Source organism: Chlamydotis macqueenii, chromosome 5 (genome assembly GCF_036417535.1).
Source record: "Chlamydotis macqueenii isolate bChlMac1 chromosome 5, bChlMac1.mat, whole genome shotgun sequence".
Classification (NCBI taxonomy): Eukaryota; Metazoa; Chordata; class Aves; order Otidiformes; family Otididae; genus Chlamydotis; species Chlamydotis macqueenii.
This window is the reverse complement of record NC_141560.1, coordinates 52,553,363-52,659,973: the sequence shown is the minus strand read 5'-3', so window position 1 is coordinate 52,659,973 and position 106,611 is coordinate 52,553,363. Positions and strand designations below refer to the sequence as shown.

The 106,611-nt window shown below is 40.6% G+C and overlaps 1 protein-coding gene across 1 annotated transcript; it reads right to left on the bottom strand.

Moving 5' to 3' along the window:
• Positions 1 to 18,595: 18,595 nt before the first annotated feature.
• Positions 18,596 to 68,615, bottom strand: LOC104478382 (mucin-6). The gene is made up of 30 exons (XM_086749624.1): positions 68,495 to 68,615; positions 48,417 to 48,657; positions 47,579 to 47,705; positions 46,406 to 46,493; positions 45,106 to 45,215; positions 42,760 to 42,967; positions 40,411 to 40,533; positions 39,304 to 39,424; positions 38,303 to 38,441; positions 38,035 to 38,139; positions 37,616 to 37,688; positions 37,207 to 37,344; positions 36,151 to 36,312; positions 35,492 to 35,586; positions 34,841 to 34,973; positions 33,712 to 33,961; positions 32,500 to 32,552; positions 32,287 to 32,396; positions 31,368 to 31,519; positions 30,494 to 30,635; positions 29,931 to 30,041; positions 27,963 to 28,148; positions 27,314 to 27,553; positions 26,184 to 26,340; positions 25,288 to 25,431; positions 24,692 to 24,754; positions 22,175 to 22,381; positions 20,804 to 21,067; positions 19,423 to 19,665; positions 18,596 to 18,702 (listed from the first exon to the last, which is right to left on the bottom strand). Exons 1-30 carry the CDS (start codon positions 68,613 to 68,615, stop codon positions 18,596 to 18,598), a joined length of 4,413 nt encoding a protein of 1,470 aa, XP_086605750.1.
• Positions 68,616 to 106,611: the final 37,996 nt, after the last annotated feature.

Genomic DNA, 106,611 nt, shown 5'->3' with positions numbered 1-106,611 from the left:
ACTTTTGGTTCATGTCGCACCTTGCTTTCTGACAGCAGCTGTGTATGGAAGACAAGCACAAGCGCTGTGTCTGCTGTCAAAGGGAAGGAACCGGGTCACCTCGGTTGTCTCTTCTCCCACTGAAGTAATGGGCTACTCCACAGGTCTGAGTTCAACTGTAGCAAACCCAGCAGACTATTTTCAGTTAAAACAATTGGTCAAATAATGAGAGTTAAGCTAGCAAATTAAATTCCTTCTACTTTATTTCAAAGTCAGATTTATGTTATTGCACAGTGCATTGGCCAGTTTTTAGCCTTTGGATACATACCACCCTGAGCAAGGCCAGACAGTCTCTGACATGGTCTTCCCTCCCAACTCCCACCCCTGCCCAGTGTTGTTTTGGTTTGGTTTGGGTTTTTTTTTGTTTTGTTTTCTCTTTCTTTCTTTCTTTCCTCCCCTGCATTCCCTCCCCCAGCCCCCTCCTGATTAGGAATAATTTATCAGTGGAATTCATTGACACTCCAGGTAGCTGCTCAGGAAGCCTCACTGCGAGGGTGTCCTATGTAATCAATACAACAGAACTCCCAGGAATGAGCAGTCACTCTGGAAGTATTAAATTGTGATCAGTGTTTAATTTAAAAAAAAAATATATATCTGAGGCCATCTGGAGGTCTGACTAGTGTATGCAACTGTCCAAGTGACAGTCACAGCCGCTAAATACAGTTATTTCTGTAATGAGCCTTTTCCCAGGGTTATCTGGGTCTTGGCATGGCAGCTGGAGTTCCTTCTTAAGAAGCTGAAGTGGCCTACAGCAGCCGCATGCTGTGGTGACCGTCATCATCTCAACATTCAACCTGTTGGGAAGAGAGGGAGGAGCAGTTAGGATTTGTGTACAGCCTTTTAGGCTTACCGCTTCTCAGGTGTTTTTCTTATAGTGGAACATTTAGAGGAAAGAGCACAACCCTTAGAGTTTAATGGTTCTATCAACTTAAGAACTACAAACAGTGCAGCAATTGACTCTATTTTAAAGTTCTCCTGATGACTGCTGCAGGAGTTCAGGTGTACTGAGCTGCTCCCTTCCTTTTTAAGCCTGAATTTTCAAAGGGCTGGTAGCTCTAAGGCCTCAGAGGTCACTGGAAAACTAATAGGATTAGATTTCCTCATTCTCCTTTTGCACTTCTGAAAATCATAAAGTGAATATATATTTACATTTTTTTTTTTAAAGCTGTGCACTGGACTACTTACAGTTTCCAAAAGGTCTCTGGCGTGATCTGTTATGTTAACAAAGATGCCAAACCGTGCATGTTCCTTTTGCACAGCTCATGCAGGAAGGAAAATCCCTTTCTTCCTCTGAGCTGCTGGCACCAGAATCTAAGCTGATGACTGCATCGTGTCAGTTCTGAGCTGGGAGGTCAGTTAACAAAGCAGTCAGGCTGGTGAAGTGATAGCTCGACTAAACATGTGAGATTTAGATTCCCTCCTGCTAGTACTGTTGTTCTGTTACACTGTTCCTTTTCTGACCATGTTCAGCTGTATTGGGTTTGCATGGCAAGGTTTTGGTAGTGAGGGGGGCTACAGGGGTGGCTTCTGTGAGAAGCTGCTGGAAGCTTCCCCCATGTTGGACATAGCCAATGCCAGCCAACTCCAAAATGGACCTGCTGCTGGCCAAGGCTGAGCCCATCAGTGATGGTGGTAACGCCTCTGTGATAACATAATTAAGAATGGGGAAACATTGCTGTGCAACAGCAATTGCAGCTGGGAGTGAGAAGATGAGAGAGAAACAACTCTGCAGACACCAAGGTCAGTGCAGATGGAGGGGGAGGAGGTGCTCCTGGCAAGATTCTCCTTCAGCTCATGGTGAGGCCAGATGTCCCCCTACAGCCCACAGAGGAGCAGAGATCCACCTGCAACCTGTGGAGGACCTGATGCTTTGGCAGGTGGATGCCTGTTGGAGGCTGTGGCCCTGTGGGAAGCCCGTGGCTGGAGCAGGCTCCTGGCAGGGCCTGTGGCCCTGTGGAGAGAGGAGCCCACATTGGAACAGGTTTGCTGCCAGACTTGTGACCCTGTGGGGGACCCACGCTGGAGCAGTGCATAAAGAACTGCAGCCCATGGGAAGGACTCCCCCAGGAGAAGTTTGTGGAGGGCTGTCTCCCATGGGAGGGACTCCACACTGGAGCACGGGAAGAATGTGAGGAGTCCTCCCTCTGAGGAGGAAGGAGCAGCAGAGTAAAGCCTGAGAAGAAGGGAGGAGTGGTAGAAAGGTGTTTTAAGATTTGTTTTTACTTTCTCATTATCTTACTCTGATTTGATTGGTAATAAACTAAATTAATTTTCCCCAAGTCAAATCTGTTTTGCCTGTGATGGTAATTGGTGAGTGATCTCCCTGTTCTTATCTCGACTCACAAGCCTTTCTTGGATTTCCTCTCCCCTGTCCAGGTGAGGAGGGGAGTGACAGAGTGGCTTTGGTTGGCGCCTGCATCTAGCTGTGCTGCTGGACTTGTTCCTTTTTTTTAAAAAAATTCAGCTATGGGAATAAGAGTAATGGAGAAAATATTTTTTGTAAAAATCTCCAAAGGGGAGAAAAGCCTGCTTGGTTTCAATTAAAAAAAAAAACCTTATTTTTTAACCATGGTTTTCTTGGTGATTGTGGTGAACCTTAATAACTCTAAAAATCTTCCTCCAGGCTTAACAGCCATTTTGAAAACTCTCAAGATACCAAGTCTGTCACTCAGTTTTCAAAATGCTGGGGGACACCTGAACTCACTTTGAAAGGGAGACCGTTTAGCTTCAGGATTAATTTAAATTAGTTACTGCAAAAGCAAAACCCTTCAATGCTTTCCTATCCTTGAACAATTGTATTTGCTTGGATTGTCTGGAATATAACAATATTAATTTATTTCCCAAATAACCGTGAACTCTACTACTGCTGCAGCGAGTTTAGTTTATTGAAGCCTTGATTGCCTGTCTGAACAGTCTCTTAATGAGCAAGCAGAACTGCACAGACTGAAACAGCACACTTGTAACAGTAAAATATCCCTGAATTACACTATCAGGAGAATATTAGGAGAACACTGAGACAACTGAAGTGACATTACACATTTAGATTAGATAAACGTCTTCGTTTTGCTATCTTGGCTATTTGAAAACAGGTATTTGTAGTTTAACTGACCTTTTCCATCTTAAAAAAAAAAGTTACCAAACAACAACAACAAAAAATCAAGACAACAACAGCAAAAGCCCCCAAAACCTGCAGCACTGATGTCTGGTTTTCTTGGGGGGGGGGGGGCGGGGAGAACACAAAAAAACCCAAAACCAACCCTAACCCAAAAAACTTAAGGAAGTGAGACAAGGTTCCTGGTTTAAATTGTAAATCCCTGTGTACTAAATGACCTTAGTAGCACTGTTTCGAGTTCGCTGGCTTATACTGCAGCATTACATTGCTGGGTAGCTGCCAACTACATCTTTTTCCCTGAATTAAAAAGGAGTGACAGTTAACAAATGTCACTACTTACACATGGCCAAATAAGAAAAAGAAACAACTTCAGTGCTATACAACCTCTCAACTATCCTTACGTTGTAGAAGATGGACATGCTCCTTCACATCGGCTTAAAGTGACATTTGTAGTACAGCCTTTGTAAGTTATTTTTTCTTCATATTCAACTTGTCTGCAATGTGCTGTCAAAAGTAAAAAAGAAATAATTAAAGCAAAAAAATTATCTTAGTTGTCTTAAGTGACCATTGCTGGATGCCAAAAGCCTCCATACTCCATTTTATGGAGAACCATTCCTATTGCCTGGGACAATTCACACAGCAATAGCAGGTTTTAAACTACGCACTGAAGATTCATGAGATAGTTACTCTGGAGGACAAGTAAGAAAATGCAAGTTGCTGGAACTACAAATGAGCAAATAATCGTGTTAAGAATATAGTGCAAATCAGTCCAGCCAGGAAAAAACACTAATCCACTGATGAGAACACAAAGATGCAAATGAAGCAACCAGCTGGCTACTTGTACTGGAATTATTTCTGATTCACAGACTTCGTAATAGATTTTACTTATTTGAAAAATGCTTAATTTACTCATTCTAAGGATTCATTTATTTATAGGCAGCCAGAAGTTCACAACTTAAATGCCTGCCCGCAGTCTCTCTTCCCTTGCTAGATAGAAATAGCAGGGACCAATTACATGTATTGATCTTGCATTTTCTCCTGACTTGAAGCAAGACACTAAGCACTTCTATGAAGTAAAAAGCTGATTGAAAATAGGTTTCCAACAAGTTTAAAGATTGTGTTTGAAGTTTATGTTAAGGACAACAAAGGTCTTGAATACAATGAAGGCAATCTTTATGCCCCTCTCATACTGCTCCTGTACAATGCTCTTTTGAGTGCACCCAAGTTCCTTGCTTGAAGAAGGGATATGGATGAAACCCAAGCATTGTTATGACAATAACCTGCTGACAAGGTTAACAGTGAAAATGGAGATGAAAGGTTCTGCTGCAGGGGACTACACCCACTGTTACATATTGGTTCTTGCATCACTGTTTGAGAGTAGTAGTAAACCACAAATACTATGTGTAAAACAGTCTTCTGGAGTAAGACTCAGCAGGTGATGTCTTGGATGACTTGAGCATGGTGTTCTGCTTTGTTCATTTTTTGATAGAGATAAGCTTCTGCTTCTGTTGATCTGATTGTAACCACAGAATGAAGGACTTTGTGTGAAGATACACAACAACTGAGGTCTGTGGAAAAATTTTGAATCCATGCTTCAAAGATAAAAAGATGCAAATACTCATAATCTCACTACTAAGCAGGGTAGAAAAGGGCAGGCCTATCAGGATGCTGCATATCCTTCCTAATTCTTGAAAAATATAAGACAAGTGAAGGCTGTAACTTGCTGGAGGTGAGGTTGCACTTTCTTTAGGAATTAAATGCACAGAAAAGGAGAACAAACAATGAAAGTGGTATGTGGCAGTGGAGAAGGCAATAAGAAGGAAGATAGTATAATACAGCTGAAGTACACTTTCCAGATAGTTTCTCCTTTCTGTGTTGAACTCACCCAAAAGAGAACGCAAAGTAGCTGAAACGGAGATGTTAACTCTTCTCTGCGTCCTCAAAGAGTGGTTAAAACAAACAAACACACAAAAAAAAACCCCCAGCTAACAAAGGAAATCCACCTTCCATTCACAGACTGAACAAGGCATATGTCATTCTGATTTATTCTTAGAAGGGTTAACCATACCCTAGGAAGCGCTGAATAAAAACTGTCTGCCTCACAGTTTCTAAACAGGACTAGAAACTAGGCCGCTGCTACATGCACAGAATATGGTTAAGAATGTATAGGTACCTCCTCTGCATTCACACCAGTATTTCTGACTCCTATACTGTAGATTCTAAAGTAGGACTGTTCCATTTAAAACCAGCAGAGAGGATGTTGTTTTGTTGCCTCACTTTACATTAAGTTCTGCAGAAATTGTAGAATGTGGTAATCTTTCAGTCAAAACATACCAGGTTTTAATTATGCACAAGAGCCAAAAAACATTACTGTACCTTGAAAACTGAGAAAACAGTGTCCTGCAGAAAAGGTACCCAAAAATGCTCAAATGTGCAGAAAGAGCATGACAGATCTAACAACAGGAGGACTGTGGGGCAAGTCAAGAGGTAACCTGTCCAACTCTTTCTTACACTTCTTAACTGGGAATTTAAGATTAAGAACCAAATGATTCTGTGACTCTCCTGCTATGCATCCTGTCAGCCTCCTTAACTGACACGTTTTAATGTTTACATCAGTATATAGCAGGGAACCTGCTGTTATGAAATCAAAGGCTTCAGACAACTACTCTACAAAAAATAACTGCAGAAAGGATAAAAAGATGGACCCAATGCATACAAGCGGTGTCATAGCCAAAGAATAAGTAATGTAAGAATTCATACTCTCATGAAAGAGAAGATGTGCTAAAACCAAAAACAAGGTATAGGAAATGACACGGATATACTTTACCTTCTGTCACTGTTAACGGTACAACAGAAGACAAGGATGTTGAAAGCCTAGAGGTGAAAGCAGGAGCTGATGTAGTGCGGGTAGTGGTTAATGTAGTTGTCCGCAGAGAAGTCCTCTCAGCTGACTCTGTAGAAGCAGTAGTAATAACACTGGGAGCAAAAAAAGTTGTTGTAGACAAAACGGTGGGGACCAAAATGGGAGTGGACTTGGGAGAGATACTGGTAGGAATGACTGATGAAGCTGTTTTGGCATGTGGAGTAAATGTTATATTTTGGGGGGGGAAATATGTAGTACTCTCAGCAGACTTAAATGTGGACGTAGTGAGGGGAATAGGCATACGCATTGTGCTGGTAGTTGGGGCTGAGGTGGAGGAGACTGTGGAAGTGGTGACAGATGGCAGACGTGTGCTCAGGGGGCTGCTGGGGGCAGGTGCAGAGCTGGGAGGTGAAGACGTCCTTGTCAGAGGGACTTGTGTGGTGCTAATGGGGCTGAACTCCCTGGAGACAGAGGTCTTGGAGGTGCTGCTGGCAGAGGTGGTGGCGGTGGTCTTCTGCGTGGTGAGAGGCGGCACAATGTGTGGCAGAGTTGTCCGTTTGTGGGTGAAGGCTGCTGGGAAGAAAGCACAGGTCCATTGAGGAGGGCAAGAGGGGAAGGCGAGGGACGTGGGCAGAGACCTGGAGTTAGAGGCATGTGCAAGACAGGCAGCGCTGTGCTGCACTGTGTCTCAGCGGGCAAGGACGACGGATGGGCTTCTGGCTCCTGCCATCACACTCCCTGTCTGACTTCTCCTCATCTTATTACTTCCCCAAACGTGGGGAGAAGGAGAGCACCGAAAGGGTGCATGCCAACAAGTAAACACTCTCTTCCTCTCCCTGAAAGAGGAGTCTCTCTGGGTACATGTGCATCTCCCCGCAAGGAACAGTCACAGCGTAGTGTCTGCACCTTGTACACAGGCAGGGGAGGCTCCACGGGAGAGAGCTCTGCCTCAGGGCTACACCAATGTGGGGATGCTAAATAAAGTGGGAACGGAGATAAAGTGCTAAAAAGAAAAAAAACCAAAAACCCGAGCAGCATGCACTGCTTGGAAGGAAAGCATGGTAGGGGCAAGACATTGGAGGAGCAGGTAGACTGGAGGGAAGGGCAGGAGGAATCCTTACCCGGGTGTGAGGAGCTCAGCCATGTTGAGGACAGAGTTGAGGACGGGGAAGTAGGAAGTGATGGCAGCGGGCTGGTTTTGGCTGTGGAAGTTGTGGAGGACTCCGTTGCAGGTGACTCTGTTGCAGGACTCATCGTCGTGGGAGAGGGTTTGGTCTTTAGGGTTGTAGGCGTAGGCTTGGGGCTGCTGGTTGGTGCTGAGGTGGAGGAGACTATGGAAGTGGTGGCAGATGGCAGCCACGTGCTGGGGGCAGGCGGAGAACTGGGAGTTGGAGACGTGCTTGTCAGAGGGACTTGTGTGGTGCTAGTGGGGCTGGCCTCCCTGGAGACAGAGGTCTTGGAGGTGCTGCTGGCAGAGGAGGAGGCGGTGGTCCTCTGCGTGGTAAGAGGTGGCACAGTGTGTGGCACGGTTGTCTTTTTGGGGGTGAAGGCTGCTGGGAGAAAGCACAGGTGACTCGTGGATGAGGGCAAGAGGGGAAGGCAAAGGAGGTGGGCAGAAGCCTTGGGCCGGGGACACGTGCAAGACAGGCAGCGCTGTGCTGGACTCTGTCTCGCTTGGGAAGAGGGAGGGATGGGCTACTGGCTCCTGCCCTCAGCCTCCCGTGTGGTTTCTCCCCGTTTGCAAGGGACAAGGACAGCTCCTGAAGGGTGCTCTCCTAGAAGCAAGCACTCTCTGCTTCTCCTGGAAAGCGGAGGCAATCTAGATGGACATGTGTCCCTCTGAGGAACAGAGAGAGCGTACTGTCTGCCCTCTTCCACACAGGCATGCCAGGCTCTGTGGGAGAGATGTGTGGCCCAGGGCTATACCAAAGTCAGGCCATACCAAAGCACGATGGCGAAAGGAGTGGGAAAGTGGGAATGAAGCTAAAGTAGCAAACAGGTGTCTGAGTGGCATGTGTGCAACAGGAGGAAAAAAAGGAATGAAGGAAGAAACAGAGGAAGGATGGAAGCGTGAGAGCCAGGGAGAGCAGGCAGAAGCAGCTTGAAGGGTAGGAGTGTGCCTTACCGGGGTGCGAAGAGCTCAGCCACGTTGATGACAGAGTTGAGGAAGGAGAAGTAGGAAGTGATGGCAGCGGGCTGGTTTTGGCTGTGGAGGGTGCAGAGGACTCTGTTGAAGAAGACTCCGTTGCAGGACTTGTTATAGGGGAAGAAGGCTTTGGCTTTAAGGTTGTAGGCGTAGGCTTGGGGCTGCTGGTTGGTGCTGAGGTGAAGGAGACTGTGGAAGTGGTGGCAGATGGGAGGTGCGTGCTCAAGGTGCTGCTGGGTGCAGGCGGAGATCTGGGAGTTGGAGACGTCCTTGTCAGAGGAACTTGTGTGGTGCTAGTGGGGCTGGCCTCCCTGGAGACAGAGGTCTTGGAGGTGCTGCTGGCAGAGGTGGTGGCGGTGGTCTTCTGGGTGGTGGGAGGCAGCACAATGTGTGGCACGGTTGTCTTTTTGTGGGTGGATGCTGCTAGAAGAAAGCACAGTTGACTCGTGGATGAAGGCAAGAGAGGAAGAAAAAGGAGGTGGGCAGAAACCTTGGGCCGGGGACATGTGCAAGACAGGCAGCGCTGTGCTGCACTGTGTCTCAGTGGGCAAAGACGATGAAGCCCGCACAGCATGCACTACTTGGAAGGAAAGCATGGTAGGGGAAGACATTGGAGGAGCAGGTAGACTGGAGGGAAGGGCAGGAGGAATCCTTACCCGGGTGTGAGGAGCTCAGCCATGTTGAGGACAGAGTTGAGGACGGGGAAGTAGGAAGTGATGGCAGCGGGCTGGTTTTGGCTGTGGAAGTTGTGGAGGACTCCGTTGCAGGTGACTCTGTTGCAGGACTCATCGTCATGGGAGAGGGTTTGGTCTTTAGGGTTGTAGGCGTAGGCTTGGGGCTGCTGGTTGGTGCTGAGGTGGAGGAGACTGTGGAAGTGGTGGCAGATGGGAGGTACGTGCTCAGGGGGCTGCTGGGGGCAGGTGCAGAGCTGGGACTTGGAGACGTCCTTGTCAGAGGGACTTGTGTGCTGCTAGTGGGACTGGCCTCCCTGGAAACAGAGGTCTTGGAGGTGCTGCTGGCAGAGGTGGTAGCAGTGGTCTTCTGTGTGGTGAGAGGTGGCACAGTGTGTGGCACACTTGTCTTTTTCTGGGTGAAGGCTGCTGGGAGAAAAGCACAAATCCACTGCAGATGAGGGCAAGAGTAGAAGTCAAAGGACTTGGGCAGAAGGCTCAGGTTAGGGCTTTGGGCAGGGAGAGCTGCCCTGTGCCACATCGAATATCCCTGGGCAAGAGGGATACACAGGGCTATGCCTCCTGCCCTCAGACACCCCATCCTTCGTAGACCCAGTCCGGGGCAATGTGTGTGCCAGTCAGCTGTGGGCTGACCCTGGGTGGACGTTAAGCACCCACCCAGCCACCCCCTCACTCCACCGCAGCGGCAACAGCGAGAGAACTGGAAGTGCAGAAGCAAAACACCCACACATGTCCACATACAGATGGTTTTCAGAAGTGAAGAAACTAAAGGAAAAACAAACGAAAAATCACACACGTGACGCATAGGCAATCACTCACTGCCTCCCACCACTGGCCAATGTCTATCTCGTCTCCACGCAATAGCTACTTGGGAAAAACACCCCCATCCCATATTACTGCTCAGCATGATGTTCTGTGGTATGGAGTATATCCCTGTTCCCTCACTTTGGGTCAGCTGTCCCTGACCAACCTCTTGCCCCACTGCTTGCCCACTTCCTGGGGCAGAAGGAGAAACAGAGAAGGCCTGGATGCTGCACTAGCACTTCTCAGCAATAGCTAAAGCACTTGTGTGCTGTCAACACTTGCTTGGACACACATCTAAAACACAGCACCAGACAACCAGCTAGGAATAAAAAGTAGCTCCATCTGTACCGCAGCCAGTACAGAGGCCCAGGACTGCACCAGGTCCCAGGCTGGCCAATGCCAAAGGCAGCAGGAAAGGAGAGCAAGTACCAACATAAATGCACAGGCAAGTGTCTGGTGCTTGGAATGGAATGACGGAAGGATGGATCGAAACATGGGAGCTGCTTAGAGGAGGCAGAGCCACAGGAAGGGCAGGAGGGAGCCTTACTAGGGTGCGAGGAGCTCAGCCATCTTGATGACACAGTAGAAGAGGGAGAAGGAGGAAGTGATGGCAGCGGGCTGGTTTTGGCTGTGGAAGTTGTGGAGGACTCCGTTGCAGGTGACTCTGTTGCAGGACTCATCGTCGTGGGAGAGGGTTTGGTCTTTAGGGTTGTAGGCGTAGGCTTGGGGCTGCTGGTTGGTGCTGAGGTGGAGGAGACTGTGGAAGTGGTGGCAGATGGCAGCCACGTGCTGGGTGCAGGCGGAGAACTGGGAGTTGGAGACGTGCTTGTCAGAGGGACTTGTGTGGTGCTAGTGGGGCTGGCCTCCCTGGAGACAGAGGTCTTGGAGGTGCTGCTGGCAGAGGAGGAAGCGGTGGTCCTCTGCGTGGTAAGAGGTGGCACAATGTGTGGCACGGTTGTCTTTTTGTGGGTGAAGGCTGCTGGAAGAAAGCACAGGTGACTTGTGGATGAGGGCAAGAGAGGAAGGCAAAGGAGGTGGGCAGAAGCCTTGGGTCGGGGACATGTGCAAGACAGGCAGCGCTGTGCTGGACTCTGTCTCGCTTGGGAAGAGGGAGGGATGGGCTACTGGCTCCTGCCCTCAGCCTCCCGTGTGGTTTCTCCCCGAAAAAGCAAGGGACAAGGACAGCTCCTGAAGGGTGCTCTCCTAGAAGCAAGCACTGTCTGCTTCTCCTGGAAAGCGGAGGCAATCTAGATGGACATGTGTCCCTCTGAGGAACAGAGAGAGCGTACTGTCTGCCCTCTTCCACACAGGCATGGGAGACACGTGTGGCCCAGGGCCATACCAAAGTCAGGCCATACCAAAGCACGATGGCGAAAGGAGTGGGAAAGTGGGAATGAAGCTAAAGTAGCAAACAGGTGTCTGAGTGGCATGTGTGCAACAGGAGGAAAAAAAGGAATGAAGGAAGAAACAGAGGAAGGATGGAAGCGTGAGAGCCAGGGAGAGCAGGCAGAAGCAGCTTGAAGGGTAGGAGTGTGCCTTACCGGGGTGCGAAGAGCTCAGCCACGTTGATGACAGAGTTGAGGAAGGAGAAGTAGGAAGTGATGGCAGCGGGCTGGTTTTGGCTGTGGAAGTTGTGGAGGACTCCGTTGCAGGTGACTCTGTTGCAGGACTCATCGTCGTGGGAGAGGGTTTGGTCTTCAGCGTTGTAGGCGTAGGCTTGGGGCTGCTGGTTGGTGCTGAGGTGGAGGAGACTGTGGAAGTGGTGGCAGATGGCAGCCGCGTGCTCAGGGGGCTGCTGGGTGCAGGCGGAGAACTGGGAGTTGGAGACGTCGTTGTCAGAGGAACTTTTGTACTGCTAGTGGGGCTGGCCTCCCTGGAGACAGAGGTCTTGGAGGTGCTGCTGGCAGAGGAGGAGGTGGTGGTCCTCTGCGTGGTAAGAGGTGGCACAATGTGTGGCACGGTTGTCTCTTTCTGGGTGGATGCTGCTGGAAGAAAGCACAGGTGACTCGTGGATGAGGGCAAGAGGGGAAGGCAAAGGAGGTGGGCAGAAGCCTTGGGCCGGGGACATGTGCAAGACAGGCAGCGCTGTGCTGGACTCTGTCTCGCTTGGGAAGAGGGAGGGATGGGCTACTGGCTCCTGCCCTCAGCCTCCCATGTGGTTTCTCCCCGAAAAAGCACGGGACAAGGACAGCTCCTGAAGGGTGCTCTCCTAGAAGCAAGCACTGTCTGCTTCTCCTGGAAAGCGGAGGCAATCTAGATGGACATGTGTCCCTCTGAGGAACAGAGAGAGCGTACTGTCTGCCCTCTTCCACACAGGCATGCCAGGCTCTGTGGGAGAGATGTGTGGCCCAGGGCCATACCAAAGTCAGGACATACCAAAGTATGATGGCAAAGTAAGGGGGAAAGTGGGAATGAAGCTAAAGTAGCAAACAGGTGTCTGAGTGGCATGTGTGCATCAGGAGGAAAAAAAGGAATGAAGGAAGAAACAGAGGAAGGATGGAAGCGTGAGAGCCAGGGAGAGCAGGCAGAAGCAGCTTAAAGGGTAGGAGTGTGCCTTACCGGGGTGCGAAGAGCTCAGCCACGTTGATGACAGAGTTGAGGAAGGAGAAGTAGGAAGTGATGGCAGCGGGCTGGTTTTGGCTGTGGAAGGTGCAGAGGACTCTGTTGAAGAAGACTCCGTTGCAGGACTTGTTGTAGGGGAAGAAGGCTTTGGCTTTAAGGTTGTAGGCGTAGGCTTGGGGCTGCTGGTTGGTGCTGAGGTGGAGGAGACTGTGGAAGTGGTGGCAGATGGCAGCCGCGTGCTGAGGGAGCTGCTGGGTGCAGGCGGAGATCTGGGAGTTGGAGACGTCCTTGTCAGAGGAACTTGTGTGGTGCTAGTGGGGCTGGCCTCCCTGGAGACAGAGGTCTTGGAGGTGCTGCTGGCAGAGGTGGTGGCAGTGGTCTTCTGGGTGGTGGGAGGCAGCACAACGTGTGGCACGGTTGTCTTTTTGCGGGTGAAGGCTGCTGGGAAGAAAGCAGAGGTCCGTTGAGGAGGGCAAGAGGGGAAGGCGAAGGACGTGGGCAGAGACCTGGAGTTGGAGGCATGTGCAAGACAGGCAGCGCTGTGCTGCACTGTGTCTCAGTGGGCAAAGACGACGAAGCCTGCACAGCATGCACTACTTGGAAGGAAAGCATGGTAGGGGAAGACACTGGAGGAGCAGGTAGACTGGAGGGAAGGGCAGGAGGAATCCTTACCCGGGTGTGAGGAGCTCAGCCATGTTGAGGACAGAGTTGAGGACGGGGAAGTAGGAAGTGATGGCAGCGGGCTGGTTTTGGCTGTGGAAGTTGTGGAGGACTCCGTTGCAGGTGACTCTGTTGCAGGACTCATCGTCGTGGGAGAGGGTTTGGTCTTCAGCGTTGTAGGCGTAGGCTTGGGGCTGCTGGTTGGTGCTGAGGTGGAGGAGACTGTGGAAGTGGTGGCAGATGGGAGGTGCGTGCTGTGGGGGCTGCTGGGTGCAGGCGGAGAACTGGCAGTTGGAGACGTCTTTGTCAGAGGAACTTTTGTACTGCTAGTGGGGCTGGCCTCCCTGGAGACAGAGGTCTTGGAGGTGCTGCTGGCAGAGGAGGAGGCGGTGGTCCTCTGCGTGCTAAGAGGTGGCACAGTGTGTGGCACGGTTGTCTCTTTCTGGGTGGATGCTGCTTGGAGAAAGCACAGGTGACTCTTGGATGAGGGCAAGAGGGGAAGGCAAAGGAGGTGGGCAGAAGCCTTGGGCCAGGGACATGTGCAAGACAGGCAGCGCTGTGCTGGACTCTGTCTCGCTTGGGAAGAGGGAGGGATGGGCTACTGGCTCCTGCCCTCAGCCTCCCGTGTGGCTTCTCCCCGAAAAAGCACGGGACAAGGACAGCTCCTGAAGGGTGCTCTCCTAGAAGCAAGCACTGTCTGCTTCTCCTGGAAAGCGGAGGCAATCTAGATGGACATGTGTCCCTCTGAGGAACAGAGAGAGCGTACTGTCTGCCCTCTTCCACACAGGCATGCCAGGCTCTGTGGGAGAGATGTGTGGCCCAGGGCTATACCAAAGTCAGGCCATACCAAAGCACGATGGCGAAATAAGTGGGAAAGTGGGAATGAAAGTAAAGTAGCAATCAAATGTCTGAGTGGCATGTGTGCATCAGGAGGAAAAACGAAAAAAGGAAGACAGGAAGGAATGATAGAATCGTGGATGCTGGGTAGTGTAGGCAGAAGCACTGGGAAGGGCAGGAGGGAGCCTTACCGGGGTGCGAGGAGATCAGCCATGTTGATGACACAGTTGAGAAGGGAGAAGGAGGACGTGATGGCAGTGGGCTGGTTTTGGCTGTGGAGGGTGCAGAGGACTCTGTTGAAGAAGACTCCGTTGCAGGACTTGTTGTAGGGGAAGAAGGCTTTGGCTTTAAGGTTGTAGGTGTAGGCATGGGGCTGCTGGTTGGTGCTGAGGTGGAGGAGACTGTGGAAGTGGTGGCAGATGGCAGCCGCGTGCTGAGGGGGCTGCTGGGGGCAGGTGCAGAGCTGGGAGATGGAGACGTCCTTGTCAGAGGAACTTGTGTGGTGCTAGTGGGGCTGGCCTCCCGGGAAACAGAGGTCTTGGAGGTGCTTCTGGCAGAGGTGGTGGCGGTGGTCTTCTGCGTGGTGAGAGGCGGCCCAGTGTGTGGCACGGTTGTCTTTTCTTGGGTGAAGGCTGCTGGGAGAAAAGCACATCTCCACTGAGGATGAAAGCAAAAGGGGAAGGCAAAGGAGGTGGGCATAACACTTGGGCCTCGGGCATGTACAAAACAGGCAGCGCTGTGCTGCACTGAGTCTCAGTGTGCAAGAGGGAGGGATGGGCTAGTGAATCCTGCCATCACGTTTCCCGTTCAGCTTTTCCCCATCTGACTACTCCCGCAAAAGTTGGCATAAGGACAGCATCTAAAGGGTGCATGCGAATAGGCAAACAGCATCTGCCTCTCCTGCTAAGAGGAGCCTCTCTGGATATCTGCGTGTGTTTCTCCCCACAGCGAACATTCGCAGCATATTGTCTGCACACTCCCAGACAGACAGGGCAGGCTTTTTGGGAGACACCTCTGCATCAGAACCCTACAGAAGGGTGGATGCTGAAGGAAGTGGTAACAAAGGTGAAGTAATAAAAAAAAAAGCCTGAGCAGCATGCGCTGTTTGGACAGAAAGCATAGTAGCGTCAAGAGCTTGGAGGAGCGGGCAGAGCGTCAGGAAGGACAGGGGTGAACCTTACCGGGGTGCGAGGAGCTCAGCCACGTTGAGGACAGAGTTGTGGACGGAGAAGATGCAGGCGATGGCAGCAGGCTGGTTTTCGCTGTGGATGTTGCAGAGGTCTCCGGTGCAGGTGGCTCCGTTGGAGCACTGGTCCTCAGTGAAGAAGGCTTGGTCTTTAGTGTTGTAGGTGTAGGCATGGGGCTGCTGGTTGGTGCTGAGGTGGAGGAGACTGTGGAAGTGGTGGCAGATGGCAGCCGCGTGCTGAGGGGGCTGCTGCGGGCAGGTGCAGAGCTGGGAGATGGAGACGTCCTTGTCAGAGGGACTTGTGTGCTGCTAGTGGGACTGGCCTCCCTGGAAACAGAGGTCTTGGAGGTGCTGCTGGCAGAGGAGGTGGCAGTGGTCCTCTGCGTGGTGAGAGGTGGCACAGTGTGTGGCACACTTGTCTTTTTCTGGGTGAAGGCTGCTGGGAGAAAAGCACAAATCCACTGCAGATGAGGGCAAGAGTAGAAGGCAAAGGACTTGGGCAGAAGGCTCAGGTTAGGGCCCTGGGCAGGGAGAGCTGCCCTGTGCCACATCGAATATCCCTGGGCAAGAGGGACACACAGGGCTATGCCTCCTGCCCTCAGACACCCCACCTTTCATAGACCCAGTCCGGGCCAATGTGTGTGCCAGTCAGCTGTGGGCTGACCCTGGGTGGACGTTAAGCACCCACCCAGCCACCCCCTCACTCCACCGCAGCGGCAACAGCGAGAGAACTGGAAGTGCAGAAACAAAACACCCACATGCCTCTACATACAGACAGTTTTCAGAAGTGAAGGAACTAAAGCAAAAACAAACCAAAAACCACCCATGTGATGCAAAGACCCAGGGCTGCACACGTCCCAGGCTGGCCACTGCTAAAGTCAGTGGGAAGGGAGAGCAAGTACCCAAAGAAATGCACAGGCGGTGTCTGGTGCTTGGAATGGGAATGATGGGAGGACGGATGGAAGGTAGGAGGCATGGGAGCTGGTCGAGCAGGTAGAAGCAGCGGGAAGGGCAGGACGGAGCCTTACCAGGGTGCAAGGAGCTCAGCCATGTTGGTGACACAGTAGAGGAGGGAGAAGATGCAGGTGATGGCAGTGGGCTGGTTTTGGCTGTGGAGGGTGCAGAGGACTCTGTTGAAGAAGACTCCGTTGCAGGACTGGTCCTTGGCGAAGTGAGCTTAGGCCTTAGTGTTGTAGGCGTTGGCTGGGGTCTGGTGCTTGTGGCTGAGGTGGAGGAGACTGTGGAAGTGGTGGCAGATGGCAGGCGTGTGCTCAGGGGGCTGCTGGGGGCAGGTGCAGAGCTGGGAGATGGAGATGTCCTTGTCAGAGGTACTTGTGTGCTGCTAGTGGGGCTGGCTTCGCTGGAGACAGAGGTCTTGGAGGTGCTGCTGGCAGGGGAGGAGGCAGTGGTCCTCTGCGTGGTGGGAGGCAGCACAATGTGTGGCACGGTTGTCTTTTTGTGGGTGAAGGCTGCTGGAAGGAAGCAGAGATGACTCGTGGATGAGAGCAAGAGGGGAAGGCAAAGGAGGTGGGCAGAAGCCTTGGGTCAGGAACATGTGCAAGACAGGCAGCGCTGTGCTGGACTCTGTCTCGCTTGGGAAGAGGGAGGGATGGGCTACTGCCTCCTACCCTCAGCCTCTCGTGTGGCTTCTTCCCCATAAAGTGGAGGACAAGGACAGCTCCTGAAGGGTGCTCTCCTACAATCAAGCACCATCTGCCTCTCCTAGGAAGAGGAGGAACTCTAGATGTACACATGTTCCTCCAAGGAACAGGGAGAGCATATGGTGTGCACTCTTCCACACAGGCATATCTAGCTACATGGGAGAGATCTGTCACCCAGGGCCATACCAAAGTCAGCCCATACCGAAGCGTGATGGCAAAAGAAGTGGGAAAGTGGGAATGAATGTAAGTAGCAAACAAATGTCTCATGCGCATCAGAAGGAAAAAAGGAAGGAAGGAAAAAAGGAAGGAAGGAAGGAAGGAAACGTGAGAGCTGGGGAAAGCAGGCAAAAGCAGCAGGAAGGTGGGAGGGAGCCTTACCGGGGTGCGAGGAGCTCTGCCACGTTGAGGACAGAGTTGTGGACGGAGAAGATGCAGGCGATGGCAGCAGGCTGGTTTTCGCTGTGGATGTTGCAGAGGTCTCCGGTGCAGGTGGCTTTGTTGGAGCACTGGTCCTCAGTGAAGAAGGCTTGGTCTTTAGTGTTGTAGGTGTAGGCATGGGGCTGCTGGTTGGTGCTGAGGTGGAGGAGACTATGGAAGTGGTGGCAGATGGCAGCCGCGTGCTGAGGGGGCTGCTGCGGGCAGGTGCAGAGCTGGGAGATGGAGACATCCTTGTCAGAGGGACTTGTATGCTGCTAGTGGGACTGGCCTCCCTGGAGACAGAGGTCTTGAAGGTGCTGCTGGCAGAGGTGGTAGCAGTGGTCTTCTGTGTGGTGAGAGGTGGCACAGTGTGTGGCACGCTTGTCTTTTTCTGGGTGAAGGCTGCTGGGAGAAAAGCACAAATCCACTGCAGATGAGGGCAAGAGTAGAAGGCAAAGGACTTGGGCAGAAGGCTCAGGTTAGGGCCCTGGGCAGGGAGAGCTGCCCTGTGCCACATTGAATATCCCTGGGCAAGAGGGACACACAGGGCTATGCCTCCTGCCCTCAGACACCCCACCTTTCATAGACCCAGTCCGGGCCAATGTGTGTGCCAGTCAGCTGTGGGCTGACCCTGGGTGGACGTTAAGCACCCACCCAGCCACCCCCTCACTCCACCGCAGCGGCAACAGCGAGAGAACTGGAAGTGCAGAAACAAAACACCCACATGCCTCTACATACAGACAGTTTTCAGAAGTAAAGGAACTAAAGCAAAAACAAACCAAAAACCACCCATGTGATGCAAAGACCCAGGGCTGCACACGTCCCAGGCTGGCCACTGCTAAAGTCAGTGGGAAGGGAGAGCAAGTACCCAAAGAAATGCACAGGCGGTGTCTGGTGCTTGGAATGGGAATGATGGGAGGACGGATGGAAGGTAGGAGGCATGGGAGCTGGGTAGAGCAGGTAGAAGCAGCGGGAAGAACAGGAAGGCTTACTGGGGTGTGAGGAGCTCAGCCATGTTGATGACACAGTAGAGGAGGGAGAAGATGCAGGCGATGGCAGTGGGCTGGTTTTGGCTGTGGAGGGTGCAGAGAACTTTGTTGCAGGTGACTCTGTTGCAGGACTGGTCCTTGGCGAAGTGAACTTAGGCCTTAGTGTTGTAGGCGTTGGCTGGGGTCTGGTGCTTGTGGCTGAGATGGAGGAGACTGTGGAAGTGGTGGCAGATGGCACCCGTGTGCTGAGTGGTCTGCTGGGGGCAGGTGCAGAGCTGGGAGATGGAGACGTCCTTGTCAGAGGGACTTGTGTGCTGCTAGTGGGGCTGGCCTCCCTGGAGACAGAGGTCTTGGAGGTGCTGCTGGCAGAGGTGGTGGCGGTGGTCCTCTGTGTGGTGAGAGGTGGCACAGTGTGTGGCACGGTTGTCTTTTTGTGGGTGAAGGCTGCTGGAAGAAAAGCACAGGTCACTTGAACATGACAATGTAATATGGGAAGGTTGTTAATGTGGATACTTCTTCAGTAGAAGCTTTGTCCTTAGACACAGGCAAAGAAGATAGGAACAGTTCCCAGTAATTGTGGTTGTTTTAAACATGAATGGATGGGGCCATGGCCCTCAATATTTCCCTTCATTTCCTGCTTCTTATCCCAACTGCAAGGTAGTGATGGTTTTGAATGATGTACTCTAGGAATCTGTCTTTACTAGTTGGAGTCTTATCTCTGGTTGGCTTCCTTGCTACAAAGAAAGTGACAAGAGAAAAGTATGTTTGAGTCTTGGGAAGGATTCTAAGCAAAGTATGTTGTGTCATCTCCTCAAAGGAGTCTGTCGTGTTCAGCACCAAGACAACACAGGCATATAAAGCCCGGTGTGTCTGAGTGGGAGAACTTCAGCTTGGAATTTAGTGTACACCTTCTTGTCCACCCTCCACAGGTGACTCTTTTGCATGAAGTGAAGTGGCATTTTTTGACCCACATCTCTGTCAGACGTGAGTTTGCCAGGGCCTGGGCATCCATTGGATGGAAAGCATGTCTTGTGTTCTGTCTCTCACTCAAAACTTTCCTGAGGTGTAAACTGGAGATGTGTTTTCAAGTTCACCGCCTTCTGTGCAGTGAACCCTCAATGTGCATTCTCAGAGCACCACTGTAAGGAGAGGGAGTGTGTGTTAGCTTGCCTGATTCTTAGTTGTAGGGCAGAAACTCATACATGTCTGTACCCTGATAAAGGCTTGTGCCCCAGAGCCAAACTCGTGAAATGGCAAGGGAGGAGAACGCATGCAGGGTCATGTGCAGGGCAGTCTCAAGACTTGCCTGTGTCCCAGGAGCCCCACGGCAAGGGCAGTGGGAATTGAGAATGAATACCAAAACTGAAGCCTGTGCGGGACCTGCTGCTTAGGAGAGAATGATGGGAGCTGGAAGTAGCAGGCAGAGTAGCAGGAAGGGCAGGAGGGAGCCTTACCAGGATGTGATGATCTCAACCATGTTGAGGGGACAGTTGAGGAGGGGGTAGAAGCAGATGGGGCTGAGGTGGCCATTACAGAGCTGGGGCTTGGAGACATCCTTGTTAGTGGGACTTCTGGGGTGCTGGTGGGGCTGGCCTCTCTTGGGGCAGAGGTGCTGCTGGCAAACGTGGCAGGGGTGGTCTTCTCTGTGATGAGATGCTGCACAACACGTGGCTTTGTTGGTCTTCTTTGGGTGACAACTACAGAGAGAAAAGCACAGGTTGACTCAGGGTGACAAGGCAAGAGGGGACGGGAAAGGAGGTGGGAAATTTTTAGGCAGAAGCCGTAGGGTATGGGTGGAGGTAAGAAAGGCAAGACAAGACTTCACTGAGTCCTACTTGGCAAGAGGGAGAAATGGGTGAATGGCTCCCACCAGCAAAATACCAGGCAAGAACTGGGTGTGAAGGCTGCCTTCTGATTATTCAGCAGCCCCTCCCTCTTCCTGAGCTCCTGACGGAAGAAGAAACTCTCTGGATGTGTGTGTTTCCCCTTCAAGGAATTCCAGAGCGGGCAAGAACATCCTCTGGGAAAGCCGAGGTAAGCAAAGCAGTGAATTAAGGCCAAGGGCATCTGTCAGCTCCCGCTTACTCACCTACTGGGACTTCGTGCAGAGTGGTTGCCTGGGTTCCCTCACTCTCTGTAAAGTAAGGAAGAATGGACACTAGTCATGATTGGGCACTAGCAAGGTTCCTAGTTAAAGTGGGTTGGGATATTTCCTCAGAGGAGGCTGTAATTGCCAGCACAGGAAGACTCAGATTTGTGCACACCGACAGTACTTTGTGGGAGATTAATCATTTGGGAGAGAGTGTACACCTGCCCTCCAGCTACAGTAAACTTCCCCCTGCACACTGTCCCAGCCTCTGGTGTCAGTTGCTAACCTAGCAATTCAGGGTGTCATACAGCCTCGGAGGAGACTGTCCTTGTTGGCATATGGAGTACCTGACATCCCAAAGTGTAATTTCCTCTTTTTTAATATTTGTTTTTGGGAGAATTTGTTACAATGGCTAGGAAGAACACATATTCTGCCATTTGTGAGCTTTCAAGAACTCGCTTTGAGGCACAGAGAGGCTTTGCCTAAATTTGGAGGAAGTGTAGAGTATGGCCTCAAAGAGAAATGTAGGTTTAAGATTGTATTTGGATGTCAGATGCTTGCTTCATTGGCAAGACTTATAAATTTCCATTTTTATCACACTTTTTCAGTGTTCCATGTCCTTTCCTATCTATTTGCAATGTTACGACAACTAGTAAGAATGCTTGCTTTTTTTTTTTAAGGAATACATTGGCATGGGTTTTGTGAGCAATGGCTTCCTCTGGCAGATATCAAAAAGTGATATTTACCTACTGTTGTTAGTTTAGGCTTGCTGACAGTTGTGATCTGAGATGTAGTTTGAGTAGGTATTGAGGTAGCTGTCGTTTCCTTTTCAGTAGTGGTCTTGAAGGGTGGTATGGTGAACCTTACTTTTTCCGTCTCTGTTGAAGTAGCTGTTGATGAGGCAACAGGTGTAGGCTTTGGTTCAGTGGTCATGGTTCTTTTTGTTGTTATGGAAGGCGTGGTGATGGATGTAGTCATGCTTGGTGTGGTAAAAATTGATGAGGTATGTTCTTTTGGAGTAAAGGTAAATAATATAATGTGAGTAATCAATTCATTTAATAATTAAACATAGATAAATTATGATGGAGCTACCCATATTCTAGAGACAGTTTTCACTCTTTATCTTTTGAATGTTTTCTGTGTAATTGTTTGTATTCATGTTCTAAGCTTGACAAATCTTTCTCTACACAGATTTATTTTCTATTGTCTCGTATCTTTCTTTGTTCTCATTTTCTGTATTTTTCCTCTATTAGATTATTTTTATATAATTTTTCTAAGAAATTAGCTTTGTTGTCACTTATTGGCTAAAGTCTGTATGGGCTTTGCCCAAATGACAGGTTTTGGCTATTCTTATGTTCCAAATCAGACACAGGTTCAGCTTTCCATAACTGGCATTACAAAGCTAAATAACTTCATATTATAGGACTTCCCTTGTCCCAGTGCACAAATAATCTGTCACAATGGCAGCCTTTGAAGTTGTGTTTTGACTCCTGTGGGACCTCATTTTAACTCTGATAGCCTGGGTCCAGGATGGCTTATTAGCTGAAGTACATGTTAGTGGGAAGCTACATGTTATTATGAGTCTCTACAAGCCATAGAATCAGGAAGTAATTTATGCTGGAAGAGTCACCCTCCTGAGAGCAAGACACTAGAATCCTGCATAAAGCTGCTGTACTGATACCTGTGTGATTCTGCTTTGGAGCCTGCTTAATTATTCAGAGTTAATAGGTTGAGCACTCCATGAATATGACTGCATAACTGAACTGGTTGTGGAACAGAGGCTGAAGCTGAGCTATAAATCCAACTGGAGCTGAGCTGGCTCACTCTTTATAGAACTTCTAATATGCTTTTCAGATGAGTCACACAAGTGATTTTTCATCATATTTTTAACCTAGTGTCTATATCCTTTCTGTTTCCATGCACCTCCGACCTACACTTCTGAGCACTTCTGGTTTACAAACTCCTTTCTGGCAACCTGCTTTGCCTATTTCATGATTTCAAGCCTTATGCTTGGATGCTGAGACAGCTTGCAATTCTTTCTGAGTACAGTGAGAGCTGAAGTATGTATAGAGTGGGTTTACTATAAACTATTTTGGACAGTAATACTAAAAACCTACCAGTTGTTGACTTCATTGTGACAAGGTGTGATGCTGACGAAATTCTTGGAACTGTGATTTTTGAGGTTATTGTTGGATTTGTAGTCTCAGTTGATATAGTAGCTGCAGAAGAATAAATGCTAGGTACAGTTGGTGGAGTACTTGCAGTCGAGCTTGGTAGTGTACTTGGGGTAGAGCTTCTCATTACTTTAGGCTGCACTGTTGTTACTAAGAGAAAAAAAAAACGACTAAAGGATAAGAAATTCTTAATCTATTCATAATACACTTATATAAATTTATAATTATTTTTGAAGTAAAAACACTGTCTTAATAACTGTTAATAGTAACTACTATTAAAAAACATTACCTTACTTTTGGATGAAACATTTGAGAAAAGTTATGTACTACACATATTCCTTTGCTATTACGTGAATACACTAAACAGCAATTCTTGCGGAAGCTTTATACATTTTTCTTCATCACTTTAAAGTGAATTTGACATAAATACTTCTGCATAGAAATAGAGATGGAATTGTACAGCTGATGGTGTAAAGTTTTCCCATACCACCTGTCTTCAGGAAAATTCATAGAATTTCTAACAAATTTAATATCAGTATGTATAGATTCCTTTCCTGGATACGGCTATAGGAGTTTGGTATAGTCAGTCATACATTTCCATTAAGACCTTTGTAAATTGTCAAAGTATTATATAGCCAGTCACCACTAAGAACTGTGATTAATTTTTTGTGGGATTTTGTACCTCATAACCACAGAACGGTTTAGGTTAGAAGGGACCTTTAAAGGTCATCTAGTCCAACCCCCCTGTAAGAAGCAGGGACATCTCCAACCACATCAGGTTGCTCAGAGCCTCATCCAACCTGGCCTTGAATGTTTCCAGGGATGGGGTATCCACCACCTCTCTGGGCAACCTCTTCCAGTGTTTCAACACCCTCATTGTAAAAAATCTCTTCCTTATAACTGGTCTGAATCTACCCTCTTTAGTTTAAAACAATTACCCCTTGTCCTAGTGCTACAGGCCCTGCTAAAAAGTCTGTCCCCATCTTTCTTAGAAGCTCCCTTTAAATATTGAAAGGCCACAGTAAGGTCTCCCCAGAGCCTTCTCTTCTCTAGGCTAAACAACCCCAACTCTCTCAGCCTTTCCTGATAGGAGAGATGCTCCAGCCCTCTGGTCATCTTTGTGGCCCTTCTCTGGACTTGCTCCAGCAGGTCCGTGTTCTTCTTATGTTGGGGGCTCCAGAGCTGGACGCAGTACTCCAGGTGGAGTCTCACCCAAGTGGATTAGAGGGGCAGAATTACTTCCCTCGACTTGCTGGTCACACTTCTTTTGATGCAGCTGAGGATATGATTGGCTTTCTGGGCTACAAGTGCACATTGTCGGCTCATGTCCAGTTTTTCATTCACTAGTAGCCCCAAGTCCTCCTCTGCAGGGCTGCTCTTAATTCCTTCATCCCCTAGTTCTCTCAATCCTCTCATCCCCCAGTCAGCATTGATACTGGGGTTGCCCCAACACAGGTGCAAGACCTTGTACTTGGCCTTGTTGAACCTCATGAGATTCATGTGGGCCCACTTCTAGAACTTATCCAGGTCCCTCTGAATGGCATCTCATCCTGCAGATGTGTCAAGCGCACCACTCAGCTTGGTGTCATCTGGAAATTTGCTGAGAGTGCACTCAATCCCACTGTCCACCAGAGACATGACAGAAGTCCTTATTCACTAACAGATACTTCATTACTGATACCTGGAAGTGCCTATGTATACTCAGGAAACACCATTCTCTCAATAATCTTTTTTTCTTAAGATGTCTAACAAATATTTCTGGGAATATTTTTGTGCTAATTGTGATACCAAGTTATTTTTCATCATTGCTTCGTATGCATATGAAACTGGTGATGCCACTATATCACGCAAAAAAAGGATATTGTTTACCTCATAAAAACGTATCAGGACATATATCCATTTGGAAATACTAGTTTGTCAACTATGTAAACTAACCTTTTGAAGGTGAAGACATTTCAGGTGTGGTACTAGTTTCATGTCCTGTTGTGTAAAGGTAGAACAGGTTAAGTTTGTGAATGAAAGCATATTAAAATATTCCAAATAAGGCAAATTTCAGATTTGATTCAAAGGATTGCGTTAATTAGTGAGATATTCCTGAGTGCTTAATATTACATATTTTAGTGGTAAACTTCACAAAGGACTTACTTAAACAATGACAAAGAAATCAATATATCTCATAATAATAATGAACATACATAGGTAATTTTTTGTTACCTTTTTAAAGATTTTTATGCTGAATAGCACCTCACTTTTCAGGGATAATGGAAACATGGGGGTTTGTATGTAAATGTGATTACTATCTGAGATCCCGGTTACATAGATTAAAACTATGTAATATAAGAAAAATAATCCTTAAGTTTTTTTACATCTGCATGAAAAGCTTTGGGAATACACAAATGTTTTACTATTGTTTTCCAGTTACTGTAGAGAAAGAGGATCAGTATGTAGTTCACTGCTTACCACATGGCATGCATCTTTCCTCCTCATAGTCAAAGTACTCATCATGAGAGCAATTGTAACAGCCTGAAGAAAGGGGAAGACAAGTTTGTTTTATATTTCTGAGAGAATAGCATTTAATTTATACCGTCTATAATCTAATATCTTACATTTCTGTTATTAAAAAACATTTCTCAATTGCAACATTGTCTATTCAGGTAAGCATATCCACTGTTATCCTCAGAATGAGGGTCTGCCTCTGTAGGATTTTTTTTTTTTTTCTTTCTCCAACTATATCTGTTTGTCTAATTAAAATATTAAGTGCTTTCTCCATATGTTTTCTTACCTAAGTAAGTACAGTGTATTCCTTTGATTTGGTGCAAGTCAGAGAATTTCTCTTCAAGACAGGCTGAGTTCAAGATATAGCTAGATGTAGTACAGGTACTGAATTGATTATATATTTAAAGTAGTAGTGGTAAGGTAAAGATCAGCAAAACTGCTACAAAGATAGCATAAATTAGAATATCATTATTTCCCTGTGGAATGACTGATTTAAAAAACAGCATTTAAAATAATTATTATGTTAGTGTTTTGTGGTTTACATTAGTATAGCTCATTACCTTCAATGTTGACGTATTTGTAGTTTTGATTTGGACAATTACAAGGCCTGTAATGCCAGGTGCAGTTGTCACTGTTGTAGCCATACGAATAAGTATCACCACTTCCTATTTTTTTATGAGAATTGTAATACTCACAATAGACAGCTAAAAAAGGTGAAAAAAAAGAGAATCAGAATTTTTCAAATTAATGGCAAGTTATTTTCAAAGGACTAAAGGGAGGACAAAATTAATAACAGTTTCAATTAAAAAAATTTCTCCCTGAAGTTATTAGCTTCTGATGTAAATTGAAATTTATGCTTCAGTGAAGTCAGTTTCTTTTTCATATATGCACTATACAGGCATTTCCACAAATTTTAATGCATAATATAGTGAAATGTTGAAAACAAACCACTCAAGATGACAACTCTATCACTGATTTATAGCACACTCATCCTCTTTTTTACTCCATATTATGGTGTCCTGGAACACCTTCATATCTTTTTCCTGTTTTACAGTGTTCCAGCCAACACAGCTGTCTTTATTTCCTTGACATCCACACAGAAGGTGATTTCATCACAGCTAAAATGAAACATAGTTCTTTTACAATTTCATACTCCCTCTGCTGACAAACTGTCAGTTTGCTATACAGTGGCAGCAGAAGAAACAATCTGCCTTCTGTGACCACATTATTTTCCCTCTCATTATTACATGGTAAAAAGGTATATTTTTGGTTAATTTATCACAAATGGAAACTACAGATTTCAAAACCCAAATGATTGAAGTCAATTACTTGCCCATAGAGAAAATGCAACTTAGGAGGTGCTTATTAAGCAATTACCTATGTTGCCATATTAATATACTTACAGTAACGATAATAATCTCTAAAACCTGTTTAAAGAGAGCTTAAAGAAACTTACGACAGAACTCAGGGGTCCTCCAGTCAATGCAGATACCTTTATCTAAGCATGCCATGGCATACACTGCAATGGCATCACACATGCATTCACAGTCCCCTCCAATGTCACAACCACAAGAGTCTCGGACACAGGCCTCATAATAGGGCATCCGATTCACCTGCATTGGAAAATGAAGTAATGAATTTTCTAGGATTCTTTTGTGCCTATTTGTTAAGAAGGGGTTTTATTCTGGGCTAAACAATACATGTTCCATCAAGTGAGAGTAACTAGTATTTCTTCTGAACGCTTGTCAAAGCAATTACAATCCCACTTCATACAAACCTTTTTGGCAAGAATGTAGGTGTCTCCAGATCAACAACAGAAACTGATGATGTTTTCCCAGATATGTATTTCTAAATTCATACTAGTTCTGGACATATTATGTATAGTTAGCTAAAAAAAACCCCAAACCCCTCACATCCATTTAGGCAAAGTGTAGTTTGTCAGCTGTATACCCTCCACAGATACACATGAGCACTGCAGCATTATCCACATTTCTCACTTGTTTCCACCTTCTGAAAATGGAGATTTTCCTTCAGCAGGCCTAGTTCTGAGGAACCTTGTGGTATTTTCATTTCTACAAAGCGGGCAACTTAAAACAAATAGGAGGGTTGATGATATCTTGCTCTTGGGCTGATCTGCATCCTTTAAGTAATGCTGTTGATTTACTGATGAGAACAAGGGTTTTCAGGCTTTTCCTAAGTTTGGTCTTTTAACAAAGGCTAAAGGGTTTCAAAAGAGTAAACAGTGCATTGATCAGTATCAAGCATCATCAATAGACTGACTAATTTCTGATACTTAAGTCTTCATTCTTTTTTCACTTTGATATTTTTAACCAATCAGTTAATGCTATACTTAGCTTTTGTGCTTACAAAAGGGCTCATGAAGTGCAACTAAGAAAGGACAAAGATTAACATAAATTAGAGCAATAAAACATTTTATATAGATTTTAATAAAACATAGCCATAAAACATTCTCAATATATTTTATTAAAACATTTTGGGGAAGAGAAATCAAGTGTTGGAGTGTAAGCATTTTGGAAGAAAACAGATTACGCCTACAAATAAAAAGAAGGCCAAATAAATTCTTACCTTATTGTGACAGGCAGAAAAGACTTGGCTGTTGATGATGGAACATGTCTTTTCTGCCCATGCTTTACGATAAGGGTTCTTGCTACAGGGGTCTACTACAAAGTATACATCCCCACAGAGAGGATTCTCTTTCCAAGAATTGACAAATTCCAGTTCATTTGATGCCACATACTTGCTTCGAGTTTCAAAATCATCCTTCATATTGCCATTATAGTTCCCACACAGACCACATATGGTTTCCTAGATTAAATGAGAGTCACAGTGTCAGTTCAGCAAGTTACAATTTCTCGCCTTCCCTCGAGTACTGAATGTGATCTACAAATGCCCTCTCATGCATCCTTAGTGTCTTGCGCATGAAGTTCTGTTCACCAGTCTATGAATGTGTTTCTCCTCTAAACTGCAAACTGTCATCATTTAGATATCTAATTCAACCATGCAGTCTCAAAAATTTCCTGAATGCAGCAGGGTAATCACTTAAAAGTCAGCCTCTAGTGAAAATCTCTGCCATTTTGGAGATAATTATGAAAATAAATTGCTAGTAGCATATCTGAAAAACCTTTGCCATCATAAAAAGTCAAGGCAAACAAGATGAAATAGCAGTTCAATCTGAATTGAAGGACAGTTTACTGAGGAAGTTGTTCTGCAATACCTGTGTTTCTCTGGAGATCTTGATAAAGAAGTTCATGTGCTTATTCCAGATAAGGGTCATGTTGTATTTTCCTGGGATAATGATATCAAACATCAGGTGAAGGGCATTCTTTTTTGTGTTATATCGTACTCCAGGATTTTCCCCAGAAATAGTGAAGGTTTCATCTCGCAGTATGAATGTTAAATTCTGGAAGAAAATTTATCTGAATGTTATAACTTAAGGTTCAGTGTTTTCCTTACTCTGTGTCACATTGCTGAAGATCAGATGCTGTGCTACTACAAACTGTCTTGACCTTCCCACTTATTTTTGAAAAGTCATGGCAGTCAGGTGAAGTCCCTGGAGACCGGAAAAAGGGAAACATTGCACTCATTTTTTAAAAGGGTAGAAAGGAGGACCCTGGGAACTACCGACCTGTCAGCCTCACCTCTGTGCCTGGGAAGATCATGGAACAGATCCTCCTAGAAGCTATGCTAAGGCACATGGAGGACAGGGAGGTGATTCGAGACAGCCAGCATCGCTTCACCAGGGGTAAGTCCTGCCAGACAAACCTAGTAGCCTTCTATGATGGAGTGACTACATCAGTGGACAAGGAAGGAGCTACAGACATCATCTATCTGGACTTTTGTAAAGCCTTTGCCACGGTCCGCACAACATCCTTCTCTCTAAATTGGAGAGATATGGATTTGATGGATGGACTGTTCAGTGGATAAGGAATTGGCTGGATGGTCACATCTAGAAAGCAGTGATCAACGGCTCAATGTCTGGATGGGACCTTTAAAGGTCCCTTCCAACCCAAACTATTCTATGATTCTATGTCCCTGCTCGTTACAGGGGGGTTGGACTAGATGACCACTAAAGGTCCCTTCCAACCCAAACCATTGTATAATTCTATTCTATTCTACAATTCTATTTCACAGGCTTTTTTACCTCCTTGGAATTATGTGTATGCATATGCAAATCTTCATGGCAAACAAAAATATGTCATTGTTCCACCCTCATTGTTAGGTGTGCTAGCACTCTAACTGCATTTGGTGGAAATAATATTGTCATCTACATGCAGCCAGCAGAGTAGAGGAAGTATGTTTTCCTGTGTTGCTCCGAATAATCAATAAGTTTTAGAGAAAACAGCTCTCTGTCTTGAGCTCTTTCACTACCTCGCACTCTTACGTGTACTCTTACAACTTTACTCCCGTCATACTGCAGTGTTTCAATGTCTAGATAGTCAAGCAGAAAGGTTTGTCTGAAGCATGCATTTATGAAAGTGGATCCTAAGCAAACTAATTTTTTCACCACGGCACTGATCAGCTGAAGCTGCCAGTATTTAGCTAGTAATATGGCACTACTCCTTGTGGTGACTGGTCCTTGAAATAAAATCTCATCTGTCCATTTTCTTCTCTCTGCCAGATAATGAAGGACTCTAAGATGATCGGAGACTACTGGGCATTACTGTCCCATAGAACTGAGAACAGTAAAACTTATCCAGTTTTGGAAGCTGTCACACAGCAGTGGAAATGAGGATGACTGCTCATTGCTGTCGTTTCACAGATATATCTCAGGTAAGATCTGAATATATTTTGAACTCCTGATATTACCTGTATTTAAGAAAAATTTGAAGAGGTTTTGATCATCATTCATTATGAGAATTCCTCAATTTTATACTATTGTTTTCCTGAGTTTGGCAGGCGGCAGGGGGGAAATCAGTTTCTTTTGACTGAGAAATTAACTGCTGAGTCAGTAAAGCTCAAAATTTTACAGCTTCTAGGTAAGCAAGAAGTTTAGGGGTTGAAACATTGGCATGAGAATTGAAAAAACTGACAGCAATTCATACTAAAACTGAAGCTCTAGGTTTAGCACATAATTTCACTTACAAGACATCACTTCAAAGACACAGCTAAAGCTTCCAAAAGGGAAGCAAACACAAGCCTAAAATAGCTATTCAGCTGGATAACAGCAGAATGAGGATCTTACCCCAAGGTAAATGCTGATGGATCTGGAGCATGTAACCCCTGATCTCCCACAGATGACATTCTCAGTAACAATTTTGAAGGAGGAAATAGGTCTATTAATACTGCAGCCATCCTAGAAAAACAATAACAAACCACAAAAAGCACAAAACCCGAATAGCCTCTGTGTCTGGAGTCTTCCAACTTCAAACATAAAAGCATAAAAAAAAGTAAAGAAAACGTAAACATATCATGACTCTGATTCTATCTGTTTTGGGAGGTGATGACCTCTGATTTGGTAGTCAAGCTGACATCACTCCCCTAAAAGACAATAGTTGGCTGATACAGAATGCATACATATCCATCACTATTTAAACATGTTATTAAATCTAAAATTGGTTGTAACTGCACAAAAAAAAAATTGTTTTGAGAAGTAGCAGAAAATATAAAAACAGGTTAAGTATTTAGAAAGATTCAAAGTGCTCTATTGGTTATAGATGCATTCTAGGATATTTTCATGACTCATTTAAATCAAGATATTTCTTGATGCTAAGATACTGCCAAAATAAGCAGTAAGAGGCAGATTACCATAGCTAATATGTATTCACAGTTGCCATCAAACACAAAACGCTGTCCATCAAAAGTGGTGATGTGGCCTTCTCCATACAGATTACATGTTGAGGAACACTTTGATTTCTGAACACATTTCCATTTGCCTTTTGTACAAGTGCTGGGAGTGAGAAGAGAAACCATAATCAGATTTCAAAGAAATGCCACTTTAATCTGCTTTTTTTTTTTTTAATATACATGCACTTTTATAGATAAATGTTCATTTAATTGAATTGTGTACACTGTGACCAAGTTACAATTAATGTAAGAACCATAACTAAAATTCATTATAAAGAGAAATCTTAAGTAATTTTGCTTTTTTTTTTGTGAAAGGAAGTATATAATACTCGTTTATTTTTGCTCTTAATGAGAACAGATGTCACTGTTCTGTGTAGTTTGGGTGGTGGTGGTGGTGGTTTTTTAATACTAGATTAGTAACTGGAAAGGGAATAAAGTACTTACTTTGAGAATGCTGCTAAAAAGATGGAAACAATCTTTTGGGGAAGTTGCTTTTATCTACAGAAAAGATGGAAGATTGTGCCCTCATCTTTATTTTTGTGGAGCTGTTCATCCTTATGTACCTTATGTACTTTACAGTTACAGGCCCTACCAGATGCCCTTATTCCTGAATATGCGTATGGCAGAAATTACCCCTGAAGCCAGTACCATGACTCTTTTATCCCTACATACATCGTCAAATGTTAAGCTTCTCTTTATCACCTCTGTACTTTGTCACTATATTCCTTCTGTTCAGCTGTTGCCATTTCCTACTCTCCTGTCAACTACACGTTTTTGTTATGTAGTTGTACAGTTTAGTGAAACAGAGGTTCTGCAATGGAAAACTGATTCTTACCAGATCTCGCATTCAGTTTGGATTTGTTCACCTTTTCTATATGCAAGACCACCATATTCACATGGACACTCCTCAGCTGGAACACACCCACCATCAAGATTTTCATATAACCCATCAGCACAGACACAGCCTGATTCGCATTTAGTAGGTATCTGGTAAAGATCAACAGATTGCAAAATGAAAGGAAATGTGAGATGCATTTTATCTTGTATGAGAATGATATCAAGAGTGAACCTGTGCTATGTTCTAGTTTTGACTTGAATTCAGCTTTGTGATTTCATCATACTAATACATGAGTCAATGGAACTAGTTTCACTGCAGTTGTAAGATACACCTATTGTGTGAGATAGTAAACATACTTGAAGACTCTGAAAAATTTATCTTTCATTGCTACCAATCTTTCAGACAGAGTACAACAGAAGTTTCTTTATATCAAGGAAGCTTATTACAATTCTTCCAATTAGTTCTTTCCTTAATATAAAGGCATAAGAAAACCCTATCAGGACAGACCAGAAGTCTACCTAGTCTAGGTGTCCTGCATCCTATGACCATCAGCAGCAGATAGTTGGGAAAGAACAGAACAGGAAGCATCCACATATTCTATCAGTTTCCAGTGACATGAAGCTTATGGAATAGAGTCAGAAGTGATAGCCGTGCAGTTAAGAATCCTTAATGGATTTTTATTCTATTCATTTAATATAATTTAATTCATTAATTCATGCAATTTTATTCCTTTAATCTCTTCTGAAATATATATAAAACTTTAGTGTCCACAGTCTGTGGAGAGAAGTCTGATGTTTAATTGCACATGTTAGAAAAAATATCTCCTTTCATTTTACTAGAAGGAATGTAGTCCAGTCCTAAGTAACAGCTAGAACATTATTCCTCTGGATAAATATTCCAGAGCTGTGAAACTCACACATTCAATTCCAGTAGCCAGCATCTGACAGGTAGGGGCACATGCAGCTCCATACTTGTTTGCTAAACTATTAGAACATGATACATATTTCTTAGGAGCTTTGCAGCTTTCTAGGAGAAGAAGAAAAACAAACATTGGAGAAATTGTGAAGTAGCAATTTTACAACACAGGGGAAAAGGGTATGTTTCTAAGTAAACCATATCAGACCCATACCTGCAGGATTTTGAGGTTTGCCTGTGCAACTTAGCCTCCCATTAACGCAGTAGCTAGGGAAAAGAAAAACAAAAAACAAAAACCAAGCAATTTCAATGCAATTGTCTCCTAAGAGAGGAATTTTTTTTTTTTTTTTTTTGCAAAATGGCTTCACGTTTCTCAGCATTGGAAATGTTTCATTTATGTTACCAGCTCCTCCCCATCCTTCAAAACGGAATGTGAGTCAACTTGCCTCTTTACTTTTTGTAGTATACACTAACATCAGTTTTGAAAGCAAATAATAGGCCATTCGCTATTATGATGGCCTTTCAAGTCATTCTTGAGGTTTGTATATAGCTGTTCAGATGCTGTTGGCAAAACCTACTAAAAATAATCAGATCTTACCTATTTTTTTTCTAATTTTTTCCTTAATATTGCCAATCTTAAGATAAGTCAAATGTTTTTTGTTCACTTAATCTTTCTATTTTAGGAAAGGGCAAAAAAGATGTCTTAAAAAATAAACCTTTGCTATTAAAAGTAAAGGCGACTGTACTGGTTGTGACTGGAACGGAGTTAATTTTCTTCATAGCAGCTCGGTGGTGCTGTGTTTTGGATTTGTGACCAAAACACTGTTGATAACACAGTGTTGTTTTAGCTATTGCTGAATGGCGTCAAGGCCTTCTCTGCTTCTCATGCTGCCCCACCAGTGAATAAGCTGGGAGTGCACAAGAAGCTGGGAGGGGACACAGCCAGGACACCTGACCTGAACTGACCAGAGATATCCTATACTATACAACAGCATGCTCAGCAATAAAAACTCAGGTAAAGAAGGAGGAAAGAAGGAACTTCAGAGTTATTGCATTTGTCTTCCCAAGTAACCAGTATGCATGACAAAGTTATGCTTTCCTGGAAATGTCTAAACATCTGCCTGCTGACAGGAAGAAGCAAAGTAATTCCTTACTTAACTTTGCTGGTGCATGCCACTTTGCTTATTAAATAAGCTTATTTTTGCTTATTAATAATGAAAAAAAGCTATTAAACTGTCTTTTTCTCAACCCACAAATTTTCTTGCTTTTGCCCTTCTGATTCTCTTCCACATTCAGCTGAAGTGGAGTGAGCAAGTGGCTGTGTGGTGCTTAGCTGCTTACTGTCCTTAACCTGCAACAGAGACACATGAAGATCCACCTTCATCTTCATTTTCAGTTTGTTAATCTTTAAACTTGACACACTTACCAGGTAATCCCACCAGTTATTGTTGACTGGTCAGGCAAAATGAATTTTCTATCTTCTAAATAGCAGGGACAATGAGATTTACGAACACACTCATTCTTGTGGTTCAAGTACATTCCTTCAGGACAATGGCAGCCTTCAATAGGGATGTCAGTTGGATGACATTCCAGGGCTCGGTTGGAGAGTGACAAACATGTCCTGTCACATGCTTGAGTGTTGTAGCTGAATGTTTGATTGCCAGTACAAGTAATGGCTGTAAAACAAGACACGAGTGTATGTTAAACTTCATTTTCTTATCCTCTTCCTTGTGAAAGATAACTGTGCTCACAATGTGCTGCATATATTGTGCCAACAGCTTCAATGCTTAATGCTTCCTATTGCTTCTCTTCCTGTGGATGTGGAGCTCTAGCAGAAAATATTGCTGACCAGAGCTTAACACCAACCATGTGGCTGTTTGGAATTTTTATGAAGGTTAAATATCTTATTGCTTCTTTGTGTATCTTGGAAAAAAATAACGCAAAGAGAAGCTTTGCAGAAATAGTGAAACCTGTGCCTGTATCTAAGTTACATAATAGCAAAATCATATTTGCAAATAGAGTTTTTCCTAGTTCTTTCTCATCTTAGAGTACAGTGTAGCTTTATTTATGTGTCTATTCTGTCACTTAATTATCAAGTGCTGGAAGCATCCACTTGCTCATCTTAAATCATATGAGTAATCTCTTTCATTTAGTCTTAAAATAACAATCCTTTTCTGAAACAGACCAGAAGGGTATTCCAAAGTTGGATATCTGTTATCCCATTTCTGCCTTCCTCTTCTTTCCTCATTACTCTTAAGATTATTTGGACACTGTTTAGAATACTGCTTTACCATTTATGTTTTTTGTTATGTTATGACACATCTGTGAAGTTAGCAGCTCCTGTGAATATGGCTTTTATACCTGCTGGTTAGCACACTTGAACAATAAGTAATTATTTTCTAATGACTGACAAGTAGTTTTAAAATAAGTTCTTGCTCTTATTCAGTTTTGTCATAGGTGAATCAAACACGAGAATATTTGAAATGGAAACAGATAGACCTGTGTGCATGCATGCATCTCACAGCAAACTATTACGAGTTAGCGCAGTTACTTACTGCAATTGTCCATACTGTTTCTCCAGTTCTCAAGGATTAAACCCATTGAGCTGCATGTTCGTGCATACGATCCCAGAGCAGCACAAATATAAGGAAAGGTCTCTTCATAATTACAGGCTTGGTAGACACATCTCTGAAACCCAATATGTGGAGAGTACTCTGTTACTGGGGAGTAGACATTTGGAAGCACTAAATATGCTGAATTGCAGAGGTAAGTCATGCAAAATACATATTATTGCATAACTAAAACTGATTAATGATCAGATCGTCTGATTGACATGAGTAAAATACACTTAGTACCTTAAAAATGCTTTTGTTTACTTGCTGCTTTTCATTTTTAATTTTCAAAATGTTTTGTGGAGATTGGCAAATATAATGAGCTCAATTATGCACATGGGAAAATCAATACCTTGCATAGTTAAAATTGTCTACATGGAGAACTGCAGCACGAGCAAAAATATCTTCTGACTCATTGGGATGGGACTGGCGCTCATGAACAGACTTTTAGTGTGGTGGAGACATAATTTTCAAAACCACACTTGTTTCTTACCTTCTATGCATTGCTGATCCAAATGAGTGGGATACTGTACATGAGTACATTCTAGTCCATATTTGGACTCCCTCTGTACACTGTCTATCATAATTTCCTACCTTGTAGAAAGGAAGAGGGTTCACTACAGCATGGCATTTCTCGAACACTGTGCCCTTCTTGGTAAGAATAGAGCAATGAGTCTCAGCAGATATTTCTAATGAAAGTAAATCATGGACATAAAACAGAAAGTTAGGAAAAAGAAATGAAAAAATGAAATTAAAAAAAGAAACCTGGACACACTACTCTAGCTGAGCTTTTGGCAATGATGAATTGAACAAAAGGACAACTTCTTAGCTTGTTAGCTTGCAGACTATACGTTTGTTCAAAGAATTCAGTAGGGCGTTCTTATTTTTTGCTGTTTTGTTTTGTTTTTTTTTAAAGACGAATAGCAATAGAGACCTGAGAAGGGAAAGCCTGGATTTCAGTCACAGCACTGCTGTGCAAGTCTGAGATATCCACAGACATTGCAATTTCACTAGAAATATCACCAAAAAACTCTAATTCATCATCTCAATCCCAGGTCTCTAGAATGGGATCTGACAAGCTTTCATTAGATATATATTCTAGAAATCAGAAATGTCTTGTTTGTGACAGAATTTCTGATGTTCAGTCGTCTCAGTCTCTGCTTCTTTCAAACACTCTCATTCGCTTGGTACAGGCTTATGGAAGTGTCAGACAAAGCTAGCTGGAGAGATCAGTTACAGGATCATCTACTTACTGTTCAGTTGACTCAAAGCGCAAGGGTCAGTATCTCTCTCTATAGCAGGATGGCAATTTCCTGCCCTCCAGGAATCTACAAACAGGGAGGCTGTCCCTTCAGTGATATCCATGCTAGTCATGAAGTCATCTGTAGTGTCTCCATTGTAATTGCCACACAAACCTAATAACATTAGAAATGCAAGGGACAGCTGAAAATTGAAGAATGTGTACATAATGGACTGTGTTTCATCCTATAATAGTGAGAAAATTGATTCAAAAGTTCTACATGGAGTGTCAATGAATATTATAGGTTAAGTAGCCAGAGATTCTGGATTATGTGCACATTCAGTCACTAAGCCTCTATCTTTTCAAGTTAAGGTTTTCCACTCCTATTCAATGACAAATTCATACAGAAGTTTTTGTCTTGTTTTCAGAAAAAAAAAAAAGGCTTTTTCAGTGCTTTTAAATAATGTAAAAGAGAAAGGTCATGAAATACTTTTGCAGTTACACGTGTTTTCTTATGTATATAAAATCTGTAATGACAAAGAATATAAATTTAGACTTTTTTTCAAAGCTAAAGCCTCTCTGTAATTCCCCATAGACAATTAGAATGGAGGGTATGCCTTTGTGGCTAATGTTGCTGTGCAATAAACATAAACATCTCCATCTGGTGCTTATCAGCTGAGGACCTTTTAGATTCTTAGGCTCATTGTGTTTAGAATGATCACACACTGCATTTAAAGAACCATGTGCTCCAAGATGTAGAGGCCACACAGACTAATTCATTGTCCCCTCATTTTGTAGTAAAGCATAAACTGAAAAAGGCACACATAAAACATGTGAAGAATAGTATTACATTACACACGAAAGAGATCACCCACCTCCTTTATTTTATTAATTTTTTAAGTTATTAGTGAAAACCAAATTCTTAGCACACCAATTTTCCAATACAGATATTTTTGTTGTTTTTACTTTGAATCCAAAGAAGAAAGTTTGTTCCTTAAAGGATGAGCACTAAGCTTTCAAAATCGTACTCCCTACATTTTCTCCTTCACATGGGGACTAGATTTCTTACCTAGGGTTCTGCTTTTGAATTGTGATCCAACTTTCACATAAGCCTGGAACACAGGTGATGTTTGAACTACAAGTTCCAGCCCAAAGGCTGTATACATTTGAATGTACATCGAGGACTGTCTGAAAATAGTGATGTCTCCTAAAAGAACAAGAATATTTAGAAATAGATATTTTGATGCATAGTGTATTGCAAAGTAATGATTTTAATGCATATGTAAGTGCTCTAGCATTTGGTCTACAAGTCTTCTCCTTGCACACACAACCCTCCACAGAGGGACAGATGCAACGGGAAAGATTTTAAGCTTCCTCTAAAACCTCTGTTATTGGCAATTGTGAGAGAAAAGATGCTGAGTTCCGTAAGCCAGACACGTAATGTAATTTGGATTTTATGTATATTCCCTTTTCTTTACCCGATCTATAAGGAAGCCGCTTAAATTCATCATCATCAGTAAGGAGTTCCTTCTGAGAAATCACAATTTTGTCCTGCAATAAAAGGACATGGAATCAGAAGTACTTATCCATACTCATGGTATTTTTATGTTCTTTAACTTAAGCAACTATTGTTGATGACCTACGTAATAGGAAAAGATAGATTCAAGATTTTTCTCACGTTTTTCCACACTGCTTTCAATTTTCAGTTTGAAAATACTCTAACTTCCTGAGTTGATGTGGAAACTAAGATCTTTACTTGGTATGCATGAACTTGAACATATCTTTAATATCTATTCCCCATAATTTTTCAGTTCAGGCTACTAGCAATGCTTTAAGTATTTATTTTGCTAATCTTGTTACTGAAATGCTGGATAGAACCTCTGGAGGGAATACTTGCCTTGGTAGATAGGTAAATTACAGCACTAAGTGATGTCTCAGAATGAGAATAACCAGACTTTTCATATACAGCCATTAGGGTTCCATTGTGTGGCAGGCTGGAACTCTGGAGGAAAATAGTGAAAAGGGAAGTCTATGTCAGAATAACAGTAGCTTGTATTATAAACGTGTATCATAGGAAGACCTCAGTTTGTATTCCAATAGGAAACTGAAGACAGACTAAAATATATCCATTTTATATTCTGTATTTTCAGACTGCAGGAAATTACCTTCATAAGAACGTAAGTGCAAACCCCATGGAACCTGTATGATCTAGAATCAAATGTGGTAACAAAGGAGCCTCCTTCCAGTGAACACCTTCCAGGGCAGGGCAAGTCTTTGCAGTTCCATTGACCCATCATACATTTGCTGAGGAAAATAAGAAATTCTGTGTAAAATTATTCTCATACAAAGCCACTATTTACCATCAGAGGATTGGATCCTCCTGTCCGGAGGTTTTGCTGTAGCAAAATTGGTTAGTGAACACATTCCAATTTATTTTTTTAATCGTTAAAACCTCAGCTACTTCCTAATAATGGAAGATGTCATTTCTATCACTTTTTCCCTTCTACTTTCTATGCTTTGATTTTCTTTGTCTAAGTATACCAGTTAAAGTTGTTCATCTTAATTCAAAGTTGCTGAGCTCTTGTATGGCCAGTCAGTAAAGTTTTTTGAATAGATTAATCACGAAAAGTGTGTTCATTGTTACAGTTCTGAGGATCAAATTCCATTATTAATCCTTTATTTTATTTATTAGAATTATGACAGCAAGAGAAGTACACAAAAAACAATTATTCCAATTTTCTTTGAAAAAAATGTCCAGATTTAAAAAGTAATGTCTTAAATGTTTGTTTTCTGTTGCAAAACAGAAATTTAATTTTCAGTACTGATCTGGTGATCAGAAATGCTGAATTACCAGAAAGAAATTGTAAATACTGGATATTTGTTTTATACTTACAAAACCTTGTTACCTCCACTTTCATAGTGAAGATAAAAGTGCTACTGTTTGGTATGGCCTGAAGGAGCATTTATATTTGTACAGATCAATAAGGAAATGAGATATGTACACCTTCAATTACAAATGTATGATTTGTGGCACTCAAAGAGGTGGCCTCAGAGATAGTATGACACATATGCAGCTGCCCTCTGAAAAGTTGAGCTGAATTTTCCTCACCATTTCGTTTGTGAGGATACTGTCCATCCTCTCATGAAAGTACCTGTTGCTACTCACCAGGTCCTACATGCTGCTTTCATTGTCTCTCCAGGAGCATATATTTTCCCATTCAGTGTACATGGACACTGCTTAATGTGAACACATGTTCGATTCTTTGAGATGTCATCAAGAACAGTTCCTGCCAAAGAAGATAAACAAAATAAAAACTTTTCTATATCTTACTTAGCTCTAAAGCTCTTATAGCTTACATGCCTTCCAAAATTAGCTTGAGAATGCGATTCTTGCACAGCCAGTGCCCATACTTAGAGATATAATGTGCAGGACATTGTCTCTTAATTAAAATAAAACTGACTCTTTACAAGTGATAACAGCATTTGGCTACTTGGTTATATGTAAGTGCAAACAATTGTCTTCATTGGAAATTTGAACTTAATTTATAATAACAGCAAGCTTGAATGTTATTTTTTCAATTTTTTAAATTTGCTATGACACTCTAATTAAGTTCGGAATTTTGAAGAATGGATACATCCTATTTCCTAGAGCTCTAGGAAGTTCTAAAAGTCTAGTTTTAAATATGTAGCTCACAACACATTACTTTTGACTACTATAAAAAGATTATTATATTGATGTAAATACACACATCACTGTAACCTTGGAGGATATTTCAGTCTGAAATGTCAAGAAACGATGCAGATGATTATCGTAATTACAACTTTTGTTGGCAGTTCATCTTGAACTATTTTAAAGGGATTTTACAACACTCCGGTAACATTGCAGAACTTCTCTGAGTTATGCTACCTCTTGCTGGTGCCCTGAAAGGCTAGATACCTGTTTGGGATAGGAAATTAATTAAGCTTATTCAATGTATATTATAGTACAGAACTTTAAACAGGCAGCTTATAGTGATCCCATTACGTATCACTGTCTTGTGAGGACAATGTTTTCACAGCACTGTTCTTGCAAATAGTGACCAAGGATCACTAAGGACCATGACTATTCAAGACACCAGTTACATTATGTTAGCTGAGAAATGGCAATTCTAGCAGCACAATGCCCTGAAATGCACTGCTAGTTCATTATTCAGAAGTCTACTCCACTTGACTGGATATATGCCAAAAACATTTGTATGGGCCATTTAGGATATGATGAATACAGAAATGATACCTTCTGGACAAAAGCAACCATAGGTACAGTGACTGGAACAGCTGTACTCTGGGTTGGAACAGGTTTTAATACATGGAGAACCACATTCCTCATAGATTTGGTTAGCAGAACATTTTCCCACAGCTGCAACAAACAGTGAAATTGTTAAGATTTTTAAGGTGTACATGTAGAAGAATCTCTCATCTACCACCTAGGATGGAGAAGACCTTGTGATTTCTGGCTCTAACATTCTCTCATCCTGCCTTAATACTTAATTAATCATCTGAGTATTCATCATTACCATCGTATTCACTCTAGCTTTTATTCATTTTTCATGCCCTATTTATTAGAAACTCCTTTCAGAAGCTTGAAGAATGGCAAACAGGCTATATTGCAGCCTAATAAACTACCACAAATGAGATTTTCTGTACTACTTGAAGGATTTAAAGAATATAACTCTTGATCTTCTGTATAGTTCCTGCTTCTCAGACATTATCTTCTTTTCAGAATGCAGCTACCTAGCAATTCTAACATATGGATTTCAGAATATGTTTTATTATGTGATAAATTCCAGCAGAGATTTTTTTCTTGTCTGAAAGAGTAAAAATAAGTGAGGTAGAGAAATGGAGGTAGTTAGAGATGAGGCTGACAAAGAAACTAGAAAGACTAAAAAGTTCATTACCTTTGCATATTTGGCATTTATTGGCAAATTCTTACAGTATCAGCTTTGGTTTTCTGGGAAACAAGCGTTCCCATTCCCTTTTTTTTTAAGCTTTGCCTTTTATCACTTTATTACGAGTCCTAGTAATGGTCTACTGGCAACATGAAAACTGTTGTGACATGGAGAAAGCCAGGCTGCTATTTTCCTGTGATTAGTAAGAATTACTGAACAGTTCCATGAATGCACACAAGTGTCTTACTAATGTTTATCTGCATCTATAAAACGCTACGAGGAGTTTACAGTTTTGAAGGATTAAAAACAATTGCAGACCAGCCAAAGAATAAAATGGATTACCAATTTATGTAAGACGGATAACCTTGGAGAAGAGGGGGTGGAAATGATTTTAGGAAGAAGTGCAATTTTAAAGGGTCAGGGATAATAATGAAGCTTTGCAGGGAATGTTTTCAGTAAGTATGATGAAAGAATGAAAGAAAATTCAATGTTAAATACAAAACAATAAATGAAGAGTGGCACCAGTATGTGAAGATCAAGAGGAGAATAGAAGAATATGGCACTGAAGATACAGGGAGGGCAAAATAATGCAAGGCCTCCTAAGTAACAACAATGAGATGATAGACTACAGCAGCTTAAACAATGACTTCAGGAATATAATTCAACTGGGATTTCACTGTTCTTATAATAAAATCTAAATGGTAGCCAATCTTAAAGATTTTTGAAACAGAATAAGAATCAAGGGATAAGGAGAAATATTTTCCTCTCAAAGCTATTTATTTTACTAATTTGCTACCCATTACCATATATTAATTGAAAGGATAAATAAAAACATGATTAAATGACATGTTTCTGAAGGACAATATAATATTAAGTAAAGTCATTTTGAAAGCTCCTCTTTCCTGACACGAGACGCATCTCTGGTAATTTAAAGTCTGAGTTGCTTTAATTGGTTGGTTGGTTAGTTGGTTAATTAATAACATCAATTTAAGTTACTTCCAACTTTTTTAATGATCAGCATGTTCTCTCATAAAACAATGAATCCTGCTACATAACACTGACTATATATTAAAGTTTCAGGTAGATACAAAAAGACTTCAAGAAGTGAATCAGAACTTTGATAAGAAACAGGCACTTGAAAAAAAAGTGTGTCTAATAATGTACAACTTGGAGAATAACGGAAGATTTGCTTTCTATTTATTTCCAATCATTAGTTGTCATTAAGAAGGTTGAGCATCTGAAAATGTAATACTGAAAATCTCCTGTGAATAAAAGTGGCTATGGCAATTGTTAGCAAAAAGTTTCAAAGACTTCAGAGGCTATTTGAAAGTTCTCTCTCTTCACTGGCTAATTTGCTAAGTATATTAATTAAAAAAACTGTACTAAGAGAGAACAGTCTTCTGTTGGAAGTCTGAGAAGTTCAGCAGTTTTCACTTGTGGATGTTTCTTTTATGGTCACTGATCTAGATGCAGGAGCTACATTTCATGCTTCCTCCTTCTTTGGGGTTTCCATGCTGTCCTTCTTAATGCTTTACTAAAGGCCACTGTTGTTCTCCTAAGAAAATAATTTGTTTGATTCAAGACAGTACGGACTTTTCTATCAGTCAATTTAAATTCCAGTTAATTACCATTCTCCCTTTATGTAAGATATAGCAAGGTTAAGTACAATCTCTTATGAATAAAACTTTTGAACTTACAGCAGAAGTTTTCAGTTCTCCAGTTGAACACTATTTGATGGGACATAGCACATTGCCTTGAATACTCTGACAGCGTAGAGCAAGTGCAATTGTTTTGTCCTGGCTCACTGCAGTCCTGCATATCAAGCTGGCAACGAATGACAAACCCATCCTTTGGTACACTGCACGTTGGTGACACCAAATTAAGTAGCTGAGAGCAAATCTTGGCCTAAATAAGAGAAAGAAAATTGTTTCTAGTAGTGTTTCACCCATGTGAAAATCACAATAGAATGTCACTGCTAGTTACGAGGTTCTTGCTGGTTTGTTTGCTTGCTTTTTTTCCACTACAGTTCAGTAATATGTATTTGACTTAAAATGCATGAGAAATTCATGAATAGAAGGAAATACAAATCCATTGTCTAATAGAAGGAAACTGGTATGTTGAATTAGTTCCACTTCTCATTAAGTTGAAACTTAAGTCATTCTTTCAGTATCAATCCCCCTAAAAATGACAGAAAACATTACAGGCAGCGAGTATGTTGTCTCATGGAGATTCAGTTCCAGGACAAACATCCCCAACTTGCAACACGCATTCCACCTGGAGCAAGCATTTGATATGTTTGTATGGCCTATCATGCTGCCTATGGCAGTATAACATCTCAAATAGAAACAATGTAAAAAGGTTAAAGCTCCCAGTCAACAGAAGGTCTCTAGCAGATCAAAGTAATTTTTCAGTGTAAATACAAGTAATATCTACCAGCCTTTTCTTCAGAAAAGTATCTTCCTCACAGGACCCACAGAAACTCCTGTTGTTTATTCCTTCTCTTCTTGTTAAAGAGATGCTACAAAACTAATGTTTCTCTGTTTTTCTGTTCTGGGAAAAGGAAACTCTCAGAAGGATTCTAGCTGGCTCTTCCTCTGTAGTATGAAAGCTAAACTTCTTAGCAAGAGGAATGTTTTCTGTGTTCAAACTAAGAGATTATTGGGTTTCCAGAAATACAAGATAAAACTATTAAGGGAAAAAGAAGAAAAATATCCTATTTCAAGAGAAAATTTTTAAATCATTCTGTAATTACTAGTAACCTATATACTGTATACAAATAAGTACATGAGTACATGAGAAGTAGAATCATCAAATCATAGAATGGTTAGGGTTGGAAGGGACCTTTAAAGGACATCTAGTCCAACCCCCTTGCAAGGAGCAGGAACATCTTCAACCAGATCAGGTTGCTCAGAGCCTCATCCAACCCGGCCTTGAACGTTTCCAGGGATGGGGCACCTACCACCTCTCTGGACAACCTCTTCCAGTGTTCTACCACCTTCATTGTAAAAAAATTTTTCCTAGTATCTAATCTGAATCTACCTCCCTCTATTTTAAAACCATTACCCCTCATCCCATTGCAGCAGGTCCTGCTGAAGAGTTTCTTGTCTTTCCTGTAGGCCCCCTTTAGGTACTGGAAGGCTGCTATAAGGTCTCCCCAGAGCCTTCTTTTCTCCAGGCTGAGCAACCCCAGCTCTCTCCACCTGTTCTCACAGGAGAGGTGCTCCAGCCCTCTGGTCATATTTGTGGCCCTCCTCTGGACCCTCTCCAACAGGTCCATATCCTTCTTATGCTGGGGGCTCCAGAACTGGAGTAAGATGATATTCTTTTGAAGAGGAAGAAACGAAACCAAAAACATAATCATTCTATGTAAAGTGAAATGCTTTATAAAGGATAGCAATGAGGACTTGCCATTAGGTATATTGTGAGTATCCTGGGGATACAACAGGATCATCCTAAATAGGATTTGATTCCTGTATCTGCAAAATCTAAGAAATAGAAGCCCTTTTGTCCTTTGCTTCTACCAAGCTTCCTCTTTCAACCATAGTTACATGGATGCATCATGTTTCAGGTGTGCTGATTTTATTTTCATCTAGGACTGGAAGTGACAGCAGTTGATAGCGGTTGGCCCTGTTATGAACGTTGTTATCTGGCAATATGTTTAAAGTATCACTGAATGTCTTCAAATCGGTACAACTTATAATGTCAGGTCTCTAGTTGTTAAAAAAAATACTCTTTAAACCTTCACTGGTTTTCACTGATTTCCTGCAATGACTTGCATGAAATTTCACGAAGTTGTGACCTAAATGCAGGTAGGTTTATATGAGTGGTATAAATCCAGCCTTAATAATGCCCATAGGCCTTTTTCAAAATTTTAATGCAAAGAACTCATTGTCTTTCTCGTATCATGCTATACAACTTTTGACTTTATCCGTTTTCATGGAAGTCAGTATATGAAACCATTGCCTCTCCGTTGTTGGTCTCCGTCTATCTTTCCACCTTTGTTAAGAATCATGCTGCAGAAAAGCCAAGATGATCTTTCTTACGTATTTTTTGTGAGGAATGGTGGAAATTGGTATCTCCTCAGACAAGCAGATCTCTGATGGATCATCCATTTTTTGTAATGCAGCAAATTTATACGTATCCAGCAATTTACCTGTAAATCAAAGGGTTATAATTTGTCAGGAAAAAGTCTACATGGATTTATTTAATTGTTGCTGTGATGTAGCAAAATTCAGACTCTACTCTTTGACTGTGCAAGGTCCTACTAATTAATCTTCCTGATGATAACAACTACATCTTTTGCCCTCTACCTGGAGTCTATTCAGTAAAGTGTACCTTTATCACCTTGATAATTTCTCTGAGATATTTCCCAGTCTATCACATCTACTACATTACGTGATATCAGCTGCTTCTTTTTTTTTCTGCCAGCTGTGTTGTCTTTTGCCAGCTACTAATTCATGCCTCTTCTCCTCATCCCCCATTCCTATATTTTCCCCTGCATATGGGGTTAAACTTCTCACAACGCAAAAAGTACTGTGTACTTTTTAGAACTCTTTTCTGTGATGTGCATATAAAACTGCATCTGGCTGTGTTGATCTGAGATTAGTTTATGTGCAATTTAATATCTCCCCACTATCTGTAGTTCAGATTAGCAGTGTGCTTTTAAAGCAAATCTTCCAAACATCCCAACTCCATACAATTTGATTTCCATTGTGGAGTGATCTTGGCATACAGAGTTCCTTTAAGACGAAACCAAGCCAGAAGATGTGCTCCAAGAGCATGTGTAACGAGTTCTAACTGCTAAGGGGCATTAGTTCAACAGATCAGATTACAGTGACTCTGAAGTAAACCCCCCAAATGACATATAACACAGATGTTAAGTCCTCAGCACCAACTACTCTGTTCTAAAGATCCACCCTTATTGGGACACACTACTTGTTAATGTTCTTGTCCACTATGTTCTTTTCATTATAGCCTCATTCTTGCTTCTCCCTAAGGTAATCATTTTCCTCACTGTGCCTTACTATGAACCTAGGCTGTTCTGAAAGTCAAGCGAGAGAGTGTGTGATCCTTACTATCTCTTTCTAAAGTATAAGACAGTTCTTATCACTCATCTGAGGATTGATGTTATGATATTATCATTGATGTTATGATGTTATGATATTATCATCATAGCAAATAATAATGATGTGTAGAATAATCATATGACAGATATGTTGGTGACCTATGGGAGTGCTTTAGTCAATTCTGAAACTGAGTGAGCAATTTTAGTACAGTGTTAAATTTCCACCTTGACTCAGTTTAACTAGTTCTCCTTCCATCTGATCTGTCCTTAGATCTTACCTTCACTCACAAATTCATTCAATTCATAACCATCATAATTTCCACACATTCCACAGGTTTTCCCCATATATTTTTTTTCAGTCAAAACCTAAAATAAAATAAAACAAACCAAAATATTTAGAAAGGATCATCCTAAGTAAAATTATCTTTACAGCATTATTTTTTCAAACAAATTCAATTGAAGGATTCAATTAAAGGTGATTCTTCTCATTAATTTCAGTGACTTGACTGGAGGAAAACTTTCGGAAGTGGTAACTTCGTTTCCCAACAGGCAAATAGTTGTGATTTTTTGGTTTAATAAAAGAGTTGCAGGGAATTGAAGGGAGATAAGGAGCCAGGAAAAAAAACAGAAAAGGCAATTATGCTGTTTCCTTGCTCATATCTTTGTTGACAAAGCACAAATTTCAGATGTGTTGTCTTAAGAAATTTAAGGTTACAGAATGATAATCTGTTTTCAGAAGAAGGTTATTCAATTATCTATTGCTCTGGAGAATAAAGTAATATTATTACTGGCTACAATCAAGGAATTACTATGAAAATCTTAGATTTGTGATAGTAATGCTGGTAAACTCCTAGACAATTTATCACATAACAATATCTCCGTTTTAGCAAACTTACTAATTTAGAATTCAGTGTCTTTTGTGGCATTAATTAATATTACAGGTCACGCTGAGAAAATGTATAATCTTCTCTAAAATATATCAAGGATTTTTGGAGCGAAAACATGAAAAGATTCAGAAAAAGGAAAGAATCAAAGGAGCTGGTAGAAGCACCATATGTTCAATACCAAAAAGATGTCCAGGGGAAGCACAGTAGAAATTATAAAACTATGGCATCCACTATTAAATTCTACACAACTTTAAACAACTTCAGCATCCTTTCACAAAACATTGTAGCTTCCTGAATAGCCTGAGGAAAGTTTAAAACCTGTGAAAGTGTTCACAAATCTCAACATTGGTGGCTTTAGTTAACTACCAATGCTGAAAGGGAAAGGAAGACACAGGAATAAAGAGTAAAGTTCCTTATTTTAAGAGGAATGGATGAAGCAGGAAGAGAATGAATATCCAAATAGTAAACACATGCAAAAAGAACCCATTAAGTCTAAAGAGATCTTGTTGTTCCAGTAAGTCACTGAGAATTTTCTCTTCTGCTTTATGAGAACATTTTACTAACCATGAGATAGTCATCATTGTTCCACATGACAACTAGCTCCATCTCCATCAGCTTGGCCACCAGACGGATGTTGCGTCCATAAGGTGCTATTTGAATTCCATTGCTGGTATAAGGCAACTTAATGACACTGTAATAAAGTGAGAAGAGAAACTGGCCTCATACCAATATTATGCAGGTATTAGTTATCTTTTTTTAGATAAAATACACATACAATCTGAGTACTTGCAGCAACATGAAATATAATCTTTTACTTTGTAACATTTCAAGACATATGAAAGCTTGTGTTGACTGAAAATCAATGTCAGCAGTTTCCTAGAATAATCACCAGTAGATGGTTGCATACTGATTATACTAGTGAAGATGTCTGCACAGGACTTGGCATCTTAAGCTGGTTTGGTTTTATTAGGGTATAGTTATATGTTTCAAGAACTTGTAACAGCATAGTTTGTGTGGTGTAACTATTGTTGATTATCCCGAAGAGCTTCTATGGACTTGTTAATAATAGGAATTACTGCTACAACTGAAAACTGACAAGGTTAGAGACACTCATAATGGGAATGTGGTAGCAAAATTGGGTTTTCATCATTGCAGCTGAATTATAATGCTGCAAACTAACAACATTAAAGAACAAATATATTTTGCTAAGTTCTCAGCAGGTATGCCATATAGTCACAGAAAAGTTGGCTGGAAAGGACCTTCTAAAGTTGTCCAGGCCAGGCTTCCACCTGAAGCGGGGCTATGTGCAACACTAGACTAGGCCAGTCATGGCATTTTGTTCTTGTGAATGTAGGACAAAAGCAGTTTAAACACTTTTCCCCCATTCATCGTAGATACTTACCCAACACTCCTGACAAAAATGCTGCCTTTCTCAACAATGACAACAGAAGGCCCCAGCTCAATAATGATCCTCGCAATTTTTCTGTCCAGCCCACGGCGGAACTGAATGTTGAAGTCTGGGCTGGTTTCATCACATACAGTCGCAAAGATATAATTGCAGGTCCCAGTGAAGTCATACTGGTATTTATCAAAGGTTGAAAAATGCCCTCCACCCCAGGTCGAACAGGAATCTTTGCTCAAAACTATAAAAGTGAAAGAGAGAAATGGATGTAGGTCTCCTAACAGGATATCTGCTCATTTCGATTGCCTCTCATTTCAAATATAAATAGCAGGAAAAGCTAGTAACTTTCTATTCAGATTAATTATGTAAACATCATCCTAGCCTTTTTTTTTTTTTGTAACCTTAAAACTGTATCTCAAGTCAGGAAGCGAAACAACAGTGGAGTTAGAGCACTATTCTTATTTACTGTAAGCAGAGGAGAGCTCCCTAGCTTCCTAGCTTGGGAAACACCCTTCCATCTCCTTTGTGGGCAATATGAAGGTTTACCTTTTCATTTCAGTCTGCTCCATCTGTTTGCAAAGGCAACAGCTTGCTACTGGAGAGATCTTTAACATCTCAGGCACAACATTTACGAAGCCATCTACGGCATTATTATATCATGACTTATTGCACAATCAGATCATTAGTTATCCAAAGACAGTCTTCAAAGCCCAGCTTGTAAATCCTCACTTTTCTGGCTCTGTGTTTGTGTGACAAAGTTCCAGCCAGCTTTGTAAATATATGGAATGTTTTAATAAGTTTTCATTTTTAAAAAGTAATCACCTTTCATGTGAATTAACAGATTTTTAGGATGTGGAAATGAATCACAAAAAAAGACATACAACTCCAGCACTTGATGTTAGATATTTCTACACCTACTTAAAGCATTTGAACAGTCCCTCTGAAGTTGATCAAACTACTGAGGTAACTAAAATCATGTCCTTGGTTATATATTTCCAGACTTAGAGTGTTAATTTTCCTTTTTAAATTATTTTTGCTTATGGAGTTATATGAAACTCAGGTATCTTAGAATATAAGTATCAGGTAAGTTTTGCAAAGTCTACCTGCAATTTATATTCACTGCTTTAAAGCCAAAACTTTTGTTTTTACTCTTAAAGAGTGATCAAATGACTACAGAATGCTACTGGTTTTATTCTGGTCATGTAGAAAATACCGTTTCCTAATGAGCTGTTACCTGTCGGTAAAAAGTACTCCTCTTCCACACTTCTGTGCTGTCCAGAACGTCTGACTGGAAAATATGAATTGGCTAATTGTTATCATTGATCCTTCACGCCCAATTCCAGCTAGTTTAATATACTGTGCTTCAATGACACTGACCAGCAAACTCCAGCTTTTTCAGAGTGTGCCAAAGAATGATTACATGGAGTTGCACAATGCTCAGAGTGCAATTGGTGCCTCTTTCTATAAATATAGGTGCGCCTTCAGTGTATTTGTTTGTATTTAAATCTTATCAGAGGACAATAACAAATGGGAATGTCAATAAGTCAGGAAAGTTTAAAACTAAATTATATATTTGTCTTTTGGGTTCAGTTTTAATTAAGTGATATCTAGGGATTCTCTTTTAATTTGTGTATATCCATGCACTACTGCTCCTCTTGTAAGAACAGACAGAAAATAGAGATGAGTAGCTCAATATTTATTTTTTTTTCTGATCACAGGTACTCAACTATTTTTACCTTCAGGGTGAACTTCATGTAGCTTTTCCATGCTTATGCTGAATGAGAATTCACCTAATTCAAGCCACTCTCTGCTGCTTCTGCCTAAAGAAATGCTTCTCATTATACTAAATTTGCATTTTATGTCATTCATTTTGTTACATACCTCTGCATTTTCTCCAAACTGGATTAAGAATTTTATTGTCAACCACTGAAATGCAGCAGCTTTTGGAGTACACAGAGTTGCTTTTTAACAGTATGCAACAGAGTATTTTAACATAAAACAGTAAGGTTATGGATTAGTAGGAAGAGTATCTGTAAACAGAATATGACAGAAAAATTGTTCAGAATACTAGGACTGATATCCATATTTATTTTAGAAATAATCTAGTGTGTTTTTAGAAAGGTTATAGCCTTCTGTATCCTGTCTTAGCAGAGGAACAGCACATCCTGTAAAATACAGTATATCATATTAGCATGATGACATTTATTCATTCTTGTCATGGATGTGGGAAACGAAATGTTTAATGAACGCAATTTAAATTGAAAAGTCAGTGCCTCACATTTCTTCAAAAAAAGAACATGTGAAAAGTTGTATTGATTCTGACCAAGAGTTGATGTAGCTTGATATTTTATTTCCAGCAGTGATCTTTAAGAGACTGCCCAAGGGAAGAGTACCATAAGGTCAAGCATGTATAGTTCCCCAGATACTCTCTCAGTCTCCAATTTTTTCAATTCAGGTTATTTCGTGAGGTTACTGGGATTTTCTGCTTACCCTCTTTTTGTCCAGCCTCCTTTTTAACCAAAGTGAAATTTCTTTGTAACAGACACCACCACAATCACTGCTGTCAAAAGCTACCATTTTAATTACGACTTAACATTTTAATGATATCCACCTTTATAACAGTACTTCTGATAGCTAATATTTTAGTACTTTAAAGCTATAATATGCTAATTATTTTGTGTTTTGGCATGGCACTTGTTTTATTGCAAGTAAAATACTACTATCTTCCTATCTTTTATATTTCTTAGACTCAGAAGGACTAGCACAAATTTGCAGTGAGTAGGTGGCTGGAGTAAATTTTGCTTACAGATTTGGGTGCACAGACACAAGCCATTCTTAGGAGTTAAGGGAAAACTTCTGGGAAACTACCAGAACTGTGGCAACAATAGCTTCAGCTGGCATAGATGGATGTTGAAGTGGAGGTCTGTCCATACCCTGACTCCCTACTGGCTGCGGGCTATAAAGGTGGGAAAGAACCATTCCATATTCTGATCTTTCACTTGCACATAAATTTGTTTTAACCCATAGTCTTTAAAATAATCTCATAGACTTAGCTTATCCTCTTACATAGAGAATCAGCTTTATTTAATTTCCTGGATTTTGCAGTATCAAACAATCCATTTCCTAAATTCTTAGATAATACTGGGCAGTAATCTGCAGGAACAAAAATCAAAGAGATCCCACAAGTGACCTTAATAGCAAATTCTAAATATGGAAGGCTACTAAACTGCTCAGTTTCTATCCTTAGGCATCAAAACCTCAGCATGGCACACTAAAGCACTTTCCAATTAATGTCAATCTTACTAGAGTGAGACAACATATTTCACTGTCTTTTTATAGGCAAACTCTTCATTTGGAATTAAAATGTATGCCCCTTGAGGTAGGGCCTTATTTTTATTGTGTTTTGTACAGTGTCTTCCGCAATACGGAACTGATGCTGAAAGGAGTTGTTACTCAGAGTTGCAATGTGAACATTAAATACCAGATCAGGCACTTACTGCTTTGCAGAGTTTCCTTCTGTTTTTGGAGAAAAAATTGGGGCCAATAATTTCCTTCAAAAGCTGTGAAAGGAAAAAGACAATAGGAAGAAGTCATCCTCTGAGCACAAGGATGTTGAATATTTGTTGTTGGTTTTTTTTTAACATGGTACAAGTCAATCCAGCGTCAGCACATGTGAATTGTGTCCTGCCACACAAAAGTAAATGGAAATTACAGTGGAAAATCACATGCTTCAGGTTGTAACAAAAAATTCTTCTGTGACTGATAAAATGTTACCAAAAACTTCCAGAAATCCTATGCGATATGGTATTTCCTGTACTTCATTCTCAAATCCTATATTCCTCATTAAAAAAATGTGAGATAAATCTTTTCTTGTATTTTTCAATTCTTATTCCACCATCTGGGTAGAAGTAGCGGAGGGAACAACCACAACTAGGAAAATATGGGAAAAGTAGTGTCCCATGTGTTCTTCACAAGAATCATGGGATCTGTAGCTGAAGAGTGGGAAATCCACAGGCCTAGTTGTTGCTTTTGCTGCTCCTGCAAAGGCAGAATGATGAAAGCTATTACCTGCTCCCTTCCATAAACTTTCTCACAAAGTATGTTCTGGTTATAGGAAACCAAGGAATGTTTAGCAAATGTGGAGTACAATATGGTCCTGCCTCCGTCACAGACCCAGACCTACTGCGTGTACACAATTGCACCATCTTCTCATACACACCCAAGGTTCGCTTGCCTAGTAGCTTGCTTCCTGCCCAAAGTGCAAAGAGAGTAAGATAGATATTGAAAAGGGCTGCCACAGCCAATCTACAAGCAGTGAGCCCTCTGCAGGGCCAGAGGTGGTGCATGTGTGGAGTGAGCTTTCATGCAGTCAACAGCTGCATGGTAACAACGAAAGCAAGCTATAAGAAAAAGGACCCAGGATGCTTCAGAAACATGCTACTCATTTTTCAACTTTCAACTTTCAACAAATGTCCAGCATTTCTTGGACAGCAGGAGCAAATATCCTGTAGAAACCATATAATTCTCTATTATATGTTCAGGATCTTTTGCAACAGATTTCTTTAATCACATACACCAGGCCAAGTCTACACACATATCTGTATATACACTACAGCTCTGTAGGCTTCTGTTGTTTCCTTACATACTGAAGAGATAAAAATCCCTAGGGAGCTCACCAACTGTAATAGACCCTCTAGCCAATTCCATGCTGTGCTGTTGAATGTGAGGTAATATTTATCATGTGGTATCTCAGGGATTGTAGGAAAACAGGTGAGGTTCTTCCTTGTATGTGAGGCTAGATTAAGGCACAGGAGGGCAATCTGGAGAATAAGAGTTTCAGGACATGCCTTTGCTTTGCATCTGAGATGAAGACATTCCCCAATTCCCTATCAGTCTATGCCTCAGTTCTCTGAAATAATACTTCTTGAAAAAGATGTTATCTAGATAAAACTAATCTGAGCTTTTAAAAGCTAAAATACTACACTGGTAAAATTATCTACAATTAATATGTAGATAGAAGGGAAATAAATCAAGGATGTAAGTTCAGTGACAGAAGTGCTCCCATCCCAAATGTTGTTCTAGTAGCTTTAAACGACATTCATCTCAGCCAGCTGTCTAGGCTCTTTTACAGACAGGGAAGTAAATGCAAATTTGCGGAGTACAATTTGACTTGCCAAATATGTGTCTTACGTGGAACAAATGGATTATGCACACAAGTTTTATTTCTCTCCACTGGTGTAAAGGAAACCTTTGGTGACTATCAGTGGTTTAAATGCCAAGGCAGAAGTTCAGTGAGATGTATTCCCTCTGTCCTTCTTCCTGGATATTGTGTTCATTTCAAGAGGAGAGTGCTCTACAAACAAAAAATGAAACCCAAGAGTACAACATAACATAATTTTTCTAAGTTGGAGTAACTTACCAGCATACTAACATCTTGATAAACCAAACAAGAACATTTCCACAAGAAGGAAACAGCACAAAGCTATCTCATTAGCTGTTGTGTTGCAAACCACTATACTCACTGCATGGCCAGCACTTCAACTTCCACAGTTGTCTGACACGTTCATCAGAAAATCATTGTATATCCTACTCATGCTGCCTTGTCCTCTGTCACTGGTCAGCACTGGCTAATAATTGTTTGAAATTTTGCCAGTGTTTCAGTACAATCTCCACGGTCAGCCTGCAACTCAGCAGGCATCCCCAGAATACAGCATGCTTCTTCCTCTGTCCTTCCAAGTTTATAGTTAGCCACACATCACAGTAAGTGCACCACAAAAAGTAAGAATCCGTTTGTGTGGCTATTGAGCTAGTACTCTTTACACCTAGAGCTGCTGCTGCCTTTTTTTAACCCCTTGATTTTAGTATCTCCATTTGTTCGGTAATCTATTATTGTTGGTTTAACAGTTTTGCAATCGCTACAGTTTAATCCCAAACTACAAACACTACATTAATGGGATTTAAGAGTGTGTAACAGCTACCTTCAGAGGATATTTGATTTGCAGGAACTGAAGATACGTCTAAAACATTATTTCAAGTGAGATCTATCTAGAGAGCTTGATGTAAAACAAGGTGTCTAATATTTTATGGACAAATATTTTAGATCAGAACAGACAATTTAGTTTACAAAACTTATTTGTAAGCTTTTCAGACTCAAGATTCGCAAGTCTAATCATGCCAAACAGTTACCAAATGTTACAAATACTCCAGGTCTGGTATTTAGATGAAAAATTGAACGTAATAATCATCCTGGATTACATGGAGGTCTGCAAGAGTTACACTGAAAATAACTAGGGATATGAAATCCACTTTAACATTTCGCTCAAAGAATGGCTAGTAAAACAAATACAGAGCCATTTTCTGACTATTTGCCAATCACTCTGTATCCTGTCAGATCAGACTATTAAACTAATTACAGTATGGTAATTATTCTCAGCATTTCCATTCTTTCTCTCACACTTAACTCTGAAAGATTAGTAAAATCATCCTGGCAATTTTATTAACCACTCACAACCACATGAAATGTCAGATTATATAGATGCAGCAAGTGCTATGGCTCCATGTAGAAGCTGTATCTAGCAACCATTTAGGAATTTTTCATTGAAAAGGGTGTCCTAGTGGTAAATGAGACTTCTAAACTAGTGAAATCTTCCTTACTGACATATTACTGCAAGTAGTCTGTTTTCCTTTCAGTAACTGGATGATTTTGAATTGACATGAAATACTTAATTTTCAATTTGCTCAACAGAACTTTAAACAGTCTTTCACTTTTCCTAGATAAAGGAAGTTTTACTTTCAGTTCCTACTCTACTCTAGTTGGCCCAACTTCCTTGAGAATTATATCTGTCAAATTGCAGTTTCTGTGTGGTCAGTCTGTTGAGTTCATGACAGCAATACAATTCAGACAGGGAATCTGACTTCCTGTGAAGAAATAAGTTGGTTTTTTTTTCCTATACTGCAGTTACTATGAGGCATCCCTATGGGAAAACACAATTTTATGCTGTAATGACTTCAATCAAAGTATTTCGCATCAGCTGAATTAATGCAAACAAAACATTTTTGTTTGATGTAAAACATTGAAATGAAAGTATTTTGTACCTCCAAACAGAAATAACTTGGAATTTCTGTTCTGTAAAGGGTTCAGTTTTTATCTTCTCATTTGGGACAAAAAGGTTGAAATGTTAGAAGTTCTGGAAAAGTCAAAAGCTTTAAAATATGTTATATAAGCCTAAAATGAAATTTAACAGCAAGGATAGTGCTAGACCCATAGCTGTAATACTAGTAATTATGTTCATGATGATTTGACTTCAATAGGAAAATAACTCCCTTCACCTCGTGCAAATGAAGACAGATGAACAGCATAAATCAAGATAACTTCCTAGTTACATACTTTGTAAGAAAAAAAATCATAACTGTACATAATTGTATCTTAAAGATCCATGCACAGTTTTGACTATTGAAATATCTGAAGTGGTGAAGCCTGAATTTAATGAATCAGAACCTCTTATTAAGTAAAAGCTAGAACTAACAGTTTTAATCTGGTTTTAAACATCTGCGGGTTTTTTAATCAGGCTAATGCATACTTACTGAGTTTTTTGAGTTATCAAGGAAAAGAGGAAGCGTATGTTCTTACAATGAATATTAACATTTCTAGTTGGAGATAGGCTCAAGGTACAGAATTTGTATGCAGAACCATGATGAGGAGAATTGCTTTGATTTAACTCATTCTAAAGAGATAAGACTTGGATCTAGAATTCAAAGCAATGCACATCCCACATGTTAGCCAATTTTAGAACATACAGATAATCTATTATGGTTCAGACAGGCTTCCAAAAATTGCCTGATTTCAAAATCTTACTTGACAGAATGAAACCTCTATTTGTTGTCAGTCTCCAAACTCACATGGCATTTCAAGGCCCCAGAATGTTGATACATCCCAAAATGAGAAGATGGCTCTTTAAGAATTTTCTAGGTCCTACTTTTAGACTTTTACATTTAAATTCAACTGAAGTTCTATCCTAGACAACACAGTCCTTTTTAGATGAGTCCCTATTTGTAATTGCCAAGTTTATACATAAAGTGGCTGAGTAAGGGTCGACAATAATTTTCCATTGATGACAATATTAGTATTTATAGTAATACATCTACTAATCTAACATATGAAGTCATGCAGATGAAGAACTTGCAGGCATCTGTATTTGAGGTTAGGACCTGCATTCAAGTACTTGACTTGACCTTCGTTACAATGCTGCTAATACAGTGAATGGAGTTATACTTGATTTATAACAATATAGCTGAGATTACAAATTGCTCTGAGAGTCTACAAAAGGGTTGAGTTGCTTATATTTTAATTTTTTTTTAGTGCTACAGTTTAAGTCAGTGATTTAAGAGTAATACATGTCCTCATGTAATTTGAACTACATGGTTCATTAAATGTAGTAAACACAATACAGAAGAAATAAATTTAACTTTGTTCAAACCAAAGCAAGTGAAGTAGGCTTTTCAGCAACTTGCAACATGCTCTTGAAATCAGAACTGTAACAACTGATAACAGAGATATACAGAAGAGATAAAAATAAACCATTATCTTAAGCAACAGCAAACCATGGCAAAAAAGGCTCACTATCAAAGAATCCATTGAAAACACTATAGGAAGAGGAATGAATAAGGCAGAGTAGCTACAGAGTCCATGAACTTACTTGTCAAGTCTTTTAAAAAATTACACAGCCATCTGATATTTAGATTGCTTGGATCAAAAAAGTAGGACAGAGACCTTTAAAAGACTAAATAATTATATTGAAAAACATATGTAGAAATACTTTAAGAGTCATGTAAAATTTTTAGACTGGAATTGTTTTCTAGCACAGGATTCTATCACATAATTCTTCAAAAAAGTAATGTCATCCCATAGCCCATACTTAAACCCTTTTGCAGTTTGTATAACAAAGGAAGAAGATTTTGATCAGCACTCTACAGTGTATATCAGAAGATATATAGCTTCCAAAATGACATCACTAGAGCATTGCATCACGAACATCTGAAAAATTAAGGCACTTGGCAGCTTGGAAACACAACATATGTCCATTAAAAAAAAATATTCCCTATATCTAGGGAACCAGTTTTAGGGAATGACCCAACAAATCAGCAACCACATTTCTAAAAAAGTTAAAATGAAATAGTTCTATTTCAGTCACGTATTTATTACAGATGCAGTTGAGTTTTAAGAGGCAGCGAGGGAAAAGAAAATGTGTAAACTTAATTCTGATGCTTGTGGGAAAGGAAAGCAAGACCTGAACCTCATGCGTTGTAGTATTACAACGAAGTCACCCACTCTGTTTTAATGCATGTGTATTTTCCTTCAAATCATATACCAAGAGGGAGACAGGCATCTTAGACTTACCAGCAGATTGCAGAAAACTGCAGAAGATGAGCAGTATAATTGTCGGAAGCATGATGCATGCCCTAACTGGGGAGTTTTTTTCAGTACTCTCCTCCGTTCCAAATAGGCAGTGCTGCTGCTGCCACTTTCTAGGCTTACCCCTTCAAGCTTGGATGCTTTATATATAGAATTGCAATGCCCTCCCTCATTCCCATGGCTTTCAGAAACTGCAACAACAGAGCACCCGCCAAACAGGATCTCCTCTTTATTACGTTCAACACACCTAAATGCCATTTAGAAAGAAAAGAAAAAAGAAAACACAAACCTCCTCCAGTTCATTATCATTCTTACAAGGTTTTTATAATGGGTTCTATTTGTTACAACTCAAACACATTTAACTTCATTTACTGAACAAATTTGGTATTACACCCAAAAGCAACAGGCAAAAAGACAAATAATGCACAAATTATGATCACTATCTGATAAGGAGAGGAATAATATTGGACCAGTACACAAAGTGGAAGAATGAAGTGCAGGAGTTTTGGAACTACTGGAAAGAATTTGTGGATAAAAGATGGTAAGGCATGAATGAACAGAGATACAGACTTCAGACTTTTTTATTAACTCTTCTTTCATTAACTTCTATTCGCTCTCCTGAGTGACTGTGTTCATCTCTCCCTTGTGTGACTCTTTAAGCGAAATGATAAACTTTGCCTCCGTAAAAAGGTCTGTCTGTGGTACAAGCACAGGAATAATTCAGCTTCTTCCCTGAGTTTGCAGGGGAGCTAAGTAAGCTCTTGCCTACAACCTCAGCACTACCAAGGGCAGAGGGCAATCCGTGTTACAAAATGGGAATGGCTATGGCATCATGGTACTCTAGTGACTCTGACAAGTTCATCTCCACCTTACCACCAACATCCCAAAAGATCAATTCCAGTTCTGTTACAACACAGATCTCTCCACATCAGAGGTGAAACGTCGAATGGACTCGATAAATTCACTGTATCACTGCCACCATGGAACTGACACAATACAAGAAGAACTTAACTTGCTTGATTCTGTCATTTTTCACTAGCACAGTAATTACTTCAGGAAAAAAATAGTCCAATTAGAAGACAACTTTCCCCATAAAATATAAAAGGTATGGATTACCTCTCCATATGAACATCTTCAGCCTTTCCTTTTTCACCTATGCAATACATATTTTAGGTAACTAATTTCTTTCCTGGATTCTTATTGTTTTGTCCTTCTCTGGTGTCATTCTTCTGCTTAAAAACCTGCTCCTCACCATGTTCTCAGAGTCATCCCTTCTGAGTGGTGTGAAGAAGCATAGAAGAAACCATCCTTTAATGTAATTTCAGCTCTGGCTTAACCTGGTTGTCACTAAAATAAAAACATTAAATTTTAATTGAAATTAAGGTCTGTCTTATTTCTTTTGCCTTCCCCCCTCCCCCCCCCCCCTTAGCAACTGAAGGGTAAAGTATATGGTTGCTGGTAACAGAATTGTGACCCTAAATTCCAAAATATCTATTGAAAATGTTCTGCATCTGCCTTATAACAAAACAAAGTAAATGAACAAAATAAAGAAAAATTATTTTCAGTGAGAAAAAAATCTGTTCAGTTAAATCTCAGACATTTAAGAGAATTTTAAACTAAATATTTGACCACATCTACATACTGATCATTGACATATCCCATGGTTTCAACTGGATTGTGAACATTTAATATTAAAATCCTCCACAAGGTAAGATAAGAACAATCTCATCATCTTTGACTCTGCTGCACTTGATGCATCACTTTTTTGTTTACAGATCCCTTTCACAGATTTCACCTTAATGTAGTTAAAATAATTGAATTTTTAAAATTAAAAGTAATAATGTGAGAATTATCATTTGACTCCAATATTTAAAGCCTGTACGTGACTTTTACATAGCTCCCTTCTGCAATGCAGTTCATATACTTTAAAATAACATGACAACAGCTCAGCACTTCCTGAATAAACAGGACATTTTTCCAAAAGATGTCAAAATAAATACCTCCTATGACTTGTCACTTCTGAAAATCTTGATCAAAGTGCAAAAATATTAAGTCCTCAAAACAGCCTGAATAATTAGATTAATAGTACAATACATCTATAATTATTAAGGTTTCACAACTATATATATTACATCAATTTCTGGCAAATCACTTCTAAGTTCTTAGTAATGAAATCCAGACAAGAATTTCATTTTTTACGCTCTTCTGAAATCACTGCTCTATGAAGATCAGGAACTGTAGTACTCTCCATCAACTCAAACTTGATCACTGATAGTGTCATACAGAAATTTACCTTCCTCTGACAGAAAAGATGAAAAGAATTTCATCACTGTTGTCAACTAGGTATTTATTTTCATTTGTTACACATTTACATAATCTTTCTGTCAAGCTGTAATAAATTAAACCAGCTGGTATCAATGAGCATGCCATGACTTGATCATTTCCAGAGCTGGGAACTTGAGGCAACATTTTTGTGGTCAATGGTACCAGACTGACATCTCATGGAACCAAGATCACCAGTAATGCATAAGAAGGTACCAATGCCTTTATATATCACTTATTTTCCTCTTCCATTACCCTGCCTTTAAGCTTTTCTCTGCAGCCTTTATGTTTACCAAAAACTTTTATGCCTTTATTACATGAACTTTAAAAAGAACTCATGAAATGCAAATACTAACAGAAGTTATTACAAATACTTATAAAAAATATTGTTATTTTGAGTTCCCCATATTTGTAGCCATGTGCTTAGCTGACACTTATTGTATCTGAGAAGTCAGGATAAAGATTTTACCTTCAGCTGTCCTGGAAGGAATTTCACTCAATCAGCCTAAATATTTATGATTCAGCCAGTAACTTGTTATTTTATAAGGACATTAAATGGTGATACAAATACAATTAATCAAAAAAAGCCATCTATGACTACATTTAAGTCAGGACTCCAGACCAAGAGAAAAGCATTTGCGGCAGGACTATGAGAAGTGACTAAGTCCACAGTACATGGACAATTATTTTATGTGGAAGAGCTTTGTGAAAAATTGTCTGTAAAGCTGCAGTGAGAGAATGATGGGGTTTTTTACATGCCATGATTATAATTGATTTAGTAACATCATTAACTGTCAGAAACCGGCATCATGCAGGGTGAGTAGAGATTATTGTGGCCATATACATCTTCCAGTAAAAGTTTCTCAGTATTTAGGTTTAGTTTACTTTCTGGCATCATGTATACTTCTGGAAGATTTTGAAATGTGAAAGGAATTTATGTTAAGCCAGAAATTATGCATATTGAGAGAGTCATAACACTTTAACTAAGTAACAGACCATCCTGCACAGTTTAACTTTCCTAGGAAATTACATCAGTTCTAGAATATTTTGATGCTTTTATGACGATCCCTTAAACATTCCACTTCCAGTAATATACTCCTCCTTTGTGTATGATTTTAGCAGCCTTACATATATTTGGATAAATAGCTACATATCTTTGTAAAGTTTCAAACTAAAATATAGCATTTGATTAGCCCTAGGCCTTGTGGGTGTTCATGTAATTATCAACTTTTGAAGTTTGCGCCTGTAAGATTCTATCACTCTCTTTGGTGTCTAAAGATACTGGCTACAGCTTAACAGCAGTCTGATACAACAGCTGATCTGGTGGATTTTTTTCCTTTGAACTCCAATATTTGTCTATCTTACTCAAATTTTAAATCATTGTAAGATATGTTGTTTTAACGTGAACTATTAAAATCATACATACTTTAACTTCCAAATTATTGTAGATGACTGGCCTTCAAACAAATATTTTAGAATATTTACGATAGAATAATTTATGTACAATTAATATAACATTTAATATCTTAGAAATGTTGTAGCAGAATTAGGTAAAATAAGGCTCCTGAATACAAGTGGGTTATCTTTACGACTGAGACATTTCACTATGACTGGTGGGGCAATCTCAGTTTCCATCTGCCTTAGATATTTCACAAATTTGCCTTAGAAATTTCACAATAAGTGTGACAGAATGTTTCCTTCATTATCTAACCCACTTTAAAATTTTGGTAAGATCACATTGTGGAAAATTAAGCACTGTGCAATAGTCACAAATGGGGAAGCTCCTCAGAAATACCACACTTTCCTTAAAGAATTTTGCAGTTGAAGAGAGCAGAAGTACATCTGTATCACTCAAGATTTTGACTGAACAACAGTATCTCTGCTGTATAAAGCAGAATCACTAAATCCCTACAGAGATAACTAAATATATGCTGACTGCACCTCTCATGAAAAATTTTCAAATTTTTATTATAGTTATTAATATAATTAGAATTTAGCTACAGATTGGAAAAAAAAAGCTTTAAACAATGAATGAATGAATAAGAATTTTGTCCTGGACATGGACAACCAACAGAAGAACTGTGTAGCCTTTTCTCTGGACTATTGTGGAAAAAAATGGAGTATATTTGATTTTTCCACTTCAGTGGAGAGGAGATAAAAGGAAATATTCCTATGCTGTAATATATGCAGTAAATTTTACGTCCTGGTCTTCTGTTCTTACAAAAAAAAAAAGCTTAAGTGCAAAATAAAAGGCAGGCAAGTAGTCAATGCTAGGTATTTTATATAAAACACTTTAAATAAAGGTCAGAAAAATCAGTATTGTGAATATATGACAGGAAGGAAAAGAGGGATGCAATGACTAGTCAAGTCAGAATAAGATGGGGAAGCATTAGTGCTTCACCTCACACAAGGTAATTTCATTACCATTCCACTATTTCTAAATAAACCAAAACCTCAACATAACTGTCATTACTATGTTAAACATAAGAATACAAGCTCCCATTTTGTCTGCCTGTTTCTCATTGTTATCTTTCAGGTAATTCAGCCAGGGAGCAAAGGATCATACGCGCTGCTGCTTCTCTAGGCTAAACTTACCGCGTACACCAGAGGCTCCTGTCTAGTTGTTTGAGTAGCTGGCAGGCAATCAGGCACTACAAGCCAGCTGGCTGCCTGTGCTGCCAAGATGCTTTCCAAAGAAACTGTCAGTAAAAGAGATGCATATTCTGAGAGTGTTCCCATTGTGGTAAATAAGAAAATTTTGGCCGAGAAATAGTCACAAAAAACTCATAACCAGCTATGCCCTTATCCTCAGTCTGTGTCCCACCTTTAAAATCCCTCAATATTAATATTCATTCCGTGTGCCTTTCTACCTGTCTCTCTTCATGCTTTTTGTACACTTAAACAGTACCTAAAAGAAGTCCAGTGTGACTGTGTCATCAGACACTAATTAATCCACCTTATGGTTTTAGGAGAAATCCACACTTCCTGCTTTCCTTTTGGTCAACAAAATCAAGAGAATTCTCTTTCTTAGTACCTAGAAAATGGTCTATAGTTATGGAATTTATCAGATGCAGCCTTCAAAATAGATGGCATACCTCACACACAACCAGAAAAAATATTGCTGAGTAGACTGTTAGAGCTGCCATTCACTTAGAGCCAGCTCTGCTGTCCTTGGGTATCTGACTACGGATACTTAAACGTAAAATTTCATTTAACAATGTAAATTATGTTTTGTTGCAATGTACATAGACACAGTGTCTATAGGTGTTATGGAAGATTTAGTTTCTTGTTTTACAGTGCATATAGATGAAAAGTGAATACAAACTAAGAAATAACTAACAGCACTCTTTCACTGTTTCAAAAGTACTTTTGTACTTCAACAACTGTAAAGTCAAGTCTTCCCCATACACTCGTTAAGCAAAAAAATGTAGAAAAAAATTTCAAACACATGCCTCTAAAAGTGGTAAAGACTTCATCAATTAGTATTTAACTTTTAATTATAATCTGTTGGGGACAATGGCCTGAGACCTCCTCGTCTTGCCTTTATGCCTCTGGCATTCATAGCTGTGGGGACCTTGGCTGGTGTCTTTCACTCTTTGTACCCTGCCAACACAAGAGGCTGAGAAAGCCTGCCACTCCCACAGTTCTCTGAAGCATATCTCTGCCCTGAAGACAAACTTGGATGAAATATTTGAAGTGTTTCTGGAGTAAAACCTGTGGGGGAAAAAAAAACCACAAACAAAGCAAGGCCCATCACTGTGCGACTGTGCTCTCACATGATACCACGTTATCCTTCCTGTGCACAGGAACACAGAGAAGGCAAATTCTGTTGGCTCTCTTCTCCCACACTCTCTTCTCCTGCTCCTGAATTCTGTGTTATTCATGCTGGACTCAAACTGGTTTGCATTCTGATCTCCAGAGTGGTCTGGGCTGCACAGTTTGTCCTATAACACTTAATCTTAAATTATGGTCATTTTAGCTATAGTGCTGACAGAAAAGAACAGAACAATACAGTTGTGGAAAGAGAAACCATTGAGGGAATGTCTCCTTTATTCACGTCTGTCTTCTATCTCTTGGTAATTGTGTACGACTTTTTAATTAAGATTTCCCTCAAACTCTATCATTGTGAACAAAATCTGTGCAGTATCTCTTAAGGCCAAATTTATCTTCTAGTGATTAAGTAGCTTGTAGAGGAAGACATTGATTCTCTCATTTTCATTTGCTTCTAGTATAGAGAATACAGGTATTCCTTCTAGCTATTTCTTGACTATTCAGGATGACCTTATATCAAAGTCTAGAGACTGATTAGACTTTATGCTGAACTAAATCAGAAATGGGTGTGCTCCTTTTTTTCCCCAACTAGAAAATGTTAATACCAATTTTTTTTTTTTAATTCATAACATATTTTTTTTCTTCTGGGTTGTATTATTAGCATGGAGAACATTTAACCTATGAGCAAATATTTGGGAAAGTACAGTCTTTTTTTTTTTTTTTCAGCTTTTAGGCTTTAGCAATTAATTGGTATTCCTTTTCTAAGGGAAAGTCAGGAATTACCCTGAATTACACATTAGCAGATCTCCTGGGCAGCATACATTTAGAGTACATACAACACAGCAAAGGAATGGAAGGTATTACACAGGAAAACATCTGTGGTACAGGTTTCTAGCTTAGTTAGAACACAGTTTATTAAGCCACAAGAACAGGAAACAGCCTAAGTTCTCCTAATTGCTGTACTCAAAATTGCCATGCAGCTGAGCTAAATCTGTAGTTTGCAATTAATGTTCAAACTGGACTTAGAAAAAATAATTTGCCACTTGTTACATCATGGCTCTATTAATTTATTAATCAGATAGATTTTATTACCAGATATAGAACAAAAAGCAAATATGTTGTGTGAACCAGTAATCCATTAAGTACAAGCTTTGACCTCTACTGGTAAGGAAGTAAAATAAAATCTGTATTTACACAAATATTAAAAGCTAGGAGCAGGAAGTCAGTGGCAATGACATGTTTAACTTGCCCTTTAATGTGTGTGCATTTTAAAACAGATAATCTCCAATTGATGCTAATATAATATATCTGCTAAGATAATACGGTCAAATACAGTCAAGCATACACTTTTATTTACCCTTTACTTGACACATTCTGATTCTTTTTCTTTTTCATGCATTTTGGTTGACCTGGATTTAAAAAAAAAAAAAAAAAAAAAAAGAGAAAAAGATATTCACTTTGCCAAAGCTCTTAGACTTCTGAATCATAAGAGAACAGATCTGAAAAACATGACTTACATCTTGTTCGGAAATTTGGAAATCTCTTTCCAGTTCTAAAGAAATTAAGTTATTGGGCGAATGAAACAAAGTTAAGGGTGTAAAAAGCATGAAGGGATTAATGAAGGTAGTTTCCATGCATACAGTTTCAAGAACAAAGGACAATATGGCTATTTTTCCCATGGACAGAGAGCACTATGTATGGATACATGATGGAACTGCAGCTGCAACTTGCAACTATTATTTACAGCTGCTTGGCCTCTTAGTCCAGAGAGCTATGTTTCTGTCAGTTGATCATTTAACATACTAAGACTTCACTGCATTAAGAGACTGGCAGCCATTTTGTGTTTATTTTAATGCAGAATAAAGATGTCAGCACTACATTTTCTAACAAAGATTTGCCATTTTTGTCCTCATTTTTCACCCTAATACATGCTATAGATTCAGGCTGGAAAGGCCTCTGTGCATGCACAATTAAATAGAATCGAATCTATATGCTATTATCAGTCACACTGTTAGAGTAAGAACAGTTTTCCTTATGGGGAAAAACCCTGCTACCTGAAAGTTCTGTGTAATTAAGTGCGCATGCACTTTTAACACTCTGAAGAAGATTAAACATAATAAAGTATGAAGAACCTGTTGGAATATGAGAGCCGAATATTAAATCGCCTTTATTTTGCAGTTTCACTTTTCTGTTTTTAAACTGAGCATAATATAGCACTGGTTTGCTGCATTGTGTCATGTAGTTATACCCTTAGTATCTCAAGCTTGGATTTTCTCCCCTTGGGTCAGGTGGCGAGTGTCTCATATGCAAATATACAGGACAAATATAAAGAACAATTTCACAGACCTTAGGTAGCATCTGGACTCAGCTTTAGTCCTTGCACTTGTGAGTATGACTACTCCCTTGTGCTCCTTGTTAATTTCTAAATTAGTAGTAGGTACTCTCAATTAGTTATTCTCCATCTTTTTTTATTCTAGACTGTCTTTCCTTTCAGGTACATGTCCCACTATTTTAATTATTGACTTGAAATCTCTAGTTTCTCATGTTCAGTTTAAGAACAGGCAGAGGGAGGAATAACAAGAACCTGCACGTATGTTATGTATCTACAATACAATACAAACAAGACATTTAAATGTATTTACTATCTAAGGTGCAATATGCTGATATTTTCCCAAGAAGTCAGACCATACATTGCTAAATGCATCTAAGATCTTATGCAAATAAGCTAGATGACTTAACTATTATAATAAGACTCAATATATTTTCCACCTACTAATACTTACTGTGTATATAAATGTATATACATAGTGTATGTATATACATATATATACTGTTCTTTTGACTCTATTCAGAACTGAAAACTTCGATGAATCAGTCCTTAATGTGGCCTAAAGTATGTGAAAAAAATGTACAGCTAGGTTTTGTTCTACTGATATAATTCTGGTATGATGTCAGTAATTCCATTTGAGTTAACATCACAGTTGTTCCAAGGCCTATGAATGCTAAGCTGTATACAGTATACACTTTTCTCAACAGAATATCAGCAAAGTACTTGAATATCAGGTATATGAGAACTTGAAATTGCCTCTGGAAAATCTGGCAAGCTGAACTACTCCTGTGTTTATATATTTTCAATCAAACAAAACTAATACACCCATGAATACTGGCAGTTGCTGTCAAAGATAAAAGTCTAAGATAAAGCTCTCACACACTTTAAAAGTAATATTCCCCAAGTCTCAAAAGCAGTGAGAAATTTGTATCTGAGAAGTACAAGAACGTAAAGAAAATTAAAAAAAAAAAAAGTAGAACTTCAGCTTTTCCTTTATAATCTTTTTTCAAAGGTCATCTAGTTCAACCTCCCTGCAAGAAGCAGGGACATCTCCAACCAGATCAGGTTGCTCAGAGCCTCATCCAACCTGGCCTTGAACGTTTCCAGGAATGGGGCATCTACCACCTCTCTGGGCAACCTGTTCCAGTGTTTCACCACTCTCATTGTAAATAATTTCTTCCTTATGTCTAATCTAAATCTATCGCCCTTTATTTTAAAACCATTACCCCTCGTCCTATCACAACAGGCCCTACTGAACAGTCTCTCCCCATCTTTCTTATAAGCCCCCTTTAAGTATTGAAGGGCCACAAGGTCTCTCTAGAGCCTTCTCTTCTCCAGGCTGAACAGCCGCAACTCTCTCAGCCAGTCCTCATAGGAGAGGTGCTCCAGCCCTCTGATTATTTTTGTGGCCCTCCTCTGGATCCGCTCCAACAGATTCATGTCCTTCGTATGCTGGGGGTTCCAGAGTGGGCATAGCACTCCCGGTGGGGTCTCATGAGAGTGGAGTAGAGGAGCAGAATCACCTCCCTTGACCTGCTGGCCACGCTTCTTTTGATGCAGCCCAGGATGCCATTGGCTTTCTGGGCTGCAAGTGCACATTGCCAGCCCACGTTGATCTTCTCATCCACCAGGACCCCCAAGTTCTTCTGCTCACACTGCTCTCAATCCATTCTCTGCCCAGCCTGTATTTGTGCTTGGAATAGCCCTGACCCATCTGCAGGACCTTGCACGTGACCTTGTTGAACTTCATGAGGTTTGCATGGGCCCACCTCTCAAGCCTGTCAAGGTCCCTCTGGATGGCATCCCTTCCCTCCAGCGTGTCGACTGCAACACACAGCTTGGTGTTGTTGGCCAGGTACTGGTTCACTCTCTTATTCTTTCACCAAGGTGAGAAAGATATATGCAGTGGGGCTCTTGTTTAAAGAGTTGGTGTTTATAAAAACACCATTAAATGTAAAAGAAATGTTGAGGTTGATGCCTTGCACGTAATGCAGCAGTGAGCATATGGCACTCTCCAGCTCTCTGGAACAAGGTAAGCTTGTTCCTCTTATAGGTTAGCTTATTGAAAAGACTATTAGTTTGCTAGAAGAGCATTGCTGATAACTACAGCCTTTTTCCAAAGTTTTCAACAGACTTTAAGAATACTGAATTCAGACAAAGGAGGCTGCTGAAGATAAGGACTGGGTCTGGATTTTAAATTCTGTGAGAAGGCATCATAGATAACAAAGGACATGCATGATATACCTGTAATGGACTGCTGAGAAGGTACTCTGCAGCATTTTTCATTGGCGGCCATTTCCCATATGCTGAAAACTTCATGTCCAGATATACGCTGTTTCTTCCAGTCAAGCAATAAAAAGGCCATGTCATTGTTAGGAAAAATATTCAGCAGCCTTATATCCTTATATCCAATGAGATACAATAGAAAGAATTGTTTGTAGACAACAGTTGCTATCTGAGAATACACATCCTACACTGACAAATGGAGGTAGTTTTTCTGAAGAAAGGAGAACTTCATGAGGGCTGCAAGGTACAAACTGTTATATTAAAATGTTGCTAAGCTGAAGTACATTAATAAATGTCAAAACACTTTTGTTGATTTTGCCAGTACTAATCGTATCTTCTGCTATCTTGTTATGCTTGCAATGATGATGAATACTGGTGAGAGAGATGAAACAGTGTTTTCCTGCAGTTTTTACAGTGGCCAAACCTGAACGTATTTTTTTGTAGGATCTCTCTCCTCATATCCTATTTGGGGTGCAAGCACTGAGAATAAGCAATAAGAACAGTGGAGTGGCTGCTGTTAGGAGATGTAGGCTTTCTATTGTTTACTACAACTTCATGTGACAATGCTAGAATCAGCTTAAGGCAACCTGTATCATGGGCTCCTTACTTGGAAAGAACTTTATCTTGCAGTAAGAAGGTAAACAATCTTGGCCATTCTCTTGACAATCTGTGCTGAGGACATTTGTCATTTATATACAATTGCTTTCATAACACTAAGTCAGATAGGGAAACCACTAGGTAGCTGAAGGCACATTTATTGCCTATACAGTCTGTCCCTGCATGAAAGTTCTTTCCAGTTTCACAGATAAAAGCAGCACAACAGTTAGGACATTGCTACCCGTACTGCTACACTGAGATTATTATTCTCAATATTGTTTTGTTAAGAATACGTGAAAAATCATATTGTGTGTGATGTTCAAGACTTAGTACTTTAATATTATCTACTTGCTGAATAAAATTTTAAAGAGATCAGCAGAAGGTAGTTAAATGGCTATGGTACTGTACCCACTGTATCCAATGTAGCAATACAAAAGTGGAACAACAGCATAAGAATTCGTGGAAATTATAAAGGCTCTATTAATAAGGCAGTTACAATGTGTCTGTGAGTTGTGATCTTAACAAATTAACTTCTTATTGCTTTTGCCAGGATGAAGTGTCCAGATGTGCCAACAACTTACCATCAGTAAAGACACTGCAGATGCTCATGACATCATGAGTCTGAGATAGACACCTCCAAATGAAAACTCCCATTTTAGTTGGGATTTTTTTTCCACTACTCCATGGAAACTTGTTTCCAAAATCCATACGGTGTCATGCTTTGTTGATATCCTTACTTTGGGATCATCTGAGAAAGAAACTTCCGAGAAGCTTTAAGAAGTTTGGAGCTATATGGCATCCACCTGAGAGGAGATCAGATAAACTCAACTCATAATGCCCCGGAGCCAAAATCCAAACATTAGGCTTGTACATTTTTTTGATTCCTCAATTTTTACGAGGTTTCTACTTCAAATTACGAAAAAATGGTGAAGCTCTCCTCTACCTCTCTGACACTGAGGTTGTACGGATGCCAATGCAAAAATAGGCAGAAGCATTCAAAAACAGTAATACGTTATAGAGATGTGATTCTGTCCTTTCTAATATGACAAACAAGACTTTTGGTGATTATCTGTGACATTTTGACATGTGACACTGGAGCTGTTCTCAGCCTTGTCCAACTTAGATGGACCTGAAGCACTGAAAGCCTACTATCCAATAACTTTGACACTAACAGAACAAAAATATACAGAAGCAGATACATAAGTAGTCAACAATGGAATAAACAAAAACCCAAACCAAATCCTGTAATTATGGCTGTAATAGCTTGTTTGTGGTTTACATGGAGTGAAATACAGTGCTAAATATTATCTCTCTCTCTCCAATGACAAGTTAACTCTTTAATTTGTACCCTCCATGCTAGTGCATGTTACACTAAATACTGGTCATTCATTAAAGGCTTACTTACAAGCCAAGAAAATAGATCATGAATGTGTTGTGCTGGTTGCTGTGGCATATCCAGAGAGCCTGAAGTCTTGAAAATTACTCTCAAAGTTCTAACAGCAATGTAGGCTCATGCAGGAGTGAAGGGGATGTCTGATTAAGAGAACCATCTGATGAGCTCAAAATGTCTTTACAGCAGGCTATCCTGAAAGGTTAGACGATCACTTTAGCTACATTAAAAGCAGCACATCCAGGTACCAAACAAATTGAAACCCTTAGCCAGAAGTTACGTCTAGCAACTAAGAACTACTGCAAATACACAGAACATGATAAACAACAAAATTGCTTCTCAAGATACACTGAGCCATTTAATTTTTCAGTGTTTCCCTTAAGATCTCTATTGATTCCAGACTATTCATAGGCTCCTTTTGGGGGGAGGGGTGGAATGAACTTCCTACTAGTGTAGTCTTACTTGAATTTACTTACTAATTTAGTGTCATTGCACATCTCCTGTAACATTCCCCAACCTTCAGCAATTGTTTCTGACTCATAGGGTGGTGCGTTCAGTAACTGGAGTGCTTTCACCTCTTGGACTCAGGAATTTAACCAAAACCAGCTGCATCTGAGCCTTCAACATTGAACTGTGGTAAATGGAGTAAGACTTATGTGGAGGCCTTACAGCAGCCATCTCAATAAAACTGAGTTTTCCTCAAAGCCAGACTAGAACAACTACTATTTTAAATGATAAGGCTCTGACTGCCTTCGATTTAAGAAAAAAAAAAAAAAGTAATAGGGAAAAAAATGAGAAGACACCAGACACAACTCTCCACCCACAGCATCCTCACAGCACCGCCTTTAACTTGGGGCACGTTTTTCCCTCAGCAAACCTCCATGGCCTCAGCCGCCTCCCTGTCCACAGTCCCCTGCAGTCTCTCAGGACTCTCACCTCTGGGAAGGCATACCTGCTCCTTACAGCAACATGTCCGCGCCCAACAGCACCCTGCCTGCCGCACTGCATCCTCCCCCACAACGCTTTCCACACAGCTCAGCAGCGCCCTACCCCGCCCCTCCCTCCCCACCTCCCGTCTTCCCGCCCTTCCAGAGCCTTCCCTCTCCTGCGCATGCGCAGATGCCCTCAGGGCGAGCCCAGCCTCCCCGCTCAGGGCAGCACCTTGCACAATAGGCGGGTGCTGTGAGGATGAGGGGGATAGTTTTCTCCCCTGCGCTCAGCTGGCCTCTTTTAAGGCAAAATGCTATAAAATACAGGCTGAATTGCAAGCAAGTAGACAAGAGATGTGCTGTCCCTTGTACTTAAAAAAAAACCAAAACAAAACAAAACAAAAAAACAAACCCCAAGTGAGTGGGGAGATGGGCTGACATGGCTTGCCAGGTGCTGTGTTTTGTGACATGTCACTTGTGCAAGTACTAGAGAGAGCCTGGATGGTCAGTTCCGTGAGGAAACGAGCTGAGGTACTATTAGTGTTAAAATCTACCTCCTGTTTCTGTACATCAGGAGGATTTATGCTTTGTTAGAAGATAGGGAGCTGCCTGAACATGAGTTTCCTGCGGCAGTTCCTGGCCACTGAAGGGTGAGTGGGTCTCTCCCCTGTCAGCTGGCCAAGGAAGCCATGCTCTGAAAGCTGCCTGCGGTCACAGCCCTCTGGTGTATCCCTCAGACACCTCTTCTGGAGTCAGTGATTGCCCCGTGATCTGTAAGGCCTGTGGTCAATCTGTCAGAGCTCCCTGAAGCCCTCACTCAGAGGGGCACTTAGAATCATACAATGGTTTGGGTTGGAAGGGACAGTTAAAGGTCATCTAGTCCAACCCCCCTGCAAGAAGCAGGGACATCTCCAACCAGATCAGGTTGCTCAGAGCCCTGTCCAGCCTGACCTTGAATGTTTCAAGGGATGGGGCATCCACCACCTCTGTGGGCAACCTCTTCCAGTGTGGCACCACCCAGTGTCTTCACCACTTACTGCAAGTGGTTCAAGGAGTGTGTGGTGGGACTGAGTGTGCCCTGGCTGGCTGGTTACTGCATGCAGCAAAGTGGGAATGACATGTAAACGCTGGGCAATAATGAAGTTTTCTTATACCAAAGTATGAGTGTTGTCAGTGATGCTGGCCTGTGTGATCCCAGTGGAGTTCGTTTCAGGCCTGGGTCTGTTTCCTGTCTCAGTGTTGTGTATGTTGCCACTGCCTGCAGCAGTTCTGTTTGTTCTCCTCTATGTGCATGGCAACCTGACCGATTTTTAACAAAAAATTTTACTACTGTGGTTTTAATATCTGTTGTGAATAATTAGAATATTGAGATGTCTCAAAAAAAAAAAATCTTGGTAAACATTGAGTACCTGCTGCTAGAAAACGAATTATCACAGCTATCAAAGACTGTGTTGTCTTTACAGCTGTCCATACTTTGAAGGACAAAACATCCATGCATGAAAACCTCCCCCAGCCCTGTTTCTCCAGTTTAGTTGGAACCTAAATCTGCTTTATTTGTAGACCTTCAACTCTCTGTTGAAGTATATCACAATAATTGAAAAACTAATAAAACACAAAGGTCATTTATGTACGTAGTGTATCAAACTGAATTCAGCTATGGGATTGATTCAGTCTATTTTGATTATTCAAACTTTAGTCTTCATTTTCCTTAAACTCTTTGCTGTAATTTATTCAAAAGTATATATACTCTGCTTTAAAATCCGGTTACCAGTGAGATGTCAAAGAACAGCGACTTTTTGAGGTAATTTAGCATGCTAAGAAGATATGTTCAGCTCATACATTCTAGGCCAAGAATCAGAAATTAAATAATAGAATTAAAAAAAATGTTTTTCATTTTGTAGATCAGTAGTAATTCTGTGCGTTTGGTTTCTTTTGGGGGGTGGTGGTTGTTGTTTTTTTGATTTTTGTTGGCTGTAAGCATTATTATTTTAAATCTTAGAAGGTCAACAGGCACTTTGCTATCTCTGAAATCCAGGATTCTGCGTAGGTTAATAATCTCCAGCATCACTTTTATATCAAGTAATCCAATAATATTTAAAATGTTTACTCTTAGCTGAGTTTCCAGGACGTTAACTACGCAATTAATAGGTAGAGAATGTTTACATATTGCTAGCAGTTAGTGAGTCACTAGTATTTGCATTCAGTGATGATGATATTAATACCAGATTGTGATATCTCTGCAAGTTCCATACAGCTTTTTTCACACTGCTAGTCTAACAGCCAAATTTATCTCATCTTGTACCTACAGTATCTAAATAAATTTTCAGGATGTTTTTATAGATTTTGTTGGAAGGACCTAATTGCAGGGCAATTTGAAGCAGTGGAGATGTGTAGAAAATGGCTGCTTGACGTCTTTTGGCAGTATTTCTTTCTGGCAATTGCAGAACTTACAGGAGAGCTTTCAAAGTGTTACCTGTCTGAAATAAGAACTAATTAAAAGGAAGGGGTTTTTGTCATGTTTAATAAGTCTTGCCAGTTAATTTGGACTCTTTGGATCCACACAAATTCTCTACTTCCATTTAAAAATAAGTGTGAAAAAAGAACGCTATTTTTCGCTATATATTCCTATATATAGCTATATATATTTCGCTATATATTCCTAAATAGCAGGCATTATCTAGTAACTCGTATGAGATTTGTGAGGATGGAAACTTTGTTTTCTTCTACCACACAATAGAAAGTTTATATTCAGGGTCCGTTCTCTGTTAGAAGGATTAAAAAAAAATCACTTCCGTTTTGCTGTGAGAATGATCTTGATTTTCTTCATAAAGTGCTATCCAAATAGGTCTTAGTGAATAATCTTAAACAGTGCATCTTCACATTTTTTTTCTGAATTTCAGTTCAGCATGTCTGTCATTTCTTCCTGCTTTCATATTTTTCACTTATATTTCCTTCCTATTACAAAGGCTATAAAAGTAATGCTAGAAGGTGAGTGAAAACATCTAGGAATCATGGAATCATTAAGTTTGGAAGAGATCCAACTCTGCTGCTCAGGCAGGGACACCTGGAGCTTGTTGCCCAGGACCATGTCGAGAAGGCTTCTGAATATATCCAAGGATGGAGAGTCCACCACTTCTCTGGGCAACCTGTTCCAGCGTTCACTCACCCTCATGGTAAAGAAAAAAAATTGTGTCCTTATGTTTAGATGAACACTTCTGTTCTTCAGTTTGTGCCTCTTGTCCTGTCACTGGGCACCATTGAAAAGACCCGGCTCCAGTCTTCTTAACATCCTCCCTTCAGCTATTTATATAGATTGCTAAGATCTCCCCTCAGCCTTCTCTTCTCTAGGCTAAACAATCCCAGCTTTCTCAGCCTTTCCTTGTGAGATGCACCAGTCCTTTAATTATCCTTGTTGCCTGTTGTTGGATTCTCTCTTGTACTGGGGAGCCCAGAACTGGACACTGCACTCCAAGTGTGGCCTCACTAATGCTGGATAGAGGGCAATGATCACCTCCCTTGACCTGTTGACAATACTCCTCCTAATGCAGCCCAGGATATCATTATTGCAAATCTGTGCTGACTACTCCTGATGACTTCCTTGTCCTCTGTGTGCCTGGAAATGGCTTCTGGGATTAGTTGATCCATCACTTTTCCAGGTACTGAGGTGAGGCTGACTGGCCTCTAGTTTCTGGGGAATGTCCCTTAGAAGAAGTACCAAGATCTCACCTTGTATATCAAGTGTTCCAATTAGTTTGAAACAGTTACTTTCAAACAAATGTTCCTAACCTTACGTTTGCTACTGGAATAGCCTAACCCCTAAGAATCTCTTTCTGTTGCTTAGTGGAGTAATTCTATTTTTATTCCGTAAGTATTGGTTAAAATACTGGCATCTCCAACATTCAAAATGTTTCAGGAATTAATATATTAAGTTGCTCTGATTTCCTTGCATGCCTCCCATCAATTGTCTCTGTTTTCTTCAGTACAACAAAACTAGTTCCTTAAAGAGAATCATTACTATTAGTAACCATTAGTAGTTCAAATAGCTAAAACTAATTGTGTTTTATTCTAGTGATCTTTCCTTCCTGCTGTCTGAGGACATGACTTCTGGCCAAGATCCCAGCAATCTTCCCTCAGCTCTCTCCTCTCCTCACCCCTTTCATGTGCCAAGGGCTGCCTTAGCTCTGGACCATGTGAAAATATGAGATGCTCTCTGCTACTGCCTACTGTGCAAGTACTCTGCCCAAATGCCAGGCAGGACTGCAGTCATTGGGAGGCTAGCGATTAGGAAAAAAGTTGATGTCTCTAGTCCAAGGCAAGGAAACTTTCAAGGCAGACAGAGATGGTAAACAGCATACTGTGGAAGGTTCAGACCTAGAGGTCTCCTACAGGGCTTAGCCTGGATTCCTAGCTCTGAAATTATGGGATGCAGAGGCTGTTTCTGTTTTAAGGTGCGCTTTTCCTGCAAAGGCTAAAATGCTATGATTAATTTGCAAGATCTCTTTTCTCTAGCTTCCCTTGAGTTGCACAGACTTCTGCTTTAGGGTAAGGAGCTATCGTTCAAACCCTTCTATTCTCTGCTTCCATTATTAACTCCGCACTCTCACCAGCACTGTTCCTTTATATTTCCTAAGCAGTGTGTGGTTAACACTGTTCTGCCAGGCAGGAAGAAACTTATCTGTGCCAACTCAAAGATGAGGATACTACGAGAGTAAAAGATAGCACTGGAATTAGATCTGGTTTTAGTGATTGTTTGACTGACAAGAGTTTATGGCAGGACCTGTCTCTCTCAGAGTACTCCTAACAACCATTTGTCACCGCAAACTGACTGCTTGCTCTGCACCAGCCTGTATTATAGAAAACTAGATTTGGGTCTGTGGTTGTTCTATTCAGCTTTAAAATCTGTCACTCTGAGTAACTGTCTGCTTTATCAATGCCAAAAGCAAATCCTGATCGATGAACCATCTTCTTACAGTACTCTGCTTCTGTCACCATGCATTGTCTCTGCTGTGTAGGCTGTTGTGTAGGCAGAATAGGCATGACAGAGCTGCAGTTGTTTCTCCTGACAACAGCTTTCTGCTGCTAGAAGCTAATTCCCACATCTTCATATGAGGTAGCAACTTTGAGGAAATGATGACCATTTTGAGGTCTGGCCCCTTTAAGGATACGGAGGATGGCAGCCGTTCTGAATAACAACATTTATGAATAGCAGCCTATTATTGGGTTTCTTTGGGATTAGTTTATAACAAAAGGTTGACAACATTAGAGTGCTACACAATTAATAAACCTGTAGAGTATGTGAAAGCTAGGGTGGAAATAGACTAATTTGTTGTGCACTACCCGCTCTGAAAAGCATTGCCTCTGAAGAGAATCATAGAATCATAGAATATATGAGTTGGAAGGGATCTTCAAAGTTCATCTAGTCCAACCCCCCTGCAAGGAGCAGGGACATCTTCAACCAGATGAGGTTGCTCAGAGCCCTGCCCAGCCTGTCCTTGAATGTTTCCAGGGATGGGGCATCCACCACCTCTCTGGGCAACCTGTGCCGGTGTTCCACCACCCTCATTGTAAAAAAAAAAGCCTTCCTTTTATCTAATCTGAATCTACCCTGTGTTATTTTAAAACCATTACCCTTTGTCCTATTGCAACAGGCCCCACTAAAAAGTTTATCCCCTTCTTATAGACACCCTTTAAGTACTGAAAGGCTGCAATAAGGTCTCCATGGAGCCTTCTCTTCTCCATGATGAACAACCCCAACTCTTTCAGCCTGTCCTCATAGGAGAGGTGCTCCAGCCCTCTGATCATTTTTGGGGCCCTCCTCTGAACCTGCTCCAACTGGTCCATGTCCTTCTTATGTTGGTGGCTCCAGAACTGGACACAGTACTCCAGGTGAGGTCTCACAAGAGCTGAGTAGAGGGGCAGAATCACCTCCCTTGGTCATGCTTCTTTTAATGAAGTGCAGGATATGCTTGACTTTCTGGGCTGCAAGTGCACATTGCCAATTCATGTTGAGCTTTTCATCCATCAGTACCCTCAAGTCCTTCTCCACAGGGCTGCTCTCAATCCCTTCAGCCCCTAGCCTGTGTTGATACTGGGGGTTCCCCTGACGCAGGTGCAGGACCTTGCACATGGCCTTGTTGAACCTCATGAGGTTCTCATGGACCCACTTCCTGAGCTTGTCCAGGTCCCTCGGGATGGCATCCAGTCCGTCAGATGTGTCAACCGTACCACACAGCTTGGTGTTGTCTGCAAACTTTCTGAGGGTGTATGTAATACCGTACAGCTGCTTCCTCTCTGTGAAAGAAAACTCCTAAAACTGCAGGAGAGGGAGGTCTGCTATGCCAAGCAAGTAGGTAATTTGGCAAAACAAATATTCCTTTCTCTAACGTAGCAAGTAATTACAATGTGAAGTGTCAGGATATATTTTTACTCTTCTGGCCTAATGTGTACAAGACAAATACATAATTAAAATGGTACTTAATGACCCTTCAGATTCACATTAGCTTTATGTTTGGGGGTCTTCATTTCTACTTGAAAGGCTTGGACAGGACTTTCCCTTACCAAGCAGCCTAGGAGAGGAGTATCATTCTGTGTCTTGGTAATTGATATGAAAATGCTATCTTCAGAAATTTGGAGTGGAAATATACAGATGACCTCCCACATACCTAATCATGTATTTCTGTGAGCGGAAGTCAAAATTATTTGGTAAATGGTGTAATAGCATATAATAGATAAATGGTGTAATAGCAAAATTTACTCTTAACTGGCTATAGGCAAAAGTTTCTCAGTTTCCCTCAGTGTGGGACCGGAAATCCGTTTTATCGTACAGAGAATCCGTGTGCCTTGGCAGTTCTGCAATTTAAACTTGATTGCCCACCCAGAACTCCCTATTGTAGTTCTCTGGTAGACTTGGCTGCTTCTACAAGCACTCCACTGTCCCTTAATTGATTAATATTGCTTCATTTATAATGTTCCGTAGACAGAGATGACATTTGTATGGTTACATTTGGATGGTGTTTGAAATATTGCTGAGTACAGAATGGCTGTCACATTTGACAGCACAGTAACAGCACTACCCATATTTTATATGCAATTGTGCAAAGTGATTTGGGCATTTCTGAGTTTGAAAGAAAAAAAATTCTTCTTCAGTCCATGTACAAATTAATTATTTAGAAAAAAAAGGGTCACAAGTTTTCACTTTTGGCTTTACATGAAGCAGGAGAAAATTGGACCTGACATTCATAGACAAGCTCTAATGCTTCATAGGAGTCATTCCCTGGATTTACACAGGTGTAGCACAGCAACATTTATCTATTTGTAAATATATCTTTACGCATATTGATATATTATATTTGTTGATGTAAGAACTGCACAAACATGACTGGTACATTCCGGATGAGCAGCAAGCAAGAGTTTACTGTGTACGTTATTGGCAGCTGAAGAGCAGGTGTGCTTAGTGATAGGTGCTTGGATTTTTTTGCATTCATGCATATACCTGAGCAAGGAAGTTATTTGTAGAAATCTCGTTATCAAATCATTTAATTTGTCTGCAGAGAATTTATCTTATTTAATTTAAATGTATCTATTATTAATTAGGTGATAAAATGAAACAAATAGCTGGGGGGGGAAAAGTAAATTCTTTTTTTTTATTTTGCCCTAATTCTTTTTAAGAAAAGTAAATACACAGTTTCAATGAAAGTTATCTTTTCCTGATTTTTAAGATTTTAGATATTTAATGTGATGTATTATTATGATTTTAGCAAATGTCTTCTTCACATTCCCGTGTTTCTTTATCTGGCATTTTTAAAAGAAAACTTAAAAGCAATAAATCAAGGCCTGTTTTACATCCAAATGCAGGTTTTGGAGTCAGTATCCCTTAACTATTGGACTCTTGGACCCAGACAGAGTTTCAAAAGGAGGATGTAGCTTCTCACGTCTGAGGCAGCATGGAGTGCCTGGCGCTGGGCACTCGGTCTTCCGGCCTGCCAAGTGTTGTGAAGTTGTGGAGGACCTGTGCCTCCAAGTGAGAGAGAGGAGGTCAGCAAACTGTGCAGAATCTAAAAAGATGAGAAAGCAATCAACTGGCACTTCTCTTAGACCCTGCAGCTTCACAAACCTCAACCTTCAGCTGTAGCAGAGAGATGGGAAGAGCCTATGCCTTTGCATTTGGAAGGTGAAAACTCCCATAATGCAAAGGCTGGAAGCTGGTGACTTCTCACACTGGGAGGAAGGCTTCAGCCCCACCTCATGACTTGCAGTTATGGAATAGGTTCACTGCCCTCATAGCTGATAAGAATCTGGGAGTGCCATCAAGTGGAGCGGCTCTGGTGGCTGACCCTGAGCCACTCAGGACCAGTAGAAGGAAGTAGCAAATTATCATGGTTGGAGACTCCCTACTATAGGGGATAAACATCTCCATCTGCTGACCTGGTTTGTCATTTAAGGAGGTTTGTTGCTTGCTGAATGCTCGAATTTGGGATGTTGTAGAGAAGCTACCAAGGCTTGCCTCACACTTCACCGACTACGTCCTGCTGCTCTTCCACATAGGTGACAAAGATACTGGCAGGGGTGACCTGGGAAGTATCAGACATGACTGAAGGGCTCTGGGATGGTGATAAGTGCATGGGGATAGAGATGGTGTTCTCCTTGATTCTGACACTGAGGGGAAGGGTCTGAGGAGGACTTGATGGATCCTGCAGGTTAATAACTAATTGTACAGCTGATGTTGGCAGCAGGGCTTCAGTTTGTATGACCACGGGACCCTCTTTGAGGGTCCACAGCTGCTTGTAAGAGATGGGATCCAGCTGACTGAATGGGGAAAAAACATCTTTGCCAGCAAGGTGGCCCTTTTGGTAGGCAGACATTTAAGCTAGAAACAATGGAGATGGGATTGATTCCTCAAAAATCAACTAGGGAAGTTAGGGAGAGAGTAGGCAAGCCAGCAGTCTGGGTGATGGGAACTGAAGGGGCATAGCAACCATGGAAACAGAGCTGCAGTGGAATCTTGAGCTTAGAAATATGAAGAAAAAATGCCTGCAGAGCAGCCTTATGGTACATGCTGTCTTGCCCGTTCTGAGAAATCAGCATGCTTGGGCGCTCTACGCTGATGAATGCAGCATGAGGATCAAGCAGAATTGACAGTCTGAGTGTGACAGGGCTGTCACCTCATTTAGATAATGAAGACAGGGTGGGCTAGCTCACATGACTAGAGTGTGCCAGTGGAGGGATCCATCAAGGCAAAATCCAGCTGTTGATGCACGTAACTTGTTCTTATAAATCCAATGCAGTCTCAAAATGAATATCATCCAGTGTCATTTCCCACTGCTGTAAAAAGAGAACTAAGGTTATAGCAAAGATGAGGCAAATAGTGATGATAAAGGAGGAAGTGGCAAATTTAAGAAATCAGAGAATCTTACAGTCAGAGAATCATAGAATGGTTTGGGTTGGAAGCGACCTTAAAGATCATCTAATTTCAACTCCCCTGCCCTGGGGCAGGGACACCTTCCACTAGACTAGGTTGCGCAAAGTCCCATTCAGCCTGGCCTTGAACACTGACAGAGATGAGACATCCACAACTCCTCTGGGCAACCTATTCCAGTGCTTCACTACCCTCACAGTAAATAATTACTTCCTTATATCTTACCTAAATATTCCCTCTTGTTTAAGGCCATTACTCCTTGTCCTGTCACTACATGCCCTTGTCGGAAGTTCCTCTCCAGTTTTCTTGTAGGCCCCCTTTAGGTACTGGAAGGCTGCTATAAGGTCTCTCCAGGGCCTCTTCTCCAGGCTGAACAGCCCCAACTCTCAGCTTGTCCTTATAGAAGAGGTACTCCAGCCCTCTGATTGTCTTGGTGGCCCTCCTCTGGACCCGCTCGAACAGGTCCATGTTCTTCTTATGTTGAGGGCTCCAGAGTGGAGGCAGCACTCCAGGTGGAGTCTCGCAAGAGCAGAGTAAAGAGGGACAATCACGTCCCTCAACCTGCTGATCATGCTTCATGCCAAGCAAATCATATTAATGAACTGGGTTTTGTGTCTGATTTTTCAGTGCCTGAAAAGTTTCTGTTAGCAAGCAGCAAAATGATTTTTACAGAACTCAACTAAAACCTGCTTTTGAGCCACCCTAGTAGTTGTTAAGGCCAATCTATACTTTAGAAAGAAAGCCCAAATGACTATTACCTTTTCCTTCTCACCTCTCACCAACTGCACTAGAGAGCTATCACAGTGAATTTGTTAGATTCTTGGCTAAAAATCAAAGAGAATAGTAGTGTAATGCTAACTAGATAGAATGAAGTATGTTCTAGACTTGATTAGTAGTGAATAATGAAGACTGGTATGTCTATAATATGGTGTACACACCATCATGCAGGAGATAGGAAGTTTTTTGTGTTAGCATTTTTCACAGTTTGAGCAAGTCTTTCATGACATCCTGTTTGGCAGGATTCCAAACACCTGCTCTTAAATTTTCAATATCTGGTCTTATGTAGCTTTGTATTTGTTCATAAATTAAGGCTTTTGTTACAAGATGTAGACTGCATTGAGAATGTCAGCTAGAAATACACCTTGGATTTTTTTTTTTTTTAATATGATAGTAATCTCATGGGTGAGTCATTTCTTTTTGTCATTTCAAGAGCTTAAGAGCAACATTAGGTATCTGGAGCTGATATTGAGATAGGATTTTAACCTCTTCCCCATGTGTTTATTTCTATTGCTTTAACAGATAGCAACTGTTCTCTAATCTTGGAGTCCAACATGATAAGATTCTTTAATTTTCCCTAACCAGCCTGGCCATCTAGCCTGCAAACTCTGATTTAATGTACAGAAAAAACTAGAAAGGAAAATATAAGAACTGTACTTGTTTTCGTAGTGATAAAGTTTTATGGATAAACTCCTGCTGTGTGTAGAGTTTGAGTGAGCACACTCTACGTGATACGTTTTTGTGGAAAATGGGAACGAGCTCTTGCTTGCCAAGCAATACAGCAGATCAACAAAAACCCTGCTCATTTATCAGAAATTATGGAAATGCAGATGAAGGCATTTACAATAGGAAATTCCCAAATGTAGTCCAATGAGCAGTCTTACCACACCTAGAAGGGACAGGTCACAGATGTGCATTAACACTTCTCGGTGTGTACCGTGTGCATGGAATAAATGGGGAAAGCTTAGTCGGAATCAAGCAAGGTGCACTGCATTCTTACTTAGCGTTTTAAAAAAAGGCGGTTTACAGGTTCTGAAAAATGTAGACTAGATTTCTGTCAGCTAGTAAGAATTATGCTGTTACCTATTGACAAGAACCCATTTTGATGTTAACTTCAGCTCAGTTGAACAGGATTTTAATTGCAAATAGTATTTCTAAATAACAAAAGTTACAACATTCTGCTATTCCTGTTTGTCATTTAATAGGGCCAGTAATCCACACCAGTATCTTATTTTCTATGGGATGGCAGCTTGGGAATAATGAAAAGAATACAGGACAAGGCGGAAAAGATCATTTTATCCAATTACTATAATTAGCCCTAATAAACAAGCAGAATGAGTGTTCATAGTGTCAAGCAATGCCAGGCAATGTGTACTGGGGCATGGAATAACTCTGTTGTTTTTTCCTGATGGGAACATTTGTCATTTGCAATTGCCAGACTGTACGTATGTTGACATTACATAAATTCTCAGTATATTCCTTGAATATTTCCTGTCTACCAAATGATCTGTGGTGGAAAGTAAGTCTGAAGACCTCTTGTCTTCTCTAAGAAGTTAATCAGAAAGAGTTCTGTTCCCTCCTCAGTCTGTGGGAATACAAATACACATCTCTTACGTTTCACCAGGGTGCATTGATCACCGTTAGACTGCCTCCAGTCTGTGCAGCAATACTCCTTTTTCCTGCCTTGTTGATGCTGCGATGCTGTGCAGCAAGATCAATGGAAACAGAAATAAAGCAAATGAAAAGGAGTACAGTCCTGTAGCTTCCTGGGGTAGGACACTTCTCTGGGAGGTTGAAAGATCTATATATTTAGCCCTCCAAAATTCTAGTTTGGTGATTTTATAGTATGCTGTCATTTAAAATGAGGAATAATTCTGGAATTTGTACCTGTGTTACACTGTCATCAGCATTATTATAATTTCACACATACTTGGATGCAGTTTAAAAAGGATTAAATTTTATGTTGTACTTGACTTCGCATAACACCAGACTAGGGATGTTCATAAGCAAGGTTTGTGGGAGGTTCATGGCCATATTCCTGTGTTTGTTCCAATCCTTTGCAAAAACAGAAATACTAAATGCTTATGGATCCTGATGGTTAAAACCTGAAACCAGTAAGTTGAAAGATGTGTTTACAGACTTCTTTCTCATTGTGATTGACTCTGAATAGAAGTGGTTTTTAGTTCTATATGCACATCTACTTTCCACCAATCCTTACCTCAGGGAATTGGAACTTGAGATTTCTGAAGGCTGCATTGTAAGAAATGACTTGTGTAATCAAATCAGCGCAGTTATCTTGGTGGTTTTTCTGTCATGGTAGATTTTTCTGACTGACAAAAAAAAGGGAAAACTTATTCCTGACAGTTATCTGTAATACATTATCTTGTTCTGTGTTCATTAAGTAGTCCCACTGTGGTGTCTGTGACTTCTGCCTGTGATATGCCAGGGCATGCAGCACATGCAAAGGTGTGGTAGGAAGTTGTCTTCATGTCATTTTCTTTCCATCTTCATTCAAGATCAGTGGTGTTGCTGCCTTCTACAGCTCACTCTCTGAGCTATTTCTGCATGCTCACATTGCTTCTAACTTTCTCACGGTTTTTAATTATAGGTTCATTGGGTGGCAGTAGAGTTCCTGCCCTTTTGGAATTGCTATTGTGTTGCTGTTCCAGGCATGTCATGATTCCTGAAAGTAAACCCCATGCTTGCTTCACTCTGGGAGTAGCAGTTCTTTCCTGTTTTGGAGTAAAATCAGTCTCACCTTTAACCAGTTAACCACCTTTAACTCCAGTTTTGGAGTAAAATCAGTCTCACCTTTAACCAGTGCAATGCTACCAGTACAGTAGCATTGCATGATTTTCACAACCGACATTATTTGCTTTCACAGTTTGATGGCTCCTTTTTTTTTTTTTCCCCGTGAGACATGTTCCCCTTTCCTGGGAAAGAGCCATCCTGCATTTCTACTTACTGTGTCAAGTAGAAGGAGAAATTTACAACCTTCCAGTCATCATTATTATTCCATGTTTCTGGGGCAAAATTGCACTGGATTAACTTAAATACTATAATTTAAAGAAAAGAGTCCAAATTAGATCATGAATTCTGAACACTTAATTAGGTGTCTCATGGTATTGAATCTGAAAGATAAATCCTTACATGGGTAAGTGTCTGGAAAGCTTAACTCTGCGTCCTTAATAGGCCATATTTGAAGCCATCCTGTTATTCTTATTTCTGAGAAATTCATGTAAACCAGCTTTTCCTACTAGTAGTAGTCCGGAGTAATTTCCTGAGATAGGCTGATTGCTGGTAACTGTAACAGGCTCCCAGCAGTTCTGTGGCTGTAGAACGGTGAACAATGCCAGGAGAGAAAGCTGGTTAATAAGTTACACTGCCCTCGGGTTAGTTCATTGTGAGTGACCTGGATCATGGTGCGTGCTTTACAATGCAGTAGTTCGCAGTGTCTTGTTTTGAGTGCCCTCTTTGAAGTATGTTGGAATATACGCAGTGAAAAGCCAACGGGAAACCAGCAGGTCATGTACATTACTGCAGAAAAGTAAACAGCAAACTTTCAGAGGTCATAGACTGTTTTATTGCTTTTTTTTTTCAGGATTCTGGAATTTGAGCAGCACAATTGGCTGACAGAGGACCTAATTAGAGGTCACAGAGGGCATGAGACTGGCAACTGTCACCCTTCTGTGGGAACAAGCTTGGGTCTGTTTTCTTTGGGCTTGCCCGGGAGTTAAAGGGAGCAAACATGATGATGAAGAGAGGCTGGTATTACTGTTCACAGACTTCCTGCCCTTCCCCCCCTTTCTTTGATCAATGAATTCCTACCAAGGGAAGGTCCTTCTTATTGTTTTCCATCTCCTGTGCACTGTCTCTATTTTTTCAGCCCCACCATATGCTGCTAGTGAATTTTGATAGGATACTACTGCTTAATGTTTATTCAAATAGTTTCATCTTTGGAACACAGTATAAAGGCTGTCTACCGCTTGCACTTTCTCACAGGGATAGGGAGTCACGTGGTGTTAGTTTTACTGTAAGAAATTAAGAAGTGACTCATCCAGGATTGCAAAGCATGTTGGCATTACTGCTAGAGAGAGAGCTCTGTACAAAATTGTCTCTGAAAATGGTACCTATAGGAGAGGAATTTACCTTTTCATTAGGAAAGTAGTGGTGTTCTGATCAGTCACTTAGAATAACTCTTTTAAGCTCCTCCTCTCCGTCTCCTGACTAATCAGCTCCATCCCCAGATGGCTGACACAACTAATCCTCTGCTGAAACTGGGCCTTCTGCTTTCTGTGATGCCTTTGGCATTTGTCTTCTTCCAGTCAACTTTTTAATCCATCTTCACTTGCTTCACGTGCTCACTTTCTTCATATCTATTGAGAAGAGATATATGCACTGCAGAGTAGGTATCTGCTAGATGTGTGTGCTGGGGTGCATCAGATGACATTGCTGCTTGACCTGGATTCTTGGAGATCACGTGCCAAGCTGGGAAGACCTTCTTTATTCTTAATTTTACAGTTTAGAAATAAGGTTATAATTTCAGCAATTCAGTGTATCTGCGCATATCAGCTCATCTTTGAAGATCATGTTCCTAGGTTGTGGCAATGTGAGGTAAAACAAATTTGCTTGAACTGCCTCATAAATTGTAGAATTTACTGTGCAAGTTATAATGCTATATAAATTACAGGGTTTTACCTACCCTTTCCATCAGTCAGTTACTGCAGCTCCACTAATTCAATTTGTTCTGTCACCTAGCATCTGTTCTTTTTTTGCTGATGCCGTGTGTGGGAGAGCTGGATGAGTGTAATGGGGAAGTGGTGACTGAAAAGCTGCCTATGAGAAGCTGGAAGCAGCTGCTGCTGTGAACACAGTGCCGCAGTGAATCAGTGAACAGCACAGCTTATCACAGTGAAGCACTGTGTTTTTGGACTACGTGTGAAGATCCCTTCACTCAGCTGCAATTGTTGAAGGAGTTCTAGTTCTTACGCAGCAGAACTGGAAGCCTCAGCTCTTGCCTCCGCCTGCGCAGTGGGTCCTCTCAGCTTGCAGAGACAAATCAGTGTGGCTGCGGGAGAGTTCAGTTTGTGAGTCAGGAGGCTGTGTGGGTTTTGAGAACCGTTCCTCTAAGTGGCTCAGCTCTGGAGCCAGGAAGTCTGGGGAGGAGCTGCAGATACTCCCGTTCTGGTATGCGGAGACAGATGGAGCTGATTGCTCAAGCACCTTTGGCCTGGAATGATCTTTAAACATCACAAATAACATGTTTTCTCTCTGAGTAGTGAATTAGTGTCCCAGTGTAGTGAAAAATAGGCCTGACAGGCTTCTGTCTTTCAAGGGCATTATAGTCTTCTGTCAAACTAATCCTGCGGTTTTCATATTACTGCCAGAATTGTTTTGTATTATTAGGCTTAAATAGCTTGCACACTTCATACCAGATATAACTATATTTCCATGGTGGGTAAATAATAATTTTAGAATACAAGAACTATTCCTAGCATGAAGTGTACTTTAAAACATGATTTCTTTCTTCTTTCTTGATAGGTATCCTAGTATTTGTAAACAAAAGTAGTGGCAGCCTGGAGTACTACTGGAGAAATCCCAGTTATCTGGATAAAAGATAGTATGTAGATGGATTCCATTGAACATCACTGCAGGAGTACGTGCATGTATATACATATGCATACACACTTGTAAAGCAAAAAAAAAAAAAAAAAAAAAAAGAAGTAGGAGTTAATCTAAAAAAGACTTATGATTTCCCTTGCATTAGCTTAATTTCTTGGCCCCACCCATAAGTTGAGCATTGAAAGCAAAAAGATTCATTGCAGCTGTGTGCCTTCAGATTTGGAAGTACGTTTCCTAGGCTGCATGCATGTGTACAGACTTCTTCTGTGCTGTACAGTTAGGAAATTATTTCAGTGCTGAAAACCAGAAAGCTTTCTGGTAGTTTGTATCAGATCAAATTAGCATTAATATAAAATGTTTTTTCTGGAGAGTGTGGCATAAAAGCATAGTTCTCCCACATCCTTTTTGTGCAAACTGTCTTGCTAGTTTGTTTTTATTCTATCTTTCAGGGAATTTGGCAGGCCCAGGTCTCCACACCTCTTAGCTGAGTATTTGAACAGATTCAGAACTGTGTTGTGGAACAGTCATTTTGGGATGGCTTTGTGTATTTTCACAGGTCCAGTTACAGTAATTTTTCTGGTCAGTCTATGATAAAGGAAAGTTAAATATAAGGTAGTAAAAGGTGTGCTGATCTCCACTGGGTTCTGTCCTTGGCAATGGAGGGGACTAAGAAGCAGCATTGTATGTTTGGTATGTAAGCAATTTAGTGGGACAGATCTTGAATATTGCAGGAATACTGCGTGGCTACATCCCTAGCAAGATATAAGTTATTCCCTGTATTTGGCTTGGTCATCCTCTATCGTCATTACTAAGATACAGGATAAAATATCTGAATTCTAAGGACCTCAGGAAAAAATGTCAGCTGACTGTCTGTAGATCATAGAATCATAGAATCATAGAATGGTTAGAGTTGGAAGGGCCTTCAAAGGTCATCTAGTCCAACCCCCCTGCAAGGAGCAGGGACATCCCCAATTAGATCAGGTTGCTCAGAGCCTCATCCAGCCTGGCCTTGAACGTTTCCAGGGATGGGACATCCACCACCTTTCTGGGCAACCTGTTCCAGTGTTCTATAACTCGCATCGTAAAAAATTTTTTCCTAATATCCAATCTAAATCTACCCTCCTCTATTTTAAAAGCATTACCCCTCGTCCTATTGCAACAGGCCCTACTAAACAGTCTTTCCCCATCTTTCTTGTAAGCCCCCTTGAGGTACTGGAAGACCGCTATCAGGTCTCCCCGGAGCCTCCTCTTCTCCAGGCTGAACAACCCCAACTCTCTCAGCCTGTCCTCATAGGAGAGCTGCTCCAGCCCTCTTACCATCTTCGTGGCCCTCCTCTGGACCTTCTCCAACTGGTCCATGTCCTTCTTATGTTGGGGGCTCCAGAACTGGACACAGTACTCCAGGTGGGGTCTCACCAGGGCAGAGTAGAGGGGTGGAATCACCTCCCTCGACCTGCTGGCCACGCTTCTCTTGATGCAGCCCAGGATGCGGTTGGCCTTCTGGGCCGCGAGGGCGCATTGCCTGCTCATGTTAAGCTTCTCATCCACCAGCACTCCCAAGTCCTTCTCCTCAGGGCTGCTCTCAATCCATTCCCCGCCCAGCCTGTAATTGTGCCTGGGATTGCCATGACCCAGGTGCAGGACCTTGCACTTGGCCTGGTTGAACTTCATGAGGTTGGCACAGGCCCACCTCTCCAGCCTGTCAAGGTCCCTCTGGATGGCATCCCTCCCTTCCAGCGTGTCGACGGCACGACACAGCTTGGTGTCATTGGTGAACTTGCTGAGGGTGCACTCTATCCCACTGTCCATGTCGCCAACAAAGATGTTGAACAGGACTGGGCCCAGCACGGACCCCTGAGGGACGCCACTCGTGACCGGTCTCCACATGGACATTGAGCCCTTGACCACCACTCTCTGAGTGCGGCCATCCAGCCAACTCCTTATCCACCGAGTGGTCCGTCCATCAAACCCATGTCTCTCTAGTTTAGAAAAAAAAAGCTTTGCACAAGTCCAGGTAGATGTGATGGTTGCTGAAAATAAAGAAGACAGTTGAGATACTGAATTTAAAATCAGGATGCAAAACTTGTGGAGATGTGAGCAAAAAATGGAGATGCTATCTTGTATGTAGTTTGTTTTTCTCTAACCATTGGTTACAAGGATAATTTAGGACTATTACATCTCCTAAATCAAGTGTATTTTTTTACTCTTTCACCACTTGTCATTATAGACTGCATATAGAAGTTGCTGAACAGACCATCACTAAAGTTTGCTTAATTTTGTATGATGAATAAACCAGGAAACAACAGACCAATGATTCTGCAATGGTGCAAAAAATAGGGCATTGTGTACATTATGCCAGCTGTAAACTGTTTATTGTATTACTGTAATGTACGAGACAAGACCTAGAACATATTAAAGAATTGCTATCTATCAGGTATAAGAAATGTTTGTGTTTCAGATTGAGTGGCAAATACCTTTATCCTAAAATCTGTATCTTCTGTGAAGTAGCGGAGAAAAAAAAACATTTTAAGCAAAAATTCCAAACCAATGAGACAATGAAGTATGTTACGCAGTATAGGTATTTTTGTTATCCAACTGATTCTGAGGTCGTATTTTATTTCATTGCTACATATATATAAACATTTCTATTTCCAAAAATACTTTTCTTTATAGAATGTTGTTTTATACAAGACAAACTTAGACATTTCCAATTTAAATTAACCTATACTAGAAGATTGTTGCAACTCTCTTTAGCTGTAGAGAGCTGTAGTTGCCTAATATGTAGTATTACATAATAAACACACAGTAATACATATAATAAAATCATGTGCTATCTTGAGTTGGAAAGGACCTGTAAGGACCATCAAGTTCAACTCCCTGCTCCTTGTAGGAGTACCTAAAACTAAACCAGATGACTAAAGGCGTAGTCCAGATGCTCCTTGGGCTCTGACGGGTTTGGTGCCATGACCACTTCCCTGGGGCGCCTGTTGCAGTAACCATCTTCCTTTGATGCGTCTTCATGTCATTATGTTTTATGTAGGGATTGTAGTTCTGTTTAATAGGATTATTCATGAATTATTGCATCACTTAACACCTATTAGTGAAATAGAAATGTTGTTTAAAATTACTGTAATTCAGGGCCTGAGTCCATCTACACAGGAGGATTAAAAGAAAAAAGTGTACAATATAGTTTTTGTATGTTAAAATGTTATAACTAATTATTCAGTATCTAGAAATTTGTGCAGGCTTTTAATGAGATTCAGGACTGTCTCTAAATTCTCTCGATGCATCCTTTTCACAAGGATGCAGATCTTTAGTTTGCCGTTACAAGGAGATTCAGTATTTTCTGTCTCTTTCTGTTACCCTTCTGGTGTGGTCACTTATTTTTGTCTGTCACTGTCCACTGGAACACAAAAAATAGCACCTAAGGCAAAGGATTCTATTTTATGTGAAAACAAATGAACAAAAATATCTACATAGTTGCCACAGGTTTTGCAGATAACACAGATGTTTTTCCGGGATCCCTTTTCTTAAGGAGAAGTAATGATGCCATCTACTGGCAGAGGACAGACTGCTTCTGGGATCTGGTACTTGATAGAGCTTGTGTCTTCCCCTTGTGACTTACAAATCCTTTTTTTGGCTCCCATGTTTAACTAATTGGTCTTGGTCATAAATACCACACCGAGGCAATTATTTCTGTGTAAGACCCGTGAGTTATGAAGAGTAGAATCAGTAAACTGTGTATGCAGAAACTTTTCCTTCCAAGTACCCATTGGCCTTGTCTTAATAAAGGAGTTTAACAAAACATTAATAATATGATCCTCATTATAACTTAATTAATCAGTGAAACAATGTTAATATATTTTTTCTTATGAAAAATGGAATAAATTTATGGCTTTGCTGAAAGCAGGGTGATCTTTTTCATTACCACCTAGATAGTAAACTAAATTTCCAGACTCTTATAACCTCAGTCAGAGGTGTCAGCAGTAGAGCCAACAGGTCCCTCAGACCCTGCCGGTCTTTCTTTTAATGCCTAGTTCATGAATGAATGCCGTAACATACTCTCCAGGAAGGTGTGACTATGTTGCTGCTTTGCAAAGACAGGGACACCAGAACAAGATGCTGATTCAGTGGCAGTTGTCATGTTCTTCTTTGCTATTGAAATATGTACTCTTTAGATATGCCTGAGCAGTGTCATTGTCTAGAAAGACACAGAAAAAAAAAATTACTGTCTCTCTGACACTTTTAATATGGCTGATGCCATATCTGGCAGGTTAATCCTAGGGTTCTCTTATTTTAGCTTGGAAGGGTGGTTCACATTCCTCTTCTCAGTTTCGGGGAAACTTCTTGAGGTTTACTCTAGTTCACAGAGACTGTCAGATTTTAAATGTTTTCTCTCAATCACTGGCCCTTTGCAAAATGACTCTGTCTTTAACTCATTTCTTTATCATAAACTTGGATCCGTATTTTAATCCCATTTTTCTTATTTCCGCAGATGCTAGCTGCTATCTCAGTACGATTCCTGGAATTGCATAAAAAGTGAAAAAACCTGTGAATGCACTGGATGACTGGGTCACCAGAGAACATCTGAAATTCTGTTAATGGTGCTGTACTCACAGATGACCAGGTGAAGTTGGGAAACATTGAAAGGAAAATTTATAAGAACTGTATTAAAAATAAAATTATTCAGTAGATTAATATTTGTAAACAGACTTTTCTCCTTATCTGAAATACATTTTATGACAGTCCCATCTGGCTTCCTTGTTTTCTGCCTTCTGAATACAAAGTAAATGATACTGTTCTTCCTCTTTTCAGAAAAGTGCTGATCCTGAGGAGACAGATGGAGGAAGTTTCCTGTTTTGACCTTGCTTAATTTTACAGATTTTATGTAGGTCACAGGATGCTGGTGGTTGAAGGCCCAGGCCTTTTGAAGGCTATGGGAATGCTTTTTCATAGTAAGCATATAGGGGTCTGAAGGGTGCATGATGTTACACCATTCTCTCTGGAAAAAAACAGTACTTCTGATGTCAATAATCTTCAGCAACTGCAGGATGAAGAAAGGTGCATTTTGATTGGAAGTGGAGTGTTATAAATTTCTCCTTTCTGTAAACAAATGCTATGTCTCAAGCTAAGGCTATTAAGAATTGCTTTAATTGTTGTTGGATATCCAATGCTGTGAGCTAGAGGAAGCTGTTGCTTTTCATAAGATAGAAATAATCTCATTTGTATGATAAGGTTGTCTTACAGGATGGTGAATGAGAACAGCACAGGTGTCTACAGAGAAAGGATTCTGGCTTCCTGGGGTTTTGGCAATTAAAAGCCAAGTTGTAGTAAACTCTGCTTAAGTTCAAGGAAGGAGGAGGAAGGAAACATGGTAAGAATTTCCAAAGAACACTCTTTTGTTTAAGCCTATGCTGATGCCATTGTAGCCAGATCTTGAGAGATCTCAGATCTTGGTCTTTGCGTGACTTGCAGGCATTGTTTTAATTTAAAGCTTTCCTCCTTCCCTGTCTCCAGAGAGGAGCAACCGGTTAGGGTTGCTGCAGATGACAGAGCATATCTGGCATTTTTCTAATGAGCAGACTAGTGTTTGAATGACTGTATACTGGAAAGTATTTGTCAAACCTCCTGTAGTGGAAACGAGAATTAATGCAGAAACTGAAAGCTAATCCTCCCTGCCCCAAATGGTTGAAACTGGATGAGACTTCCAGTTGCTTCTCTATCTTCTCACTTTTGTAACAGCAGGAAGGGAAAGGGGAAGAGGGGACTCCCTGGACATGGTTGAGGGACAAAGCTGTCTCCTGCCATTTCATACCTAGGCCCAGGAAGAAGGTGTATGGTCTTTGAGGTTGGAGGAGAATAACAGGAGGATGCATTAGAGTTGAAGCAGGAAGCTAAAGCATGTGCAGTTAATTTGGATACCCTGAATCCTAGGGCAGACTTTTCTGTAACCTAGATTACTTCCTGTAACTTAATTTTATGTTAAGAGCTCTTGTATTAAAACCCAAATCACCTTAATTCTCTGTGTTTTGGAGAGTTGGTTGTCCTGCAGCCATGTTAAATTTGAGTACTAGGGACTTGGGAAAAATAAGGATAGACCAAAACAGTGATTAAAAACCCTATCTGTGGACTTTTGGTGGTTTGCGTTTTCAATAGGTTAGGCTGACGATACCATGTAACAGTGAACTGATACTGCAGTTGAAATCCTTGCATAGCCTTATTTTCTGGTGATTACTTTATAATTGCTCTTGTTTTCTGATGATTTTCTCACTGTCTCAGCTGGAGGCACAGCTGTTTTGGATTGGTGCTTTTCACTCAGATTTATTGTTTGTTTTCCCATTCAAGAAAATTTAAACTTTTAGAGACACTTACTATTAATTTTCTGAAGGATATGTGACCTTAATATGAAGTCGAATGGGATTACTTTCATGTGTCTGTAGACAGGATCTTTCCAACGGTTAGCAGTGGTAGTATCTATTACACTAGCAAGGAGGTTGAGAACTACAAACTCAGTGAGCAGATTCTCTATATTAATCTTTTGTGAAAGACAAACTCTTGTGAGAAACAACCAAAATGTCTTAATATGAATGAAAGACAGTTAAATCATATTACCTATTTTTCTGTTATTTTATTTTATATCTCATGCCAATGAGATTTTGACCAGACTTTGTTCCTGTTTTGTCTGCGTCTTTCAGAATTGTAGAATTATAGAATCATTTAGGTTGGAAAAGACTCTTAAGAACATGGAGTCCAACCGTTAATCTAGCATTGCCAAGTCCACCACTAAACCATGTCCCTAAGCATCATGTCTACATGACTTTTAAATACCTCCAAGAGTGGTGACTCAACCACTTCCCTGGGCAGCCTGTTCCGGTACTTGATAACTTTTTTGGTCAATAAATTTTCTCTAATATCCAACCTAAACCTCCTCTGGCGCAACTTGAGGCCATTTCCTCTTGTCCTATTGCCTGTTACATGGGAAAGGAGATCAATACAGAAGGGAATCTATAGCTGACATCAGCAGGGCATGTTTAATACGCGGACTCTTTACCTCCTTTTAGAGGACACTATACTCAGTAAAGGCATCCTCAGTATCATCCGCTTTGCTATAACAGTAAGGGAACTGATTATCACTTAAGTACAACATTTTAAACAGTTCTTTCTTGGCAGGCCAGCAAATAGGCTTATTGTCTTCATTGGAAATACTGTACTTGTTGGAGTATAGTGCTAAAGACCTTACATGGTGAACAGCAACACCCAATTATACTCTATTAAGGTTTGTTGTGATGTTATAAGATGGCATTAGAAAGCAGAGGATGAACTCTAAAATAGCACACAGACCTTTAAATGAGATCAGTCCAAAAAGTGCTGTCTGAAATGCTGTGTTGTGCTTGAGGTTTCCAGCAGAAAATTCCTGAAGTGTTATGTTAATGTACATGCTTCATAATCAGTGACTTTGCTTTAAACTAACTGTCCACATGTCTCATCTCCTTCCTGGCACTATAAATCCAGGAACTAAGTGACCTTGCATTTGAACTCCCTGAAGATACTGGTATGTTCAGCATGCTCGGAATATACCGAACTCCGCCTAACTGTGCTGAGTCAGACTTAGCCCAACACTGACTCCAAAAATGTTACTTCAGCCTGAGAAGATTTAAACATAAATTTTGAGGGTGACTTCACCACCAAAATTGTGGGAATGTGATGGTGGGTATCCCTCCATTCCTGCTGAAGCTAAATAGCTGTGAGAAAGTCAGCTAGTAAACCAGAGGGAGCCCTGGTAGGAAAGAGGGAGCCCAGTCAGCTGGGAAGTTGAGAGGCCCTGAACACAAAGCTTACATTGTTTTTTCGTTCAAAACCCTCCTGGTGATCATAACATAATGTACAATAACTGCAAGTGTCTAAGTGACTCTGTGAACCTATCAACATGATGATTTATGAAAAATAGTCTGAAACGGATTTCTTAGTTTCTATATCAACTTTAATGTACTTCTTAATCATATTAAATATCTATGTTTACGATTACACTTCTCAGATGGTTAAAAGCAATTGTGTCCTACCTGAGTGGGACTTCAGTAGTAGCATAGTTGTGGAACAGTACAATTTACTTTACTCTGTCCCTTTTTTGTCAGTATTTATTACATTGTATGTAAACACTCAGAATTTTAATTCTCTACTATACCGTCTCAAGCCAAAATCTGTAGAAGTGTGATTTCAAATTGAAACGAACAGCTTTTTTTTTTTCAAAAAGTGGTGAAACAAAGTAGTAGAATCAGTGTATGGCTTGTCAAGAGAACTTGTTACCGAAATTGTTATTCCTCCAGATGACAAATGCTCTTATTGTGTAAGATGTGAGAAGTTCCAAAATACACTATATTTTTGTTAGGGAGATTTCTACCACAGTTCCTTACATGGCCTCAGATTTCCAGGTTTCTTCTTTTACTGTATTAATCCTGAATCTTTTATAAAGTTTCTCAGCTGTCATTCTTGGCCACAACAGCTAAACTGCCTTAGATAGATCTAAGCAAAATACGGTGCTCATTCCTACTTGAGCAAAATAGTTTGTTTTTAAAAATATAAGATTTTTACTGGATTATCTGGAATGTAAAAAAGTTGCTTTTTACTCAGTGGTAAGAGTTGCCGTAAGATTAATGAATTAACATTTATATTTAAAATGTTACCTATATGTAAATGCCATTAACTTTAACATTGAATTAAAAGATCTTTGACTTGAGGATTATAATTGAGTAAGAGGTTATTTAGTGCCTATCACAACAGGTTCATGTTTGGGTGGCCAGATCCATACTACTGCTACAAAATGGGAGAGCTAGATCTTTAAAAATTCTTTGTCTTGGTCTAAGTCTGTCCCCAACAGATGTAGTTACAAAGAACTAGTTAAAAAATGGTGGCAAATCTCCCATAAGCTTAATAATATAAATTATTTTAAATTAATAACAATAAGGCACATCGATTAAAACATTGGAAAACAAAATATACTTATGCACTTAAATATATTAATAAAATGTATTTAAGTGGACAATATATTGTACTATTGAGCCTAAGTGTAGGAACATAAACTAAATAATAATGAGGTTTTTTTTTCACATTTTAAAGTTCTGTTTGTGGCTCTGTTTTCAATCCAGATGCTTTAACTGTCACTTCATTTCAGTATGATAATTATAACAAAATACACTGTTCAACAGGATATGTGGCATTTTAACCTATAGCCACAGTCAAAACTCATTGACTTGGTCTGTTGCCTACAAACATGACATACTATCACTATGTTATCAAGTATGAGAACGATGTAATTTTATGTCACAGGAAGAGGCTAATTTTCTTAGGAAATAGTAGAATCCTATATTCATACTGTTGTAAAAGGGCATTTGTTTACAAAACCGGAACTCTTTTTCCTCGCACCAGGAACTTGCCATAAGTCAAGTCACAATGTGAAAATAGGTACAAACTCCACATGTATGCAATCTCTTAATCATTTTTTTTTTTTATCAGCTGTGGCAAGCAGCTGTTGTTAATTCAATTCTTCAGCTCCTCCCGGAATGTTTGTTGTTTGTTCCCTTCAGAAACTGGGCAGAGCTTAAATAATGGCTGTCCTTACTGGATGTTTATCTTGGGCCAGGCAGCTACTTTAATGAGAGTGCTGTTCTTTCTCTATTGTCAAAAGAGTTTTCATTTTCAGTATCTCAGTATTACTACAGTGTTTCAAGAATTTAAAACTACTTCTTCAGAACCATCAGCTTCTCTTGTTCTTCCCCAGAGCCAGTCTGAGTTTTCTCTGTACCAAAGTGATCCAATTTAAGAGATGTTTTCCTCCACAAAGAACAATCACTGGCTATTAATGACCTTATCTTTTGATTGAGGTTCCGGTTAATGAACAATAAGTGTGTTATATCCAATAAATTGAAAGTGCATGTCTGTGTTGCAATGAATGAAATATAATTCACATCTTGAGTTTCATATTCATACAGCTTATTACAATACATTTCTGGAAGGCAGAAGTCCTCTATTGAGGATAGAGTTATGGCGTTTGGTAAGATAGTTGTACAAGTAGCAGGTTGTAATTGTGAGAATGGAAGAATACTCACTGCATAGAGTTGGAAATTATTTTCTAATTTTCACTATTCTGAAAATCAATGTATGCACTGAAACATGGTGTGAAGTATCTATTTTTAAATTGAAAAAATACTTCAGTGCTTAAGGAATGGAATAAATGTCTACACTTGGGGGCATAAAGCACCTGCTACAACCACAGAGCTGATATAACACAGTCAGTACCAGTTTGTGATTCTTCACCTTGTCTCATCATAGCTTTGCTGATGCAAAGTGACCATTGTCAGTAATGAAAAATATACAAATTATTGCTGCATTTGATTATTATTTGAGTCAGATGAATGCTTGCCTATAGAAACTAGAAAGAAAACGGCACGTTCATATGTGTACTACTAAAATTATAGAGAGGTAACCTCAGTACCATTATCTAAGTTGGTTTTCAATTTCTGGCCAAGATCTAAAAAGGCTCTAAGTCCCATTAACAATTATTAAGATTAATAGATTAATAGTACAGTACTATGCAAACCATGATACTTGTTTCAGGCTTCATGCTTTTGCTTCTTATGTGCAACCTTTCTCGGTATTTATCTTTTAAACTTTTTTCCAATGATACTTGCTTTTATGTGTGATCACTAGAAAAGTTGCCATACTTGTGAGGGTTTCTTTTCAAGCTGAGTGTGCAGAGACTTTACTGTGACTTTAAGATGGCATAGAAAAGGAAAAGGGTAAGCTGTAATGACATGCTCTTATTTATTACCCCTTAAACTCTACTTCCCACTCAATTGTTACTTTTAAAAGTTGAGGTCAGTAAAATGCGCTAGAAGGCATGTGAGACTAATGGTACCAAATGTGAGGGGCCTGGTCAATCTGTACGTCATATACATGTATAAATACATATATAATGACTGGAGGGCTTTTTTTTTTTTCCTAATAATTACTATCCTGTTGTAATTCAGTCATCAATGTATTTCCTTCTTTTTTTTTGATGAAGAATATTAGATTGTCCCTGACAATCTATTGCAATGCATATATTGGCAAAACGTGTATGTTTATTACACAATAAAGATGGCCATACATTTAAGAAGGGCATAATTATTCAGTGTACAGGCATGATTAACTCATGAATAAGGAAAAATTAGAACTGCAGATAGCTACCAAGGGAAATTTAACAGTTGTTCACACTTACTCAGAGCCTATAGATATCAAGAAGTGGAATATCATTTATTTCATAGAATCATAGAATAATTTAGGTTGGAAGGGACCTCCTCCCATGCAAGTGGGAGGAACATCTCCAACCAGATCAGGTTGCTCAGAGCCTCATCCAACCTGGCCTTGAATATTTCCAAGGATGGGGCATCTACCATCTGTCTAGGCAACCTCTTCCAATGTTCTACCACGTGCACTGTAAAAAAAAAAATTCCTGATGTATGATCTGAATCTACGTCCTTCTGTTTTAAAACCATTACCCCTCATTCTTCCACAACAGGCCCTACTAAAGAGTCTCTCCCCATCTTTCCTGTAGGCCCCCTTGAGGTATTGGAAGGCCACTATAAGGTCTCCCCAGAGCCTTCTGTTCTCCAGGCTGAACAGCCCCAACTCTCTTAGCCTATCCTCATAGGAGAGGTGCTCCAGCTCTGATTATGCCCTCCTCTGGACCCTCTCCAACAGATCCATGTCCTTCTTATGTTGGTGGCTCCAGAACTGGACACAGTACTCCAGGTGAGGTCTCACCGGAGTGGAGTAGAGGGGCAAAATCACCTGCCTTGACCTGCTGGCCACACTCCTCTTGGTGCAGCCCAGGATGCAGTTGGCCTTCTGGGCTGCAAGCATGCATTGCAGCTCACATGGAGCTTCTCATCCACCAGCACTCCCAAGTCCTTCTCCTCAGGGCTGCTCTCAATCCATTCTCTGCCCAGCCTGTATTTGTGCTTGGAATTGCCCCAGCACATGTGCAGGGCCTTGCACTTGGCCTTGTTGAATTTTATGAGGGTTGCACAGGCCCACTTCTCCAGCCTGTCAAGGTCCCTCTGGAAGGCATTCCTTCCCTCCAGCGTGTCGATCACACCACAGAGCTTGTTGTCAGCAAACTTGCTGAGGGTGCACTCAATCCCAGTGTCTATGTCACCGACAAAGATGTCCCAATACCGACCCCTGAAGAACACCACTTGTCACTGGTCTCCACCTGCACATTGAGCTGTTGAGCATAGCTCTCTGAGTGCAGCCATTCAGCCAATTCCTTATTCACAGAGTGGTCCATCCATCAAATCCATGTCTCTCCAGTTTAGAGAGAAGGATGTTGTGTGGGACAGTGTCAAATGCCTTGCAGAATTCCAGGCAGATGACATCAGTTACTCATCCCTTGTCCACCGATGCTGTAACCCTATCATAGAAGGCCACCAAATTGGTCAGGCATGATTTGCCCATAGTGAAACCATGCTGGCTGTCACCAATCATTCCATGTGCCATGAATTTTGGAACTCCAGAAATTCATTTCTGGAATTTACAGCTAGATTTAAGAAAATTAAAATATACTCCAGATAGCAAGCATATCTGCAAGAAGCAGAGACAGTAAAAAGAAGTGTATGTCTCTACAGTCACAAAAATTAGGCAATGTCTTTTATTTACATTTTTCTGTATTCTTTAACAGAAAAAACAGTGTGTGTGTGATTGATCAAATATAGTTTTATGTTCACTCTTTCTTAATGTGTCTTTTGTTTGTCGGTCTTTTTTTTGCAATAGCTAGAAACAACTCTTATGACGTAAGAAGGAACTAGCACTAGCGTCTATAAAACTATTATGTACATAAGCAGTTTAGTTTGTAAAAAGGATACATTTAACTAAAGTAGGTAAATAGAGGTGAAAAGGCAAGTCTTATCTGAGAAATGAACCTTGTAAAAGAAGTCTACCCATATTACATAACATCTCACTGCAAAACTCATAGGAAGAGACGCTAACAAGCAGTAAAGCCCTCAGAGTGAAAGGATTAGTTAGTGGTTCCAATTGTGGGGCAAATTGGAGTTTTATTTCACAAGTCCAGTCTTGGCACAAAGTGCTGAGTATTAGTGTATTTTTCGCTTCCTACATGTTATATTTTTCTGATAATCCCAAAGAGGAGTTCAGAACTTTTTCTGCACTCAATAATGGCTAAAACTGAGCAGAAATCACTGTACTAACAGAAGTCACAGTGCTAACTCTAGACACGGAATTCTATCCTACTGGCTAAGATGCTGGTTATATGCTAGGGCTATGTTAACACACGTTGATTATGCGTGCAACATAGGAAGAGGTAGAAGTGGAGGAAGGAGTCAGAAGAAGGAAAGAAAGCAGGTAAAACTGGGAGAACAGAGTATGTGTCTGCTTAGTAGCATACATGCACAGCAGTTATATGTTCAAAAGAACTGTCACTGTTTTTCTTACACTTTTTGTTTTCACATATGGTGAAATGACTTTTAAAATATACACTTGGAACCCCCCCCCCCCCGACTAAATAACAAACCTTTTAAATGTGTTTGAAAAAATGAATTACAGACTAAATATGCTTTCTTGAGAATGTTCATCTACTCAGTGAGTTCTCAAGCCAATCAGACTAACTATGGGACTGTACTACAAAAAACTACAATGCTGTATTCTGGCTTGCTGAGGAAAAGTGTTAAGGAATAGCAATCAAAAATCCCATTGTTATATGGAATAAGACTGTCCCAAATATTATGTTACCCTCTTAGAGTGTTAGTACATATCACCACCTTTATTGAAAATCTGTGGGGTTTGCATAAACAAAAATGTCCAAGACAGGGTACTTAGAGTGTGTTGAATTACCTCTAGTCTTGCAATGTTACTCTTTCTGTGCAAGTGACTGTACATCATTCTGAAGTCTTCCTTCAGAATACCAACTAGACACTAGCAGCATGTGCTTAATGTGTGTTCTTAAGACCTTTGAATGTGGCATATTGTGGAATGGTTTTGATCCATTGAACATTACTGTTTTACTTCTGTTGAGATTTTGGCCCCACACCTCCACAGGTGAGGAAGTTATGCTCCACTCTTGCATAATAATAGAAACATTTGCCTGAGCCGCTGACTGTTTTCAGCACCATGGCCAGGGCACAAAGTAGGGAATACGCTACAGCGGCGAGAATGCAGAAATCATTTGTCATAACATCTGTTTTCTTGGCGAACTGGTGGGAGAAGGAATGGTATATGTAACATGCTGCTGCTTCATTGCCATCCTCCTGATATCAGGATGCAGGATCTTCTGCTGTCAAGTCATCTGTGCTGTGGTCTTAGCAGAGGGCAGGCCTTTTTTTTTTTTTTTTTTCTCTATGTAAACAACACTCTTCCACTTTATCCCTGGAAGCAGTCTCTTGGGAACAGTGTTCTTCATTATAACTGTCAGCTGTTCTTTCAACTGTTGTTCTATCGCTTCTTCCAGTGCTTAAACACATACATATTTCCATTAATACTGCATTCACATTTATACCAACCACAAACCATGTGTCATTAATCCTGAAAATGTAATACGCTGAAATGGATCTTCACTTTCATCTGTCATCTTGAACAGTTTTTTTTCAGAGTCATAACTAGTTGTGACTAAGTGGACATTTCTGTTTTGATTAGGCTTTAGAATTCATCTGTCTCACATACACTGTTGTTAATGTTGGCTGTCCATGGCCAACAGAAGCAAAAAGCTGTGTGAACAAATGCAGTGTCACAAATGCAAGAGCAAGTCTGAGGAATTTGCTGATACTTTTATGATACCTTTCAGGATAGAAACATCATTTAATCATTGTGGGAGTTCTCAACAAGAGATATTCTCTTTCATGGTGAGCAAGCCAAGTACATAATAAGATTTTCCAAAGCTTAATTTCCCTGTTTTAAATATGTTGTTTAGTATGCATCCCTTGTCCTGGTGGCATTACTTGATGAATTAGTAATTTTGTTTCAGATGCATGACAAACGATATTGTTTCTCTGCCCACTAGCCTGCTGTGTCCTACACTAAAGTGAATTTACTAGATTTTAAATTTCTTTAAGAAAAAAATTCTTTAGGGACCAATACCGTGGTTTTAGAATACACTACCAGAACATTAGCAGATCTCACCATTATCTAGTTTTGGAAATCATTGCCTTTTAATGATGTCATCCACCCTCCACAGCACTTAGCAATGGAAAAAATGTAGAAGAAGACAGGTAGCCATAGTCATCCATGTGCATAGCTGTCCATGTTTTGTTCATGAGATGCATCTGAAGACATCCAAGGTCCTTACAAATGGTTAGCAGATCATCACTACAAGCTTACAAGTGAACTTTTTGACACTTTGGGGAATGCATCCCATCCTGACTTTTGTTTTCCTTCTCTACCTTTTCTAGTTTTAAAATGTGCTTCTTGGAATGGACTGACCAGAATGGGAGGTAATTTTTTTTAAATGTGATCCCTCTATAAATGCACAAAGAGTATTACAGTGTTACTTCATGTTTTGTTCTTTGTGCCTTTGCTAACATTGTATTAACATTTTGACTGTCATTAGTCACTTAGATGGTATTATTCTGATACTTGTCACATTGGTTTCAAGATATTTTTCCTGAGAGCTGATGACTAACATTGTGCCCTTTGTTTGTGCATGTGTGCAAGGTAGGAAGACTGTGGGCACATTGGAATTCTTTTTTTTTTTTGGCATTCACTGCTTTACACTAGTAGTTGCTGACTTTCATCTGTTGTTTTATTCTCTCTCAGTGTTACAGGCTAGTTGTGCAGTTCTCTTTCAGTTTACATTTGGCTCTTCTGGATAATCTAAAATCTTAATAAACCATGTAACTTCACAGTTCACCACTCTTAAACCTTGATGGAGTCCATCAGTTACTTCTGTCTGTTGTGACAACTGGCTTTCCTACAGTTTGTTTAAATCCCTGAGAAAGTTGCTAGTCCAGGAGGTGACCACCTATGGGAGCTTGTCCACTTACAAGTTTTTGTTGAACTTTAGCAGTTTTATACTTGAACTTCTTTAGAACAATTAAGGAACACTATCCAGCCTTGGCAGTTTGTTTACTGTTCATTTTATCAATTTATTCTAAAATCTCCTGTTCTCATGCCTTGAATTGCAAGAATACCTCCAACTTATACTCCATAAAAAGTGGCTGTTACGTAGGAGTATTTCTCCATAGTGAGTTATCACCCCTGTAGTGAACAGTAGTAGAAAAACATCATTTAACTCTTCAACTGTCGTAGTTTCTTCCTTGAATGTTGTTTTTGTAATCTCCCACTTCATTAAGTAAAAGATTTCCTGCTTCTAGTGGAATTGAATTTTATGTTATTGTTTTCTAATGACTCAAGGAGCTAACTGCTCCTTAAAGTCTTTGTAGGCCTGTCTTATGTTAAAATACTTTTTGTTATAGAATCATAGAATAGTTTGGGTTGGAACGGACTTTTAAAGGTCATCTAGTCCAACCCCCCTGCAAGGAGCAGGGACATCTCCAACCAGATCAGGTTGCTTAGAGCCCTGTCCAACCTGGCCTTGAATGTTTCCAGGAATGAGGCATCTGCCACCTCTCTGGGCAACCTCTTCCAGTGTTCCACCACCCTCATCGTAAAAAATGTTTTCCTTATATCTAGCCTAAATCTACCTCCTTCTATTTTACAACGATTATCCCTTGTCCTATCATAACAGGCCCTGCTAAAAAGTTTCTGCTGTGTCTCATGGAAATATGTTTGCAACTAGAAATGTTCAGGATTATTTGAATATTTTCATGTAAAAATGAGTGGAGGCGGTGTCAGAAGCACTGGGTCCCACGCAGAGCGTCACCTCTGGGGCAGCTCGACTCTGGCACCGAGCCTGCCCTGCCCTGGCATGGCGGTGCGCAGCCACGCCGCGGCCTCCCCACGCTGGCCACCATTCCCTTGTGGTCATCCCTGCACGCAGCAAAACGCAGCCCCCTCCCTGCACCCACCCACCCAGCATAGGATCTATGATTCTATGATTCTAATATTTTCATTAGGTGTTCCCCAGAGTCAAGAAAAAGGTTCCTGGAAAAGTGTGCTGATTTTGGCTGGGATAGAGTTAGTTTTCTTCATAGCAGCTAGTATGGAGCTGTGTTTTGAATTTGTGCTGAAAATAGTGTTGATAATATGGAGATGGTTTAGTTACTGCTAAGCAGTGCTTACACAGAGTCAAGGCTTTTTCTGCTTCTCACACCACCCCACCAGCGAGTGAGCTGGAGGTGCACAAGAAGTTGGGAGGGGACACTGCTGGGATAGCTGACCCCAACTGACCAAAGGGGTATTCCATACCATATGATGTCATGCTTAGCAATACAAAGCTGGGAGAAGAAGCAGGAAGGCAGGGGACATTTGGAATGACAGCATTTTGTCTTCCCAAGTAACCATTATGTGTGATGGAACCCTTCTCTCCTGGAGATGTCTGAACACCTGCCTGCCAATGGGGAGTAGTGAATTGATTCCTTATTTTGCTTTGCTTGCATGCATAGGCTTTGCTTTACCTATTAAACCATCTTTATCTCAACCCACCAGTTTTCTCACTTTTACCCTTCTGATTCTCTCCCCCATCCCATGGGGGCAGGGAGTGAGCGAGTGCCTGTGCGGTGCTTAATTGCTGGCTAGGGTTAAACCATGGTAGAAATACAGCTTGAATGCCCTGTGGTTCATACTATTTTACAGTTCTGACTAGATTTTCTTTTTCTTTTTTTTTTTTAATAGCTCTTGCTTTTTACAGTTCTTTTGCAACTTTTGACTCATATTGGTTTAGTGATTTTTGTATTGAAGCAGTTCCAGACATGAAGTAGCTTTTGTGAGATGTGTTTGATTACTACATGGGGTAATAGGAAATGAGAAGATGAATCGTGTCAAAGAAAGATATGAAGGAACCAGTGCATTTTTTTATCCAAATAACAATATTTAGACAATCATTATTCTAACATAACTTTCTTGGGTTGAATGCAACTATCTGTTTATGGTTTGTGTAGAAAGTTAGAAACTGAAATCTATTATTTTCATTTTCACTATGTATCCTTGCCTCTGTTTTGTTATCTGCTCTTCCAGCAGATGAAATAGGAAAGCTTTTTCCTAAGACTCATGTAGACTGTGCATATATTCTTGCCTAACTTACGCTCAGTGACTCAGTAGTATACACTAATCTTCTGTTCACATCAGACTCCTTTTATATTTTAAAAATTTACTTTGTGAAATGGGAGTTACCAGACTGCCTGGTAGTTTCTCATGAGTCACACAAAGAGGATACACCTTCTTAGTCAATTAGAGAGCTTATTATGGAGGCAAATGCCGTAAGTTAAGCATCAGTCGCTTCCAAGTTCATTCAGGTGTGCTTTGTTTACTGTCTTGTTTTAATATTATTTATATAATAGGAGTCAAGATAACATACAGGATTATAAAAATACTGTTTAGCTTCTTAAAGCTAAATTCTGTTAGTTCAAAATTACTACCTGCACCCTCCATGCAAATCTCATGTATGCATCCCAGTTTAGAATGAGGTGAATAGCTCTTTCCAAGTTCACTGAATTCCCCTCAATTAAAAATTGCTTTTTCTGTTCACAGTTTATTTTGGCTGTGTTCCACATACTAGCTTGTATGAGAGAGACCTGGCAAGCATAGAGTCACAACATGAAAATGGCAGTTTCATCAAAAGAGGGTTTTTCCTACAACAGCCAGCTCCTATTAAAACTCAGATAATCCATGTTGTGTAATCTGTAGGTTTAATCAGTTCATATTCTGTGTGTTTGATACAGTTTTGTGTATAATCAATTCCGTCCCTTGTATAGTTAGTAGCAAATTAAAATCTCATACATCCTCAGTCAATTCAGGTGGATTTTTTGCTTTAATTTGAATGACCCAATCTGAAAATATTCCTATAATGACAAAGTGAAATCAAAGAATTTAGGACAAGAGATGAAAGAGTTGAAAAAATGGGTTTTTCTTTTATGTATCTGTATTCCCATAAATTTCTTAAAAAGAAAGGGAAAAGTTTACCCCCAAATGGATGTAACATTAACAGAAAATAATTTTTCAGGTGATGGCTAGAAATATGATTTACATTTTGTTTTATTATGATAGTCTTCTTCAAGAGCTCATGTGCCTGTCTAGTTGTTCAATTTCTGTAACATCTTAAGTTACCTTGAGCACTTTGCAATAAATCTTCATTGAAGTCTGAACATTTTTTAACATTTTTGTTGCTTTAACACCTTTTTGGAATGATGGATGATTTATAGCAGAATGCTCCCCTGTTGTCAGGCAATGCTAGCACTTAGAATCA

Coding starts and splice junctions, on each gene's coding strand:
- LOC104478382 (XM_086749624.1), bottom strand. CDS start 68,615: ATGGCCTTTTTATTGCTTGACTGGAAGAAACAGCGTATATCTGGACAT. Junction 36,313..37,206: donor ATTCAAAAGCAGAACCCTAG/GTAAGAAATCTA, acceptor TAATGTTATTAG/GTTTGTGTGGCAATTACAAT. Junction 31,520..32,286: donor TGGCTACTGGAATTGAATGT/GTGAGTTTCACA, acceptor GATCTTTACCAG/ATACCTACTAAATGCGAATC.